This window comes from Cervus canadensis, chromosome 5, assembly GCF_019320065.1.
Source record: "Cervus canadensis isolate Bull #8, Minnesota chromosome 5, ASM1932006v1, whole genome shotgun sequence".
NCBI lineage: Eukaryota > Metazoa > Chordata > Mammalia > Artiodactyla > Cervidae > Cervus > Cervus canadensis.
In genome coordinates, this window is record NC_057390.1 from 20,052,618 (window position 1) to 20,196,796 (window position 144,179).

Sequence of the window (144,179 nt, forward strand, 5' to 3'; positions counted from 1 at the left end):
AGCAATGGAAACTCTAAAAAGAATTAGTGAGTTTGAAGATAGGCCATCCTCAAACAGAAATGCAAAGAGAAAGAATGATTTTTTTAATGAAACAGAATATCAAGGAACTGTGGAACAACTGCAAAAGGCAAAACAAATGTGAAGCAGAAACACTAGAAGGAGGAGGCAAAGAAAAAGGGAAAGAAATAGAGAAATGAAAAGAAGATATATTTGAGGTAATAATGGCTGAGAAATTCTCAAAATTAATGACAGACACCAAACCACAGATTCAGAGAAATTCACAGAACACCAAGTAGGATAAATACCCAAAAAATCTATACCCAGACATACCAAACTATAGAAAGCCAAAGATAAAGATTTAAAAAGTTAAAAAAAATAAGAAATCTGATTTGTAGAAGATGAAAGATAAAAATTACCATTGGACTACTCTTCAGAATCCACACAAGCCAGAAGAGAATGGAGTGAAATGTTTAAAGTACTAAAGGGAAAGCCATCAACCTAGACTTTTGTATCTGGTGAAATTATCACTGGATATACAAAGAATGCTTAAAACTCAACAATAAGAAACAAACAACCCAATTTAAAAAATAGGCAAAATACCTGAACACACCTCTCACTAAATAGAAAATACAGACTTCAAATAACTACGTGAAAAGATGACATCATCTATCATTAGGGAATTGTGAATTAAAACAAACAGTGAGCTACTACTACACACCTACTAAAATGGTTAAAAAAACAAAACAAAAAAACTCACAGTACCAAATGTTCCACATTAATGCAAGATGTTAATAACAGGGAAACTGCGCTGGTGGAGAGGGATTGCCTATGGAGACTCTCTGTATGATCTGCTCAATTTTTGTGTAAATATAAAACTGCTCTAAAAAAATGAAGTCTCCTAATTAAAAAAAAAAAAATCAGTGTAAAGTGGAAACACATGGAAGATTCACGGAATAAAAACATGATAAAGATCAAATGGGTTTAGAGCTAGAAAAGACCTCAGGATTGGTCATTCATTCATTACATAATTATTGGGTACTTACAGAGTGTCACTCTCTGTGTGAGACATGGCAAGTACAATGAAAACAAGATGGGGAAACCAGATCTGAAAGAGACACGTGCACCCCAATGTTCATCACAGCACTGTTTATAATAGCCAGGACATGGAAGCAACCCAGATGCCCATCAGCAGACGAATGGATAAGGAAGCTGTGGTACATATACACCATGGAATATTACTCAGCAATTAAAAAGAATTCATTTGAATCAGTTCTAATGAGATGGATGAAACTGGAGCCCATTATACAGAGTGAAGTAAGCCAGAAAGATAAAGACCAATACAGTATACTAACACATATATATGGAATTTAGAAAGATGGTAACGATAACCCTATATGCAAAACAGAAAAAGAGACACAGATGTACAGAACAGACTTTGGGACTCTGTGGGAGAAGGCGAGGGTGGGATGTTTTGAGAGAACAGCATCGAAACATGTATATTATCTATGGTGAAACAGATCACCAGCCCAGGCTGGATGCATGAGACAAGTGCTCGGGCCTGGTGCACTGGGAAGACCCAGAGGAATCGGGTGGAGAGGGAGGTGGGAGGGGGGATCGGGATGGGGAACACATGTAAATCCATGGCTGATTCATGTCAATGTATGACAAAAACCACTACAGTATTGTAAAGTAATTAGCCTCCAACTAATAAAAATAAATGGAAAAAAAAAAGAAAACAAGATGGTCCCCTCACAATACAGTACTAAGTGAACAAAGTCAAAACTCCCACTTTTGATACCTATGTGTGTATATGTTTCGGGGATGGAGGAAAACTTTGAGAGGATTGTCACTCAAGCATTAACAGTAGTTATCTCTGGATGGGCTTTATTTCCTTTTACTGGTTCATATCATTTCACAGTGTTTCTATGATATACACACTTTATTGTAATAAGAAAATAAAATAATAAAAGTACTTTTTCTTTTATTCTAAAGATGCTACTTTACAGAATACACCAAGGCAAAGGTGAATTTGGAGCCAGGATTGTGAAAGTACAGGAATTGGACAGGAGTGAGAGAATGAGTGGGGTAAGGTCATTTTCGGCAGGGAAAGTAGATAAGTAAGAGCCCCGGGTACTGCACAGGAGTAGGTTTCGTGGTCCCAGAGGGCAGGAATGGGGCTTCCGTGGTGGATTTCATTCAATGGCAGCAATTCTTGACCACAGCTAACCAAATCCAGCTTTGTGACCCTGAGAGTTTTTAATACTTGTTCATTTCCACTGAGTTTCCTCCACCAATGTGTTTCAAATGTATTTCACAGAAAACTAAGTATCGGTAGGTGGATTTCCTATTGATGCTTTGGATAAATGCTACATTGAACAAAGAAAGAATACCACAATTATTGATAGCAGAACCTATCAAAAACTTTTTTATTCTATGATATAATACATGACCCCCAAAACAGAGTATACAATATTTCCCAAATGTATTTGAGAAAAAAAAAAATCACCATCTCTACTTTGTTTGGGTGGAAGCAAAAGAGTTGTATGGAATTGGTGTCATCATTTGATACACAGTTTGAGAAGTGTTACTCTGCCATATGTCACATCAGTGATTCATGGGCCATGATTTATCTTTTTCATTTATCCCCTAGTATCTCCAGCACCACACACAACAGCTAGTATAAAAAAGTCTCTCAAATATTTGCTAATTGAGTGAATGAACTTCATTAAGAAAAACTGACTTAGCAAAGCTCTACATCTTGTGTATCTCTTCCAGATTTTACTTACACTTCCTTACAGAGACCATCCCACTTGATCAATCCATGTAGGTGTGGAAGGATTAAAAAATCTAGATCCTTTCAACAGGACTCTCTCTCCCAAGGGTTTCTGACACTTGCAAATGAAATTCTCTTCCCAGCTAAGAGTCAGGAACAAATCAAGGAAGATGTGCTGGTGGTTAATCTTACCACTTCCCCTCCAACAAATTCAGCTTGCTTCCCAAGAGTCAGTTGAGAATGGCCTCCAAAGCAAACAACCAGTTGGATGATAGGAAGTGAATGCGTGACTGTCAGAGCAATAAAGCCTTGCCCTTTGCCCTACTCCTTCAAAAGTTTAGCAAGGACATGCTTTCCCCACATAGTCTGATAACAGCTGTCCCAGAGGACAGATTGCACATGGATTACAACTAATTGGGGTCAAGAAGAGATCGCCTATAGTTTTGCCAAGAGCTCTTCTTGGGCTGAGAAAGTGTGTGTTCCCGCAGATGTTTTCCTGTCCCCTATGGAACTTGTCCCTACCCTCTATGGACCTGTGTCATTGAACAACTAAGAAACTATTAATTTCATTTCTTCTAGGGGGGTGAAGGAGTTCATGAGCCCTTCAAAGTATAACAAAGGAAAAAAAAAAAAACTGTGCTCAGCCAGAATTCAAGCCCAAATGGGTCATGATGTCCACGTGTTACAAAAATATAACTTTCTTTAAAAAAAAAAAATTCCTGGTGATTGTACAATTTTGTGCAGAAGGCTGTTCGGTCTAGAGCTATTTCAAACTCTCAAAACTTTATACATGCAAGGCAAGCAAACTGAAAGCGAAAGTCACTCCCTTTCCTCTTATTTCTAAGATTAGTTGCAACCTCCCTGGTTTTCAACACTCATGCCAGTGTCCAGACTACTCAAGGGATTTCCTCAGTCACATAGAGAACCTGGACTAAATTAGTCCAGAGGGATGTGTGCCATTTCTAAGTTTGTGGTTGGCTTCACTGTGTGTAAAGCAAAGGTTATTAGACGCCAATGCTGTGCAGATTTTCTAAATACTCTGGACTGCCAATGGCAGAACCAGATGTGAACTATATCAGGAGAGACATGCGTGACAGCGTCTTCCTAAATGCCTATGATGAATCACAACCCGCAGAGGAGACAATTGCAGCTGTGTGGTGCCAGGGTAATTTCCTCCAAATACCCCTTCCATCAGGTTATTTTCTGTCAGGGAGAACTAGGGCTCTATTGTGTGAAATCTAAAGACCAGTGTTAAGGACCTCAGTCATCTGCCTGTCCTACCTTGAGACAAGCCAAAAGGATCCCTACACTCCAGGACAAACTCTTTATTTTCCTCCTCTATACTTTGCATGAGTGCCTCCCTCTGGAATCCATAGCTCCAATGTCCATCAAAATCTGGCTCAAACCTCATTATTGTCAAGTCACCTTCCCTATCCAGCCCCACTCCCTCCGTGCTGATCCTTCTCCTATATTTGGCATTCCCTGTAGTTGTCTGTAAGTTGTCACTGTTTCTATTGGGGGGTGGGGGGCGCTGGAAAGCTTAGCATCAAATATGAGTACCCCGTAAAACAAGTGTATGGAAAAGGCTCCTTGGTGTGCATTTTCTGCACTTCCTTCTTCCTACCTTCACTGTGAGGGTCACCCTTGATTATTGCTTTGCTTTTTGTCACTTCTAAGTTGTTACCTTGCTCTAATTTAACTATTTTATGTGATATCTTAAATCTTTTCTGTATCAAAGCAGAGTGTCAACATGATTTTGGGGACCTTATTCAGTTCAGTTCAGTTCCGTCGCTCAGCCGTGTCTGACTCTTGGTGACCCCATGGACTGCAGCACACCAGGCCTCCCTGTCCATCACCAACTCCCGGAGTTTACTCAAACTCACGTCCATCGAGTCGGTGATGCCATCCAGCCATCTCATCTTCTGTCAGCCCCTTCTCCTCCTGCCTTAATCTTTCCCAGCATCAGGGTCTTTTCCAGTGAGTCAGTTCTTCGGATCGGGTGGCCCAAGTACTGGAGTTTCAGCTTCAACATCAATCCTTCCAATGAATATTCAGGACTGATTTCCTTCGGGACTGACTGCTTGGATCTCCGTGCAGTCCAGGGAACTCTCAAGAGTCTTCTCCAACGTCACAATTCAAAAGCATCAATTCTTCAACTCTCAGTTTTCTTTGTAGTCCAACTCTCACATCCATACATGACTACTGGAAAAACTATATCTTCACCTAGACAGACCTTTGCTGGCAAAGTAACGTCTCTGCTTTTTAATATGCTGTCTAGGTTGATCATAGCTTTCCTTTCAAGGAGCAAGTGTCTTTTAATTTCATGTTTGCATTCACCATCTGCAGTGATTTTGGAGCCCCCCAAAAATAATCTCTCACCATTTCCATTGTTTCCCCATCTGTTTGCCATGAAGTGATGGGACCAGATGCCATCATCTTAGTTTTCTGAATGTTGAGTTTTAAGCCAACTTTTTCACTCTCCTCTTTCACTTTCATCAAGAGGCTCTACAGTTCTTCGCTTTCTGCCATAAGGGTGGTGTCATCTGCATATCTGAGGGTATTGATATTTCTCCTGGCAGTCTTGATTCCAGCTTGTGCTTCATTCAGCCCAGCATTTTGCATGATGTACTCTGCATAGAAGTTAAATAAGCAAGGTGACAATATGCAGCCTTGATGTACTCCTTTCCTGATTGGAACCTCAGTCTGTTGTTCCATGTCCAGTTCTAACTGTTGCTTCTTGACCTGCATACAGATTTATGAACCTTTATGGACTGTGCTTTTCCTTTAGTACACATCCTCTCTGAGGGTCTTACCTCCCACTACCTCAAATGCTCCTCAAAGGAAAAAATATTTCAGAAGCAAGTTACCATCTTCTGTTCTAGTTTTTGAAATTAACATTTTCTGTTCTTCTTTTGATTAAAATATTATATGTCCAAGATGCCTTTATATATATTATCTGAACCCAGAATTATCATAGCTTGTTATTCATGAGGGCTTCCCTGGTGGCTCAGATGGTAAAGAATCTGCTTGCAATGTGGGGGACCTGGGTTCGGTCCCTAGGTTGGAAAGATCCCCTGGAGAAGGGCATGGCAACCCACTCCAGTATTCTTGCCTGGAAAATTCCCATGTATAGAGAAGCCTGGAGGGCTACAGTCCATGGGGTCACAAAGAATCAGACATGACTGAGTGACTAAGTGAAGAACTATTCATGAAGACCCATATAATTAGAAAAATTAAGTAGTTGGTCCAGTGTTGCCCAGCTAATAAGGAAAGAGCCAAGATTTGAACCCAAGTCTACCTGACTCTATATCCCTGGACTCTGCATCCTCTGAAAGTTCATAGCCCCAGAATAGATATTCAGTGTCCTGTACTAATTGATTGTTGAAGTACAACTAGAAAACTTGGTCCTGAATTGAATAAAACGTGGAGGCAAAGCTATCGAAAGTTGGACTTGTAAAACTGAGTCACCAAATGAATTGGCTTCATAAAAAGACAGCAGAGACCCTAAGTAGGTCTCTCTGGGAAAGATGAGTCAGACCTACGAAGGTAACCAAAATGAGTAGGGTGTGGGGTGAACATAATATGAAAGAGATACCACGTTTGGATGCAGAGAAAAGAGTGCATGGGGCACACTGGTTTAAGTTTAGGTCCTGGACAGACTGATCCCGCTGTGCTACCATCACAATAATTCTAGGGCTTCAGTGAGGGTAAGCTTGGTGGTTATCTCCTGAGGAGGGGTCTGACAAAATGGTAGAGACAGACTTTTTACATCTGAAGCCAGAATACAGAATGTTTGTTCATGGAGACTCTTCACACATGTTATCTTCTCTATAACTCTTTCCCTAACTCCTCCTCTGTGTTTCATTTTCATATAATATTTACCACATGGTATTGCCCCAATGTGTCTGGGTCTGTCTTCCCCACTACACCATCAGCTACTCAAAGACCATAATATAATCTTTTGGAAAATCACACACAGGTGCTTCTCTCCAAACTGATCTAAAGATTGGATACAACTCCGACAAAAAGACAAACAGAATTGCTGAGGAACTTAACCAATAATTCTCAAATTTATGTGGAGAAGCCAAGATCTCAGAATAAACAAGGCACTCCTGAAGAGGAATATCAAGACTTATTACAAAGCTGATGTAATGAACACAGTATTTACTGGCACAGATATAGATAAACTGCCCGATGGAACAGACTAGAGAACTCTGTAGAAACAGAAAGAGAAGGAGAAAGGGGTAGGTGCCTGAGATATGATGGAGAAGACACTGTAGATCACTAAGGAAACAACAAAATTCTTCAATAAATAGTACAGATCAACTGGTTACCTATGCGGAGAAAAAAAAAAAAAACTATAATCAGATCACACTACACAGAAAAATCAAATCCTGGAGAGTTGAAGATATAAAAGGCAAAAATCAGATTTTTGAAGAAAATGTTGGAGAACATCTTTAGGACCTCAGGGTGGTAAAGACTTCTTAAAACAAATTATGAAAGAAAAAAATAATAAATTTGACTACTTTCAAATTAAGAACTTCTGTTTCACAATAGATCCCATGATGAAAGTGATCAGAAAGCCACAAACCAGGAGAAGATATGTGCAATATATATAACCAATAAAACATACATAAAGAGGATTTCCCAAAGTCCAGTGATTAGATGAATAAATACAAAGCCAACAGCCCAGTAGAAAAATATTCAAAGGACAGGAACAGTCAATTGACAGAGTAGTAAACTTGAGTCATCTATAAACCCATCAAAGAGCACTCAACCTCTGCGACTAATTAAGACAGCTGCAAGATACCACTTTTCGCCCACTGGATTGGCAAAAATTAAGAAGTCAGACACTGTCATAGTCTTAGAGAGGGTGTGAGTCAACAGGAATTTTTATATTCTGCTGGTAGAAGTCTAAATTAGTACAACTCCTTTGGAAAAAATTAGTTGAATGTTCAAGTATTTTATAGCCTAATTACTCTACCTTGAAGAAACTCTTGCACGCATGTCTAAGATTCAAGTGATTCTACTTCTTTCTCAGTATAAACTCTAGAAGTTTATAGAGTTTTGCACAGCATTTATATATAGGAATGTTCACAGTAACACTGTAATAGTAACTGGACAACTCTTGTCCCAGAGTAGCTGGAGAATGAGAACAACTATATATTCATATTCCTGCAATAAAATGTTACATATCATAGTGAAAATAATGAACTTCTTGCCACATGAATAAATCTCAGAAACATAATACTGAGTGAAAAAAGCAAGTGAAAAGATTGGGTATACTATAGTATAATAAAATTTTTATAAAGCAAAATTAAATATATTATTTGATGTTGCATACATATGTGCTAACTTATTTTTCAAAACCAAGAGTTCATAGCAATAAAATTCAGAATGGTGGTTACTTCTTGGGGTAGGCAGGGTGTGGTATAGGAAAGAAGCCCACCAGCTGATGCAATGGTATTGACCATGACCTCCAAGGCACACAGATTCTCCTGCTGTTCCTCTGCTTCATTACCTGTGTGATAGTCACATTCTGCTTCCAATATCAAATATGACATAATAATAATAAAAGGAAAAACTAGGTGGCCAGGCTTTTCTGAGCACATGGAAACAAGATTCTTCCATGATTTTGCTGGTGCCCACAGGCTCTCCAGCACCTAATGTTAGAGGTGGATGGAGCAGCGAGGTCATCGAGGCCCATCACTAACGTTACAGAGGAGGAACCTGAGGCTCAGAAAGCCCAGGCGACTGTTCCGTGATCCCCTGGCTGAGCCAGGAGCCAAAGCCCAGTCTCCTGACACTTCCTGCCCTGTGCCCTGTCTCCAGACCATGCCCTCATGTCTGATGGATAATAAAAAGAAAAGGCAACTCTAATCTTCTCTGTCTCTGCCTCTCCAAAACCTGGTACAAAGCCTGACAATATGCTGGCTCTCAAAATATCTGTTAACCGGATATTATGAAATTCTCGATGGTCTGTCCACAAGGTGTCTCTCAAGTGATAAAAGGGAACCCTCTCTCCTGGTTCAAGAGCTTCAAAAAATAAAAATAAAAAACAAGATTCCTGGAAGCAAAACAGAAGAAGCTACCAGTCCTGCCATTCCCGGGCATTCCCAGAACTCACATGTGAGGGCCCTCAGGAGAAGGCGACTGAGGGAAGGGCGGCTGGGCACAGCCAAGGACGGACTTCCCAGCTGCTCCCAGCAGGCCAGCCTTGCGTGACAGACTTCTTTAGCTTGAGGTGTAGGATTCAGAAGAAAGGAGCCAAGCCCTGTGAATGTGTCTTTGTTGCCTCCGAGGCGAGGAGTTGCCAGGGTCTGTGGTTTGGCTGTGGAATGAGCAGTGGAAGCACTTTCTCTTCCATTACATGTGCAATAACAGCCTGGCTGATCCCAGTCGTGTGAGTAAGCTCCTGGCAAGGCGAGCAGTTTCCATCTTACTTCGCTGATGGCTTCCCTGAACCTCGGGTTTCCCCAGTCCCCAAAGTCTCTTAGGTATCATCATTATAGGAGTTGTTCTGTGGGGGAGATTTATTGAATACTAACCATTTATTCATTCAGTTAAAATATTTTGTTGGAACCCTATTATGTTCTATATGTTTTAAATGTTCATTTGTTAATATGATGACAACTTCAAGTTGATCTTATCCTCAAATTACAGATGAAAAGAGTGAAGCCATGTGAGTTTTGATAAGTCCACGGTGGCAGAGTTGAATCAGTTATTATGGCTATGGAATAGACCACCCCGAAACATAGACTATAATAACACATCAAGCTTAAAATTCTGTGCAGCAACAATTTAGAATCTATCTGCAGAGCAACCACAGAGTCACAGACATAAGGAACAGACCTGTGGACACAGAAGGGAAAGGGGAGCGTGGGACGAACTGGGAGATTAGGATTCACATATATACACTACCATGTGTAAACCAGAGAGCTGGTGGGAAGCTGCTATATAGCACATGGAGCTCATTTGAGTGCTCTGTGATGACCCAGAGGGGCAGGGTGAGGGTGGGGTGGAAGGGAGGTCCAAGAGTGCACAGATATATGTGTACACAGAGCTGATTCACTTCACTGCATAGCAGAAACTACCACAATATTGTAAAGCAATTGTATTTCAATGAAATAAAAAATAAACAATTTAGGATGGTTTCACAGTCTTGGCTAAGTTATGTCATACATGGTGGTCAGTTCTGGGTTGATTAGGCAAGAAGTCAAATGATTGACTGGCGGATGACTGGAGCCCCTCAGATCTCCTCCATGAAGTCTCCTATCTTCTGTAGACTGACTTGGCCTTGTTTTCACTGTGGGTGCCAGAATCGAAAAGCAAATCAGCCCAAGTCAAGTATCATTATTCTTCCTCCCCTAGTTTTTCCAGACCCTCCCTATCACGAGAAGGCTGAGGCAGGGACCTCGTCTGTGACGACCTGGGCAGCCAGCCTCCCTCTCTAACTCTAACTTCCCATGAATCTTACTTGGCCATTCATGTTATACCTGTTTACATTTCAGCAGCTTTTGTCATTGCAACATATCTCCCCTGCTTTTTGTATCTCTACCTTGGGTTCTTGATTTGATTACTTTTGAAGTTAATTCCAAAACATTTTGTCATAATTTTTTCCAATAGACTTTACTATTTAGAGAATTTTTAGGTCCATAGCAAAATCGAGTGAAAAGAACAGAGTTCCCATACACCCTTGCCCTGACACATGCTTAGCCTCCTCCACTATCAATATCCCCCACAGTGTGGCACATTGGTTACAGTTCATGAATCTACACTGACATACCATTATCACTCAAAGTCCTTAGTTTACATTAAGGTTCCCTGATGGTGTTGTACATTCTATGTGTTTTGACAAATGAATGATGGCTTGTAGCCACCATAATAGTATCATATAGAATAGTTCCACAACCCTTGAAATCCTCTGTGCTCCATCTATCCATCCCTGCACCCACACAAGCCTCTGGCAACCACAGGTCTTTTTTACTGTCATCACAGTTCTGCCTTTTCCAGAATGTCATACTTGCTGTTGTTGTTCAGTCGCTAAGTTGTGTCCAACTCTTTGTGACCCCATGGACTGCAGCACACCAGGCTTCCCTGTCCTTCACTATCTCCCGGAGTTTGCTCAGACTTATGTCTGTTCAGCCAGCGATGCTACCCAACCATCTCCTCCTCTATCACCTCCTTCTCCTCCTACCCTCAATCTTTCCCAGCATCAGGGTCTTGTCCAGTAAGTCAGCTCTTCACATCAGGTAGCCAAAATATTGGAGCTTTAGGTTCAGCATCAGCCCTTCCAATGAATATTCAGGGTTGACTTCCTTTAGGATTGACTGGTTGGTTGTCCTTGCAGTCCAAGAGATTCTCAAGAGTCCTCCAGCACCACAATTCGTCACAGAGTTGGAATCAAATGGTATGTAGACTTTTCAGATTGGCTTCTTTCATTAGTAATAATATGCATTTAAGGTTCCTCCAAATCTTTTCATAGCTTAAGTCCATTTCCTTGTAGCACTGAATAACATTCCATTGTCAGAATGTACCACAGTTTATTTGTCCATTCACCTATCAAAGGATGTCTTCGTTGCTCAATAGTTTCAGCAATTGTGAAAACTCTTCTATAAACATCAGTGTGCAGGTTTTTGTGTGGACATAAATTTTCAATGCATTTGGGCAAATGCTAAGGAGGACAATTGCTGAATTGTGTGAAACTATCCAACTGTCTTCCAAAGTGGCTGGACCTGAGTCACTGCCATACAGCAGAAATTAGCACAACGTTGTAAATCAACCATACTTCAATTAAGAAAGAAAAAGTGGCCGTACCATTTTGCATTCTCACCACCAATGAATGACAGTTTCTGCGGCTCCATATCCTGGTCATCATCCTGTGCTGACGGTGTTCTGAATTTGGGCCACTCTAGTATAACGTTGTTTTAATGTCATAATTTTATCAGCAGGACTGTGGTGGTTTTCTGGAGCGTGTATTTCATTTAACATTTGTTTTTCCTGTACTTTCCTTCTTTCTTCTTCTAATATCTTTGTACAAGACCCTACGGTGGTTCATTTTTTATTTCTTTTTATAGAAGCAGGTGATATTTTCCTGTAGCAGCTTTTTGCTTTCTTACTCATGTTATTTGCCTGTATTAGTCCACCACTTATGCTGAAAATTATGACGTGGAAGGAAGGGGAGAGATAAGGCACTTTCATAATTCTTTTCCTTTCAGTCCTTCCTTACCCATCAGGAAGCTGAGAATGTAGACAGAATGTGCACAGATCAACAAGTGAAAAGAACTAAGTTCATTGTGTGCAGTGTTTCTGCTGTTCTTTATATTTAAAGACAAAATACATCTGCATGTGCAAGCTATAAAATGTGAACTGGGTAATTTCAGTGCATGATTTAAGGATGAATGGTAACATTCATGCTAATACTAAATTTTAATTTTTCTTTTCTTGGAAAAACATTAGTAAATTAAAAACATCCTAAGTTAGGATTTCCCTAGTGGCTCAGTGATGAAGATGCGTGTGCCAATGCAAGGGATACAGGTTCAATTTCTGGTCCAGGAAGATCCCACATGCAGCAGAGCAGCTAGGCCTCTACACCACAACTACTGAGCCTGTGCTCTGGAGCCTGTGAGCTCAACTACTGACCACCTGCTGCAACTACTGAAGCCCACGCACCCTAGAGCCTGTGCTCCACAACAAGAGAAGCCACTGCAATAAGCAGCCTGCACACCACAACTAGAGAGTAACTACCACTCACTGCAAGTAGCAAAAACCCAGTGCAGCAATGAAGACCCAGCACAACCAAAAAGAAATTAAAATATTTTTAAGAGACCATCAATCTAGATTTTTAAAATATCGTTAAGTCAAAAGTGAGATAACACAGGAGAAAGAAAAGAGCTTTATATTTTAGGAAATTTAAGGGCGATTTTCCCCTGATTTTTGAACAAGGGTCTTGCATTTCCACTTTGATTCAGCCCTGCACAGGAGGTTAGTGCTGAAAAGACCCTGGAGATTATCTAGCTCAGTCCCTTCATCAGACAGGGAAGATGAGGTCCAGAGAGGTAAAATGACGTCTTGCTCAGGAAATGAAAAGAGAAGTGTGGGAGGGGAGGACCTTCATTCATCTTCAGACCTTGAGGAGTGAGCTGGGGTTTACTGAAACACTCTAAATCCAGAGGGACTCACAACTCTCGGATCTGCCTTTGTCCAGGTTCTCTCACGCCCACCCCTTCCCATGATGATCCCACCGTTCAAGGGCAAGGAACCAAGCTGTTAGTTTCTTTGCAGCTCTGCGTATCTTGGCCACATTCCCACCATCCTGGATTCCACCCCCCCACCCACCCCAGCTAGGGATCACTCCCACACATTCAACAGCCAGACAAGATCTTAACCAACAACAAGTCCCGCCAGCTCTGGGCACCTGCGGACTTTCAACAGACATGTGTTCTATTCTTGGGAAGGCTCGGTTTCTAGGAAGGCCATTAGGCCTTCAAAAGTTTGGGAAATGCTGTATAGCTCAGGGAACTCTTCTCAAAACTCTGTAGTTACCTATATAGGAGAAGAATCTTTAAAAAGAGTAGAGATATGTACATGTATAACTGATTCACTTTGCTGTACAACAGGAACTAAAACAACATTGTAAATCAATTATACTACAATAAAAACTTTTTTTAAGCTTTAAACACATTTTATTTAAATTACAATTATACTGGTATGAATAAAAATTATGTAATCATAAGTAGAATCAAACATATATATTACAGACATTATTTCTGATACTGTTCAGATTTTCTTATACTTACTAAGGAGCTATAATGTTAATTTATTTATTGAAGGATAATTGCTTTAGATATTATAAAAACTTTTGATAAATAAAATAGATACTTTAAAAGAAGTTCAGGAAATGAGTTGTTCAAGATGCCCTTTAGGGGAAATGGGCAGCCCTGATGCAGTGTCCTGAATCTTCCTCCCTTGGAAATGTGTTCTTTGAAGAAAAAGCAGTAGGGAAAAGAAGAGAGTACTAGGAGGACTGAATTAGGAAAGATGTGACATCTTTTCCTGTTGTTCTCATAAAATCTTCTGGGAGGCTTGATAATGCTGATTTTGAAAAATTTAACAATTTCTTTCAGAGGCAACTGATTCAGTAACATATATAACATAAGTCGTTTAACAGATGTCATGTCATCTGATATTCCAGCCAGCACCACACACACACACATTCTGCTTTCACTTCTATAGGGAATAAGAAAAAAAAAGGACACATTTTCTCAAATTACAGTGAGATAATTTTACCCTCCCCTCCATCCCTAGAGCCCAAGCCATTCCTGAAACACAGCACCGTTTGAAAGGACACCATGCACCATTTCATTCCTTTGGGTGAAAATGTGATTTGAACTCCACCCTCCCTTCCCTCCACCTTCATTAAAACCCTAGAAGGACATTTTCTTCAAGTGATGTTTTCTGGGATTCCTTGGTTTTCCCTAAAAAGTATTTACTGAATCAAAACATTTTGGCCTAGGCCATGGCTACGTGCAGGGGCAAAGCAGATTGGGGCTGGGGTTGCAGAAAAGGAGGAAGAAGGACCTATCTCCCACCCCACCCCACTCCCCCGAAGCCACGCACCCAGGGACCACCACAACCTCTCCCAGCTTTCAGGCTGCTCACAGCTTTTCTGCATAACGTCTTATCCAGCCACCACCAGCCACGGGGTTTCCAAACAAGCCCACAGCCTCTGTGTTGAGCCGGCAGCTTCAGGCTCCACGCACCCCTCACCCCCAGCCCTCCCATCAGCCCCTTCCCTTGGGTCGGGTTCTTTCTGTGCACCAGCTCCTGTGAGCTGGACTTCGGGATTTGCAGGCGCTTCCTAGAGCTTCCTTGACAGGACTCAGAGCTCAGGCCTCCTGACCAGTTTCCCTTATAGGGTAACAGCCCCTCCAGGCCTTCCTCAGGGCTCCGAGGCCCGTCCTAGCGCATCCGAACAAGACCAGGATCCCAGCCTGTTATCTCCCCCTCGTCTCTGCTTCCTCCACTCAGGAACAAGGTCATATTTTTCTCTGCCCCCGTCCCACCTTTCCCCCCAGTCCCTAGCGCAGGATGGACGTATAGGCACACAGTAGGTGTTCAGTAAAGGTTAGCTGTACAAATGAACGGTTCCCCACTGCAAGCACAAGTTTCTTTGTTTCCGGAGTTCTGCTGCACAGAAACTCGGTTAACATACGCGGAAAACTTCGATTTCAGTTCGATACATGTGTCTCAGCTGCGTTCTCAGACCCCCGCCCCCATCACTGCAAAGGCCAGAAGGGGGGTGGGACACCCCTGAGATCTTAAAAGTCACATGGGCTGCTCTGCCCAGCTGCAGGGCAGTCGGGGCTGTTGTTGAGCTTTGAACAAATCCAGGGATTATTTATAATTGAAAATCAGACTCGGCGAGCCTTCAGAGCCATGAAGGAGTTTATTATTCTCCACCCCACGTGCTCCGCCTCCCCCTCCGCCTCACATCCGGCCTCACTCTCAGCAGGCTCTCGGGCTCCCGCGGGCCTCCAAGCACCTGGGCTGGGCAGGCGGCCGCCTTCCCAGGAGTCAGGAATCGCAGACCACCCCACACGCCCACACGTACCCTTCTGACTGGGACGGAGCATCCAAGGATGGGAAAGGCCAGCTGAGGCGGAAACTCCTCGAGACTGACATACTCCAGGCTTACCTCAGCGGGGGCCTACAGAGGCTGGCAGAAATGGAGGCCCCCAGGGAAGGCCTGGATGGGAGCTCAGGCCTGTCTCCACCCAGGGGACCGCCTCCCGCCCCTTCCCCGGGGCTGCCCGGCCTGTGAACACAGCAATCTCTTAGGTCTCTAATCATGCCCAGGCCAGATGATTAAGAAACCGAAACCTTAAAGAACATTAGCCTTGGAGAGACTGGTAAAGATCTTCTCAGCTGGTAAACAGAAAACAGTTCTAGCTACAAAGCCCTTTCTTCAAAAGAAACTTCCAGAAAATCCAGTGAGCAAAAGGGAGAAAACCCCAGGAAGAGCAGGCCACACTTGGGCCCTCCACTGTCATGGCTGTCCAGTCAAAATGTTTTTTTCTCAGTCTTCCATCCTGACCAGAAGAGGCCCCTGATAGTTGGGAGCCCACCTAGGGTGTACACTCAGGGACTCTAACCCCAACAAAGTCAGGCCAGCAAGCAGCCTTTTCTTGTCCATGCTGGATTGGTATTTGTGGAAAGCTCTAGAAGTTAGGCACATTGATGAGAGTGTTAGAATATTCTTTCTTGAGAGTGATGGAAACCAGTAGAAACATGCTCAGTTAAAAAGGGGCTTCATTGGAAAGAACCTGGAGCATCCAAACACATGTCTGTGCTCTCAATGCTTAGAACTGGGTCTCGATGAAAACTCCTTTTTCCTTACCCCCACTTCGCTTTATTCCCTCCATTCTGTGTGACTGAAAACATAGCCTCTGGAATCTAGATTCTCATCCACCCCTCCAACCACCCCAAGTTTAGATGACTTCACCACTAGCTCTTCTTAGATCAGTCTGAGGAAAGGCCTCTGATCACCCCAGAATCTGTCACGTGCCCATCCCTGAACCAATGACTGTGATCTGAGGGAAGGATACCCATCTAAGCCCTGGACAAGGGCATGAAGTTCTGAACTTGGCAGGCCCTCAGAACCGCAGGGAAGGGAGACTGGGAGAAATAATTCCCCAAAGAAACATGGGTCCCTGGTAAGTTAATGGTGATGAACAGCCCTGACTTTTAACATTTTGACAACGACATTCTTGGAAAGAGTGCCCTAATCAAAAGGAATGATCCCCACAAGTTCACTGGGGCAAAGAGACCTTGCAGAGCCCCCCAGACCACCCACAGAGGGCGCCATCTACTCTTTCTTCCTACACAACCAGAGCTAAACCCAAGCATTAGCTGGGAGCATATGTGTTGCTTTTCCTTTTAAACTTAATTCAACTTGAAAGGACTCTTCATCTTATCTTGTGCAAGTGAGTAAGGGAGAGTGTGTCGGTTCAGTGGTGCAATAAATAACCTCTCCTTATGAGAAACATGATGCCTCAGCCCCTAAGCCATTTGGTAACCATAATCTGACATTACAGAAGCTTTTCTGGTGAGACCAGAGATATCTGAGCCACTTCCCTTTTCAAACAACTTCAGCTAATGGCTTTCCATGCTATTAGTGGAATGAGTCCAAGCTATCTTTGATTTGTGGTCGCTTGATTGGATCCTGAAAGGGGAGGCTCAGCTTTGCGAGGAGAAATAATTGCCTGGGAACACTGCAGAATGATACAATTCCTGTGGAGTCGGAGGAACCACAAATTTGGAGAAGCTTGACTCCTCTGGAGAGATGAAAAACTTGTCAAGGTTTCTAACTCTCCTGCTGGCCCCTTCCTCACTCTGACAGCTCACGTCAGCCCCCTCTGCCTCCCCAGTGTTTCTGATGCTGGTTCTGTTTTCTTTAGAGAGAAGGGGGTCCTTCATGGATCCTGCTAGAATCCATCACAATGCCAGAAGCCATTTAGAAAATCACCCAGCCACACAACCTGGCTGGCAGGTCCAACCACAGTACCCTGAGGCAAATATAGTCCTGGGAGCACATCTGAAACTCTAGCAATGAGTTTCAAACTCTGACTCCAGTCATTGTAGGGCAGTTGGAATAGGGACACGGCTGTGTGTGTGGTCATTAAACAGAGCTTCTCTTTCTAGTAGAAAGAGAGGCACCATTTTGTAAAGTTGCCTGACCCCCCTGCATGTTTCTGGGCTCACTCACAGGCACATCTGAGGGGTCCCTAGTCCCGTTTGAGCTAAAAGAAAATGACAGTTGAACTTGACACTGTACTCTGTACACATCACTGAGTGGAAGAGAGAACACCACCAGTGGGACAGCATTTGTTGTGACATTGGAAACCTGGCTTCATTTTCTGAACCATAACAACCAGAGGTTATCTCAGGCTTCGAAGGGACTTTTTCTTTTTAATAAACTTTTGATTTTGAAATAAATTTATATTTACAGAAAAGTTACAAATGTAGCTCTGAGGATTCCCATATATCCTGTGCCCAGTGTCTGCTAATGGTAACATCTTTTCTGACCATGCCGCATTTGGCAAAATTATTAATAAGAAATTAACATTGGTATCATGCCATAAGCTACACTCCAGATATTATTCAGATTTCACCCATTTCTCCATTAACATTCCAGGATCCTACATTGTGTTTAGTCATCCTGTCTCCTTTGTCTCCTCCAATCTGTGGCCATTTTTCTGTCTTTCCTTGTTTATCATGACTTTGACCATTGTGAAGATTCCTGATCATACATTGTCCCTCCCTCCGAGTTGTCTGATGTTTTCTTCGAATTGACTAAAATTATGGGTTTTGAGGAAGAAGATCCAGAAGTGAAGCAACTCAAAGATTACTTCACACAGATGAGCAGAGAAGGCTGAGCCATAAGCTCTAAAAAATGTTCCAGAGACCACTTCCCTGATGGTCCAGTAGATAAGAACCCACCTGCCAATGCAGGGGGAATGGTTTCGATCCTTGGTCCAGGAAGATTCCCACAGGCCCTGGAGCAACTAAGCCCGTGAGCTGCAACTACTGAAGCTCACACGCTCCTGTGCTCCACAACAAGAGCAGCCCCCACTCGCCACAACTAAAGAGAGCCCACACAGCCACAGAGACTCGGGACAGCCAAAAATAAATAAATAAATCTTATTTTAAAAAGTTCCAGAGAAGTAAACCTTCAGCCTGACATGTTATTGCTGGAGCTGAGGCCCAATAGTCCACGGCCAAAGCAGGAGCCTTCCCAGGACTCTCCATGGCGAAGGGCTGGCTCTGCAGGGCTGGGAACCCACCAAGCCAGGAAATGGCCAAGCTCACAGAAGGTGGAAGTGCAGACAAATCATATGAGCAAAGTGGCAAAACCAAGGGAGGGAGGCACCACCGACTCTGGGCCTGACCAGTGGGATCCTGGTAAGAAAAGATTCTTTCCCCAGGAACTCAGATGGGATTTGTCATAAGATTATGACATTTCATAAGATTATGAAACATTGTGGAACTTGTGGTTCCTATAATTTGTCTGCCAAAGAGGCACTAATGTTTATTGATTTTCTTCTGGAAGAGGCAGAATCATCAATTTAGGTTTCAAGTATTGAAAGTTCTCAGGTTTCTGGAAGAAGCTTGAGTGAAAAGAATTAGGCATTTCTATATTGGTGTCATTCTTAATTACAGAGAATGGTATAGTGACATTATAGACTTCACATATAGTGATACATAGCCTTCACAAACATCCAGAATCTTACTGTTTTTCACATTCTCAGAGGTTGAAAGTGTTGGAAAGAATGAACAGTTGTGGAACCGAGTGTGTGTCAGGCCACTGAGCTGGGCCCTTTGACAAGAGTGGAGGGAATTTAATATGTGCAAAATCTCCAAAAATTATTATTATATCCATTTCACTGAAGAGAAAACTGAACTGTAAAAAAAAATTAAATAGCTTGCCCAAAGTTCCATAGATGAAATGGAGACAAAGTAAGATTTCTATCCATGTCTGTGCATTTCAAGTTCCTAATTTTTTTGTGGCTCATCCTGACTCTCTGTGACTGGTTTTTCTCTAACATTTTACATATTTTACTGTCTCACTGAATTATTTGAAACTTCCAAAACAACAGTTAGTAATAATAAAAGTGGTCAATGCTATTTGTTCCCGATTTTAAAATGGCTTCTCTATTTCATAATTCAGTAGTTATCAGCATGTTTAAAGTCTTATTTTATCTTTAATTTATGTGGAATTTCTATTAGTAATTGTCACTACATGTTATCAATGCTTTACTTTCTACTGCTGTAATAATATAGGTTTTTTCTCTTTTCATCTGAACACAGTAATTTTTTTATGAATTTTCAACTTTTAGACTATCTTTACAATTCTGAAATAAATGTGGGCTTAATTTCCTTTCATTCTTTGTGTAACTTTCTACTGGATTGTGCTTACTAATTTTTGTTTAGTAGTTTAGCTTCTACATTCATAAGTAAAATTGTCTGGTTTTCTTCTTTTTCTATCCTTATCAAGTTTTAATATTAATATTACTTGGGAGCTATTTCCACCTGTTTTCTCTGGCCTAGGACAGTTTAAATAGTAATGTGCCACAGTTTCCCAGATGCGGGCACAAAACTCTTAGGCCAGAAACAAAAGGCAGATTGTTACTCACAGCACTAGCAGTAGTGAGAAATCAGCATTTTGTTGCTCCAGTGCAAGACACACTCTGTCTTCCAAGATTTTAAGAAATCTGCCCTTTATTCTGAAGGCAACCACTATTTCTACCTTCCACACTTGTTTACCATCCAAACATCCTTGAAAAGATGGTCCAGTAGTTCACTCCTATATGTGCAAAAAGGTGAGAGATCCATGGAGAACTATTTCCCAGTGATGGATGACTGAGGTCAAACAACATAACATTAGTACTTGTCCATCCTAGGCAGTGGGCATATGAATGCCCTTTTCTATATTTTTTAAACATCCTCCTGTCAAAAAGAAAGAAAGAAGGAAGGAAAGCTTTGTAGTACTGGAATAACTGCCTCAAGATTTGGTGAGTGTTTCAGCAGATAATGGTGACTTCCTTTGGAGACACTGTAGAATTCCTGACTTGGATGGGTGGCAGGGTAAGACCCCTCTAATTCAAAGAGTCTACAATATTGGATAGGTCTTCCCTGATAGTTCAGTTGGTAAAGAATCCTCCTACAATGCAAGAGACCTGGGTTAGATCCCTGGGTTGGAGAGATCCCCTGGAAAAGGGAAAGGCTACCCACTCCAGTATTCTAGCCTGGAGAATTCCATGGACTGTCTAGTCCCTGAGGTCACAAAGAGTTGGACACAACTGAGCGACTCTCACTTCACTTCATTTCACAATATTGGATGGTCAACAAAAATGTACTTGGCTGTGTCAGGTCTTAGTTGCGGCTTGCTGGATCTTTGTTGCCTAATGCAGGATCTTTCCTTGCAGCACATGGATTTTCTAGTTGTGGCATGTGGGCTTAGTTGCTCTGTGATATGTGGGATCTTAGTTCCCTGACCAGGGGTCAAACTTGCATTGCAAGGTGGATTCTTAACCACTAGACCTCCAGGGAAGCCTCCTAGATGGTCAACTTTGAAGATATTTCAGGACTCTTATATTGTGTGTGTGTGTGTTTAGTCACTAAGTCATGTCTGACTCTTTGTGACCCCATGGACTGTAGCCCACCAGGCCCCTCTGTCCATGGGATTCTCCAGGCAAGAATATGGGACTGGGTTGCCACTTCCTTCTTCAAGGGATCTTCCTGACCCAGGGATTGAACCCAGGTCTCTCTCATCTCCTTCCTTACAGATGGATTCTTTAACATTGAGCCAATTCAGAATTCCTTAGCTATTCCTGCTCATTACCTCTCTACTTCATCATACTCATAGGTGAACCAGTGACAGGTGATTGGAAATCAGTCACATACATGCACACATACAATTCCAAATAACTCATGGCTGGGATTATCCACATTTTTTAATCTCTTTAGGCTTTTCTTAATGAGATCAGTGGGAGGGCTGTTTTTTATGCTCCTAAACACTGGTGTGTGAAAAATGTATAGGCACAGGAAAGTCATGGTGAACAAGATAAACATGACCTTGGTCCACAGAACTTACTATCTATTGGGGAAGAGAAATAATTCAACAGAATAAGAAGATGTGACTGACTCTCAGATTCACTAGAGATTGATTTAGCTCCCTCCCTTTCCACTCACCCACTTACTGTCTAGGAAGTCATTGCCAAAGAGAGTTGGTGCAACTTTCCTTTATTTGACCCATGGAGAGTAACAGAACAGGAGGGCCAGGGAAGCCGTAGATTAAGGAACAAGCCCGGCAAGGTGCTGGTTGATAAAAGGCATCTGCTCAGGTAATTCTCCTCTCTAGCTCAGATCTTCTTTTGTGTAGAAAAGCCCAATGCCTAGCTTCATACTCAATTGACTACTTTAGAGTACCCAGCAAACCTAATGTACCATTAAAAAGTCCAAAATTGACTTCCTCTTTCCCGGCTGGAACCATGGAGGGTGCAGAAGAGAAGAAAAAGAAGGTTCCTGCTGTGCCAGAAACCCTTAAGAAAAAGCGAAAGAATTTCGCAGAGCTTAAGATCAAGCGCCTGAGAAAGAAGTTTGCCCAAAAGATGCTTCGAAAGGCAAGGAGGAAGCTTATTTATGAAAAAGCTAAGCATTACCACAAGGAATACAGGCAGATGTACAGAACCGAAATTCGAATGGCTAGGATGGCACGGAAAGCTGGCAACTTCTATGTACCCGCGGAACCCAAATTGGCATTTGTCATCAGGATCAGAGGTATCAACGGTGTGAGCCCAAAGGTTCGAAAGGTGCTGCAGCTCCTTCACCTCCGGCAGATCTTCAATGGCACCTTTGTGAAGCTCAACAAGGCATCAATTAACATGCTGAGAATTGTGGAGCCATACATTGCATGGGGGTACCCAAATCTGAAGTCTGTAAATGAATTGATCTACAAGCGTGGTTATGGCAAAATCAACAAAAAGCGAATTGCCCTGACAGACAACGCATTGATTGCTCGATCTCTTGGGAAATACGGAATCATCTGCATGGAGGATCTGATTCATGAGATCTATACTGTTGGAAAACGTTTCAAAGAAGCAAACAACTTCCTGTGGCCCTTTAAATTGTCTTCTCCACGAGGTGGAATGAAGAAAAAGACCACCCATTTTGTAGAGGGTGGAGATGCTGGCAACAGGGAAGACCAGATCAACAGGCTTATTAGAAGGATGAACTAAGGTATCTACCAGGATTATTTTTGTAATCTGGTCCGTTAATAAACAATTGAAACAAATTGAAAAAAAAAAAAAAGTCCAAAATTAGAATATTTTCTCAAGGTCTTTGGCCAAAATGCAACACCCCACATCCCTGGGCCTTTCCTCTCTTCTGCTCCTCTGATGCATTCTCATGGCCATAACAATATGACACACACACAAACATACACATACACGCATGTGAAGTTTCTTTCTCTACATTTCTAACATTTCCTCTTATTCACTCCGAAGGGATGTGGGAGTGGCTACTATTTCTGAAATGGGAATAAGTTTAGCTAAAGAAAACGATGGTCTCTTTACTCATCCTCTCATCAAAAATCAAAGCGCGGCTACAACTCAGTTTAAGCAAACATCTAAATAAAAAAATCAGATTTGTAGACAATATTATATAAGTTAATATTAAATCTACTTAATAGTTATTTTTTAAAGCATTGAGAATAAAATCCCTTTACTTAGCAAGCATCCCTCACAACTATTCCCCAAAAATACTTACTCTGAAGTATGCATGCAGATGTTCATTGAATATGAAGAGAAAATGTTCCTGTAGTTTGACTTTTTCCCAGATTTGATGCCAGAGATACCTAAAGTCAGGTAAGCCCTGAGCAAAATGCAAAACCAGATTCCAGCTTCCTTCAAAAACTGGAGTAATTCTAATTTGCTGTCGTCTAAAATGCTGGGTTGCCATAAATGACTTTGAAAGATGGACTTCATCTGCCCCCTGCTGTATTCTAGGTAAATGACAGGCCATCCTTAACTTCGCAGCAGGAGATAAGAGCCAATTTTGGTGTGTACTAGCATCCCTCGCTAGAATGGAAAGGCTAAGGCAAAAAGACTGTGCCTGCAGGTTACCGGTGTGTCCCCAGCATGAAATTAGCTGGAATGTAGCAGGCACTCAATTAATGTGCTGAATGCATACACACACAGAAAAGAAAATAGTCTCACATACACTGTTTGCAAAGGCATAATACAGAGAGTATATAGGCCCAAGGAAAGAAATGTTTTGTAATTCTGTTTATAACTATTTGAAATAAATTGGTGACAATTAGACATGCCTGATGTCCTCTAATAATTCCACTGGGTTAAACAAATTAATAAATTGGAATATTCAGACTTCACAATAAAGACAGATTTTCTGAATGTTGCTTGCTGCCAAAAAATAAATCTTTGAGAGCTTATGATCTAAAAGCTACAAGATTTAAAAAAAAAAAATATGATGGTTTTCAAGATGGCAGAGCTGGTTAAGATATAAAGTTCTCAGTGTTATCTTTCATCCATTCTGAGATCCCTGCTGCTAGTCCTAAGGTCACAGTCACAATCCATTCATCTCTCAAGCACCAATGAAGGCAAGGATGGAAATAGATCCTTTGAATTAGAAGGGCTTTACCCTGACCCACCCATCCAACTCAAGAATTCTACAGTGTCCTGGGATTCCCTAGTGTTCCAGTGACTCTTGACTCCCAATGCAGGGAGGCCAGGTTCAATTCCTGGTCAGGGAACTAGATCCCACATGCTGCAACTGAGACCCAATACAGCCAAAAAATAAATTAATAAAATAATAAATATTTTTTAAAGTTTAAAATAAAAGAATTCTACAATGTCCCCAAAGGGAAGTCACCATATTCTTCCAGAACACTTATCAAATCTTGAGGCAGCTCTTCCATTACTATGCAACTCTTCTCCTTTCTTCTTTCTTTCTTTTTCTTATAGGCATTATCTTTAGTTGCAGGTGACTTTATTGAATATGAAGAGAGTCACGTTAGGAAAAAGATTTTGACATTTGATACACCTCTGTACCCACCTGGAAGCTTGGGTTTCTCTGATGAGTCAAAACAATCAGTGTATGCAGAACAATTCTGAAGGGAATATAAATATGTGCCAGTGCACACGATATAGAAAATGCCCAAAAGAGAAATGTTTCCACCAGGGGCATCTACCAGTGGAGACTGGCACTCAGTCATTTCAGATTCCTTACACCATACCACTAAACAAGCAAAGCGGGTGAAAGGGGGAGGGTTGACCATTTCAGCTGAGGTCACTGATCCTGGGTGTTAGGGAAATAGGACTGCTTCCTGAGACAGGCTGGAGGAATGTTAAAAAATAAAGTGTCCTCCTTATACTTCCCCATGAAATGGTGAAAGTTAACGCAACTAAAGCAACCCCAGAGAAACAGAAGGTCACCCAGGACTCAGATCCTCAGGAATAAAGATACTCCACCAGGTAAAGGACGCTAGCAAAGTAGTGCTCAAAATCCTCCAAGCTAGGCTTCAACAGTACGTGAACCAAGAACATTCAGACGTTCAACTTGGATTTAAAAAGACCGAAGAACCAGAGATCAAGTTGCCAAAATCTGTTGGATCACAGAAAAAGCAAGAGAATTCCAGAAAAACATCTACTTCTGCTTCACTGACAACACTAAAGCCTTTTACTGTGTGGATCACAACAAACTGTGGAACATTCTTCAAGAGATGGGAATATCACCTTACCTGCCTCCTGAGAAATCTGTATGCAGGTTCTGTATGACATACAGAAATCTGTATGTCAAGAAGCAACAGTTAGAATGGGACATGGTACAGATTGGTTCCAAATTGGGAAAGGAGTACATCAAGGCTGTATATTGTCACCCTGCTTTTTTAACTTATATGTAGAGTACATCATGTGAAATGCCGAACTGAATGAAGCACAAGCTGGAATCAAGATTGCCAGGAGAAATATCCATAACCTCAGATATGCAGATGACACCACCCTTATGGCAGAAAGTGAAGAGGAACTAAAGAGCCTCTTGATGAAAGTGAGAAAGGAGAGTGAAAAAGTTGGCTTAAAGCTCAACATTCAAAAAACTAAGATTGTGGCATTCAGACCCATAACTTCATAGCAAATAAATGGAGAAACAATAGAAACAGTGAGAGACTTTATTTTCCTGGGCTCCAAAATCATTGCAGATGGTGACTGCAGCCATGAAATTTAAAAGACCCTTGCTCCTTGGAAGAAGTCATGACCAACCTAGACAGCATATTAAAAAGCAAAGACATTACTGACCAAGATCCATCTAATCAAAGTTATGGTTTTTCTAGTAATCATGTATGGATATGAGAGTTGGCCCATAAAGAAAACTGAGCACCAGAGAATTGATGCTTTTGAACTGTGGTATTGGAGAAGACTCTTGAGAGTCCCTTGGACTTCAAGGAAATCCAACCAGTCAGTCCTAAAGGAAATCAGTTCTGAATATTCATTGGAAGGACTGATGCTGAAGCTGAAACTCCAATACTTTGGACACCTGATGCAAAGAGCTGACTCCTTTGAAAAGAACCTGATGCGGGGAAAGATTGAAGGCGGGAGGAGAAGGGGCCAACAGAGGATGAGATGGTCAGATGGCATCAGCGACTCAGTGGACATGAGTTTGAGCAAACTCCAGGAGTTGGTGATGGACAGGGAAGCCTGGCATGCTGCAGTCCATGGGGTTGCAAAGAGTCAGATATGACTAAGTGACTGAACTGAACTAAAGTGAACTAGGTAAAGGCAAATCAAGTTATGGCTGAGGGCAAGGCAACATGGAATAAATAAATATTAACTGTATTCTTGTATTTCCCCTTGGTGGTGAGTTATGTTTTATAAATATATGTGCTAAATCTTTCTCCTCTCCCTTCCCCAATATATATTGTATATAGTCTCTGTTGATATATTTTATAATTTATCCAGGGTAGCGATTCCCTGGTGGCTCAGACATAAAGAATCTGCCTGCAATGTGGGAGACCCGGATTTGTTCGCTGGGTCAGGAAGATCCCCTGGAGAAGGAAATGGCAACCCACTCCAGTATTCTTACCTGGAAAATCCCATGGATGGAGGAGCCTAGCAGGCTATAGTCATGGGGTCGCAAAGAGTCGGACACAACTAAGAGACTTCACTTTCACTTTGCAAGGCATTAAGAAGAGCATGTGTTTAAATTAGAAGAATGAACAGCAAACCAAAATCCTGAATATAGAGCTGAATGCAAGCAACTGGAACTAGGGGCTTCCCCTTTTGGGGAGTGAGTAGCATATTTCATATAACAGACAGCTGCATTGTGTTCTGCAGCCTGGAGGCTTAAGGATGGGAGAAGGGTGTACACTGATGTAGGGCATCCAGAGTGACTGCAGTGAACATTTATCCCTTCCTGGAATCTCTCAAACAGCTTCCTCTCACTTGGATAATGCCTCCAATATAAATCCTACCTCCCTCATTTGAAATAGATTTTTTAAATGCAGTGAAATTTTGAATCCATTTCAAAATACATTTTGAATTCATTCCAAAGATACATTTGAAATTTTGAAATTAATATAAGTGTATTAAAGTCTACCAATCAGAAATACACATGCAAGACTTTGTTTTGAAAGCAAGTTTTCTGAAAAAACAAACAAACAAAAAACATCCAGGGAAGCAAAGGTAGCTGGTTCTGAAGTCAGTGGTGATGGAACTGTCTCCTCTGTCCACAGCAGAGTCCATGTGTTTTGCCTTCAGCTCTATTACATGGTTGAATCTGATCTGTGGTTCTGGAAGTTGTTCCTAGCAGCTCAGCCTAGCTTTTCCAAAAATTCTGCAAATTTTGAAGAGCCTTTGTGAATCCCTTCCCATGTAAACTAGCTAGAAAGGATTTTGTTATGAAAAATAAGACGTCTGATTAGTATAGAAAAACTTAGTAGCTACATGCCTAAAGCAATTTGCTTTGCCTCTCTCAGACTCAGTTTTATCATCCTTGAAAACTTTCAAGCACTGTTGTAAAGATTTGAAATAATACCAAATGTCTTATTTTTTTTAATGTTATATTATGGCTTATTATTTCATCAAACTATCAGTTCAGTTGAGTTGTTCGGTCATGTCTGACTCTTTGTGACCCCGTGGACTGCAGCATGCCAGGCTTCCCTGTCCATCACCAACTCCTGGAGCTTGCTCCGGATAAACCCATGTCCATTGTGTCGGTGATGCCATCCAAACATCTTATCTTCTGTCATCCCCTTCTCCTCCTGCCGTCAATCTTTCCCAGCATCAGGGTCTTTTCCAATGAGTCAGCTCTTTGCATCACATGGCCAAAGTATTGGAATTTCAGCTTCAGCATCAGTCCTTCCAATGAATATTCAGGACTGATTTCCTTTAGGATAGACTGGTTGGATCTCCTTGCAGTCCAGAGTCTTCTCCAATGCCACAGTTCATAAGGATCAATTCTTCACTCAGCTTTCTTTATGGTCCAACTCTCACATCCATACATGACTACAGGAAAAACCATAGCTTTGACTAGACAAACCTTTGTCGGTCTTTTGACATTTTTCAAAGTATATCCCAAATCTATTTCTTACCATCTGATCCACAATCATCATCTCTCACCTGAACTATTTCCATCACTTCCTAATTGATCTTTCTTTTTCTTTTTCTGCCCTGCCCACCCCAGTACAATCTAGTCTCATTCCAACAACGAAAATGACCCAGTCATTTCTGCTCAAAATGCCTTAATAGTTTCCAGTTTGCCTTCTACTAAAAATTTCTTTTAACTGTGTAGAAGCCCTACGTGACCTGACCCCTAACAGCTTGACTGATCCCTTTCACAGGATATGCACCCTCATTCCTCAGGCTTCAGTACTTCCTTTTTTCTGGAATACGATTCCCTGAAATATCTGCATGGTTTATTGCCTCACCTCTTCCAAGTCTTCGCTCAAATGTCACCTTCACGATGAAGCACACCCCCATCATCCCACTTAAAAGAGTAAACCTCTATAGCATCATTAAAGTACAGATTTTGTTCAAATTTCACAAAATTTTATGCTAGTGTCCATTATTTGTTTTCATTCCTTATTCAAGATCCCCATTGTATTTAACGGCATTGAGCAACTTCAGCTGCACACAGCAAATTCTGGTAAATTCTCTTTCCATTTTTATTCTATTACAAACATTTTCTAATTTTCCTTGTTATGGCTTCTTAGATGCAACCATCATTTAAAAGCAGACATTTAATTTCCAAATACATGGTATTTTGTTTAAAGTATCATTAATATTAATTTATCATCTTGATACTAATTTCTTGTTAAAATGCTTTCTTCTGCGCGGTCATTCAATGTGTTTTTTTCAGTCTAACTTTGAGGCTTTCGATGGCTAAGTTGAAGATCTCTCTTGGTGAATGTCACACCACACTTGAAAATATGTGGGTTATTTTCGAATATCTTTAGATATTGATTTCTAGTATAATTCCACAGTAATAAGAGAACAGACTTTATATTATTTTAATACCTTTAGACCATGAAAATTTTGCACCTTGTTTTATGTCCCTGGATATGTTCCAGTGTCTCCTAATTTACAGTCTATGGGAACTTGAATAGAATTTGTATCCTCCTGTTGTGTGAAAATTTTATAAATATTAATTATGTTGAATTGGTTCACAGTGCTTTTCAGGTCTACTATATCCTTCTACTTCTCTGTACATTCATTCTATTAGTTTTTGAGAGTTTGGTATTGAACTCTCCAACTAAAAATCTTTTTGTAATTAGTTATTTATTTATTGGCGGTGCTGGGTCTTTGCTGCTGTGTGGGCTTTTTCTCTAGTTGTGGTGCTCAGGCTGCTGATCACAGTGGCTTCTCTTGTTGCAGTGCATGGGCTCCAGAGCACAGGTTCAGTAGCTGTGGCGCCCAGGCTTACTGAAGAGCCCACGTGCATTGGCGGGCATGGTCCTTACCGCTGAGCCACCAGGGAAGTCCTCCAGTGAAAAATCTGAATATACAGTGGGACTACAGGTAACCTTGTTCTGTATTTTCCAAGTCTCCTGTAAATGTGTTATTGTACTTTCATAATTTACAGCAAATCTTTAAAAAAAGAGAGCGAGAGAGAAGATAGAGTGAGAGAAAAAAGGAAAGTATTCTAGGTTATGCCTCAGGCCCCTAGGCAAAGAGGTGAACAGGACCCTCCTTGGTTGACCCTTCAACTAGGCAGTTCCTCTCCTACAACCCACCCAAGAGACACGCATGGGGATGTCACAGCTACCCAAACTGGAATCAGTTCCAATGTCACCCCTGGACATATACATACATATCTACCCGTGGGATGCAATAGAGCCTACTAAAGCATGAATCCTGGCAACAACTCAGCAGTACAAACGTTCAGTGTTGGCTGAAGCTGAAGGAAACCAGACCCAAGCATACATATGCGTGAATTCATGCAGATAATGTTCAAAATCCGGCAAAACAAAGTAACAGAAAATGGGTCAGTGCCCCCCTCCCCCCATAACAGGAGGATTGACATGTAACTATCTATGGAAAGGGGGCACATGGGAACTTTCTGGGACAGTGGGAAGCGTCTATATTTTGACCTAGGTGGTGGTTATGTAGGTGTGTACATTTGTGAAAACTGAGCTGTACAAGATGTGTGCATCTTATGTATTTTATGCCACAATGTTTTAATTAATTAATTAAACCTCCCCGTCCCCAGCACTCCTCATCCTGATCCTTTTTATCTTTTTTTTTCCTAGCACTTACCACATGCTTGGGGCTTCTCAGGTGACTTAAGTGTCAGGGGATGTTTGACAGGATTTCTACGAGCTGTCTCTCATGAGTCCTTTGTCCCTCTTCAAGGGGAACAGCATGCTGCTCCCAGGGACTGAGGTCATGGTGTGAGGCAGGCTTGGGTATCCTTTAGTAAACATTCTCTTTTTGACAAAATTGCTTAGTCTTGCTCCCCTTCCTTGAGATATGGATTGTCTCCTGACCTTGGAACTAACATTACCCCTTGTTCCCTTGGTAACAGTTGCTGTACGTTTGGTTTTCTGATCTCTATCATTCCCGAAAGATGTTTCTTGTACCACAGTCATATATACTCATAGAAAAATCACTAAAGCACCTTTGCTCCATCAGAGCTTAGGTCCCCGTGCCTTTTTTGTTTCTCTCTCTCTCTTTTTCTGGCTGATTCTCTGGAGTGTGGAGACTCGTGCTCACTTTCCTGCCCGAGCTTCCAAGACCCTCTCTAGAAGGCATTTTGTGCCTTCAGCCCCTCGAGAGGGCGCCTGGTGCCTTCGTGAGCGATGGAAGTCCTGTGTCAAGGGCTTTATTGGTCCTCTGCGTAAACCAGGGAATATCAGCCTCTTTCTCTCTTTTACGTTCTTATCGTCGACTCCGTACCACCAGGTTCTGGTCCATTAAAGGACCCCAACACTTAAGTAGCAAATGCAGAAGACACAAGAGATGCAGGTTTGATCCCTGGGTCAGGAAGATCCCCTGGAGAAAGAAATGGGAACCCATTCCAGTATTCTTGCCTGGAAAACCCCATGGACAGAGGAGCCTGGTGGGCTACAGTCCATGGGGTCACAAAGAGTCAGGCACGACTGAGTGACTAACACACATACACACCACAAAGAGACTACAAATGTACATATAAGAATAACTGGGACTTCCCTGGAGGTCCAGTGGTTAAGACTCTGCACTTCCAATGCCAGGGCCACGGGTTCCATCCCTGGTGGGGAAACTAAGATCCCACATGTCACCTGGCATGGCCAAATTTTTAAAGAAAAGAGAAGAATGGGTTGCCGTGCTGGACCACTGCATCTAAGCTGAGTAAGGAAGGAAGTGAGATGAGTGTGAGATGTATGAATAAGCGGTAAGGCCAGAGAATAAGGTTTTGATGAGATCAGAGGATTGCTTGAAAGGAAATACAGGAGTAAATGAGTTGAAAGGTTAGGAGTGATAATTGTCAAAAATTTAGATTTGGGAGGCAGTATGGATACAGGCAGACAATGTGACTGAGGACTAGTCCTACTTAGGACCAGTTGGAAATGGAGTGGGAAAAGATATCATGGGAGCTGAAAAAAAGTTCAGGTATTCGATGGATCATTTTTGTGGTGTTACAGTTGCCAAGAATGACCACAGAAGGAGCAGAAAAGAAGCACTACAAGCCAAGTGCTATAGTTATCAGTGAAGAGAGGTGGCAAATGCCAGTAGCAAGTTGGGATGAGGAACAGAAAAGTCTGACAGCTCTGAAGCTGGTTTGTTTGTGGTCAGTTAATGGAAAAAAAAGATTTGAATCAGCAACAGAGCACAATTAATCTAACCCTCCTTCAGGACCTGAAGAACATAGGTGTGGAGAAAATCAGCCTCGAAAAGGCTGTCAGGAGACATTCTACTGAGGGAGTGCAAGAGGAACCCAGTTTCAGTTAAGGCAAGACATGAAGAGAGAACACAGAGGGCTGGACTGTAGACAGCACAGAGGAAGGGGTAGGAGGGCTGGGCACGGTCTTCAGTCCTAAGCGCACAACAGAATCAACTGGGGAACTTTTAGAAAATGAAGCCTGTGCCACAGACCACCTGAAACACAATCTCCAGGGTTGGCTGGGTGCGGTGATCCTGATAAACAGACAAGAATGAGAACTACTGGATTCAATGATAAATGAAGCAGTAAGAAGATAAATGACTTCATCTTCTGATGGTAGATAGATGACAGGAACATGATGGGGTTGGTCCTAAAAGCACTGGTGATGGGACAGTATTCTCAAACACTGCTAAAGGAGGTGTAAACTGGTACAAGACTTCTACAGGTCAGTAATTCTACTTCTAGGATTTGTCCCAGTCTCCAAGTTATTGGCAGAGATGTCCACAAAGACGTAGGTACAGAGTTATTCACTGCTGTGTTATGAACACACCAAAAATGAAGATGTCAAGTATACATTATTAAACTAAGTAAATAAAGTATAACAAAATAAAATAGCTGTTAAATAACTTAGAACATGATTTACCGTCATGAAAAAGGCTTGTGATATGTTAAATTTAAAAATATATTAATTTTTTTTTTTAAGTGAAAGTGAAGTCACTCAGTCGTGTTCGACTCTTTGCGACTCCGTGGACTGTAGCCCACCAGGCTCCTCTGTTCATGGGATTCTTCAAACATATGCTTACTTTTATACACCAACACTGCCTGCAATGCAGGAGACCCTGGTTCAATTCCTGGGTCAGGAAGATCCCCTGGAGAAGGGATAGACTACCCACTCCAGTATTCTTGGGCTTCCCTGGTGGCTGAGCTGGTAAGAATCCTCCTGCAATGCAGGAGACCTGGGTTTGATCCCTGGATTGGGAAGATCCCCTGGAGAAGGGAAAGGCTACCTACTCCAATATTCTGGCCTGGAGAATTCCACCATGGGGTCGCAAAGAGTTGGACATGACTGAGCACTTTCACTTTCATTCTATATACCAACACAGATGACAGACTGAAGGAAATTAAAAAGAGAAAAAAGAAGGTATCAGTGTTTACCTCCAATAAATTCAAAGCACTAAAGATAATTGTTTATTTAGAAAAAATATTTTCTAAAATATTTTTTAGAAAAAATATTTTCTAAATTTTGTGTGTTTTACATTGAGAGGAAAAAAACACATTTTTGTTTGGGGGGATTGTTTAAAGAAATGAATTTACAATGTAGTCCAAATTCTCACTGTTCACAAATGGAATTTGGTCTGTCTGACCCAATCTGTTTCTGGTGATAGGAGTATGACATAGGCTTTGAAATATTAAGAAAAATCATCTAAAACTTGGAAATAAGCAAAAGACAGTACAGCATGTACTTTCAAAGTTCCACTGGGGCATTGTTTAGCATCCCTGCCAAGGGTATTTTTTAATAAAGGGTAGTCATTCTCAAAGTGTAATTTAAGGACCCCTGAGAGTTCCCAAGACACTTTGGGACTCTGTAAGGTCCTCCCTTTCCAACTACATAAGTGTGAGGTCAGGTTTTCCTCATATACTTCAACCAAAACAACATATTGCAACATGTGAATGCAGAAATTGATATGAGAATTCAGCTGTCTTCTGATAAGCCAGTTTAGTGTTCTTTTTGCAAAAGTGTAAAAATGACTTTTTTCTGAAAACATATCTAAAGTTATTTTTCATTTAAAAATGTTAATAGGCTTGTTATTTTTATTTTTAAAATATGGTTGACCTTTGGGACTTCTCTGGCAGTCTAGCAGTTAAGACTGCCCTCCAATGCAATGGGATCCTTTGTCAGGGAGCTGAGATCCTACATGCCTCATGGCCAAAACAAAACAAAACAGAAAACAGAAAAAATATTGCAACAAATTCAATAAAGACTTTTTAAAAAATAATGGTCCACATAAAAGAAAAAATCTTTTAAGAAAATACAGTTGACCCTTGAAAAACATAGATTTGGACTTTGCAGGTCTATTATACACAGATATTTTTCTGTAGGGTCTTCCCTGGTGTCTGAATGGTAAAGAATCCATCTGGCAAACAGGAGCCGCAGGTTCAGTTCCTGGGTTGGGAAGATCCCCTGGAGAAGGAAATGGCTAACAACAACAACAAATTTTTCCGTAGAGACCAGCTGCTGTGCTGTTCATAATCTGTGGCTGGTTGAATCCAGAAAAGCAGAACCCAGGATGAAGGGTGGACTATAAAGTGATTCCTGGAGTTTTGACTGTGGGGAGGGTGGGTAACCCTAACCCCCATCTTGTTCAAGAGCCTACTATAACTAATATTGAAACATTTTTGTTTTAGTGTCTAATAAGGTTAATATTGATAGATCACTTGGGATCCTCGGTTTTTAGGAATATAAAGGGGTCCTAAGAGCAAAAGTCCTTGAGACTCGCTAACCCAGAGGTCTGACTTTGCTATTCACTTTGGACGGCTTAGATCACTCAGCACATTCATTTCAATACACCTTTTCTGGTAGACTGCATAACTGCTGTTCCTCCAACTCTGCCTCAAATCAGCTTTGTCACCTTATCAGTTTCCTCATTAAGGAGGTAAATAAATTTGACAAATATTCAGTCAACTTAGATTTTTTTGAAGATTATACTTTGATAAGAGGTATAATCTCTGCTGATTCATAGAGACAATTTTTTTTTAATTTATTTGGCTGCACCAAATTTAATTGTGGCACGTGGGATTTTGTTGCGGCATGTGGGATCTAGTTCCCCCAGCAGGGACTGAACCCAGACTCCCTGCATTGGGAGTACAGAATCTTAGCCACTGGACCACCAGGGATGTCCCTCATAAAGACAATTTTATGATTTAGCCCTGGGGTTCTTTTCTTTGCCTTCAAAGTTGAAACAAGGAACACTATGAAAAGTCTCTCATCATCCTTAAATACTTCCCTAATGAAATGAAATAAGACAATTGTGATGATCAGCTGTGGCTAAAACTACTTTGTTCCTCGAGGGAAGTATTTTAAGGGAGAATCAGTCCAAAGCTAGAGAAACAGAGTGACAGTTTAAAAGAATGCCTAAGGTTGATATTGAAATTCCATCTAAAAATCTTCATTCATCTACTTAAAAAAATAATTGTAATATATAGTGGAACTACATTTAACTTGATTCTGTATTTTCCAAGTCTCCTGTAAATGTATTATCATACTTTCATAATTTAAAAATAAAAAAGAGAAGGAAAAATTATTCCCTTTAGCATGAAAACTAAATGGAGGTAGTTAAACCAATCTACTTTCCTCAACTCTTGACATTATTTGAGGATTTACTGTAGAGTCATGACTTAATCTCTCTCATGTCTTGAACCAAAAAAAAAACAAAAACACAAAAACAAAAAAAAGAATGTCTAAGGTTAAAAATGGGTCCGTACTTTGGGAGAGACAATATCCACTTTCATATGGAAGGATGTACTTTTAATCTTGTCAACTGCTATCCTTTCCAACACAGGCTCCACCTCCCTCTCAGGTAAATGACATAAGAACACAATTTCAGCTCTCTGCAGAAAGCTTTCCTAGTTAGTATAAAAACAGCAGAGTTGGGCCGGGTCTGAGTATCCCCCCGGTGCTCCTGGCTCCGGCCTGCCTCCTTGCCACCACAGCCTGGGTCTGACAAGATGCACCGGGTCCCACTGTCACTGGACCGGCATGGGACCCTGGTCCGGCCCCACTTCACCCTAGTGGCCCGGTCACGGTCTGCAGCCCACCCCACTGTCGCCTTCCTCTTCTGTGTACTCGTCTCTGCTCTTCACTTCAAGGAGATTCGGGCCACATACTGCGGCGTGCCCATCAGCCTCCGTCAGTGAGCTCAGCCATCGGCCGAGAGGGGCCCCCGCCATTCGGGTGGTGCTTCTACCTCGGCCTGCACTCGGCGCCCCGTCTTGGTGGCCTTCACCTACTGGAGCCACCACTTCAGCTACGCCTCCCGGCTCCGGGCTAGTGCCCGCTTTCCCACCTCCGCTCCAGCCTCAGCCTCGTGGAGAGCCTCACGCTGCTAGTGTTCACCTACGTCTCCTCTTCCGAGGACTTCGGCGTGCCCGAAAACGCTTTCACTGTGTTCACGGCCTCTTCCCGGTCACAGGCTCCTCACCTGCACTCTGACGGCGCCAAGAGGCTCGCAGCTCCGACAGCCGGAAACAGCAGCTCTTCATCGACTCCATCTTCTTCAGGCCGCCAGCTGTCTACGTTCGGTACAACATGTATGGTGAGGCAGGAGTACCCACCAATTTTGCCAGCCTAGGGTACACCGCTGTCCTAACCAACACGGCAGCCTGGTGGGACTTAAGAACAAAGAGCTGCTGGTTACCTCCCAGCCAGCCTGAGGAAAAACGGTTCCAAGCCCTCTCTCCTGCTGGAGACGAGGCCCACTGCCCAGAAACTCAGAACAAATACCACTGTGGCCCGCTCTCACCATGTGTCCTCGCTGGGACAGGACAAGGCTTCACCCAGCCCTGATGGCTTCTCCTTTCCCCCACCCCAGGTGGAAGGCACAGGGGCCTTCAAGCAGCAACACCAGTTCCTGAGAAACCCCAAGAAGCAGAGCTGGCCAGAGAGCTCCACCCTCCGGTGCTAAAAAAAAAGAAAGTCCTGAGGTTCATAACCATGACCCCGTTCTTGGCCTTTATATAGCAACCTCTGGCTGAGGTCAGGGACCACACTGCTACCAGGAAACCAAAGCCATTTCTTGCCACAGGGTTGTTCACTTGACTTGTGTATCTGATGGTCTGCTCTGCACACACAGGCCTGTGACCACAGTTCTCTGCTAAGGTTGCCCAGGTGTCCTAGTCCTGACTTTACCTCTGATTTGTTGTGTGCCCTTCCCTATCTGGGGGTTTCCCAGGTGGCACTAGTGGTAAAGAAGCCTCCTGCCAATGCAGGAGACATACAAGACGTAAGTTCAATCCCTGGGTGGGTCAGGAAGATCCAGGGGAGAAGAAAATGGCAAACCACTCCAGTATTCTTGCCTGGAGAATCCCACAGACAGAGGAGCCTGGTGGGTGCAGTCAATAGGGTTGCAAAGAGTCAGGCACAACTAAAGGGACTTAGCACACACTTCCCTATCTGAGCTTCTGTGTGTCTGCGTGGATGAAAGGGAGTGGGGGAGCGGTCTGATTTCCAAGGGCTCTGCCAGTCTGTGCTTCTTGCTGTGGAGGTAGTGTTCTGTACTAAAGCAGGACCTGCTCCTTCTAAAATCTCTGGCTTACAGACTCTTCCTCCTTGGCAAAGGGGTCACGTAGAGGGATCAGAGGCACAAATTCCTATCCCAGAATGGGCTCTGGTGTCCCCCCATCCTCCCTACTGCCTCAAGCCCTGGGCTCTTTTGGTTGTACATTCTATTTCAAAGGAAAAAAAAAGTTTTTAATTGCCAAAGGGAAACAAAACAGCAGAAGTTGATTACACTACTACCCATTAGGAAACACTTCTCAAAATACCGGATATTAAGCTCCAGTATACATCAGAATGATCTTAGAGACCTATCAGAAATACAGGTTCAAGTTCATTACAGTGTTGGGCGGGGCAACAATGTGCATTTAAAACAAGCACTTTCAGGTGACTGATTTAAAAATAAAACCATACTTTTGAGAAACTAAGACAATTAAAACCACTGCTTAACTGACTACCTCCATTTTTCTAAGAATCACCCACGTATCCTCAACATCTACATGCCAAGTCCCTCTATGTAGTCTGTAAAAGGACTTCATAATCTGACCAGGGTCTTCACAACTCTCTCCCCCCATTCCATCCTTCTCCACCCTACAACCACCTCCAACACTGGAACCCAAGCGGCCCACTGCCGCACTCCTCCTCTCTGCTGACCTCTTCCTTCTCCCTTGCCCGGCCTGTGCAGGACTGTTTATTCTTCACAACAGTGCAATAGGGAGGGTAGTTTCTGGCGATCTAGGCTCTAAAGCCAGTACACCTGGCTTCCAATCCCAGAAACTTTTGGTAAAAGTGGCCAACCTCTGTGAGTCCCAGATAATTCCTCTATCAAAGACTGAGGTTAAAATAGCCACCCCAAGGTTATTAGTACATCAGCACCAGCGGTATTTCGTTTCGAGGCTAAATGTATTAATTTGGTTTTCTTACCTCCTGTAAAAGCTTCAACACTAACAGAGCTAACAGCTCTCCCCTCTGTTCTAAACAGTGGTAGCATTCCTAGAGACACAATGAATATAAGAACTCTTATCTCCTTACTGTGCAGGTCTATAAATCCAGTTCTGTAAGAACTTAAGAGTAGACACTTAATTTGAAATGATTTTTTATAGCTAGAGTTTTGGAAATAAAATTCATGTGCCAGTTTAAGTAATCACCCACTCATTTTTCCAGAAATACTTTATAAATTTATACATTCACACACACACACACACACACACACACACAGCAGATACTTAAGAAGCTGCATTACATCAGTGTAAGTTCTAAAGATAATCCAAATCCCTAAGGGTAGCCTACCCTCACTTCCTCAGTTACAAGATTTTTAGTTAATAATCGTGTTCCTTATTTTGAGGCCAAGGTGGAATAATACAACCACTGATACTTAGGGGTCCATAGTTGCCACATAACCACCTTGCCCATCTAGAGCAGATGGTATAGCTCATCTATAGTGGATGTTTAAGTACGGAAGCTGGGTGAAGGGATGCAGTTGACCAGTCCAGCCCATGTTCAAATATTCTGAGCATTTACCATGCTATTAAAAAAATACTAGACAATATGAAAGGCTAAAAGATGCAATGAAGTATAGTTTCTTCTTTCCAAGGAACTTAGTCCTGTTGAGGAAAGGAACTCCTGATACTGTTTTTCTCCACAATGACTATCACCCTCCAAGAGTCATCATGGTTATTCTCTTCAAAAAGCAGAGAGTGTAAAATTAAGAGTAGGTATGATTTGTAAGACAGATGCACATTTCACAAATATCATCCCCCATAAAAGGGATTCAAAAGAATGTCTATGAGGATTTTATGTTCTCATCCTATCCTCCTAACAACCCTGAGAGGTAGGTATTATCTCCATTTAATAGATGAAGGTGAGGCTCAACTGTTACGTAAGTGTCGGCCCAAGTTCACGAAGCTTGAAGTGGTGGTGCTAGGAACAAAGTTGTTATAACCACAAGGTTCAACTCCTTTTCCCCTGAGTTTAAATTCAAGTATTCTTCCAGCTCCAGGTCACCCAAGCGTTTACAGTCTTCACATTTTGTGATTGCAAAGTCTAAACTATGACATTTTAGATGATCTTTCTTGCTCTGTCAGTAGCTACAGAATTTTACTCCACAATGACCACATTGTTTGCCATAGAAACTTTCAGAAAGTTTAAAATTGTTATTTAAATAACAGCCCAGGTAGTATAGTGTAAAAAATCTGCCTACCAACGCAGGAAAATTTGGGTTCAATCCCTGGGTCAGGAAGATCCCCTGGAGAAGGAAATGGCAACCCACTCCAGTATTCTTGTCTGGAAAATCCCATGGACAAAAGAGGCTGGTGGCCTACAATCCATGGGGTTGCATAGAGTCAGACACGACTGAGCACACACACAAATCACAGTCCAGGTGACCCCCACACCCCATCAAAGGATGGACAAGCTTCAAGAAGTAGTTATTAGTCAATTGGCCAAATAGAGCCAGCAGATGGAGACACAGGGCAAACAAAACTGAGTACAAATTTTCTACAGTACCTGCTTTCCAAGCACCCTCCACGTATCTTGATTCTCTCACCAATCCTGTGGTAGTGGGGAGAACAGCACAAAAAGTAAGATCCAAGGTCTGGGCTCTCTCCTCAAAACCCCATCTACCCTGAGAAGGGTCAAGGTAACTGCATGAGCATTGAAGAATTACTTAACAGCCCAAGAAAATGTCAGTGTTGTATGGGAAAAATGTATAACATACAGGGTAATTCTATTTTTGTGTAAAATAAAAACCATGTTTTTTGCATACATAAAGATGTGTCTGTAAGCACAGGGGAAGTTTTCCGTAGCACACACACCAAATATATGGTTACCTCTGGCACGTACAATCAAAAGGACAGGGAGATTTCCACTACTTGCTTAATACCACTTTTTAAATGTAGTATTATGGGTCATTTTCACCTTGCTTCAGTATTAACAAAATCTCTCTTCTCCACCTTTAGTAATTTTAAAATGCAGCTAAGGCAGTTTTGAGTTATGAATATCACTCGTCTGTCTGAAACTTTCCACTGACTCAAACCCCTGGTGTGGAGTGGCAGAATCCTGGTTTGCAAGCCTGAGACACCCGAGACAGCTTTTTTTAAGTGGTTTCCTACCACACGACGGTTGAACATAAAGTACTAATATATGTGCAAATGCTTGATTGACTGTATGAAGGCTGTGATTCCCCCTTCTCCTAAGCTTCTTTTACACTCCTCTTCAGGCACTTTTGACCTGGTCAGCTCCTAGCTTTCACTGAAGAATGTTAACAGAAGCTGTATTGCCCTCAAGTATGTCAAGGGTAGATCAATTCCTCATCCTCAATTTCAGCAAACTGCAAATCTGGAGAGGAGGAATTCCTACAATCTGATAAAAGATTTAGGTAGAGAAGGTGGCATTTCTCTGTCCTGCATGAGAAAGCCCTCATGTAGCTTTGTTTGCCCAAAAGTCAAGTATTCCCCAAAGTTAAGTTCCCTTTCTGACAGAGGCTCCAGACTGAATCCAAGACAGTCATTTGATGAGTAAATTCTGGCCAAGTAGATGGCTGCCAGAAACAGCTGCCAGCTCTTCCAAGCCGACGTTCACCATCACCTCACAACTAGTACACAAATGGAAAAACGTTCAGGTGCACAGAGCAATTCTGGCCAAAGTAGGGAAAAAAACCTCACTCCCAAGAATGAAACTGCTGAAACCTAAAAATGTGTGCAACAAACCCAGGCAACCCATAGTGGCAGAGAAACAGCTAATCAGAAAGCCAAAAGACTAAGCAACTGCTTGAAAACTTTCTATAAGCCCATTTTGACCTTAATGAACCATTAACAGTACTGTTATAGTGCTTTCTGGAATTTTATGATATATTCTCAACAAGTTTTTAACCAAGTTAAGTCCACCCCAAAAATGTTTAGCCCTGCAATGATCAAACAGTGTACCTAACTCCAGCAGCAGTCACACCTACAGCGAGAGTAACTGCTCAAGCGCCCAGTTCTGGAGTAAAATGGCTAATGGGAGCCCTGCTCAAAGCAGAATATACTTAGTGAAGCAAGGATGACTATTTTCATGAGAAATATATAAGGCATAGTCAATAGCTGGGTCACAAATTACTATCTCTTCCACAAAAGTAAGTTATTTATATCTTAATGAGGAAGACAGTTTGCTATTTAAAAAAAAAAACAAAACCTTGTAATATAAATTACTAAAAAATTATACCACAGAAAATATACTAACACCAAAATTATTTCAGTAAACAGTTTGAGTTTGTCTTTAATCCCTTTTACTGCTTCTTGCTTAACAATATTCAGTCTTCCAGCTGAAACCAAAGTACTTTCTTGGAATCCTTAATAGAATTTTATATTTGGGGAAAACACTCTTTCCAACAAGAAATATTAGGAAATCCAATGGTCTAGATTTCACAACTTTTTAAAAAAAACAAAAAAACAAAACAGTTACCTGTGTCTCTTTAATTTCAGAAGAACTGCTATTATACAACAAACTTTTCATTTTTTCCACTCATAAAAACAGTCCACAGCATTCATAAAACATAGTAAAAGAAATGAGACACTTTTCAGGTGTATTCTCTTTAAGAACAGATGAGTTGGTAGCAGTTTAATAATAGATGGAAACAAACACAATCCATATAAAAACAAGATCTGAAGCGGGAGGAGAGAGATATACCAAAGTAAATTTTGAGCTTTCAGCCATGCAACTCAACATCTGAGTTCTCTTCACTTAAAAACCAAACTAGGTGCTTTAAACAGGTGTTCATAGAGAAGGCTACAAAAGTACTGCAAAATGTTAGCCTTACATATACCAGAAAAAAAGAGAGAGAAACGAAAATTAATAAATCCCCTAGCTAATCACAAGTTTTCCCTGACGGAGACAGACACAGAAAAATAACTGTTTACAAGCTTAGCTTTGAGGTACAATAGCTTACAGCTCTCACACGGGTGTTCCTCACTCATGCTCTTTTCAGTATAAACAAATAGGTTTATGTAATGGAATACATATTTGAATAATTCCTTAAAAAAGAATCACAAGTTCCATTTTATATATGCAACAAATTTTTAATTATGTACTGAAAATAAATTACAGAAAATAACTTTAAAATGCAACAGAGGACAAAGTCACGATAAACATTCCCACTGAATTCCCTCGAGGGTGGGGGGTGGGGTGGGGAGTGAGACTGCAGTGCTCAGGAAGATAAATATCACAAATATATCAAAAACTTCAAATTGTCTATGCATTCATACACTGACATGAGCCACAAACATTCCTTCACAGGGACTGTACTCATTAGCCTACCACAGAACCAGATTTTGCCATAAACTACAAAACTTTTAATACAAAATTGTATTTATATATTTATAATTCATATACATGCCCTATCTGTGATTTTAGAAAATAAAAGCTACACACTGTACAGACACTCTTAACTCATAGCTGTAGGCAACATTTTTGGATGGAATTTCTCCCCCAATAAAATTAATGGCATATTTTATATACATGAAGGCTAAACTGCATAAAGACAGTTTAGTTTCCCAGATATGCATCTCGTTTTAGGGCAGGTTTATAAATTTAAAAAGGCAAGACAAATGTACACTTCAGAATCACTTTCTTAGCTACAAGAGTTGTCATGTAATTTCTGTGAAATTTCTGATACATGCATTTATGTAATACTGGTATTGAAGGCAGTAAAGCAATATATACTTTTAATGTCGTGGCTCAATAAAGGCTTCATTGTCATTCCAATCTGAATCTTGCTACAGTGATTCATAACTTCTCTAAAAATTAAAATTTCAATGGGACACTGTGTTAAAAAGACTCTAAATAGATTTCTTAAAATATTTCCCTGAAATATCCTTTTACATAAGACAAATTTCACTAACATCAGAAAAAAAAAAAAAAAGAATTAAACATGGCACCAGTGTGCATGATAAACTAATGCTCCTCAGTCAATCATCATGTCTCAGGAGCCATGAACACAATGCTTAAAACCAACAAACAATTTCACACTCTGTGGCAGCCATCTGTGAAGCCAGTTATACTAAACTACTTCTACAGTTGATTGTAAACTTTGGTTTATTTTTATTTGAGTTCTCATTGTACAGCAAGCATGAAAAAAAGGGAGAGTGGAGTCCATGAGGAGATGAAGTGTCAGTCTGTCTTTAATCTGGCATGATGAGACACCTGGTCAGTCAGGCCTGCTTTGATAGAGTTTGTTACAGACTGCCTTATGTTTTCCTCCATCAAATTATCACCCAGGGGCTTCAATACCTGTGGTATGAGAAATGTGCAAAACAAATAAAAACATGAGGTAAAAAAAGAGTTACATATAAAAATAGATATAAAAATTCAATTCAAAGCAATGAAGAAAATAACCAGGAATGTGGGAAATAAAAAGATGCTTCTCCCAAAACAAAGTTATGATGCTACAAATAATGCAGTTAGACATTTTATAATGTAACAAAAATTACTTTCCTCCTATTCAAACCATTACAATTCCTATGAGATGGATGTGCAATTCCATACCCTATATGCAGCATCAAATCTGGTATGTATACAGCATTTATGCAGACCGGCCCAGACGGTCCTGCTTATTGTCCTACATGTATAAGTGTGAACACTTCAGATAGGGAAAAAAGTTAAAAATACTGTCTAATTTTTCTTCTTGTTATTGTTGGATGACAGTCTCTGTCGCTGTGCTGACGAAAGAACACGATGAACCATTCGACGTCTAGTAACTTCGAACAGTTTGGAAAACACCTAAAACATGGAGTAATTCGTTAGGAGCATGACTCAGAGGGCCTTGAATTCAAATAAAGAGTTTAATTCAGACTACAAAAATTTGAGACTTCATAGTTTCTCACCTTCCTGGGACTCCTCTGAAGCAAAAGAAAAAAGAAATGCAAAAAAATTTAGACAAGGTTTGTTGACACTGCACAGACCTTCCGCCTAGTGATCATCTTACCTCAACTATACTAAAAATACTTGTACACACTTTAGATTCTTCCATTGACTCGTTTTGTGATAGTGGCACCTCTAAAATCCTACAATCAGTGCTGTACTGGAGATGACTGATTTTCAGACGACACTGTACGATATCGAAATTCCATGTGGCAGAACATTAACAATGATTCAACACTTTTAAAGTAGATAATATTTTAAGTGATGCTGTGATAGCTTTTTTTTTAGGTTGTGATAGCTTTTAATCCATCTTCTGACAGAACATATCAGAGGAATATAAAGAATGAACTTTTTTTAAGATATAAAAATTTAATAAATATCCAGACAGAAGCTTCCAAATCAGATCTGAATAGAGCATGTCTCTAAAGAAATATAAAATGCAAATTAATATAGTGGGTCACTGTATAAAATAATAATAATATTAGTAGTAGAAAAATAAAAAAAAAAAAAAAGAAAAATCAGCATCAATCAACTTCTTCAGTCTTTGACTTTAAAACCAAAACCAGCATGGACCCACATTATCTTAAATCTTCAAATAAGCCCAATACTTCATTGGCCCAGAAATGGAATCTGAAAATGCCTTTCATATTGTCCATCAGTAATAACTGTAGCTTTCATTCTTGATATGATGCTCAGGTATTTCACGATGACCATTTTAATGACAATATCCTTAAGTGAAATGTTCTGAACACAGGCAATTCCAGACAACAGTTGGCTGATACACAACAAGGCTTTCCTTAGTAGATACTTCTCAGGCCCAACTCTGAATTGGTTTGAGGTAAAAAATCCTGATTTGAATTCTGGTTGAGGCAACAGATTTATTATTAAGAAAAGCTGGCTCACTGTAGTACTTTGCTTTGCTCATTACATTTCCATAGTACAGAAGTCAAAGATTATTTGCTGTAAGAATTCCCTATAAGATTGTTCCCTGTAGTAAGTACATCAGTAAACCACTACTATCTTCATGGAAGGCAATGAAGACCTGAATATCACCCATTTTTCCTGAAATATAAGCATGCATTGCTTATCAATCCTAGTAAGAAACTTCCAAAGAACTGCACTTCCAAACTTACTTCCTAATACCTTCATAACTCTTGCACTGATAATTTCTTATCTCAAAAAAAAAAGGGGGGTGGGAGGGGAATCCTTAGACTCTGGTACTGCCCACTTGTCTGGTATAATCAGTCCTATAACTAAGAAACTATCCAGAGTATTACAGATATAAGTCAACCAAAGCACATTATAACTTTAAAGGAAAAAAAAAACTCTTCAGTTTATATCTTATATTCAGATCATGCATCTAAACAAAACAGAAAATATCCTTTTGCCATTCTCCATATAAAGGAAAAGTAGGTGGGGAAATATTGGGGGTGAGGGTGGGGAATGGGGGACTGAAGGAGAGGTGGGGAGCCACAGGGATAAGATTAGTCACTGAAAAACCAAAAGATAGATACCAACCTGTTCCCATAGTGTTTCAGCAATCTGATCAATCATTGTTCCAATTTCTCTGAACTCCCCAGAGTATTTAACATATGCCCAAGTACAAAGAGACGTCAGTGCTAACCCCATGACGAGGTTACACAAGACGGCTATAGAGTTTAGGCCAACGAAGCCAGTCAGTCCTGAGATTATATACATAGCAAACATGACCGCAAACAGTGTGGCAGGGGTACGAGCAGCATAGAAGATATTTTTGCCATCATTGTGCTTTATAAAATTTGCATAGGTTTCTTCAATTTCAGCCTCAAGCTGGTCCTGATAACGACGGCAGAATTCATCTCCACCCATTTTTTTCACTGAACGAAACTGTTTAATTGCCACTTCCTTAAGATCCAGGTGTTTTCGCTCCAGATCTGAAGGTGCAATGTAAGGCTTGTCCCCACCACATACCTGTACAGACAGTAGGACAGATTACAGGCTGGAAATAAGTCAGACTTGAAAGAAATTCCCCTATCAGTTAAGTTAAACCACCTACATGATTTAGTTTTAAATTTGTTTGTAATACTCCACACATCATCATAATCTACGCATTTCTTGTATATTTAACTGACTCAGGCAAAATAAATTTTCCCAATTAACTATATACCAATAAAGACAAAAAGAATTACACTACAATCTGTATTGATGTCAGCTGACCCAGCAATACACCAAAAAAGACTGCTGGCAAGAAAGTGGGTTAAGAGGTGTAACACATAAAAAAGGTACTTGAATATTTGAATTAGCAAGCTTAGCACAGAAATTGCCGTTGGTCTTAGGATAATGTTACTAACATCAGAAGCTACTGATAATAGCACTCTGAATCATGTGTCAAAAAATATTTTAGTGCGGTCTATGTAATACTTACTACTCTCATCCTGAACTCTAAAAGATGGAAATTATAATCTTATTTTCAGTAGAGACGACAAAAGAAAATTTGGGAATGATGTAACATGACAAGGTATAAGGAGTACGAATTGGTTTGATGATTTTAAATATAAAAATCTTCTCACTCTAGTGTCTAATATAAATGTTAGTCACAAACCTGCTCCATACTTTTGCAATAGATCTCTCTTGCTCCTGCTACTGCAGCAAGATTATTAGCTTCAGCTGTTGCCTAAAAAATAAAATGTGCCAACTTTATGTGAACTATCTTTTGACTATAAATGATGATTAAGACAATAAATTATGTACATAATCAGCATGACACAGGATACATTTTTAAATCCACAAAACTGTTTACTACATGGATCTTATGAAAAAACAGTTTAATCCACTATAAAATTGGGAAATTGCCCAAAGTAGCAAATTTTTAAAAAATCAAACAGGTTAAAATAACATTGTCCCTGAAGAATACCTTTAAAAAAAAAAAAAGAAAGAAAGAAAGAAAAAACTATAGTCACTAGAAGTAGCTGTCACTCATTAAAATAAAGAGAAAATAAGCCTATTTCAAACAACATTCATTGTCAAAGACCCAGAGAACAGAAGCAGCTTGGTTTGGCAAGGCCCACATCAAGCTATCTTCTGAAATAGAAATTCTCCTACATAAAGCACTTCAAACCTGTATTACCCTACACTTCTTGAGCAACTGAAGAAAAAGCACCAAGGACCTTCATTTCTATGAAGGTACTGTGTGTACAAGGTCTGCAACTGTAGTTACAAAAACCCAAAAACTTCAGGACCCATGCCTTAAGTATCTAAAATGTATTTGCATGCAAAGAAGCACCACCCCATTTCCAGCATTTCTCTCTAAAGCAGATTTTTTTTCTCCCTCATAAATAAATGTAATTACAACGCACACACTACCTGAAGCATGGACTTTGGATGTGGAAGTTCCTCTCCTTGATAAATTTTGATGTAAGCCTAAAAATACAGAAGATGCATTATATTGATAGGTTATACAATTTGGCTCCATATCCCCAAAGAAAAATCATTAGACAGAAAAATGATTCACACTATTAAAAGGAAAGCCTAAGCTTTAAAAATCATATACTCTCACTCCAACAAAGTTAACCCTATTCTCAACATTATTAAAAATGTGTGTTGCTAAATAATATCCTAGAGAAATGTCTCTAAATTTAACTCCAACTTGGCAGAAAAGCTGTTTCATATTTAAAGTTATATATAAAATGCCATCTACTCTATGAAAAGAAATCCACAATTCTCTCCTACTGCCAAACTACCAATGTTTCAAATAAATATGTAACAAAACATTTTAACTCAGTATTTTACTTTGATCAGATTAAAGTATATTTCAGTTCAAAGGCAAAAAAAATTACCAAATTTGTGGTTTAAGAGTAAGAGAGATGAAAATTTTTAAGGAAGTTCCACATAGGAATCTTTCACTTCAACTTTCATCTGACTCTTAAATTATTTCATAACTAAACAAAGATAGTATGAAGGTGATCAAGTGTCCATTAAATAACACAAAAATACACTCTTTCATTAACTGTGTTTCCCCATACATCTACAACTACTACAAATAATTACAACCCTCAACAGTGGCCTTGCTCTGGCAAGCAAGCTATAAAGACTAGACAGCAGAGGGGGGGGGGGAAATCTATAAATAATTTACTTGAGCTCAGAACCCAGTTTTGATAACTTTAAGGCTCTCATCAAGTACTCAGACTCTGAGAACAGGTTTTTTATGAGAACTCAAGATGCAGAATTGTGCTCCCAATATCTGTTATCACTTTCAAATGATAGAGCGGTATCATAATATTATGAATGGTTCTTCTCTGCCTATCAGAGCTGGAGAAAAAGTAGGATAACTGTATAAACAAATAAAATCACTGTAGAAGATACATTGTTGTCTGCTACAATCTTAAATATTCTAAAATATTGATACATCCAACTCAAGGCAAAAAAACAAATTATAAATTTTACTTCATTGCTTTAAAATACAGATAAGAAATTTTATAACATACAGATGAGTTTTAAGTCAACTATATTTCTAACTTACACAAAGTCATTTAACGTAAGCATTTTCCTACCTTAAAGTATTCTACAAGATCTCTACAAGTGACTTTAGATCCACTTATCTCTTTTTCTACCAAATTTTCTGGGGCAAGGAGCAATGGAACCAGATTTCGAAGCTCTCTTTTAAACTCTTCATCAATATCTGGTGGGCATGAAATTAGTCAACATGTTAGTTAAAAAAAAAAGAAATAAAGTCACCATTGGTAAGAGTTAATGAAATTCTGTTTTATAAAACAGGAGTATGATACTTAAGTATAGATTCATTTTAAAAAACTCATCCAAACCTGTCACACTGACACATCTCCTAGGAAAAAATATAATGCCCCCCCAAACTCTAGTACCCCATTTTCTTCATCTTTCAATAATTCTGTCAGCTCAAATAATAAGAAACTGTGAACTACTGAGACAAATTCCACATCAAGTATTTTAAGTAAACTATCCTTTCCAAATGGCAGACAATTCATGAAACTGTATTAAATATTAAAACTAAATTTTGTTTTTCTAGCCATACTGTTAAAGTTTTGTTAATCCTCAAGTCCCCTGCTATCATGCTCATAATAATCCTAAAACATACACAGAAAATTATACCATCACCCTGAAACAGACTTAAATCTAATTATATCAATACAATATATTGGTAATGCTTTTTAGCAGACTGCAATCAGATGAAATACTGAAATGTTCTTAGTCTCCAGTATTTTTAGGACATCAGTGCTGAGCAACAGACATTAAAAAATATGTTAATCAATACGCTAGGCATTTGCAACAAACCAATGGAAAGCTAGAAAGACCACACAGAGCACTACAATCACTTCATTAACAATACATTGAAATATCCTCCACTATAAGAGAGAAATTTTAAGGAACTACATATATATATATATATATATGTGTGTATTATTTTTTTAACTTTCAGTCTCTAAAACTTGAGTTCTGATTTTAGCAAGAATGGGAATTCCCACCTTTCAATCTCCCATCAAAACTAGGATTAGTTGCAACTTTAAGACCAGGATGTGGCAAAAGGAAGCAACCAAGATTTGAGAAACAATTGTGAATGTGCTTCCTTACATTCTGCAGCTCTTCATGTTGATTCTGTTTTACCTGGAGGTAGGAGGACAGGGTAAAGGAGCAAACAAGAGAAAAACAAACTTTCTTTTAAAAAGTACACACACATATTCACAGGCATGCACAGTAATTCAAATGCTACTCCAGATGGGTGTTTTTTGACAATGTAAAATTTTATTAAAGACCCATTTCTAACCATTTGGTAAGACCCACCTCCTCTCCTAAACCAAGAGGTTTCTTTTTTTTCCTGTTAGCTATCAAAGTGAAAGTGAAAGTCCTCAGTCGAGTCTGACTCTGCGACCCCATGGATTATACAGTCCATGGAATTCTCTAGACGGAATACTGGAGTGGGTAGCCTTTCCCTTCTCCAGGGGATCTTCCCAACCCAGGAATCACCCATGTCTCCCGCACTGCAGGTGGATTCTTCACCAGCTGAGTCACAAGGGAAGCCCATTAGCTACCAAGGATATGCATAAATACAAATAATAATTAATCATAACATCTAACACCAGAACAAGAGGTGTGACTGTGATTTATAAACCTGTCTTTAAAGTACTTATAATGGCAAAGAAAAAAACAAAGTACTAATCTGCCTACAAATAATAAGGTCAGCCCTTGGGCAAAACAACAGATAAGGTGAAAATCACCAGTGCAGTCTAAAGAACTTTAAAAATTCCAAAGAACCGTAAGATTCCAGCACTCATTCCAAATGACTGTTTATGACTTATGCTAGTCATCAGTTTTTTGCAAAAGAGAAACTGCTATGTATTTTCTGGAAGAATATGCTAAAGTTAGATTTTTAATAACTACTTATCCCAATATAATTCACATACTCCCTCCTAAACTCGTCTCAAAAACCATTCTAAAATACATGTACTATCAGTAATCAACAAAACCTGGAAACTACCCAAATCTCCACTGAGAGTAGAATGGAAAAACTATTATTATTCTTACAATGGAATACTGCATATCAATGAGAATAAGTGAACTAAACTACATGCAACAATATGAACTAAACTCAGAAATGTAATACTGGGCAAAAGAAACTGGACACAAAAGAATACATACTGTGTGTGTGATTCCTTTCATAAAAAGTCTAAAAACAAGGTCTGAACAGCAGTGAAGGGTTTGGGGACCAGGGGGAGTTAGTAGACAGAGGTGGGTGCTTCTGGGTCATTATATGGCTATGTTCAATTTGCACAAATTCATCAAGGTGTATGCATACTTATGGTCTGTGTACTTTTCTGTATCACTTTAACAATGTATTTAAAAAACCCTTTGTCTTTGAAGTCCATAATTCTGAATTTAGTTAGTATGCCTAAAGTACTTCATGTTAATTTCTTCCAAACAAACCAAAGATGAATGAAAATCTTTGACAGTCTCGAAATGCCTTTCATATAATTTAAGAATAAGGATTTGGTTTTAATCTCAGTCTAGGATTAAGAAAAATTATATTATACCCTCAGTCATTGAATATGGTTGCAAAACTAAATGCATCCTTCCACAGGGAACAAACAAAAGTTTATTACCCCAAAGAAAGAAACCTCCTATTTATGAATAAAGGGATTTTTATATATCTTTTGTGGATGTCATTGGTGGGTGGTATTTGACCTGAGGGTTTCCACGGGAGGATACCTCCAGGAGTAAGGATCATGGTGGTGAGTTTATTTTCCAGCACTGCCTTGGTGTGGCATTTTGCATGGGTCAGAACAGGAGTCTGGATATTTGGGTCCTATTACAGTTACCAATAATGTGTTAAAGGACCAAAGGTAAGTCACTTTTCTGGGTCCCAGTTTTGAGGTGTGTGTGTGTATAAATGCTATACTAGATAAAATGTTTAAGATCCCTTTTCTAGCTCTCTATATGCTGCCACTCTATGAGACAACATTCCTTAAAAAGAAAGTCTCACATCATGTGTTCAATGCATGCACACTAGATTATCCAGCCTGTCTCAAACGTTCAGCTGGGCCAGAAAGAGACATGCATGCAATCTGAAAAGATCAAAAGTTAGTCTACTTCAAACTCTTATCCTGTGAATTTATCCTGTTAATTTGATTTATTGAAATGTTCCTTCAGTATGTCTCTGGAGAGAAATATCTGTTCCTTTATTTCTTTTTTTTTTGTTCCTTTATTTCTATTCAAGGGCAATTTCTACTGTCCTCTTTTGCAGAAGTGCTACCAATTTACATCTCATCAATTATGTATGGGGTTACCTAGGTTAACCAGGGATACTCGATTTGTCCCAATGATACTTAGACATTGGTGGTCTAAGCAGCAGTCCAGGCAGCCCACTCCTTCACCTGACCTGGTGCTTATGCTCTCCTCTCTCAGAAATAGGGACTTACCTGCAATCTCTTTTCAAGGAACTGTTTGCCACCTTCTAAACCATATGAATGTTCATAAGGATAACTCCAGTCTCGAATCAAAAACATTAATGTCTACAGAAAAAAGGAGAAACAGAACCATTTCTTATAAAATTTTACCAAAAATTACTACCTTAACAACTGAAGTATCCCTTACTCCCCAGAAACAATTCTTATCAAAAGTTAGAGCAACAAATGGTTTACTACTACTCACAATTTTATCAAGAGCCTACTACATAAACCAGTAACACTCCCAACTCTTATACCAAGAATCTACATCCACTTGAGAAACTTACTGTATATATGGTCACCACAAGCAATAACACAGCAATTTTTAAGAAGAAACAAAAGACCTATCAGGGCATACAGATCATAACTGTAGGCCAAGATTGTGTAATTAAAAGACCAAATAATTCACAGAATTTTTTATTCTTACATGCTTAGGTTCCTCAAATCAGCATTACTGACGCTTTGGGTCAGATAATTCTTAGCTGTGCACACTTGTCCTATGTATTACAGGATGTTTAACAGCACGTCTGGTCTCTAAAACTAGATACCAATGGTATTAACTTCCTCCCCAAAACTGTGACAATCTAAAATGTCTCCAAATATCAGCAAATGCCCTCTGGGTGGCAAAATTACCCCAGTTCAGAAAAACAGATATAGGCCAAATAGAGTACATTTTATAATATACAAAAAATGACACCATAACCTGTCCAAATATTTCATAAAAGTGATCACTTGAGCCAGACAAGACTGAGACTGAATCAGTGTAAACCACTAAGAACCACCAGGGATGCTCTCGTATAAGGGAAGACTTCATACCGGATGAGCAAACAGGGTGGAGTCACTCTCACCTACTGTGACACAATAACCAAGTAATACTATGTCAACTCAAACTATCTGAAATTAGCTTTATTTTTTTTATTTTAAATTAGCTTTGTTTTCTTTTTAAGACTCCAAAGAAGCAAGCAGAGTATATGCTTCTCAAATAACTCCACCCAAATTAATTTCTGACTTAATATTCTGCACCTAGCATTTAAAGGTAATGAAAAAACATGGGAGAGAGACATAATAAATTCTGAAACTTTTCTATGAATCAAAAATGAACAGTAACAGGTCTAATTTCAACTTGTAATATACTACCCCCCGCCCACCACACACACACAACCAATAATATGTTGCAGTAGTTTATGATGTATACAAGAAGTTTACATGACTATCTCAAGTCTGGGAATTAACACCTAATTAAGAGAAATGTTATTAACTTCTTTAAGTAAAAATTCTAAGAATCAATCTATAATCATCTTCTATTTCCTATCTTGTAAATTGCTACTGTTAAGTTGGTGATGACTCTACCATAAATTAGTTTCAATTCTGCTGGATCTGTTGCTAAAAATTAGTTTGGCATAATGTCCTTATGTCTTCAGATATACAAGATGACAGTTTTTCACAGATTAATTTCTTTTAATGATAAAATACTTAATTTACCTGAAACGGTTTCTGGTAGATTTCTTCCATTGCAAGTCTGCCGTATTCTGTAAATAACTATCAAATCAAATTATTTAAAATAATGCCCCCAGAGACGTTGAAAGAAGACATCTGTAAAGCTGTTCTATATCAGACCACTAGATGTCAGGGCCTTTAAAATCACTTGAAAGCCAAGTATTTAATTTTTTAAGACCAAGTATACATTAAAATTTATTTTAGTTAAGTCATGTATCTGTTTAAAATCATATAATAGTCAATCTTCTTACAATATTATAGATTCTTGGTGTAAAGTAACAATAAAGTAGGAATTAAATTTTCAATACTTTGGCACACATTCTTTGAGACATACATACTTGCAAGTGTTGAAGATCATCTTCCTGAATATTTTGAGACAAATTATATACCTGTTAAAACAGAATTTGATTTTCATTAGGCTTTAGTTTGAATACCCAGCTGTGTATAACTTTACTTACGGAAATGAAGGCTATTTTATACCTGAACACATATGAATGGCTCAGTCATTATCTTAACTGGTGGTCCACGAGAAGGATTTCTTTTTCCCTGACTATACAACATTAAGGGGGGAGCAGCAGTGGTAACCTATGTAAAAATCGTGAACACATGCACATGGGGCCAAGAAAGCAGCACACATTTTTTTACAGTATATGTAGTGTACTTATACTTATGTTGTATGTTTACATACTTACACTTATGTAGTAAGTTTCTTTAATGTTACACCATGAGTTTTTTTTTTTTTTTAAGTATAGGGTTTCCCCAACTATTTTTCTAAGTCAATGAATGTGAAGGGCATAGTTCTACAAAGATCAAACTCCTCCTTGGAGCATTCACAACATGTAGTTTATAGTTACTCATGGGTGCCTCAGCTACCATTGACTCTAATATGATTATCTTTTTACTTAAGCAAACTCAGTCTAAATAACGAAGATTTTACCAGACTGTAGTAGCTGTTTAAAAAAAAAAAAAAAACACACACACACACAGAACAGTAGGTGGCACTCTTGCCCTTTTCACAAATTTTTAGGAGGCTTTCCAAGCCACACAGACCAGAGCTGATAATGGTAAGTATAAATATCAAATAGGCTAAGTTTTCAAACTGAATACAATGACATATAATTTCTTGTATGCTAAGCCACTTCAGTTGTGTCCGATTCTGTGTGATCTTATGGACTGAAGCTGCCAGGCTCTTCTGTTCATGGGATTCTCCAGGCAAGAATACTGGAGTGGATGGCCATGTCCTCTCCAGGGGATCTTCCTAACCCGGGGATTGAATCCGGATCTCCTGCACTGCAGGCAGATTCTTTACCATATGAGCCACCAGGGAAGGTCTTATAATTTCTGAAGTATGTGTCTTTGGTTGGATTTTTTTTGCCTGTTTGAAAGAACCCCCATTATATCGGAAAAAAAAAATCTAAAAAACTTAAATACTAATTGATTATATTTGAAAAGTAGCTTTTCAAAAGAATTATGATATATTATACATTTTTATAGCATCTTTATTTGAAAATTACTAATGTTTTTGCACATAGTTTTGAAGGAATGTGAAAAATGCAGTTATCAAAAACAAAATTTCAGAACTAGAAGGAGCACTGAAGGAGCATCTGACCCTAACTCTGTATTGTCCGTGGGTAAAACTGAGATCCTTTGGGTCCAGTTTGGGTCCAGAATTCTGTTTGCTGAAAAACATGGAGAACTCATGGCTCCTGACCCCTTTTCTCTCCTCAGTCCCCAAGTCTGAGGAAGGCGCGTTCAGCAGTCCATTGGGAGATGGACCAATGTGACCTGGCATTCTGGAAGTGGAATGGTTTGGGTGGAGACAGGGGAAAGGTGAGAAGAACTGGGTTTGAGACCTAATATCTGTGGAGCATCACTCAGGGTACCTTCTGAAACCATTAAACCCTAGAATGGAGCAGCAAGTACCTCACCCATGAAGAATTTTAGAGGCTTTGCGAAAATTCTGGAAAGTGCCACTGGCCAGTGGGAATTAAAGGGACGTCTCTTGGGACTGGAGCTGTGCTTAGGGAAGAGAATGAACAGTCAGACTTGACTACCTACCCACCATGCAGGCTTCTGAGTGGATGCGGGCAGCACCCCAGTGCCCCAAAAGTCCATCATTAGGGTTTGCTCCTTTTTGTGAGGGGCATGAAGGGCATTTGGAGAAGGAAATGGCAACCCTCTCCAGTATTCTTGCCTGGAGAATTCCATGAACAGAGGAACCTGGCAGGCTACAGATCATGGGGTCACAAAGGGTCAGACACAACTGAGTGACTATCACTCACTCAAGTACTTGAAAGAAAGAGAAACTGGAGAGAAGATTCACTAGGTCCAGTCCTTCTGAATCAGATCTTTTAAGAGACCACCTAGGCCACCAAAGGAGAAAAGTAGTAGGTGTCCATAGTTGCAGCCTCTGCTAAAAAATAACATATCTAAGAAAATAGGGTTACTCCAAATATAGAACAATCTATTCTAACCGCAAGAAAGTGACGATCCAACTTAATCACTTGGAGGTCATGAAAATAAACAGTCACTAAAGCCAGCAAACTTAAAATGATTTTCTCAGCTAATTCCAAACAGGTACTTAAAAAGGAATTAATGATTGAGGTTATTAACCTCTATTTAAACTTAAAAACTGAGAGCATAACCAACCTATTCTCACTGATATGGGCCTTAGCATTCAGAAAATAGGCCCAGATCCTTTCATTGTCAGAGCCAGGTTATAAACAGCAAAGAGAAAAGATTTGTTTACTGTAGATCATTAGTACTTAGTATACCATGCTGTACTTAGCATACCACACTGTACTTAACAAGATACTCAACAATTATTTTTTTTAAAAATAAATGACAAAGGGATCAATCTGTCATTAGCCTATCAATCATATAACTTATGTAATAAGGAACGACAGAAATCTGGCCTCAATAATCAGGAAAGCAGCAGTAATAAAAAATAATTTCAGGGACTTCCCTGCAAGTTCAGTGATTAAGACTCTACGCTCCCAAGGCAGGGGGAATGGGTTCGATCCCTGGTTAGGGAACTAAGATCCCACATGCCGGTCAGCGCAGCCTTAAAAACAACAAAAAATTAATCTTTTTGATTATTTAGTTTACAAAGCACTTTGTTATGCATTATCGCATTTGGATTTCATTTCTGACTGCACACAAAAGCACATTATGAGACAATTAAGCATAGTAAGAATTCTCATTTTACAATAAGAAAGTGGCTTTAAGTTGTCCAAAATTAGGCTTCTCACTATCATAAAGTTAAATAAACAACAGAACACCACAGTATAAGTTTTAGGACAGAGAGCTTATAATTTAAAGCAAGCCAGAGAGGCAGCTAATCTGAAGGGCTATCCTGTGATAACACAAACACAGATGTGGCCTCTGGCTGCCTCAGGAAAATGGCAGTTGTGCCACCCTGTAAGATCGGAGGGAAAAAAACTAGAAAAAATTGGAAAAGAGAGATTCTGAGGGCCCCAAATAACACCATTTAGTTTGTAGAGACAGCTATCTCCACCCCTATAGTAAAAAGAAGCCCCTTCTCTTTTATCTCAAAGTAATATCCAAAAGTTGTTTCCACTGACAGCTAGATACTTTGAACTAAGGAAGGAGAAGGGAACTTTAACCGAGACTAGTCATACATTCCAGATGCTAATGGAAAGCACAAAAACCAAGACACTGTGACAGTATCGTCTACAATCTGTCATCAGTAAGAAATGTTTCTTATCTCAGGAGAAGCACATACTTTTAAAAATATTTGCAAATATGTATCTTGAAACATCATCACCAGCTGGACCTAACCACCATACTTCAATAATTCTTTTTTCAGCCATAGAAGTATCAACCACAGATAAGCTCATAAAAGGGAAAGTAAAAAAATATAAAATAACCTGTGGTGGTTTAATTCCATCCAATCAGTTTAAATTATACAGGAAAAAGATGGCCTAGCTCAAAGAGACCAGAACTTGACACAACACCAAACATAACTAGGGTATAGCATAAGTGAAAAAAGAATTTTACTCCTTTCTAAGTGAAACAGGTGCTATCCTAAATTATATAAACATCACTTAGGTTTCCTAAATTAAATATGAATTAATTATTATGCCTCTACCTCCATTCATTCAAATAATCAAGTACTAGTTGCCACGCACATCGAGTAGAAAACTAAATTTAATTACTTGGTTTTGCTGTTTGGTTGATTTAACCAAAAAATAAAAATATACTCTACATTTTACTGTATCTGGCAGCCACAGTATCAACTGAATATCCTTGAATTCAATTAAGGATAACATACAATAATATATATTCTTTTTAAAAAAAAGCATTGATGCTACAACAAAAAACCAAAGGCATTGGCAATTGGTTCACTGCTTCCCTGGTAAGCACTTTCATGAAATCTCACATTGTAAGCCAGGACAGCAAGCACAGAAACAAAAGTGAGCAATAAGAAATGTAAACAGTTTCTCTCATTTTAATCCTTCTTTTCCTCAATCAAATGGCATTCTGAGGAAGAGCAAAGGTATCAGAGCTATGTGACTGGCCATGTGGAGCACCCCTGAGTCTCACCTGAACAGAGCTGGTCATCGTGCTCAGAGCAAACACCGTGGCACAATCCTTGATCGTTGACTGGCTATCAAAGGCACCCTGGGTATCCATTAGCAGCACAGCCACCTAGGAATTTAAAAGTTTGAAGTACTAAGTAAAAACTCACCAACAGCGATTTACAAAAGTCAAATATAAAATGGTTACTATAAAAACCAGTAATTAAGTCAAGAAAAGTACATATCTCACACACTTTGACATAATAATCCACATGTTTAAGTTATCAAATAATAAGATAAGAGTTCTGTGTTGTTTTGCTCAAGAAATATGGAAGAAAAAATAGTAAAAAAAAAAAAAAAAAACTATAAACAGAATTTTACTTTTGTTCCATTAGGTCTCTCGATCACAAATACTTCATTCCAGACTTGTATGCCTGTAGTTTCTCTTTCGCAACCACCTCGCCATGTAAAGCCAGTCAATGGTTCATTGTTTCCACCAATCCAACTCTGAGAATCCTGTTGAAATCAAGCATAAATATAAAATAAAACACACAAAAATAAGAACTCTAAAGGAATGTAAGTCACCCATTCTTCACAACATTGTAAAGCAACTACACGTCAATAAAAATCTGAGGAAAAAAAGAAATCATCCACTCCTTATAGATAAGGACAGTATATCCAGGGAGATAAAATATACTGTTAACATTACACAAGTAGTTATAAAAACAGTCCCAAATCCCACATCCCTCACAGAGATGTGGTCTTCCTCCAAACCTGAACCTTCTCAAATCTGCTCGCATTTTCAATGTAGGCTTCTAGATAAGTGGGGTCACACCCACTTTTCCCACTTTGGAAAGACTTCCTATGTTCAAAATCATAAAAATACCAGCTATTTTGACACCTCCTTCTACAAAACTAAGTTCCAGACAGAATGACTGTCAAAACAGCACTGCTCTCTTAGAATAGCTTATACTAAAATGTTTTCACACTGCCTTAATTTTCTCTTTAAAAAACATCAACTTTAAAAATAACCCCAAGACTTGTATAAAATCTGATTCAAACAATCCAACTCTAAGTCTTTTTCAAAACAAAAAGGGAAATCTGAATCCAGACTGGGTATTGTATTAGATGGTGCTAAGTTGGGATAAAGATGATTGTGTGATGTAATAATGGCTTTGAGGTTGTAATAATAATAATAATAAAGTCTTATCTAGTTAAAATAAACAAATAAGTAAAAGGGCAGAGAGGAAAACAGATGAAACAAGACCAGGAAAATGTTGGTGGGTACACTGGGGTTTGTTATACTCTACTATTTTGGGGTATGTTTAAACTTTTCTATAATAAAATGTTTTAGCACATACATTACAGGACTAAACTGTTTTGATATTATAAAATTATATGAAATTTAATATACCATAAGCTAATTTATCTAGAAAATTAAAAATGGAATATAATAAATGAGTTAACTTTGACACATATTAAGAGCCCTCTACTTTAAGTATATTTAAAGTCCATATACCCTTTTCTCAAAGTACCTCACCTCACAGGAAAAATTCCTTTGTTTCAGAAATAATTCTAATATATAGTAATATGTAATATATATACTACATATAATATATATAATAATATATAATAATTCTATATAGTCCAAAATAGATAACAAAGCTCCAATTAGGGGTGGAGTAAAGATGTGTAAGGTAGCCTTAATGAGGAAAAGGTGGGAGAAAAAAGTGCTGCCCAAATTATCACTATTTAACTTGAAGATCAATCTTAAACATCCGTGGGCTTCCCTGGTGGCTCAGATGGTAAAACACAAACCATCTATAATTATTATTCCACAAAACTCCAACCCCAGTAGGTTACCAATCCTATCACTTACAAAATTCTCTTGGACTCTCTTCTTCACTTTCAGTATCTTCAACTTAAGACCCTCATCCTCTATTGGTCACAAGGCTGATACATGGTACAACTCTATTAATACTATATACTACAGACTTGTGCTTCAAGAAGCACCCTTCACAGGGATCAGAGGATTAACAGCATACTCTGCTGCTGCTGCTGCTAAGTCACTTCAGTCGTGTCCAACTCTGTGCGACCCCACAGACGACAGCCCACCAGGCTCCGCCGTCCCTGGGATTCTCCAGGCAAGAACCCTGGAGTGGGTTGCCATTTCCTTCTCCAATGCAAGAAAGTGAAAAGTGAAAGTGAAGTCTCTCAGTCGTGTCTGACTCTTCGTGACCGCATGGACTGCAGCCCACCAGGCTCCTCCATCCATGGGATTCTCCAGGCAAGAGTACTGGAGTGGGTTGCCATTGCCTTCTCCTACCAGTACACCCGAGATAAGCCCAATTATGGTCTTGCGCTAACTATACTTTTTAGATGCTCCAAATCACCTTGAACCTCCCTGTTGTACCCTCCAACCCATCCTTCCCAACTGTCACTTAATGTTCTCAACAAGAAATCTAAAATCATACCATGAACCCGCTAAAAAGCCATCTGTGGCTCCCCATTTCTTTACAGGACTATCTGGAGACCTGTTGTATACAATCCACCTTTATTTACATTCCCTATCTCTGCTCCTAAAGTCCCCCCAACACACACACCTGTTCCAGTTTGTCCCACAACAAAAAAGGTCAATATTCCCATAGGTTGCTTAGCATCTCTATACCTTTGTTCCATCTGATCTCAGCTTAGACTGAGCGGGTGGTCAAGAAAAGGAACTCCAACTTTTCTGAACTCTTAAAGCATATTACTGACACTTCAGGTGACACTTTAAATGGCTCTGCACTGCAGTTCTTGTGGAAGTATTTAGAGCACAGGCCATAAACTCCATCTGATTTACAAAACTGTTTCTACCAAAGTGCCTTCCTTATTCGGGGCTCTCACACATAGTATCTCATTCCCCAACAATGTCAAAGTGATGTTTAACCTATACAAGTAATTTAAAAGAATTTATCCTATTAGAAAAATCTACTTTTATTCTACATATTCTTAATTTTTACTTAATTACTTAAATTTTTTCCCTATCTCTTCTATGAGAATTTAAGTTCCATGAAGAAAAAAAGTTTTGTCATTTTTTTCCTCTCAAAACACAGGATAGTATTCCCAGAACATAGAATAGTGCCTGGTTTGCAGTAGGCACTCAAAATACTTGCTCAATAAATACATTAAATTTTTTAAATTATTAAGTTTCAACATGTTCCCTTTTGCACATGGGTAAGAGAGATGGAAGAAATAAAATCCTTTCAATCACTGCTAGAAACAATATAGGAATAAGAGAGTACAACTAAGTTTTAAAAAGTATAGATGACTGAAATCATAGGCTAAGTAAGATGCTTGTTAACCTCACTATCTCCAAAAGAAACTTTAAAAAGAATTGGTGTCTCACTAAAAAAAGATGTACTAACTATATCTCTTCTTAGTTTACCCTGTAATGAAAATGTTTACTAAATTGCTATTGTCACTAAGTCGCCCAACTCTTTGTGAACCCATCCACTACAGCGTATCAGGTTTTCCTGTCCGTCACTATCTCCTGGACTTTGCTCCAACTCTTGTCATTGGGCTGGTGATGCCTTTCAACCATCCCATCCTCTGTTGCCCACTTCTCCTCCTGCCCTCAGTCTTTCCCAGCATCAGAGTCTTTTCCAATGAGTCAGCTCTTCACATCAGATGGCCAAAGTACTGGAGCTCCAGCTTCACCATCAGTCCTTCAATGAACGTTCAGGGTTGATCTCCTTTAGGATTAACTGGTTTGACTCCTTGCTCTTCAAGGGACTCTCAAGAGTCTTCTCCATGACCACAGTTCGAAAGCATCAATTCTTCCGCGCTCAGCCTTCTTTATGGCCCAATTCACATATACATGACTACTGTACATGACTACTGGAAAAATCATGTGTGTGTTAGTCATGTCCGACTCTTTTGTGATCCCATGGACTGTAGCCCACCAGGCTCCTCTGTCCATGTAATTCTCCAGGCAAAAATACTGTAGTGGGTTACCATTTCCCCTCTAGGGTATCTTCCCAACCCAAGGATCAAACCTGGGTCTCCTGCACTCCCGGCAGTTCATTTACCGTTTGAGCCACCACAAGTTTGACTATGTGGACCTTTGTCGGCAAAGTGATGTCTCTGTTTTTTAAAACGCTATCTAGGTTTGTCATAGCTTTCCTTCCAAAGAGCAAGCATGTTTTAATTTCTTGGCTGCAATTACCATCTGCAGTGATTTTGGAGCCCAAGAAAATAAAAGTCTGTCAATATTTCCTTTTTTTCCCCATCTATTTGCCATGAAGTGATGGGACTAGATGCCATGATTTACTTTTTTGAATGTTGAGTTTTAAGCCAGCTTTTTAACTCTTCTCTTTCACCCTCATCAAGAGGCTCTTTAGTTCCTCTTAGCTTTCTGCCATTAGAGTATCATCTGCATATCTGAAGTTGTTGATATTTCTCCCGGCAATCTTGATTCTAGCTTATGCTTCCTTTAGCCTGGCATTTCATATGCTGCACTCTGAGTAGAAGTTAAATAAGCAGGGTGACAATACACAGCCTTGACATATTCCTTCCCTAATTTTGAACTGGTCCATTATTCCACATCCAGTTCTAACTGTTGTTTCTTGACCTGTACACAGGTTTCTCAGGAGGCAGGTAAAGTGGTCTGGTATTCCCACCTCGTTAAGAATTTTCCAGAGTTTGTTGTGATCCACACAGTAAAAGGCTTTAGCCTAGTCAATGAAGCAGAAGTACTAAATTGATCAGTCAATAAAAGAATGAGAGAAAGGTAAATCAGAGAACCTAGCTAATTAAAACCAGTTAAGTTTGACATTTCAAAACATGAAATTAAGAAGTTTTGTTATTTCTCTAACATACTGAACACTGGTAAATTTAATATATTCATTCAACAAATATTTATTTAACCCCTACTGTGTGCCAGCCACTGTTCTAGGTTCAAGGGATAGAGCAGTGAAAAAGAACAAACATCTCTGCCCTCAGGAGCATGCTCATGAATTCGAGAAGGTGCCTCGCTCATAGCAAATACTACCTGCTGTCATAAGTGAGTAGAAGCAAACTTAAGAACCTGAAAAACAGTAACCTGATACCATTTATTAATACAGGGACAAAAACTAAAAATTTCAAAAATTATCTTAATCCTCCAGTTAAAAAAAAAGCTTACTGAATAAGTCCCAGTTGCAAAAGGCATCTCAGCTGAAAAGACTTGAACTTTGAATGTAGTCAAATATTATAGTGAATAAACAAATCCTTGCCAGAAAGACTCGCCAATATAATTATCAACAATAAAGAACTCCTACCTGCTCTAAACAATAAGAAACAAATTCTTATTCGACTATAGGAAAGATAACATTCTCTGGCAACAAAGTGAAACAAAAGCTAGGTAAATTTGCACGTGGCTGGTGGTCCAGCCAGGTCTCCTAACTTCAACAATGGGCAGGCCAGAAGATAAAGGTGCATTGAGAAGCCATAACAACTCAACACAGCTGTAAGGAAAATGGACAGAAGGATGAAATTAAAGATCCAAGTAACTGTACAATGAAAGAGCAGATCCTTCTGAGCTATGACGCATTCCCTATAAAAACATAACAGATAAAAATCTTAATCTGTATAAACTAGTACCTAATTTAGGAGGTAGGTTATTAACACCAAACACCCAAATGATAGAATAAGCTAATATTAACATTCTGACCACCAAGCATAACTTCAGAGTTTTCATTTGAATATGTAAGAATACTCAGCAAGTCCTAGTGCCAATTAAGAAACATTAGACTTTTAAAACAATTCATCCACAAGAAGTTCCCTGAGGTTCTCGCTTTCTGTTTGTTTTGGCCCTGCCACGTGGTTTGCAGAATCTTCGTTTCTTGACCAGGGATTGAACCCAAGCTGCGGCAGTGAAAGCACTGAGCCCTAACCACTGGACCACCAAGGAATTCCCTGCAACCATTTTCAAACACACACAGGGGCAAGTAAGCACTGAGAGCAGTCCCTATTAACAAAGGCCAGCCCTTCAAGGCAAACTACCTGATCAGAGCTTTATCTAACCCTGGAAATTTCAGTTCATCAACTCCAGTTCCCTCTAGCCTTCCTGCTTCAAGTAAAGGGAGAAAACAATTTGTTAAGGCTGAGAAAATTTCTGAAGGTCACAGCCCAGGGACTCAGGTCCACTTACAAAACTGAGATTTAATCATAAAATGATAAAGCTCTCCTCACGCACACATTACCACATCACTCAGTAGATTACAACCGACAAAGTAGCAAGACACAGATTCTATTTAAGGAGTTCTCAGAGAAACTCAAGGACAATGGACGGGGGGCAGAGAATACTGAAGTCTCTGGGATCTAAAGCGGCAGAAAACATTAAACAATCTCTGAGCTAGAACTAGATTAACATAAAACTTCACAGTAAAAGCTTAACTCTCAGTTCCTATTTTCTGATAGTTCATGTCTGATAAGTACAAGCCATGTCAAAGGTAAGGAAAAACAGACTGATAAGACAAAGCAACCATAAGAATCAAACTCAGGTATGATGCAGATTTTGAAATATTAGACAGGAAATTTAAAGTAAGTAAGGTAAATATCATAAAAGCTCTAATTTTAAAAAGTGGAAACTGAAAAACAAGTAATGTAAGCAGAGAGATGGAAACTCAAAGAATCAAAAGAAAATGCTAGATAGAAAAAATACTATTATAGAAATAAAGAATACCTTTAATATACCTGGGCTTCCCTTGTAGCTCAGCTGGTAAAGAATCCATTTGCAATGCGGAGATCTGGGTTTAATCCCTGGGTTGGGAAGACCCGCTGGAGAAGGGAAATGCTACCCACTCCAGTATTCTGGCCTTGAGAATTCCAGGGACTGTATAGTCCCTGGGGTCACAAAGAGTTGGACACGACTGAGCAACTTTCACTTTTAATATACTTATCCACAGACTGGACACATCAACAAAAGAATCAGTGAACACAAGCATGTATCAACAGAAACTTCCCAAAGTGAAATGCATAGACAAAAAAGGATAATAACAGAAGAGACTATTCAAGAACTGTGGGACAATTGCAAAAAGGTATAAATAGGTATGGCTTCCCTGGTGGCTCAGTGGTAAAGAATCTGCTTGCAATGCAGGCGATGTGGGTTCGATCCCTGGGTGGGGAAGGTCTTCTGGAGGAGGAGATGGCAAACCACTCCAGTATTCTTGCCTGGAAAAGCCCATGGACAGAGGAGCCTGGTGGGCTATAGTCCATGGGGTCATAAAGAGTCGGACATGACTAAGTGACTAAACCAGTAAATAGGTATAATGGGAATACGAGAAGGAGGGGAAAAGGCATAAAAGAAACATCAGAAGTAATCAATTCAGTTCAGTCAGTCAGTCTTGTCTGACTCTGCCACCCCATGGACTGCAGCACACCAGGCTTCCCTGTCCATCACCAACTCCTGGAGCTTGCTCAAACTCATGTCCATCGAGTCGGTGATGCCATCCAATCATCTCATCCTCTGTCAGCCCCTTCTCCTCCTGCCTTCAATCTTTCCCAGGATCAGGGTCTTTTCAAATGAGTCAGTTCTTCACATCAGGTGGCCAAAGTACTGAAGTTTCAGCTTCAGCATCAGTCCTTCCAACGAATATTCAGGACTGATTTCCTTTAGGATGGACTGGTTGGATCTCCATGCAGTCCAAGGCACTCTCAAGAGTCGTCCCCAACACCACAGTTCAAAAGCATCAATTCTTCGGTGCTCAGCTTTCTTTATAGTCCAACTCTCACATCCACACATGACTACTGGAAAAAACACAGCTTTGACTAGACAGACCTTTGTCAGCAAAGTAGTATCTCTGCCTTTTAACATGCTGTCTAGATTGGTCATAACTTTTCTTCCAAGGAGCAAGTGTTTTCAATTTCATGGTAATAATGGCTGAGAATTTTCTGAAATTAATGACAAATACTAAAGAACAGATCTAAGACAATCAAATAACACCAAACAGGATAAATACCAAAAGATCTATACCAGGCATATCAAAGCCTAACTGAAAAATGACAAAGACTAAAAGGAAATCCCAAAAGAAAACAAAGACAAAAACACTTATAGGAACAAGCAACAATAAGAATCACTTTGGACTTCTCATCTGAAACCATACAAACAGGAAGAGAATGGAATGAAATATGTAAAGTGTTAAAAGAAAAAAGCCACCAACCTAAAATTCTGTATCCAGTAAAGTTATCCTACAAAAGTGAAGGAGAAATAAATTCTTCCTTAGATAAAAAACGAAGGAGGTTGTCACCAGTACACCTGCCTTGCAAGAAATGTTAAAAGTTCTTCACAAAGAAAGAAAATAATACAGGCTGGAAACTCAGACATATACATAAAAGAGTATCAGAGAAAGACAAGAAAATCTTTTATTCTTCTTTCTCTTAATTCATCTAATAGACAACAGTGTGTCCAAAGTGCTACTTGCAACAATGTATTAGGTGATTATGGTGTATATAGAGAGGAAATTAAAAACATAAGGTATAGCAGGGAGGCACTGGAAATACTCTGTCATAAGGTACCCATACTACCCATAAAGCAGTATAGTAATATTCTAAAAGCAAACTTAGATCAGTTGTAAACGTATATTGCAAACTCTGGGCAATTAGATTTTTTAATATTTAAATAAATATAATAGATACACTAAGCAAGAATAGAATGTGGAATCATATAAAATAGTCAATTAAAGCTAAAGAAGGCAGAAAAAGAGAATAAAAAAGAACCAACAAATATAACAAGTATCAATAATCACTTTAGACATGCATGATTGAAGTAAACCAATTAAATGAAAGAAACTGCCACTGGATTAAAAATAAATCCAACTATTTGCTGTCCACAAAAAGTCCAGTTTAAACATAAAGAAAAGGAATGGAGAAAGATATACAATGCTAGTTGGCTTAAAGCTCAACATTCAGAAAACTAGGATCATGGCATCTGGTCCCATCACCTCATGGGAAATAGATGGGGAGACAGGGGAAACAGTGTCAGACTTTATTTTTTTGGGCTCCAAAATCACTGCAGATGGTGACTGCAGCCATGAAATTAAAGGACGCTTACTCCTTAGAAGGAAAGTTATGACCAACCTAAATAGCATATTAAAAAGCAGAGACATTACTTTGCCAACAAAGGTCCGTCTGGTCAAGGCTATGGTTTTTTTTCCAGTGGTCATGTATGGATGTGAGAGTTGGACTGTGAAGAAAGGTGAGCACCAAAAAATTGATGCTTTTGAACTGTGGTGTTGGAGAAGACTCTTGAGAGTCCCTTGGACTGCAAGGAGATCCAACCAGTCCATCCTGAAGAAGATAGGTCCTGGGTGTTCATTGGAAGGACTGATGCTGAAGCTGAAACTCTAATACTTTGGCCACCTCATGCGAAGAGTTGACTCATTGGAAAAGACCCTGATGCTGGGAGGGGCTCGGGGCAGGAGGAGAAGGGGACGACAGAGGATGAGATGGCTGGATGGCATCACTGACTTGATGGGCATGAGTTTGAGTAAATTCTGGGAGTCTGTGATGGACAGGGAGGCCTGGCGTGCTGTGATTCATGGGGTCGCAAAGAGTCAGACACGACTGAACGACTGAACTGAACTGAACTGCACACTAATCAAATAAAAGCTAGAGTAGCTACACTAATTTCAGACAGAGCTGACTTTAAGACAAGGAAATTATCAGGATAAAGAGTGGTAATACATAATGATAAAAAGAGTCATTTCTCTGGAAAAACTTGACAATCTTCAATGTATATGTGCTTAATAAGAAAGCATCAAAATATATGAGGAAAAAACTGAATTCCAAGGAGAAACAAGAAAATCTGCTATTACACTTGGAGACTTCAACACCCCTGAATCAGTAATTGATGGATCCAGAAGACAAACTATCAGTTCCCTGATGGTACAGTTGGTAAAGAATCCGCCTGCAATGCAGGAGACCCTGGTTCAATTCCTGGGTGGGGAAGACCCACTGAAGAAGGGATAGGCTACCGACTCCAGTATTCTTGGGCTTCCTTTGTAGCTCAGCTGGTGAAGAATTCACCTGCTATGTGGGAGACCTGGGTTCGATAACTGGATTGGGAAGATCCCCTGGAGAAGGGAAAGGCTACCCACTCCAGTATTCTGGCCTGGAGAATTTCATGGACTACAGAGTCCATGGTTGCAAAGAGTCAAACACGACTGAGTGACTTTCACTTTCAAGGATACAGCTGAACTGAACAGCACCAACATTCAAGCAGATCTAACTGACCTTAGAGATTCCTTCATCCAACAATGGAATACACATTCCTCTCAGTCTCATACAGAACATTCCCCAAAATAGAACCCTGGGCTTTAAAACACAACTTAAACCTTAAAGAACAGATCATACAAAGCATGCTCTCAGACCACAAATGAATTAAACTAGAGACCAATAATGTAAACAAAGCTGGAAAACCCCAAAATAAATAGTAGGAGTTTACACAACATACTTCTAAATAACACACGGGTCAAAAAAATCCCAACAGAAATTTTTAAGTATTTTGAACCAAATGAAAATGAGAAAAACAACTGATGAAAACATGTGAAATGCAGTGACAGCAATGATTAGAAAAGACTTTATAGAACTGGGTGCACATATTAGGAAAAATATCTAAAACCAAAACTAGAAGAATAATTTAACCTAAAGAAGCAGAATAAAATTACAGCAGAAACCTTAATAACACTGAACATAAGAAAACAGGATATCAAGACAACAGGGAAAAAAAATAATCAAACCAAAGCTGGTCCTTTAAAAGATCAATAAAATTGATTTGAGAGAGGAGAGATACATTAAAAATATCAGAAATCAGAGGAGTCAAAACTACTAATTTCATGGACTTTAGAAAAATAATAAAAGATTAAGAACAATTCTATGCCCACAATTTTGAAAACTGACTTGAAATGGACTGATTATTTGTAAGACATAACCTACCAAACTCACATGAGAAAAAAATATATCATCTGAATAGGTCTGTATCTACTAATGAAATTTAATCAACAATAACCTTCAAAAAAGAATGAACCAAGTTCAGACAGTTTCCCTGCTAAGTTCTACCAAACATTTAAGGAAGAAATGATAAAATACTAGTTCTCTCTAAACTTTTCCAAGAAATAGAAGCAGTGGTGATACTTCCTAATTCATTCTATGAGGCCAGTGCTATCTTAATATCAAAACCAAATGAAGACATTACAAAAAAAGAAAACTAAAGACCAATATATCTCAGGAATATAGATGTAATAATAGTCAACAAAATATTAGAAAATTGAATCCAACAATGTATAAAAAGAATTATATACCACAACTAAGTGGACTATTCTAGGGATGCAAGGCTAACTCAACATTCAAAAAATTAATATGATCCATTTCATTGAAAAAGTGAGAGAGTTCCAGAAAAACATCTATTTCTGCTGTACTGACTATGCCAAAGCATCTGACTGTGAGGATTACAACTGTGGAAAATTCTTAAAAGAGATGGGAACATCAGACCACCTGACCTGCCACCTGAGAAATCTGTATGCAGGTCAAGAAGCAAAAGTTAGAACTGGACATGGAACAACAGACTGGTTCCAAATAGGAAAAGGAGCACCTCAAGGCTGTATACTGTCACTCTTTTTATTTAACTTATATGCAGAGTACATCATGCGAAATGCTGGACTGGATGAAGCACAAGCTGGTATCAAGATTGCCAGAAGAAATATCAGTAAACTCAGATACACAGATGACACCACCCTTATGGCAGAAAGCGAAAAAGAACTAAAGAGCCTCTTGATGAAAGTGAAAGAGCAGAGTGAAAAAGTTGGCTTAAAACTCAACATTCAGAAAACTAAGATCAGGCATCTAGTCCCATCACTTCATGGGAAATAGATGGGGAAACAATGGAAACAGTGACAGACTTCATTTTGGGGGGCTCCAAAATCACTGCAGATGGTGACTGCAGCCATGAAATTAAAAGACGTTTGCTCCTTGGAAGAAAAGTCATGACCAACCTAGACAGCATATTAAAAAGCAGAGAAATTACTTTGCTAACAAAGGTCTGTATAATCAAAGCTATGGTTTTTCCATCAGTCATGTATGGATGTGAGAGTTGGACTATAAAGAAAGCTGAGCGCCCAAGAATTGATGCTTTTGAACTGTGGTTGGAGAAGATTCTTGAGAGTCCCTTGGACTGCAAGGAGATCCAACCAGTCAATCCTAAAGGATATCAGTCCTGAATACTCATTGGAAGGACTGATGTTGAAGCTGAAGCTCCAATACTTGGCCACCTGATGCAAAGAACTGACTCATTTGAAAAGACCCTGATGTTGGGAATGACTGATGGCAGGAGAAGGGGCCAACAGAGGATAAGGTGACTGGATGGCATCACCGACTCAATGGACATGAGTTTGAGCAGGCTCCGGGAGTTGGTGACGGACAGGGAGGCCTCGCATGCTGCAGTCCATGGGGTCACAAAGAGTCAGACACAACTGAGAGACTGAACTGAAATGATCACATCAACAAACTAAAGAAAAACCATATGATCATATGAATAGATGCAGAAAAGGCATCTGACAAAATCCAATGTCCATTCATGATTAAAAAAGCAAACAAAAACTGTCTTAGCACATTAGAAAGAGAGAACTTCCTGAACTTAACAATATCTCCAAAAAAAATTCTACAGCTAACATCATACACAGTGGTAAAAACCTAGGTGTTTCTCCCTAAAGGTTAGGAAAGAGATAAGAAGATATGCTCTTATCACCTGTATTCATCATTGTACCAAAGATTCTAGCTAGGACAATCAGCCAAGAAAAAGAGATAAGAGGTATTCAGACTGGAAGGGAAAAAAGAAAACTATATTTACAGATGATGTGGTCTTGTATATATGTATAGAAAACATTTAAAAAGTCCACTAAAAAGCTACTGGAATGAATAAATGAGTTAAACAAGATTGCAGGATAAAAGATCAACATAAAAATATCAATTGTATACTTGCAATGAACAACCTAAAAATGAAATTAAGAAAACAATTCTATTTATAACCTCATCAAATAAGGAGCAAATTTAACAGAAGTATAAAAAATACAAACTACAAAACATTTTTTAAAGAAATTAAAGACGACCCACATAAATGGAAAAACATGCCATGTTCAAAGATCAACATGCTTAATATTCAGACAATATTACCCAAACTCATCTTTTATACTCAGTCCAATCACCAACATAATCCCAACTAACCTCCCATAGAAACTGACAGGCTAAGTCCAAAATTCATACCGAACTGCAAGGGACCTAGAACAGACCTAGAACAATCTTGAAAAAAGAAAAATAAAAAAATAAGAGAATTCATTTCCTGTTTTGAAAACTTACTACAAAGCAACAGTAATCAAGACATTCTAGTACTGGCGTAAGAACAGACCAATGCAATAGAATTGAGAGTGCAGAAATAAAGTCACATGTCTATGATCAACTAATTGTCAACAAGGGGGCCAAGAGCATTCAATGAGGAAACAGCCTTTCCAACAAACGGTGCTGGAACAAGCACATGCAAAAGCACATGTGCTGGGATAAGAAAATGGATAAAGAAAATGAAATATATCTATACAACAGAATGTTATTCATTCTTAAGAAGGAAGGAAGCACCAGTAATGCTATAGCATGTTTAAACAAACATTTAAAACATTATGCTAAGTGAAAGAAACAAGTCACAAAAGACAACATATTATATGATTTCATTTATATGTATGCCCACAATAGGCAGAATCAGAGAGACAGAAAATAAGATTATAGTTCCTTAGGGCAAGAAGCTGGGAGAAGAGTTATAGGGCATCGATGGGTTAACAGCTTAAAAGGTACAGGGCTTCATATTTTTCATTCTCAGGTGATAAAAAGGTTCTAAAATTTATTGTGATGATGATTATACAATTGTGAATATACTAAAATCATGGGACTGTATATTACAGGTTTCATGTAGGTGAAATTATACATTATGTTAACCACACCTCAATAAAGCTTTTAAAAGAAAAACAAAGTATCAAGTACACTTAGTACAGGAACTTAATAAAAGACTTCCAGTCATACAAAACCCACCCTGTAACAATACAAAAGTCTAAGAGGAAAAAGAATGGTCCACTGGCGGTTCTGTTAAATGTCCATATATTACTGCAATGTGGCATTAATTCTATTAACTTGCTTCTTGACAAAAGGATTACAGTGAACATTCTCTAAAGCGTCTATAGAAAATACATCCTATTAACTATAAAAAGAAAGAAACGTGCAAGAAAAAAAAAAATGTTTTAAAGAGTGAGAAAAAAGAAATCTTGAACTAGAACTCATGAGTCAAACATCAAAACTGTCCCAGGGGGAATAGGGGAATAAAGTAGGGAGTTAATCACTTAAAAATTTCTTTCTCCTTCAAAAAAAGCTAGTATTAAGGAACTTGAATTCTATAAAACTGTTTTAACTCCCCAACTGTTTTAAAGCTGGGGTTTAATTAGTGCTTATGTACAACAGTTATTACTTGAGATATTCTTCAATAAATGACCTCATAAATAAAGTCAACTATTTTAGAGACAGCAAATTTTCATTTACAAGAACAAACACTTTGGAGTAGGAAAAGGTCTACTGGAAAAAATAATTAATGCTCTCTCAAGTACAAAACTGAAATAAGTGATAACATAGGTATAATACTTTTGGTTGTTATCACAAAACAGGCAGTACATACATTTGGGGCTTAAAGCTAGAAAGCTATTTCAAAGGCTACAGATGACAGAACATTTTCAGGGGATAGATTCAGAAATGCAACCAAGAAAGGCCCTCCTAAAACATGGCAATAAGGACTTTGAACAACGTATTGTAGCCTCCTCCATGTCATCTGTTTCTGATTCCTCTGGCTTTGGCAACATTTGGTGAAGCTTTCTAAGTGAAATTACACTAATTTTAAATCTGCATATGAAAGAACAGAAATATACAATTCAGAAATCAAGGAGGGAAAATCTAATATGCTAACAGAAAGAAAGCAGTCAATAGTCCACATAACCTCTATACCCAACGCTTTAGCGTTTTCAGCAGACAAATAAGCCCACCAATTTTTATTTTTCCTTACTGAATCTTAAAACTCTGACCAAGTTCTACCTGCTTCTTAATAAGCAAAAATAGTAATAATATCAAATCTTAAATTTCAGCAGTCTGTTACATAAGTTATATTCAGTGTATCACTTGGAATAGGTGAAATATTCAAAAGCAAATTCAGTTAAAGCAATAATTAAATGAATAAGCTAAACTTCTATATCAAATCTGGCAATTTTATGAGCACATGAACCTGAACAGAGTGATGCCTTAAAATTTTTAAAATGCACATCTATCAGAATGGCTAAATGACACTACTGTTTTATAAAATGTAAAGGAACTATAAGTCTTTACATCGCTGATGGGAGTACAAAATTGGTTAAAAACCACTACTGAAAAAATTTTGATCCTAACATTTCTACTCCTGGGTATAAACTCAACAGAAGTAAGTGCTTACATCACCAAGACTTTTATAAGAACATTCATTATAGCTTGATCCATAACAAACAAAAATTACAAACAACCCATAAGTCTGTCAATTCAGTTCAGTTCAGTTTACTCAGTCATGTCTGACTCTCTGCAACCTCATGGACTGCAGCACGCCAGGCCTCCCTGTCCATCACCAACTCCTGGAGTTTACTCAAACCCATGTCCATCGAGTCGGTGATGCCATTCAACCATCTCATCCTCTGTCATCCCCTTCTCCTCCCGCCCCCAATCCTTCCCAGCATCAGGGTCTTTTCAAATGAGTCAGCTGTTTGCATCAGGTGGCCAAAATACTGGAGCTTCAGCTTCAACATCAGTCCTTCCAATGAACACTCAGGACTGATCTCCTTTAGGATGGACTGGTTGGATCTCCTTGCAGTCCAAGGGACTTTCAAGTCTTCTCCAACACCACAGTTCAAAAGCATCAATTCTTCGGCGCTCAGCTTTCTTTATAGCCCAACTCTCACATCCATACTTGACTAATGGAAAAACCATAGCCTTGACTAGACGGACCTTTGTTAGCAAAGTAATGTCTCTGCTTTTTAATATGCTGTCTAGGTTGGTCATAACTTTCCTTCCAAGGAGTAAGCGTCTTTTAATTTCATGGCTGCAGTCACCATCTGCAGTGATTTTGGAGCCCCCCAAAATTAAAGTCTGCCACTATTTCCACCGTTTCCCCATCTATTTGCCATGAAGTGATGGGACCAGATACCATGATCTTAGTTTTCTGAATGTTGAGTTTTAAGCCAACTTTTTCACTCTCCTCTTTCACTTTCATCAAGAGGCTCTTTAGTTCTTCAATTTCTGCCATAAGAGAGGTGTCATCTGCATATCTGAGGTTATTGATACTTCTCCCGGTAATCTTGATTCCAGCCTGTGCTTCATCCAGCCCAGCATTTCTCATGATGTACTCTGCATGTAAGTTAAATAAGCAGGGTGGCAATATACAGCCTTGACGTACTCCTTTCCCGATTCGGAACCAGTCTGTTGTTCCATGTCCAGTTCTAACTGTTGCTTCCTGATCTGCATACAGATTTCTCCAGAGGTAGGTCAGGTGGTCTGGTATGCTCACCTCTTTCAGAATTTTCCACAGTTTATTGTAATTCACATAGTCAAAGGCTTTGGCATAGTCAATAAAGCAGAAACAGATGTTTTTCTGGAAAACTTGCTTTTTCGATGATCCAGCAGATGGCAATTTGATCTCTGGTTCCTCTGCCTTTTTTAAAACCAGCTTGAATTTCTGGAAGTTCATGGTTCACATATTGCTGAAGCCTGGCTTTGAGAATTTGAGCATTACTTTACTAGCATGTGAGATGAGCGCAAATTGTGCAGTAGTTTGAGCATTCTTTTAGCATTGCCTTTCTCTGGGATTGGAATGAAAACTGACCTTTTCCAGGCCTACGGTATCTTCATCCAATGAAATATCACTCGGCAATTAAAAAAAACAATTACTGATACATACAACAACATGAATCTCTTAGACTTAATATTAAGTCAAAGAAATCAGACATGAGTGCACACTTTATGATTACATTTATATGAATTTCAAAAGTAGACAAAACTGATCGATGGTGATTTAAGTCACAACAGCAGTGGTTCCTGACAGCTGGAGACAGTAATAAGCAGGAGAAAGAACAAGAGAGCCTTCTGGAGTGCTGAAAGTGCTGCTTTTCTTTATCTGAGTGGCAGTGGTCACTAAAGTATAACTCAATGAAAAATTTACTGGCTGTATTAAGGCTTACAGACATTGTTATATTTAACTTACACCACAAAATAATAATAATAATAAAGTGACCCTAGGAAGAAACTTATATAAGCATTATTCTTCCTCTAAATACATTTCTTTCTTAGAAAGCAGAAGGGGGGGATCGGGATGGGGAATAAGTGTAAATCTATGGCTGACTCATATCAATGTATGACAAAACCCACTGAAATGTTGTGAAGTAATTAGCCTCCAACTAATAAAAAAATTAAAAAAAAAAAAAAAAAGAAAGCAGAAGAAACCAAGTTTTTTTCATGGATTAACACTTCCAAATCTTAATCTCAGATATTATTAGCCTTAGAGAAAAAAGTGAAACCAAGTTCAATATCCCATATACTGATCCTGACATAGTTGTGCTTTTGGCAAATTATATGTAGCAGCACATACAATCCTTAAAGATAGTTCCTATTCTTGATCTCTGAAAGAAGTTCTGGGAGCAGTTCTTAAAATGGAAAAGAATAAAAACTATAGATAACTCCCCTTAAAGTGCCACTAGCAATTATGATGGAGAAGGCAATGGCAACCCACTCCAGTACTCTCGCCTGGAGAATCACAGGGACGGGGGAGCCTGGTAGGCTACAGTCCATGGGGTCACTAAGAGTCGGACATAGCTGAGCAACTTCACTTTCACTTTTCACTTTCATGTATTGGAGAAGGAAATGGCAGCCCACTCCAGTGTTCTTGCCTGGAGAATCCCAGGGACGGGGGAGCCTGGTGGGCTGCCGTCTATGGGCGCACAGCGTCGGACACGACTGAAGTGACTTAGCAGCAGCAATTATGATATAAACAGAGTCAAAACTCTCTTACTTATTAAGCACAGATACCAGTGGGCAGCAAGAAAAGTTATCAGGCATGTACTCTTGTCAGTCTATTTCAATTTCTCAAGTAAACAATGAAAAGTAAACACAAAAGAACAACGGAGTGTAAGTATATAAATGGACCAAACATCATTTTACATAATAGTTTTTAGAATAAAGGCTTTGGCATCAAATTGCCTGGCTTGGAATCCCAGCTGTACCACTTACTCTGAGTTTCATTCTTCAACTCCAAGCTGAAATACTAATACAACTCCATAGTGTTACTATGAATACTGAGATAATACCTATTAAATGCTTAGTAATCAGAATACCCAGAAATCAGTAAAGATTCAAAAACTGTTATGTGAAAAGATAACATGTGCCTCCTCATAGAAGAAAATATCATCTATGAAATGCTCTTGCCAAAAAGTCAAACCTGAGCCTGATCTAGGTTCAACTAACAATTTACAGGAAATTCACAAAACTAAAGAACAAGAAAACTGCATCAATGGGGTAAAATCAGCAAACCCAGACTGGGAAACTATAATACCAACAATCAAATTTTTCAACAAATAAATTTACCAAGAAAAAGAAATGGAGCGAAATCTTAAAAGAATTAAAATCACTTTTTGCTAAAAATTATTAAGTACATGGGCATTCACTGTCTACTTTTATACATTAAAAATTGTTCACAGAAGTTTTTTAAAAAATAAGGAATGATTAAAAATAAATTTAAAAAACAAGAAATATTTAAAAACGGAAGCAACTCTATAAAGGATTAAGAATCCTTATCTAGAACAGCTCAGTAACAGCTCCCATTACTTAGTGTTCAATATATCCCAAAAATTAAGTTTTACTAATTTAATTCTACTACATTAAGTTTCTACCTTCCTAAACTGATTCTTGAAATTGGAATCACTTTTATATGACCACTTGATCAACATTTTTCTAGCAATTCTACTGACAACAGAGTAATCTACTTTTCTTTGGAAACATGTGATTCAAAAATCAGCTTACCAAAACTTATTAAGATTATCCATTGACAATTAAATGGATTTTAAAAATGTGGTATAATCATATAATGGAATACCAAAGTAACAAAAACAATGGACTATCACAGATGCAAAAACATGGGTAGTTCACAGATATGTTAATGAAATAAACCAAACATAAACCCTATGGTATGATTTCATTCACGTGAAGTTCAAAAACAGACAAAATTAGCCTGTGGTGAGAGTTCAGAATAGTGGTTACCTTTGAAGATATTAACTGAGAAGGCTACAACAATGTGTAAGGTTCTACACTGTCTATTAGCTCAGAGATAACAAATATGACACATGTGTGGGCTGCTACTCCCCCTCTGAACAGCCACTACTAACTCATCAGAGATCAAATAAGAAATTGCACCTAAGGTGAAACTTGCTAGACAAGTGATTTAAGTTTCCTTCCCCTTCTAACCTTCTATCAAATGTTCTATCTACTTGGAATCAAACACACTTGCAGTGAACAGCTCAGACACAGATAGATATAATATACACAAGCTAACTTAAGAAGTTAGAGCCTCAAAATACAGAAATTCATCATCTTTAAATGTACAGTCTTTTTTTCTTTTTTTTTTTTTAAAGAATAAGTCATTATACATTTCTCTATTTCAGATGTAAAATTCTGGAAAATAATCAAGTTTAAGTGGAAAAACTTTACTGTATCTTTCTCAACTCCCAACTTCTGCAAAATAGTCTTCTTTAACATGAACTATATCCTTGATACTCAGGTGTATTTAAGTATGCCTGAAGAGATTCCTACAAAAAGAATACTGAAAAGCTTCCTGGAAAATCAACTAGGAATGTTTGCCTTATTACTTAATCTCAAGGCACGTACACAGCCAGTTGCAGATTTACACAGAATTCGTAAAGATCAACATCATGACAGATGTTTAGACAATTACATAATTCTACGTGTTACTTCTAGCACCTTCATGTGGCCTTCTGAACATCTAAAGCCTCTTCCTATAAAGCCGTTCCCCACTAAGTGTTCCACTCCAAAATTTCAATTCCTCCTTCTTGGTTCCTATCAAACTCTCATTCCCTCAGCCCAACTTTCAACTAGCAGAAAAATATTCTGACTCAAGTCGGAGGAAAATTTTTTTTTTTTTTCAGGGGAGAAAGTCGAAGTCAGGGAAAGGGAAGGAAATAACAATTGTCTGGAAAATAACAACTGTCAAAAAGTGAAAATAGAAAGGGTGATTCATTAGTCAAAACAGAAAATAAGTGCTTACTATGGGCCAATTACTGTGCCAGGCACGAGAGATATGGTAATCAAGATAAGGCCACTCCTGACAGAGGCTACACTAGCCAGGAAAAATAAGTAACTAAAGTAGTATCAATGCAACACATAACCTGAGCCATATAGTCATAACATAGTCTTAGAAATCATGGAAGGCTTCCAATGAAAAGATAAGGCAGCAATATAGCAACAGCTGAGAGATAATTATGACATAGTCAAGGAACTGCAAAAACTACAGAGGCAAGGAATGAGGCTTAGAGATCATGGAAGGCCATGGAAGTCACTTTAAGGGACTGAATCTTACCTCAAAAAGAAAAATTCTCTAAAGGAGACTTATTTGAGGAGCATAAGTATACCTTTTCAGAAGTCTCTGTCAGCCTACTTTACTCATTACTGCAAAGGTGATCAAGAAGGGGAAGGTGTGAGGAAATACAAAAAAGGAGAGACTGAACAATACTCAGGAAATTTAAAGTATACTCAGACATTTTGAGTTAGAGTTACAATGCTTGGAACACATTGAACACAGGTGCTCAATCATATACCTCAATATGTACTACCTGCAAAGAGGAATTATGGAGATGGGAGATGAAGAAGAATCAAGAGCTCAAACAAACTTACATTACTATCTTAACTGAGAAGTCTTATCAAGAACTATATTTTTTAAAACTAAAGATACAGTTCTTACTGCTTTTTATCTATTATTTTTAAACAAGACTGGCTGGTAATTTTTGTTTTTAACTTGGTTCAATTTAAAAGACACTATTCACCTTGTTATACATATATCTAAGCATGAAGTCCAGTAGGAATGATTTCCCTTTACGAAAAGCTCCTGCCACGGACACCACTACTATGTTTAGATCTCGTATGTGCTCCTGTAGTAATATCTGCTCCAAAGCTTCTTCATCAAGCTCAAAGTTATGGTCATCTTCATGTGCAAGAACAATCTGTACTGGACATGGTTTCTTCATAACCTCATCTGAGTTTACTAGGTCATCATCTTCATAATTCTCACCTAGAGTTAAAAAAAGAGAGAAACAGGTTACTTTAATTCCTGCATTCTAAACTTTTTCCTAAAGGACCACAACTAAAGCAAAATTTCAAATAATTTCTTCACCATTATAGGTCACTTGGAAATAGTTACAAAAGTGATGCTCAACTACATACTGAACGTCTCACTCCCTCTATAATATTAGACAGGACCAAGAATACCAGTCACTTTCCTACTATATATACAGATAAGCAGCACTACTAAATATGGCCTCAATTAAGTCTTCACAGCTAAATGTGAGCAGCACTGTTCTTGAACACTGTATTCATCTATAAACAACTTCTGCTACTGTATGCACACAGAAACTATCAATTTCACCTAATAATTCATATTCCATTCTTCCCCCCAAACTCACTTGGAAATAATTCCAAGTTACAAAGACTAAAATATATATATATTTATTTATTTATGTGTGTGTGTGTGTATATATAAGCATATACATATATATATAATTGTTAAGATCCTAAAAAGTTTTCCAAAATGGCCATGATAAAGCTAATGGGTCCTAATTTAATAAAAGTTACCTAAAAAAATAGCCTTCCTTATAAAAACAAAGCACATGATTAATGTTTTAGTGGAAGACACAAAGACACAAGAAGGACAATTAGTGAGGGCCAGAGTTTCATTTGCCTCTAGGACCCTTTCTCACCAAACACCATAGATACTGCTTCAAATTACATAACTCCTAAGAAACAGCTAGTTCAGTTGGTAAAGAATCCGCCTGCAATGCAGGAGACCCCAGTTCGATTCCTGGGTTGGGAAGATCCCCTGGAGAAGGGAAAGGCCACCCACTCTAGTATTTTGGCCTGAAGAATTCCATGTACTGTATAGTCCATGGGGTCGCAAAGAGTTGGACACAACTGAGCGATTTTCACTAAGAAACAGCTATATAAACTCTTTTGTTCACCCAGCACACAAAAAGAAGTTAACCTTTGCAGAACTTTACTGAATGGTGATGAAAAAGTAACAATAGAATATGTAACAGAAGAGAGAATTTTCTAAAGTTTAGGTTTCTATTTTGTTCCCTTCTGTTTTTTTAAACCCACCTAATTGCTAGTTTCGGCTTCCCTGGTGGCTCAGTGGTAAAAGAGCCTGCCTGCCAATGCAGGAGACGCAGGTTAAATCTCTGCGTTGGGAAGACCATTTGGTAAAGGAAAAGGCAACCCACTCCAGTATTCCTGCCTGGGAAATCCCATGGACCGTGGAGCCTGGCAGGCTACAGTTCATGGGGTCACAGAAGGGCTGGACACAACTTAGCTAGTTTCAGAGGCTTTGTACAATAATACCTCGTCTGCCTTTCTTCCCCATCAACTGCTTGACCCCACTAGTACACTCCTCGGGGTCTTATCCTTTCCCACATCAATGTCTGTAAGAGACTCTGCCCCTTGAGCTTGTCTACTAAGGGCCAGTTTCCAATCTAAGGAAATGTATAGCATCTACTACGTTCAACCCAACGACAGCCTCTCCTCTCAGAGGAGGAGACAGCCGAGGAGTGGCACACTGTTAGTGTACCAATATCAGCCCACAAAGACACTATTCTCAGAGCAAAAATTACATACCTATATTAATGAATTTTCAGTCTCTTTACAAAAAGAAACATCTACATTATGTGATTTCCAAAGGCTATTAGAGACTTCAGACTTCAGGCAAAGTGATAAAGAATCCACCTGCCAATGCAGGTTCAACCACTGGGTGGGAAGATCCCCTGGAGGAGGAAATGGCAACCCACTCCAGTATTCTTGCCTGAAATATTCTACGGACAGGGAACCCTGGCAGGCTACAGTCCATGGGGTCACAAGAAGTTGGACACGATGGAGCGACTGAGTATGCATGCACATTAGAGCCTTTACCTTCACTTTATGAAGCACATTTAACTGTACAAAGTAAAATCAACACTATTTCAAAAGGTGCTGCAAACAGTAACAATACAAAGACCAAGCAATTTCAAAGGGTGGCACCAGTAGTAAAGAATTTGCCTGCCAATGCAGGAGACATAAGAGATATAGGTTCGATCCCTAAGTCAAGAAGATCCCCTGGAGGACAGCATGGCAACCCACTCCAGTATTCTTGCCTGGAGAATCACATAGAGAAGCCTGGCAGGCTACAGTCCATAGGGTTGCAAAGAATCAAACACAACTGAAGTGACTTAGCACACGAACACATAAAGACAAAGCAATTTCAAAGAATTTTAGAAAATAACAGAAAGCAGTATTTAATTAAAGAGGATATTACCACTGCTTGTTTCAGTACTATAAAGATATAGCCAGGTATGCTATCTGAATGCACAAAAAAGTAAACTTCCCAGGAAAAGTCTAACACAGTTACATTCCAATTTAATATATCATTAGGTGAGTCTAGATAATTACCACACAGTATGCAAACTGTGTAATTAAAACCTTCCAAGCCTAATTAGTAGTTAAGAATGAACCAGGAAGCAAAACTGTCTAGATGTATATCTTTTAACTTCTCTGTGCCTGTCTTCTCATATGTAACCTGGGATAGTCACAGCACCTACCACATTAAGTTGTCATCAGGATTCAATGAGTTGAAGTATGCTTAATAGTAAGCATTATATGCGTTTGTCATAAGGTGACAGTAAATGGCTCAGGGGTAAAGAATCCACCTGCCAGTGCAGGAGACACAAGAGATGGAAGTTGGATCCTTTAGTCCGGAAGATCCCCTGGAGAAAGGAAATGGCAACTTACTCCAGTATTCTTGCCTGGAAAAATCCCATGGACAGAGGAGCCTGACAGGTTACAGTCCATAGGGACGCAGAGAGTCAGACATGACTGAGCACACACTGCACTGTAATTTTAAAATAATCAATCCCATAGGAGAAGCTTTTATTTACAACCTTAGAATGCTAAATCTCTACAGTGACCTTTAACTGACCAGGGTCGCTATGTAACATCACCACCATCTACTCATTTGCAGGTACACACCTGAGGCCTGTCCCTGATACATTTCTCCTTTTCCATACCCCTAAATCTAACCAAGGTCTTAAATCTGTCTTCACTCAAAATCTCTACTGATATCATCCTTATTCTCATTACCACCATCTGTCAGGGAAATTAAATAAATAGTCTTGTTTAGGCATCAGAGACAAAGCAGAGTAGGCCTCTGACCTGGCTTCTACACTGCCTGGACACTGCCCTATCTGTGAGTGACCGGGAGTGACCGCCTGCTGTGAGTGCAAGACTTGCAGATAAAAGGGGGGAAGAAGATGGCTGAGCCCCTGAAGGGGGCCTGGCCAACCAAGCCTCAGGCTTAACAACATTCCAAGTTTTACAAGACAAAACAAACAGCATTAACATGAAACTAGGCTTGCAATTTGGTCACACATTGATGATGATATCAATTTGCGTCATGGGATTATAAATGGGAACCTCGAACTGCAATTTTTGACGTCTCATCCAAGGAGTGGACGCCTGGGACCTTTTCCCAATTGGGACTCCAGATGTGCTGCGTCTCAAGACTTCCTAGCGTTGTTTAAGTCTGGATGTTGGTCAAACCCAACTAGGTGATGTATCCTCTGCTCTATTTCTCTTTTCTTTTAATGTTAGTATTATTACTATTCTTTTAATGTTAGCTAGATAATTCTCTAATAAATATCTGTATTATTTATATATAATGAGTGGCTTATTTAACAAATCCTTTGAACCTGAGAGGAAAGTGAAAGCAAAAACACCATCCTAGCTCACTTAAAGTGTAACCAAACTGGTCTCCCTTCTTGCCCCCTCCTCCAATCAAACCCTCAGAGTAGCAACTACTAATAATATTAAATGCACATGTGATTAAGTTACTCGTTAAAATCACTGTTACAGAGGATTAACAGCTAAAATCGTACACGTGCCTCATAAAATCCTGTTTAGTCCAATTCAGTTCAGTCGCTCAAGTCATGAACGACTCTTTGCCACCCCAAGGACTGCAGCACGCCAGGCTTCACTGTCCACCACCAACTCCTGGAGCTTGCTCAAACTCATGTACATCGAGTTGGTGATGCCATCCAACTATCTCATCCTCTGTCCGCCCCTTCTCCTGCCTTCAATCTTTCCCAGCATCACGATCTTTTCCAATGAGTCAGTTCTTTGCATCAGGTGGCCAAAGTATTGGAGCTTCAGCTTCAGCATCAGTCCTTCCAATGAATATTGAGGACTGAGTTCCTTTAGGATGGACTGGTTGGATCTCCTTGAAGTCCAAGGGACTCTCAAGAGTCTTCTCCAACACCACAGTTCAAAAGCATCAATTCTTTGGCGCTCAGCTTTCTTTATGGTCCAACTCTCATATCCATACATGACTACTGGAAAAACCATAGCTTTTGACTAGACAGACCTTTGTCACTGACTGTCACAGACCTGTCCTCACTGCCAAATCTCTCCTGCCCCATTTGGTGCTACTTTCCCCTCTGTAAACTACAAATAGACAAGCTAGTCTTTTTCAGAGCCTTATGCCACTAAGCTCTTTCTAGACTCATATACCACCATGCTATTCCTCTGTGTGGAATATTCTTTACCATGTTGTTCCCCTAATTAATTCCTTAAGCCTCAGTTTAAATGTCATTTCCTCATGAATATCTTCTCCCAAGGTTCCTAGTCCTCCTACACTCCCCCAAACTTTATCCACCCATCATTTGAGTATTTATGTAAGTACTTATTTATTATATGTCTCCCCACCCCCCAGATTACCAATCCTTTGCTTAAACCCTCAATTAGTTTCCCCCTGTAACCAGAAAATAGAGGGGGGAAAAAATCTTCTAAGTTCCTGATCACAGCCTCCACAGTTCTGTGCAATCTAGCCCTCCTGCTGTTCCTTGAATAGGCCAAACCTGTTCCCCACCTTAGAATCTGTGCCTTGTATTCTTCCCTGTCTGGAAAGTTCTGTCCCTGGAAATTGAAGTGGCTTGCTTCTCCATCATTTAGGTGTCACTGCAAATGTTATCTCCTCCATGTGGCTATCCTTAATCACTCCGTCTAAATTACAGATCCTACCTATCACTTTAACAGAACAGGGTTTTTCTCCCCCAGAGCCTTTTTCAGTATTTAAAAATGACCTTTTTTCATTCATTTACATGTGTACATCATATCTCCCCCTCCTGCATAGAAGGTGCAGGCCACCAAAAAAAGGATCCTAATCACCCTGTTGACTACTCTTGCTCTTAGCATTTAGAAAACTGCTTGGCACCTAGCAAGTGTTTAATAAATATTTCTTGAATGAATGAAATGTACATATTTTACTCAGGAGTTTTACACATACCCCTTTCCCACCCATTTATAAGCAAATTTAACAATCACATAATTAGTTTGGGGAAATACTTGTAGCAACTCAAGAGTAGTACATTTATCACAAAAATCACAAATAAAACTATGAAGATCTAACAAATAACACATTTTAATTAAAAAGACCCTGGAGTAGGAAATGGCAACCCACTCTTGCCTGGAAAATTCCATGGACAGAGGAGTCTGGCAGGCTATAGCCCATGGGACCACAAAGAGCCAAACACAACTGACCACGTACTCACGTGCACAATTAAAAGGAACTCAAAATCAGTAAGTGCTAAAATATCACAATGACCAAATTTGGAGATTGCTGATTTTGTTAAAACCAACAAGTAGTCTTATCTTTAATGTAAAGAAAGCATTAGTTGGTTCCTTAAAAATAAAAACAAAAATTAACCATTTGGCAGGAAATCTTTGTTAACTTGAAATTTCACCTAAATTAGTTGACTACAGTAGCCTGTTTTCCTTAATATCATGGATAAAGATAGATACTACAGATACACAGGCAGCATATTTGTCACTATTTCTAGTCAACAGACTTCTAAAAGGAAGTGTAGCAAATGTTTCAAAGATATTATGGAGCACAATAACATGGTTCAGCTAAATTTACTCCCCCATCGTAATTTCTCTACCAAGTGTGGACTAAATACAGGTCAAGTATTTCATTCATCAAATACTGATATAGGCCATCAAAAAAAAATTTAATAAGTATATGCAAATTTACTTCAATACCTGTAAATATTAATAGTGATCACCTACAAGTGGAAGTCTTTTTAAATTTAACATTACTTAAGATTTTAAACTGAAGTTAACTTCTATGCAGAGAATGCTGATTTCATTTCCACTTTTCAATGCTAAGAGATTGCTGGGAAGGTAGGTTTCAGCCCGTCAATATAGTTTTCCTAATATACTTAACCTATTTGCTACAAGGCCTTCAAAAAAAAAAAAAAAAGACACTACCTTTGTTTTTAAAAAAAGTCAGTTCCAAGGGTTGGGGGAAAAAAAGAGATGAGTACGTGGAGCACAGAGGAATTTTAGGGCTATGAAACTAATGTTAGAGATATGTCATTATACATTTGCCAAAACCCACAGAATATACAACTCCCAAAGTGAAACCTACTGGAAACTCTGGACTTTGGATGATAATAATGTGTCAGTGAAAGTTCACTGATTGTAACAAATATACCACTCTGGTGTGGGATGTTGATAGGGCTGTAGGAAGTGGGGGCGGGGGGGGGACACTCTCCTTTGTGCTCTATTTTTCTGTGAACCGTTTTAAACTGCTTTAAAACGAAAGTCAATTATTTTTTAAAAAAGAAGACACCTATCATTTTGCTTTTTTTTTTGAATCATACTTTATCTTGTATTTGCCAAATTCATACATTCAGCTCATACTCCAACAGGAAAAGTGACACTTCAGGACTGACTAAGTACATTTGAAAACGTCAAGCTTCATTAGAAGCCATGACAATGAAAGATGCTGTAAATCTACATTACAATAAAATGCTACTAGCATTAGATTACATCAACCCAAAACTAAACTTGTAGAAAAAAACCAAGTAAAAAGTATTTCACTTTTCAGAAGCAATGAAAGTATATTCATTCCAAATAAAAACTTAAAACAAATTTTTATGGAAAGTGTCCTGGATTCAGTGCATTTAGTCTATTTACAAAAATTAGCTATTCAACAAAAGCAAAGTGATATTTTGGTGTTTGGTATTTATTTGTTCCACATCTACACTCCGTAACAAAATAAAAATAGTATATAAGTGCTCAAAAGTTTACTTCAGCACATATTTTGAAAGCTTTAAAGAGGTTATATCATGGTAAACCTATTTCTAGATATTTATTACAAGAAAATAAATACAGATGCTAACAAAGATATACAAGTTGGTTTATCAGTGTTATTTATGGTAGTGAAACTTAATGTTGAATGTCTCAAAACTGCAAACTGGCCTAATATTTTAACTACATATTGACATATTATGCAGCTTTAAAACACATATACACACTTAAGAAATTAAAGATATCTTTAAGACTGGTATAAAATAACCAGGAAAAAGGCAGGTCACAAAGTAGTACAAATCTTCCCCAATTCTGTTTTGCTTTGTTTTTAAAAACACAAGCTCACTTGGGAGTTGCAGTGGGAGACAGAAATATTTGAGGCTGCTTCTTTCAGTCATTAAAATAACTGCTACCAGACTGGCCCTCTGCCACAAACCATAAAACTAAACTAAATACACCAGGCATCTTTTTTCAAGCTGGACAAGAGAGAGAAGAATCCTTGGGAAAAGATCTCTCTCTCGGGGAAAAGCTCTCTCTCTCACACACACACAAAGATCTCACACACACACACACACACACACACAAAAAGTTCTCTCTCTCGGGAAAAGCTCTCTCTCTCTCTCACACACACACAAAGATCTCACACACACACACACACACACACACACCCGGGAAAAGCTCTCTCTCTCTCTCACACACACACACACACACACAAAGATCTCTCTCACACACACACACACACAAAGATCTCTCTCACACACACACACACACACACACACCCGGGAAAAGCTCTCTCTCTCTCTCACACACACACACAAAGATCTCTCTCACACAACACACACACACACACACACACACCCGGGAAAAGCTCTCTCTCTCTCTCACACACACACACACACAAAGATCTCTCTCACACACACACACACACAAAGATCTCTCTCAACACACACACACACACACACACACACACCCGGGAAAAGCTCTCTCTCTCTCTCTCTCACACACACACAAAGATCTCTTTCACACACACACACCACACCCCCACCACACACTCTGCCTAGGAACAATTTCCTAAAGATCTCTCACACACACACACACACACACACACACACCACCCACAGCCACTCTCTGCCTAGGAACAATTTCCTAAAGATCTCTCTCTCTCTCTCTCTCCTCTCACACACACACACACACACACACACACCCATCCACAGCCACTCTCTGCCTAGGAACAATTTCCTAAAGATCTCTCTCTCTCTCTCTCTCACACACACACACACACACACACACACCCGCCCCCCCATCCACAGCCACTCTCTGCCTAGGAACAATTTCCTAAAGATCTCTCTCTCTCACACACACACACACACACACACACACACACACACACCCACCCATCCACAGCCACTCTCTGCCTAGGAACAATTTCCTAAAGATCTCTCTCTCTCTCACACACACACACACACACACACACACATACACACATCCACAGCCACTCTCTGCCTAGGAACAATTTCCTAAACCTAGAGTGGGGAACCAAAGCATAAGCAAAGATCTGAGTTCAGGACTATTAAAGGCAGTGGGATGGGAAGCTGTGAGGCAGAACAGAGAAAAAGGAACTATGCAGAGGTATTCACTGGAAGGACTGATGCTGAAGCTGAAGCTCAAGCTCCAATACTTTGGCCACCTGATGTGAAGAACCATTAGAAAAGACCCTGACGCTGGGAAAGGTAGAAGGCAGGAGGAGAAGGGGACGACAGAGAACAAGATGGTTGGATGGCATCACCAACTCAATGGACATGAGTTAGAGCAAACTCCGGGAGATGGTGAAGGACAGAGAAGCCTGCCATGCTGCAGTCCATGGAGTCGCAGAGTCAGACACGCCTGAGAATGAACTCCAGCAATGCAGAGGCAGAGCCCAGAAGTCCCTGGCCAAGGCTGACAAGCTTCACAGGTACAGGAGAACACACTACACAAGGCTTACAAAAAGCAGCAACTACAGGGTTCTAAGAGGAACAGAGATACCAGAAGTCAAACTGTACTGGGACACTGTGACATTTTGGCCGAGCCATTGTGGACAGAACACCTCAGGCATCAGAGCTAAAACATCAGGAAGGCCATATCTTAGATTCAAAGCCCATGCTTAACTATTTCAAGGTCTACTGAAGATCCACCCAAACAAAGCCTAACACTAAGAGCAGAGACACTTTGGAGATTTAGTATCCCCAAGTTAGAAGGATTTCCTCTAAGCTTTCTAAAAGTCATACTAAAAAGATACAAAGTCAAGCCTATAAAAAGGTCAAGAGCAATTAGTAACTGAACTTTGAGCCACAACACAAATCAGACAACAGAATCCAGATCTCCAGAATGCACAACGTACAATTAAAGAACATGATCAGAAATTATTAGAAATGCAGAGAAGAAAATGTGGCCCACAGTAAAGAAAAAAAAAAGCAGTTGACAGAAAACAATCCTGCAGTGGCCCAGATGGTCAACAAAAGCTTTAAAGAAGACATTACAAATATGTTCAACAAGCTCTTAATAAGTAGCTAGGGAGTTTCAGCCAATAAATAGATGACTAGAAAACAAATGAATATTCTAGAGCTGAAAAGTACAATAATTAAGATGAAATATTCACTGGACAGACTCTGGCCACCTGACGAGAAAGAACTGACTCATTAGAAAAGATCCTGATGCTAAGAAAGATTGAAGGCAGGAGAAGGCGACGACAAAGGATGAGATGGTTGGATGGCACCACCGACTGGATGGACGTTGAGTTTGAGCAAGCTTGGGGAGTTGGTGGACAGGGAAGCCTGGCGTGCTGCAGTCCACGGGGTAGCAAAGAATTGGACATGATTGAGTGACTGGACTGAACTGAGTCAAATGTTACTAAATTTGGTGTCAGAGACTTATAGATCCAAAAAGCAAACCTCAAAAAGGGTAAACACAAAAAGAAAACCACATCAGTCAGAGTGCTAAAAACCAAAGATAAAGGGAAAATTCTTAAAGAAGTGATGTGGTGAAGAAAGTGAAAGTCACTCTGTGGTGTCCAACTCTTCAAGACCCCATGCCATATACAATCCATGGAAATCTTCAGGCCAGAATACTGGAGTGGGTAGCCATTCCCTTCTCCAAGAGATCTTTCCAACCCAGGGATGGAACCCAGGTCTTCCACAGGATTCTTTAGCATCTAAGCCACTGGACAGTAAAGGGAATAATTCAAATGACTATTTTTCATCAGAAGCAATGGAAGCCAGAAGACAACAAAATAATATCTTTAGAGTATTTAAAGAAAAAAAAAAGAATGCCAATTCAGATTTCTATATTCAGAAACTATTACTGAAAAATGAAAGCAATATATAGACAATAAACAAAAAAGCTACTCAAATTTGTCACCAGAAGATATGCACTACTTGAGATGCTAAATAATGTTCTTCATTCTTCAAGCTGAAAAGAAATGATACCAGATGGAAAGCCTCCTCCCTCCTTCCTATAGTACCCAAAGTAGTAAATAAATGGATACAAAAATAAAAGACTGGTTGTTTCCCCCAAGTAATGTCCTTAAAAGATAACTGATCATTTAGAACAAAAATACAGACTGCAATGTGGGGTTTATAAAGTATGTAGAAGATTTTTAAAAATTATGACAAATATGTGGGGACAAATAAATTACATTCTAAGGTTATTAATATTCTGAAGTGGAAAGCGATTCTAAAAACACTGATTCTAAATGGACTTTGATACATTACAGATGCATACTATTGGCTCTAGCACAATGACTAAAAAAGCAAAGAAGTATAACCTAAAAAAGACAATAAGGAACCAAAATGAAACACTAAAAAATATCCAATTAACCCAAAGAAAAAACAAGAATAAATGACTCAAGGAACAAATGGAAAACAAACAGCAAGGTGGCAAACTTAAACCCAATTAAATAATTACATTAAAAGTAAATATACTAAACATTCCAATGAAAACACAAGAGACTGTCACACTGGATAATAAAAGCAAAACTGTATACTGTATAAAGCAGCAGCTCTTTTAATATAAAAGCAATGACAGGTTGAGAGTAAAAGTAGGAAAAAAGATACATATACAAATAACCATAGGAAAAACGGTGCAGCTGTAAGAATGTCAAAGTAGACTTAGAGACTAAAAGTATTTCTAGATATAAAATGGGTAACATCAGAAAAACATAATAACCCTAAATAAGAGACTTAAACTACATGAATTAAAGAGAAAACAGACAAATGCATATTCATATTTGAAAACCTGTCTCAGTATTTATGGAGACAAAAAATTACCAATATAGGACAGGCCTGTCCACAGGAGAGATGAGCCACATAGGTAATTTTTAGTTTTCTTTAGTCACATTAAAAAGTAAAAAGAAGCAAATAATTTTTATATTATTTTATTAACCAAATCTACGCAACATACATATTGTCATTTTGACTCAAAATCAATGTTTTAAAATTCAGGTATTTACATTTTTCTTTCATACTGTTTTTGAAATTCACTGTGTATTTTACACTTATAGCATCTTTCAATTCAGAGATTAAATGCTTATCAAAAACACATGATCACTTAGATTTCATAAAATTTACAACTGAATAAGATTCACATACACAAGCTGTTCCCAGCAAGTTTTCCAATAACTGAATTAAATACCAAAAACTCATTTTCCATTCATATGTAGACCTATACTGACAAAATTGTTTTTAAAATATAAACTAAAATGAAAATTTTAAATTCATATCTTTAGTCACAGTATCCATTTTGCTTTAATACGCATATCCTTGAAGAGGCGGATCATTTTTCTATGCATATTTGTTTCCTCTTGTATGAACCGTCTGTCTATTCATAATCTAGGCAGCTTTAAGAAAACACACAGTCATAAACTGTAACCCAGAAGTTACTTTAATTCTACGTTTAGTCGTTAAGTCGTGAATGACTTTTGCAACCCCATGAACTGTAGCCTGCCAGGCTCCTCCATCCATGAGATTTCCCAGGCAAGAATACAGATTCGGTTGTCATTTCCTTCTCCAGGGGATCTTCAAGACCCAGGGATTGAACCCACATCTCCTGTTTGGCAGGCGGATTCTTTACCACTGAGCTACTAGGGAAGCCCCTTAATTCTACAGTAGCAAATTATTAAACGCTTAAACAGTATATTTTGCAGATAGTTTTTTAAATTCAAAAAAAATTATGTGCTGCTTGCATATTTTAGAGCACAGTGGGGTACCTCGTATACAGCACATAATTTAACGCTGAAAACTAATCAAAAAGACTTAGCTGATATACAGTTGCTTGCATAATATATCAATGATTTACTTCTTACAGAATGCTCAGTCAAGAATGCTTTGTTTCAATTTAACCTTATAAAGCAAACTGTGTTTTTTCCATTAGAATAATTGTGGTTCTCTCAACTGAATGGTGTTAAAAAGCTAGAACTGGCTATAAACACACAAAAGGCAATAAAACTGGTTAAAGTCCCACTGCTGCCTCTCTTACAGACATGTAGACAAAGCCTCAGAAAGAAATGGCCCTATTTTCAATAACCCTACTCTGCTTCCATGACCTTTATTACAATTAACATTCCCACAATCAGGGTCAAAATTCAAATTTGTAATTATAAACACTGTGAACAACTCAAAATTAAGGATCATTGGCTAATGAGCTGAGGTTAATAATCCAGCAAAAAATCTGGAGTCAGTCAGTGCTCAACACAAATACATACTCTGCTCTCTACTTTTTGTATATTTTCTTCAAACTCTGGAACTTTTTTGCTTTAACTATGCTCTCAAAAAAAAAAAAAAAAAAATAGTAAATCACCAAAAAAATTTTTTAAAAAACCTTAAGTAAAATAATTGTCACTCTAGAAATAAAGCATGGCATTTAAATCTACAGAAATGAGATATGAAAGAGTACGAGTTATCTTCCAGGTTCAAACTATCATGTTCAATAAAATACAGTTGTGAAAAACAAGAAAATATAACTGAAAGTCGCAGAGATCTGTAGGTCAATGTAGTCACCAGTCTTTTTGATAAAATGGACAGGCTGATTATCGATGCGGGAAAACTTGATAGAATATTATGTATCAGCAAATCCACAAAACTGAACCAAATAAGTGAGCTATCAAAGGAAAAAGTTTTTAGCTTAAAAGATGGTTTGAGAGGTTTAGGAAGAAAACTGGCACTGAAAATTCAACACAAGTGTTAAGTGCCATTACAGATGGATTGAAGAATTTTCCTATAATGTTAGCTGGAATTTAAGAAGGAATTAACTATCTGAAATCACTAACATCAACAACCAAAACTTTTCAGGAAGTGAATGCATAACTAAAGCCAAGAAAGATACAGCCATGCATAGCTTCAAGGCAAATTTGACCTAATTGTGAGAATCTCACTCAAAATAGTTCAGCTACAAAGCACTTTCAAAGTGGAAAAAGCAACTAATCACTAAAGATATTTGCTATTCAAAGTTTTAAAGAATCACCAAGAAAAATATGAAATTATTTTAATATTAATTTTGGAAATAATTATAAGATCTTTGGAATAATGCAGACTTAACTTGCTAAAGCAAATTCTACCAAGGAATGAAGGACTCCTGATGTGTACTTTATCTTCCTCTTAAGAAGAGGTTATAGGGAATTCCCTGGCAGTCTGGTGGTTAGGACTCCATGCTTCTGCTGCAGAAGGCACGGGTTCAACCCCTTGTCCATCTAATAATTCAACCAACCTACTTTAAGAAAAAATATTCCTTATAAGGTTGTATTAGCAGTAAATATAAAATCACTGTTATTGTTTAGTGGCTAAGTCCTGTCTGACTCTTTTGCGACTCCATGGACTACAGCCCACCAGGCTCCTCTGTCCATGGGATTTTCCAGGTAAGAATACTGGACTGGGTTGTCATTTCCTTCTCCAAGGGATCTTCCTGACCCAGGAATGGAAGTCTCCAGCACTGGCAGGTGGATTCTTTACCACTAAGCCATCAGGGAAGCCATATAATCATTACTAAGTAATAATACATTCATTCATTCATTCATTCATGTTACATGTCTAGTCTTCATTTATTTTCAAGATCAAGCATGATACAGGAAGATTCCCTAAAACAAAACACAATTGGAAATAAAACACACTTATAGGAACTAATGATCTGACTTAAGACTGTTTATCCAGGAAACAATTAAGTATGTAAGGTCTTAAAGAGAATCCAGGTGGTCTTCATTCCCTAGAAATGAGGACTTCAAAAGGCAGCAAGGCAGGACTACTAAGACCACTGAGTGAAAGGCAAAGGGGATAGATTACAATGGATAGATTAACCCACCCTTAACATCACAAAAAGACAATCGAAAATTTCATGGACATCATGCGAAATGCCAGGTTGGATGAAGCACAAGCTGGAATCAAGATTGCCGGGATACGCAGATGACATCACCCTTATGGCAGAAAGCAGAGAAGAACTAAAGAGCCTCTTAATGAAAGTGAAACAAGAGAGTGAAAAAAGTTGGCTTAAAACTCAACATTCAGAAAACTAAGATCATGGCATCCGGTCCCATCACTTCAGGGCAAATAGATGGGGAAACAATGGAAACAGTGACAGACTATTTTTGGGGGGCTCCAAAATCACTGCAGATGGTGACTGAAGCCATGAAATTAAAAGACGCTTCCTCCTTGGAAGAAAAGCTATGACCAACCTAGACAGCATATTAAAAAGCAGAGACATTACTTTGCCAACAAAGGTTTGTCTAGTCAAAGCTATGGTTTTTTCAGTAGTCATGTATGGGTGTGAGAGTTGGACTACAAAGAAAGCTGAGCACTGAAGAATTGATGCTTCTGAATTGCGGTGTTGGAGAAGACTCTTGAGAGTCCCTTAGACTGCAAGGGGATCCAACCAGTCAATCCTAAAGGAAATCAGTCCTAAATCCTCATTGGAAGGACTGATGCTGAAGCTGAAGCTTCAATACTTTGGCCACCTGATGTGAAGAACTGACTCACTGGAAAAGACCCTGATGCTGGAAAAGATTAAGGCGGGAGGAGAAGAGGATGACAGAGGATGAGATGGTTGGATGGCATCACCGACTCAATGGACATGAGTTTGAGTAAACTCCAGGAATTGGTGGTGGACAGGGAAGCCTGGCATGCTGCAGTCCTTGGGGTTGCAAAGAGTTGGACACAAGTGACTGAACTGAACTGTGATGTATCAGAAACCAAAAGACATCACCAAAGACGTATGTTTGAGGAAAATTTTTAAAAACATCAAACTGATCAAGCCTCTAGATCTAACTATGGGAAAGAAAAGACACACATTCACTACCACCACAGAGATGAAGTCAGAAAACGAGAATATAGGAAATTTCACTTGACAAGCAAACCTGGACAAAAAATTGAAAAAAGAAAGGGGGGATAAAAGAGAAGGAGACTTTAAGAGCCGTATCAACCAAATGCAGTGAGGGGGCCTTGTTCAAGCAAATCAACTACAACAAACCTGAAGCAATCACGGAAATATGAACTCTGGATATCTGGTATTAAAGAATTATTTTTCTAGCATGGTAATAGTACCAAGGATGTTTCTTTAAAAAACCTTTACTCTTTTAAAGACACAGAACATTCATATAATCGGTTATTTGCTTCAAAGCAATCTGGTAGGGAGGCAGGGTATGGAAAATAGATAAAAGAAAGTGGCCATTATATTGATAATCATTTAATTTTGGAGATGTATATATACACAGATTTCTAACGTTGTTCTCTTCTGTACATATCTGAAATTTCCCATAATACTAAGTTTTTTAAGTGGTGAGGCTAATAAAGGTTTTATTAGCAAATGAAGTAGATCTAAGTACAAAAGATAGAAATATAGACCAGAGCTATTAGAAGTGAGAAAAGGTCTCTCAAACTCTATTTCTCAATCTTCTGCTACTTCCACAGCATTTTAGTGACTGGGAGGGGCAGGATGGTGCCATGAAAGATTAAAACAAAAAAGGTAATTCTGAGTATCTCCAATAGTGACAAATTCACTCCTTTGTCAATCAGTTCTTGTGAGTCCTCATCACACCAAGATATTACGGTTAAACAATAAAAAGGTACTATGAAGTTATGTATTTTTTTTTAAAGAACTCAAGAAACAGCTTTCTAAATTGGAGAGGGGGACATTTTTAAATTCCTTACAAGTGTTTACACATAAAGGGAATACATGAATACACTCCCAGAATGTCAAGAAATTTTAGGGCATTCAAGTTCTAGTACAGATGCTTAAAAATGAGCCTCCATATTTAAAATTAAATCTAATATATCACTCACAGGGGCTTTAGAGATTATGTAGCCAAACTCACTCATTTTTAAGACAAGGAAAACAGATGACTGGACCACCCTGTGGAGGGAGACCTGACTGTGTTTTATTTAGTGTTATTTCCTCTACACTAGTGTTTCTCAAACTTTTTAAATGCATATGAATCACCTGGATCTTCTTAAAATGAATATTCTGATTCAGGCAATCTTGGATGGGAGGCTAAAACTGAACTTCTAAGTCCCAACATTGATGGTCCTCTGAACAGAACAGAGTACTGATGATCACAGTATTTTACATGTATTTAGAATGTAAAGATCATTCATTTTATTTTATTCATGTAGTTTCCAGTGATGCTACAGTTTTCACTAAAGGAAAGCAGGTTTTCCAGCTACACTACAATCCTCCACTTTCCTGGGAGACTGTGAACCACTCTAGCTGAGCTATTCTGGATGCTGTTTAAAGTGAAAAGAGGCAGTGTACACAGACATCCCTGTTGGTCCTTTAATGGACCGGAACCTGGTGGTCCGGAGTCGAGGATAAGAAAGTAAGAGCGAGAAAGAGGCTGACATCCCCCGGTTCACGGGAAAGCCAATAGAGGCCTGTTCTTAGGGCTCGCGCTGCTGCACGTGGGCACCCGGCGCCCTCTCGGGTGGGTGAAGGCGCGGTGTGCCTTCTCGAGAGGGCCTTAGAAGCCGGGCAAGAAGGTGAGCTCAGCGGGCCTCCAAGCTCCAAGGAATTAGCCAGAAAGAGAGAGAGAGAGAAAAAAAAGACAGAAAGAATAGAAAGAAAGACACGGGGACCCAAGCTCTGATGGAGCAAAGGTGTTTTAATCAACATGGCGTGGGCATATATACTGTCTTACAAGGTGGTTATTCTCAGCAAAGATAAAGATTAAAATTCCAGACTTACAAAACATAAGACGATCCCTATCAAAGACAGAGTTGCAAACAATCACCTTTTACCCTATGGCTCATAAAAAGGAAGAGGGTACTTATCACTTGTAATGAGAAATGCCTGGATTCCTCAGCCCCGGAAAAGCGTGCCTCTCCTCTAAATTCTTGAATATTCAGGAATTAATAAGGGCCAGAGGGTTCCTGACAGATCCAAAACAGCACACAGGAAGCCTCTTGTTAAATGCTTCCTGACACACCCCTACTTTCAAAAATATAAATATAAAAAATTTTCTAATTTGTTAATATGATATATAGCTAGGGTTGAAAAGTATTGGTCTGGAGCCATCATCAATCACCTGGTGAGCTTTTAATAGCAGGCTTCCCTTTCCCTGCCCAAACAGATGCAGCCCAGAATAAGAATACTGACAAAGACACAAACTTGGACTTCAAAACAAACTTTTTTAAGAAGAGAAGTAGCTACTAGCCAAACAGGTACCACAAAAAAGAGTTTAACTATTTGCTCCTATAAAATACTGTTATTAATAACTTATAGTTAAATTTCTCTCCTATAAAACTAGAAGTGAAGTCAAGTCACTCAGTCGTGTCCGACTCTTTGCGACCCCACGGACTGTAGCCCACCAGGCTCCTCCATCCATGGGATTCTCCAGGCAAGAAAATTGGGAGTGGGTTACCATTTCCTTCTCCAAGGGATCTTCCCGACCCAGGGATCGAACCCAGGTCTCCCGCATTGCAGGCAGACGCTTTAACCTCTGAGCTACCAGGGATAAAACTGGAACCATGATGCAAATGGTAAAAATGAAAACTTTAAAGACTCCAGGAGACCTTCCACTAATGTCATACATCAGATACTTTCCCCCATCAACTTTACCCATCTGACCAGTAAGACCATCCTTAATCACCAAGCTTTAAAAATACTTTTAAAGAGCATATACAGTAATTCATATTTCCTTCCTTCATTACTCTCAAATCAGGAGATAAACAAAAAAATGTTTTCCTATAAGACTCAAACATTATTTTCCACTTGTAATCTACTGTTTCCACAGTAACCGGCAGTGATGACATAGAATCTTTGCTGTTTCCATTTAAAGAATACTGAACAATCCACTTCAGTATTCTTGCCTGGGAAATGCCATGGGCAGAGGAGCCTGTCCAGGGGGTCGCAAAAGAGTTGGACACAATAGCAACTAAACAACAAAACTATGCTAAAAATATTTTCAAATATGAAGGATATTTTCTTATCGCCACTGCTGCTTTAAAAATAGGATTTTTAAAAGACAGAATTAAAAATTAGTATGCCCAAACATTGTTAATAAAAGACAAAGTAACTAAAAGTTATTGTATATCCAGGGGGTCTCTGGGAGACAAAAATGCTGTCCAGTCATGTCTGACTCTGCAACCCCATGGACTGCAGCATGCCAGGCTTCCCTGTCCATCACCAACTCCCAGAACCAGAGCTTGCTCAAGCTCATGTCCATCGAGTTGGTGATGCCATCCAGCCATCTCATCCTCTGTCATCCCCTTCTCCTCCTGCCTTCAATCTTTCCCAGCATCAGGGTCTTTTCCAATGAGTCGGCTCTTTGCATCAGATGGCCAAAGTATTGGCTTCTGATTTAAAACTGTTCATTATATACTCACTTCTAATTTAAAACTGTTCATTTTATCAAACATGATTTGACTTTGGTTGGCTTTTACGTTTATATAAAACAAAGTTGATTTTCCTCAATATGGATGATTTAGATTATTCCCCACATTGAGCAAACAATAAAATCTGAATCTATTACAAAAAAAAATGCTGAAGAATAAAAATGCTTGTTATGCATTTATCTAAATAGAAGAAAAATGTAAAATAGATCACAAAATATTTCTCCCAAAGTTTATCATCAAATATTAATCAGCTCTTAAAGCATACATTTAAATATATGTGTATATACTTTAAGATTAGAAAATTTTCAACTGAAATTATTTTTAAAAAGGTGGCAGTTTATGAAGTCAATTTTGTTGACTAGTTATGAAATGCTAGAATAAATAATGGCTTGGGAGGCTCTAAGCAACAAGACAGAAATTCAGAAAAATTCTATTTAGGTTCTGCAACTTAAGAGTCCTCAGTAGGAGAGGACTTTTCTTTTCTTCTAAAGAAAAGTCTTACAGAAAATCTCACCCAAGTCACCCCAAGGGGCCTGCATCTTTGGTATCTTTTTTTTTTAAAAAAAAAAAAAGGGATAGGAAGACACACTTTTGTTGTGTGGTACACTATTTTAGAGAATCTGAGTAAACAGTAATGAAACTTTTTACATTTAGTTTCAGATAACTTATTTACATGCAGAGGAATTCTTACCCAATGCACAGAAGAGACATGGCTCCTTTTCAGTGGAGGATTGTCTCTAACTGCAAAAAAAATGTGGAACCTAAATATCTACTGATAAATAAACTATGAAAGAGAATTAAAATTAGTGCATAAGATCCAAATGTGTGAGGTGAAAAATGTTAATCACTCAGTCCTATCTGACTCTTTTGAGACCCCAAGGACTGTAGCCCACCAGACTCCTTTGTCTCCTTGGAATCCCCCAGGCAAGAACACTGGAGTAGGTTGCCATTCCCTTCTCCAGGGGATCTTCCTGACCCAGGGATAGAACCCAGGTCTCCCACATTGCAGCAGATTCTTTACCATCTGAGCCACCAGGGAAGCCAGTGCTATAGAGAAAAATAAAACCAGTTAAGGGAAAGGAAAACAGGGGTTGCCATTCGACAAAAGAACAGTCAGGCAAGGCTCCTCTAGTAAGGAGACATTTGAACAGAGGACTGAAAGAACTGGGTATCTGGGAGAAGAGATATTATTAAGAATTTTCTCATTCCTTGAAATAATTTACTGTATGAAATATTTTTAGATGTTGTACCTTTTACTTTAGAAGAGAGAAAAACACATAGAATGCCTACTCTATGCTAATAACTATATAATCCTCAAAAGTAGCTAAGAGTTTTCTTATCTGTATGAAGGAGGACACTGAGGTTTGCTTAATGTAAACAAAATCTAACATTTTAAGTGGTCAGATCACAATGTACACCCAGTCTTTGTAACTGTCCGATCCATCATTCTCCAACTATGCCAAATGAGCAGGTTTGGTGAACAAACTCAGAAGCAAATTCTTACGTGCTCAAGATCTTTATATAAAGTTAAAAAAAGTTACCAAAATAGTTTGTTTAAAAGCAAAGAAGTTTATTTCTCATTTTTATAACAAATCTTAGCATACAGCTATCTTTCTCTTTATTTTTTCAAAAAATTTCCTCATCAAAACTTAATCATTTATAGTTAGCAAATCATTTATATAGTCCCCCATTTGGGAAAAAATTTTTTCTTCATAAAACTTCTAGAAGGGTAGGTTTTAATTGAAGACTTTAAAAACACAAGATGCAATAAAATTATCCTTTCCCATCTTTGGTAAGATATGCATATATATGTACATGTAAACACATATGCAACTTACTGTTTCATATTCACTGATTCCAACAATGCTCAGCAATGTGTCATGAAGATTCTCTCAACCTAACTACTTCAGACTAGTCATCAGAGAGCAAGGCACTACTGCTAGACACTAGAGAAGTACAATTTGCTACTAACAGTCCTTACTCTCAAAGTTCTGACACAAACAAGTATAAAGTGACAGTATAACGAGAAACAGATATTCTGGGATTATTTAAACCAGGGTTATCAATGAAGATACCCTGGAGAAGGCTGCCTTTCTCTAAGTCATGAAAATCAGATTAAGCTAAACTTAAAAATTTAAGCTAAGACTTCTCTGGTGGTCCAGTGGCTAAGACTCTGCACTCCAATGTAGAGGGTCTGGATTCAATCCCTGGTCAGAACTAGGTCGCACATGTAGTAACTAAAGATCCTGCATGCTGTAACAAAAATGGAAGATCCCATGTGCCACAACTAAGACCCAGTGCCTCCAAATAGATTTTTTTTAAAAAAAGAATAAAAAGAAGTTTAAAAATGCTATGCATTATCCTGAGGAGAGCCATGGAAAATTCTGAAGCAGAGTGATAGGATCAAAGCTGTGCTGCACAGATAAACTGAAAGTGATGAGTGAGTAAGAAGTATAATAATGAGAGTCTAAAAACAGGGAAATCAGATATAAGGGAAACGAAGGAGCCTGAGTATAAGGTGAAAAGCTCAAAGTCAAGAGGGGACAGTAAAAATAGAAAATGATGCATGCAAGAGCTAGCTAACTTCAACATCCTTCTTTAGAGTAGGCAACAGATAATACTAAATTATTCCATATTTTTTATAAGGGACATTCTCTTCTCTACAAGCTTTTATAAAGCAACAAAGCACTAAATTTCCATTTCCAAAAGTACTGTTGGTACAGTGACTCCAAGATTTTTAATACCGCAATCAGGAATCCAACAAAACCAGAGTACATTGCCTCAATTTAGGTAAATGGTTTAATCATTCACTTTGAGGGCCTCCAAACTAACTCTGCAGTAAAACAAAAGATATTAAACTCATAGAAGAGCTATTGAAATTTGGGGTAACAAGCTAGCAAAGGAGTTATTTAAAAAAAAAAAAATACACTCAAGCTTAAATTTGGAATAGGCTTTTCATGACAAATCTCAAACAGGTATCTGTCAAGTCTCTGGAAACAAAACACTAAGTTCCACTTTGTTTCAACACTCAACCTCAGATGACTTATCACAGCAGCAGTTTAAAGAAAGGAAAGTAAAGAATACACTCAAATCCCAATCTTGGCTCAATGCAGACAAAATCCTACTAAAAGCAGGGGTAAAAAGGAAATAGGGCCAAAAAGGAACAAATAACCATCTTTCCAGCTAGATAAAATGTGACTAATTTGAAAAAAACAAACGGGATAAGCGTGTCAAAGGTTCTCACTATCCTCTCCTTTGTTCTTTCTCTAAGTTTGGCAATTTTAGATTAAGTGTCAGGATTTCCTGCGGCAGAGAAATACATACATAATCAAAAACAGAGGCAGGGAGCACACATCTCTGGGGGAGCTATTCAGACAGTTTTTCTAGCAGTTATTTAAATAAATTATTTGCTGTATTTGGCTAAAGAAAAATTCATATCCTTTTTTATTAAACATGCTCTAACAAATTTGATCTTTCAGTTGCTTTTAATTGCTTTTAAATATTTCAAGCATCCTTTTTAGAAAAATTCTTAGAAAGCAGGAACAAGTACTTTAACTAAAGCATCCCAACATATGCCTATCTTTCTATCTTCAAACAAGTGGTATAGCCTACAACTCTGCTAAGGACTTCAAGAATTGATAAGCCCAACTTCCCCCAAGTCTTCCTTAACAATATTAACACACTAATTTCTACTTCTGAAATTAGAAACTTATAGGTAAACTTTACTCACAAACATGCATAAGGTCTATCTGATTTCCCAACTACATGAAAGCTTAGAAAGAGTGATCTGTTTCACACTTTTCTACACAGATATTCACTACAAGAAACAGAAAGCTTTTTATAAGGTAGGTGTCAAAATAGCAACATAACATCAAGGGGAGAAAAAAGTTAGTTCTTTGTCCAAGGATGGCCCTCTACCTGACTGTCCTACTCCACCTCTTTACCCCCAAAAGAAAACTAGTCGCAGCCCCTTCAGGCTCTCCTTTACCCTGAGGAGTAACCCTGTACACTCAATAGATGTCAGGTGCTTTGAAAATATTATCTTTGAACCTTAAATTTCTGAAGTAGGTTTTTTGCTGTTGTTGTTGTTAAGGAAGCCGAAGCTTGAAAACTATGGTGATCTGAATCCAGCTCCTAAGTTTGGAAGCTTCTGCCACCCTACTAGGCACTGAAGCAGATGCCCACGTAAGTGAAAGTTGCTCAGTCGTGTCCAACTCTTTGCAATCCCATGGACTATTATAGTTCAGGGAATTCTCCAGGCCAGAATACTGGAGTGGGTAGCCTTTTCCTTCTGCAGGGGATCTTCCCAACCCAGGGATTGAACCCAGGTCTCCCGCGTTGTAGGCGGATTCTTTACCAGCTGAGCCACAAGGGCCCAAGAATACTGGAGTGGGTAGCCCATCCTTTCTCCAGAGGATCTTCCCAACCCAGGAATCAAACCAGGGTCTCCTGCATTGCAGGCTGATTCTTTACTAACTGAGCTATCAGGGAAGCAGATGCCCATACTTTGGTATTAAAAAGAGACAGGAACAAAAAATCAATATCTCACAAAGAATTCAAAACAAAAAAGAAGGAAAAAACCTCCATGTGTGCACACCTAAATATTCAAGAAACTAGTACTAAGTTAATAAGTTCAGACATGCCATCAGAGATGCCAATTTAAGGAAAGAACTCATATAGAACCATTTAAAGTATTTTTTTAAAATAGAGTATTTCCCAAAAACAACCCACCAAGTAAAAAAGCAAACATGAAAAAGAATTTCTTGTATACAAAAGAACTTTTACAAAGATAAGAGAAACACTGAGAGCCAGTCGAGCCAGTCAAATACAAAAAATGCAACTAAAAAAAATTCACATTCAATTACCATGTTAAAATTTCAATATCAACTGTAATCAAAGAAATGCAAATGAAACAAACAGTGGAATCCCCATTTTTCTATGTGTTGGTTCCATGTGTTGGTTGTTTTTAATTAACAACACTCACTTGTGAACAAATGGAGACAGAATGAATGGGTATAACCTTTCTGAATGGATATGTTGATGTGGTCTTCAATTTGAGATTGTACAGGCCATTTGAACCCTGAAATCTACTTTTAAGACCTTACCCTGTAATCAAGATTTATCTAGAAAGATGTTTAGCCAGCATTATTCAGTAAGAAATAACTCCATAATCACAAGAAGACTAAACAGATGTGGAAACAGTGACAGACTTTATTTTCTTGGGCTCCAAAATCACTGTGGATGGTGACTGCAGCCAGGAAATGAAAAGGCTATGAGGAACCTAGACAGTGTATTTAAAAGCATCACTTTGACAACACAGCTCCATCTAGTCAAAGCTATGGGTTTTCCAGTAGTGAAGTACGGATGTGAGAGTTGGACCATAAAGAAGGTCGAGTGCCGAGGAATTGATGCTTTCAAACTGTGCTGCTGGAGAACACTCGTGAGAGAGTCCCTTGGACACAAGGAGATCAGACCAGCCCATCCTAGAGGAGATCAGCCCTGAACATTCACTGGAAGGACTGATGCTGAAGCTGAAACTCCAATACTTGGCCACCTGACAGGAAGAGCCAACTCTTTGGAAAAGACTCATGCTGGGAAAGACTGAGGGCAGGAGAAGGGGGTGACAGAGGACGAGATGGTTGGATGGCATCATCCACTGACATCGAAAAAACTAAGAACAATGGTGAATTTTGTTCAAATTTCATCAAAATTTCTCTCTACCTTATCATTCAAAATTCAAACCCCCTCCCACCATTCTGATAAAAGTGATCCAGCTTTTACTCCAGCTCATAAACCCAGTCATTCAAAGAGGAAAAGAGCAGCTCAAGGGGTGCCAATTTCACCCCTTTACAGAGTTTCATATAGGAAGCTTTTAAAGTTTCTAAAGTGCCTCCACAGATTATCTACTTAGTAATCCAAAAAAAAAAAAAAAAAAGCTCTACCAGCTTGCTAGGGTAGATATTTTCTTCAGGAAGGAAAAAATGTTATTCCATTCTGAAGACCATGGAAGTTTACAGTATTCAAAATTAAAATAAGTATGCTCTTATCACTACCCAAGACTCTTCTATGAAGACTACAGAAAGCGGGGGGAGCTTTTTATGGGATTCATGATTAGTGTGGTTTCAAGTCCATCACTTTTCAGGCATTCCTGTGCATACAGACATAAATTACATTTTCCGCCTTTACTGTTTGAAAAGCCAACGTTTTCTACTTGAAAACTGCCATGATTCATGCTGACTCCTGAAACTGAAATAAACAACTTCAGAAGATTACTTGTCACATGATTAAATGATTCTCTAAAATGCAAGTTTATTAAAATAAAGGTAGCTGAGAAATATGAACATTTATTTTTATCTGATAAAACCTGAACAAAGACTTAACCACACATTATAGTAGTAAGTACCACCAAACACAAGGTATGATACTGAGTTAAGCACTTTAATCATGTTTAATAACCCTAATCATGAACACATTATCAGCATTTCATAGATAAAGTTAAAAATTTACCCACCACTCCTGACCACACTAAACGGTCCACATTACAGGGGAAAAAAATTAAAAGAAACTTTCTGACTGCAAATATACACATATATTAATATAACAGAACAAGCAGTCCACCTGGCATATTCTTACCTATACATTACTGTATCTTACACACAGCTTTATAATTTATGAAACACTTGTACCCTCACCTCATTTGTTTACCACAACAGGCCTTATGGGATGATTATCACTACTGCATGTGAGGGGTTTCAAGCTCAGAGTTTAAATGAAGTCACTCAGGTTTTGATTCCTCATTCTTTATCCACTACACTATCTTGATTCTCTATGGTTAAAGAAATACTGCCCCCACAATCAGTATTATACAACAAAAAGGTAAAACCTGCTAGAGAGCCTAGATTAGTATCTTTCATCAGTTACACATTTCGCCAAGTTATTAGTTATTATTTATTCTGATGCCAATCATAGAAATACAAGTTGTACAAATAACTTTACTAAACTGGTACTTTAGCAAGGGAATCCCCTAGATTCTACTGTACTGACCAGAAGACTAACCCCAACGTCTAACTTTATTAATTCTTCTTTCTACAATATCCACCTTTTCCCTTTCTACTTTAAAATTTCCCACTCCACTTAAGTGATTTGCCCTACCTTTACTTTTTAACTGTCCCATCTTCTCATTAGTATGATTTCAGGCTTCATTCAATTTTACCCAGTCATGACTGTGATACGTGACAATCTGAATGAAAAGAGGCCCCTACTCTCCTCCAAGTCTGGTGAGGAGCAGTAAGAGTACCTCTGAGTCATTTCTGTGACTGTAGAACAGTCTCAATCACTCCCTTCAGTGGCAATAACTTAATTCCTCCAGAGGAAGGTTTTAAGAATAAAATCAAAGCATGATGTTTGAAGTGCTTTATGTATCAAGTATTATCCTACTGACACTATATCCTCAGGTTGGTCTTTTTTTCTAGATATCCACTTTTAAAGCTATGGAGAAAGCCCTCAATAGGTCTTCTGTATCATGGGTGATAAAGAAGAGTAAAGGGTAGCAAGAAACTTACATGAGTAATGAATTGGAGGATCAAGTTTGGTTATTCTATATTCACATCTATCTTCCTAAAGTTAAATAATGCCCCAAAGAGAAAACAATACAACCCCAAAATGGCTAGACAATCAGAATACCATCACACTTTAAAAAAAAAAATTTTTTTAAGCTGTTTCCCTGCACCCACTCTAGAGAAAAACTCCTTCTGTAAAGCTGTAAGTCACTATTATAAAAAGTCTAACTTCTATTCCCACCTGTACATTTCTGGCCCTTTGATAGACTGCCAAACAGCTTTACTTACAATTGTGTGTCAAAAAGGTCTTCCAATTAAGCATAAACAACATACACAATGCATAAGATGCATTTTTAAAATGCATTTTACTACCAGGTCTCACAATTTTAACTATGTCTTGAACTCCAGCATCAAACTAGGTGACAGTCCTCCAGGTATACTCTTAGTAGCTGCTTAATAGCAGATAAATGGAAAAGGCACAATTTTGGCAACAATCTAAAAATGTCAAGAAACTTACTTTCACTTGTGAGTATTCCAAAACCCTATCCTAAAGTTAAAACAGAGAGGCAAACTAAAAATGAGTTTTAAAACAGGTGCATTCCACTTAAGGCCTGAATCTTATTTTAACTCCTGGTTTATTTGCCCTATAATAAGTGCCTCTTTACTATAAGGGAGCTCCTTCTTCCCCAAATAAAAAATGTGAAGAATTTCAAAACACTTTACTAAATAGATTTAATCACATTCACAGATTCTTATCATCCTACAAAGTCAACAGAAGAGTTCCTAGGTCTTTTATAAGGTCTTACAATCCTAAAAAGAATAAAAAACTAAAAGAGACACAAGCATCTTCCTAAGACTAAATTGCAAGAGCAGCACCTGACTCACCCCAACTCTTCAACTTTATCCAGAAAGCAGAGGGAGACAGAGTTTCTACAGCCGAAATCACCAGATGAGTACCTACTCATTCACAGCCTGTTTGCTCTTAACTTTAAGCACAAATCTCAGCCAATGTACTTAGTTTCTAATGTAGTAATGGGTGACTCAGAGAAAATTAGCAGGGAGAGGGACTATTTTGGGCAGTCATTTGATAGAAACGGCTTTCAAGTGAAGGACTAACTTCACACACACACACACACACAAGACAAAAACCTGTGAGCAGCAGACACAGCATTTAATAAATGATGACCCCGATATATCAAGTCTTAAGAATAGCATCTCTTCTCAATGTGCCATAGCCTAAAAACGATGTTCATAACTGTGAGTCATAAAGCAATGTTTCTCCTAATAAGGCAAGCACATAAAACGCTTTGAAACTACATCTAAAACGGTGTAAGTAAACAAACACGCGCACACATATTCCCAGGTCCAAAAGAGCTAAATTAACCAATCCATCGGCATTCCAGAACAACTAATGACTCGAGAATTCCAACCAGAATAGACTTAAGGCATACCTCTCTTCTCTGGGGGCATTTTTTCTGTGTAAACAGCTCTGTCAAGTGCTTTGGTTGGCAAGCAATAATAAAATCAACTTTATTTCCTGTTCCCTGTCCCTTAACAAAACTTCCAGTTTGTCCTCACCTCTGACATACGTTCAACACGTCCAAGGGCTAACGTGGATGATCAAATATATTTCTCATAAACGTTTCTATTAAAGGGAGTTTCTCATCAAAACGTTTTACATTTTACCTCACAGAACCTTTATCAGACTGTGGAGAGAAATTTGAAGAACACAGTTCACACTCAATATACTTAATAAACGCTTATCTATGTCATGGCCATACTTACCTAAGCTCAAGCTTTCACTAATTATAAGCCTTGGAAAACTTTATGCCTTTAAGTACCAACAAAATTCTCAATCAAGATTTCAGGCGTTCAATTCACACCACAGTGAAAGATCAAATGCTAAACTCCTAAAAATAGGGTGTTATGAGTAAGAGAGATACACAACACTGCCGCCAAAGCAAGTGCGTCTTCCAAGGGGCACGGGCGCTCCTTTACAGTAGGAGCTCACATTCAGCAACACCGGGGAGCGAAGGATCAGGTGACTTCACACCACCGACACTTTCAGCCCGATTGGGCCTCACTATGGTCTCAGTACTAGTAAACAGCTCAAACGCCCAGTTTTGACAATTAAATCGGAACTTGCATCCTAGCCACGCACTACCTGCAAGACCGGGTTCGGGAACTGCGGGGCCCCGGAACCGAAGCCCCGGGACACAGCCCTGGCCTGCGGACTGCGGTTCCCTCCTGGAAGGGTGTCTGGAGAGCCTCCCGACCTGGCAGCAAGGTGTCTGCTCCTCCCGCGCGCTGCGCGTCCTCCTCCACCGCCGGGCCCATCACGACCTGGTTAACCCTTCCTCCCTCTCCGCGCGCGAGACACAGGGCAGCGAGTGCCGGCCGGGTGACAGGTCGCCCGGGCGCGTCCGGAGCTCCCGAGGACACAGCCGCGCCGCCGCCGACCTCCCCTCGCCCTGGGTCTGCAGCCCCTGCTCAAGGCCGCCCCCTCAGGTCGGGGCCGACACCGCTACAGACACGCGGCGGCGGGCAGGCAGGGGGGCCGGGTCGGACGCAGAGGCGCGCGCCGCCCGTTCACCCGACAGCTGCGGGAGCCGCGGTCCCAGGGCCGCCCTTTTCAGGCCGCGCGCCGCGGGAGCTCGGGGCGCGGCGGGGCTAGGCCTGGCGGCCAGACGCGGCGGCGGGAGGAGAGCGGAGCCAGCCGCGGACGACGACCCCGCCGCCTGCGGCCGGTGCCCGCGAGCCCGAGCGGCCCGCGCCCTCTCCCCGCGCGGGCCTTGCGGCCTCCACCCTGCCGGCCCGTACCTAGGAGGGTCGTGGACGAGACGTGGTTAACCCCGGTGTTTGAGTCGCTGGTCCGCCGCCGGCGGCGCAGCCCTTGGTGCGGTTCTTGGCTTCGCGTTACCTCGTCCCCCTCCGCCATCTTGTACCGATTTAAAATTAACTCCCCACTGACGTCAAACGCCGCCGCCGCTTTATCAACCTCCCGGGAGCCGGCGGGGCACCGGCAGGTCCTAGCGCCGCCCTCAGTCTGCGCCTCCTCCTCCTCCTCCTCCTCCTCCTCCCCACGCCCTCCCTCGTCCCGCCCCTCGGCGCCGTCGCTCCGCCTCCTCCCTGCTAGCCTGCCTGCCTGCCCCTCGGTTTTCCCAGGCTTCCACTTTGGGGAGAAATTGGGCGGCGACCCCCACCGCAACCTTCTCGCACTCCCACCGCCCTAAAGTCAGGACCACACCCCCTGAGCGCTGTGTAATCGCAGGACTCTCCAGAGAACCAAGTCCCTCCTTCCCAATTCAGTAACCCAATTCTCTTTACGTTTCTTCTCCATAATTCGTTAACTCGTGCACCGCAAATGTTTCATACTCCTTTCCTTCTCTCCTTTTTTATCCCCCACCTCCTTCCCCAGTGCTAGTCTCCCCCTCCTTCTCTCGCTTTCCCTCCATTCCCGAGCTATTGCTAGTGGCCTGCTTTTCCTTTCGATCTTTCTTCGCACAAGTCTCTCATACCGTTTCCCACCTAGAGACCATCCTCTGCTTTGTCATAGCTCCCTTCTACTTGAGACCCTCCTCCTATCTTCTTAACTGTGCATACCCTTGCCCTCCTGCTCCTAGCCCCTCAAAGGGTCAAACCAGAACGCGCTCTAATCAGAAAATGAATTGTAGCAGGTCCTTTCCTAACTGATGCACCGTCTTGTGGGGATCCAGTGACATCCTAGAGACAGTTCGGGTCACTTTTAAAAATAAATATCTGCCTGTGGAGGCTTCTGTGAAACATGGTTTCTATTCTTTTGGATCTTTGCCCGTATCACCAGCTTCATTAGAAATTCCTTCTCTCTGGTAAAGGCATGTGTCCAGGTGTCCAAATTGCTGTCTTGTCCAGGTCTTTTCACAGCCTTTCATCTAGCATGACCTCTAGAAAAGCAATGCATCAAAGCTTGCAGAGTGCCATTCTAGAGGGGGTTTTGTTGGACTCTTTATTCATCTGTTTTCTGTGTCAATGGAAAGGGATTTGGAGTTCCTCCTGGGCGTGGTAACTCTGCATCTTGACTCAGTGACCCTGGGGCAACCCCCCAAGCCATGAGCCCTGCTTGATGATAGATTTCCTAATTTCCTATGATGGATTTCCTAATCTCCTATGAGACATCTATTTAATATTGCCCACAGTCTGCATTATGCATCCTCTCAGGTGTCAGAGAAGATGCAAAGATAAGTTATTTTTGTCATCAAAGAATAAACTTCCAGTTACAATTAGCAGTAAACTTAGCACCAGCATGCCCCATCAGGGACCCCTGGAAGGTTAAGGTTGCACTACTAGTCAAGAGACCTCCCAACCAGTGTTGTTCAGTTGCTCAGTCGTGTCTAATTCGTTGCGACCCCATAGATTGCAGCATGCCAAGCTTCCCTGTCCATCACCATCTCTCGGAGCTTGCTCAAACTTATGCGCATCGAGTCGGTGATGCCATCCAACCATCTCCTCCTCTGTCGTCCCCTTCTCCTCCTGCCTCCAGTCTTTCCCAGCATCAGGGTCTTTTCTAATGAATCCACTCTTTGCATCAGGTGGCCAAAGTATTGGAGCTTCAGCTTCATCATCAGTCCTTCCAATGAATATTCAGGATTGATTTCCTTTAAGATTGCCTGGTTTGATCTCCTTGCAGTCCGAGGGACTCTGCTGCTGCTGCTGCTGCTGCTAAGTCGCTTCAGTCATGTCGGACTCTGTGTGACCCCATGGACAGCAGCCCACCAGGCTCCTCTGTCCACAGGATTCTCTGGGCAAGAATACTGGAGTGGATTGCCATTTCCTTCTCCACCAAGGGACTCTCCAACACCACATTTCAAAAGCATCAGTTCTTCAGCGCTCAGCCTTCTTTATGGTCCAGCTCTCACATCCATACATGACTACTGGAAAAACCATAGCTTTAACTATACGCACCTTTGTTGGCAAAGTAATGCCCCTAACCAATGTACTTTCCAATATTAGACAGTTTATCTCATGGGCCACTACAGTGTGCTGGACAGGTCCCAGTCTCCTGACTCCAAGAAGTGTAAAGAAGCCAAAAGCAAGTACAGTCAAGAGATTGAGCACCATGGTCACCTCAAATCCATAAGTTTAAAAGGCCTTCCTTGGGCCTCCCTGGTGGTCCAATGGTTGGGAATTTGCCTTGCAATGCAGAGGACACCGGTTCAATCCCTGGTCTGGGAAGAGCCCACATGCAGTGGGGCAACTAAACCCATTAGCCACAACCACTGAAGCCCCTGCACCAAGAGCGCATGCTCCACAGAAAGAAAAGCCACCACGGTGAGAAGCCCATTGCACCACAACTACACAGGCGCTCCTGCTCGCCACAGCTAAGAACAGCCTGAGGGCAACAGTGAAGACCCAGTGCAGCTAAAAAATAAATAATTTTTTTTAAAAAAGGCCTTTCTCCATTTTCCCCATCAGTCATCCCTTTTCAATTTCTTTCTCTTTTTTTGGCTGTGCCAAGAAGCATGAGACCAGGGATCAAACGTATTCTCTCTGCCCTGGGAACACAAGAGTGTTAACCCCTGGACCGCCAGGGAAGTTCCTGTCTTCAGTTTCTCATCACAGTGAAATCTCAGTGATGCTGCAGCCTTCTTCTTCCCTCTACACCCAGCAAGTCCGGGTGATGTCAACTTTGACTTCTAAACCTCCCTCCAGCTCACCTCCTCTCCATCCCCTCAGCCTCCCTCTTGATTTGGACCTCATCATCTTGCTCTGAACTTATTATAACAACCTCCCTGTGGTTCTCCCCGTGTGTAGATCCTCCACACAGACTGACTTGAGTTTTCTTAGATGCAAATCTATTTCATGTGATTTCTCTGCTCAGGATGAAGTTCAAACTCTTCAAAAGAGTTGACAAGGCTTTTCATGATCTGAGCCCGACCTATGCATCAAGCCTCATTTTTCACTACTCTGTCATTTGTTCCTTCATTCTTTCATTTAAACAAAAGAATTTTGACACTGTTGTGTGTGCTGAACAGACTACTGACGAACAAGACAGACAAAATTGGTTTCCTTGGGGACTTCCCTAGAAGTCCCGTGGTTAAGACTCCATGTTTCTAATAAAGGGGCTTCGGGTTTGATCCCTGGTCAGGGAACTAAGATTCCACATGCCGCATGGTATGGCCAAAAAAACAAAATTGATTTCCTTGGGTTTCGTTACTTTCTACACCCCACACAGGCCTCTTCCACCACAAAAAAAAAAAAAGTGAGCATCCAGGGGCCCAAAGATCTATGCTGTTCTCTAGTACCTAAGCCAGTGCTTATTAGGGCCTCAAAAAATAGCTGAAAATAAATGAATGAATAAATTAATGCTGCTGCTGCTGCTGTTAAGTCGCTTCAGTCGTGTCTGACTCTGTGCGACCCCATAGACAGCAGCCCACCAGGCTCCCCCGTCCCTGGGATTCTCCAGGCAAGAACACTGGAGTGGGCTGCCATTTCCTTCTCCAGTGCATGAAAGTGAAAAGTGAAAGTGAAGTCGCTCAGTTGTGTCCAACTCTTCCTGACCCCATGGACTGCAGCCTGCCAGGCTCCTCCGTCCATGGGATTTTCCAGGCAAGAGAGTACTGGAGTGGGTTGCATTGCCTTCTCTGATAAATTAATGAATGGGTTACAATTCCGATTCTATCACTGATTTGCCTAGTGTTTCTACACTCCCAGGTCTTCTTTTTTTATAACTAACTATATAACAGGATTCTTATGGGATCAAATCAACGTACTGAGAGGATTTTCTTGACTGTTAAGATAGCCAACATTGATGGAATGTTTCCTGCTCAAAGTACTTTACATATGTTAAGTCATTTAATCCTAACAATAGTCTTAAGAGGTAAATGCCAATGTTACTTTCATCTTACAAATGGAGAAACTGAGGCACTAAGAGATTAAAAACTTGCCTAAGTGGCAGGACTGGCATTTGAAGGCAGGCAGTCTGGGTCCACAGCTTATGCTCATATCCACTGTAATGGTGTTCAGCTTACAGACTGTAAATTCCTAGAGGGCAGAATCCATAGTTTATCCATAGCCAGATACTCTGGGATTCTTCTCTCAGCATAAATTATTTTAAAAGCTATTTCTGCCAAATAAACAACTTTTATTTTTATTTTTTTTTAATAAACAACTTTTAAATGTTTAAAATCCTGTTACTAAATGGGCAAAAACATCCACAGACAATTCACCAAAAAGAATGATCAAATTATGGACCTTAAACATATGAAAAAACGTTCAACTTTACTCATAATAAGAGAAATGCAAATTAAAACAACACTGAGACACCATTTCTCACTCGTCAGGTTGGCAAAAAATCAAAAGCTGACGATTACACTCTGTTGGCAAGGATGTGGGGGAACTCAGGCACTCTCCTACATTGCATCCTCACTAGGAATGCAAAATGGTATAACCCCTATGGAGAGGAACTTGGCAATATCCAACAAATTTCATTTGCATTTACACTTCGACATGCCAATCTCACTTCTGGGCGTTAACCCTGAAGATACAATTCCAATAATCCAAAAAAATTTTTGTGCACAAGGGTATTCACTGTAGTGTTATTTGCAGTTGCAAAATATTGGAAGCTAAATATCTGAGGATAGATGATTGGTTAAATAAGCTATGATAATTCTTCATGTTGAGCACTTCTTAACTGTAAAGAAGGAACAGGAAGCTATCTATGAACTGATACAGAGTGATTTCCAAGAGACATTCTTAAGAGAAAAAGCCAAACTGCAAAAGAGCCTATGTAGAGCCTACCTATTGTGTCAAAGGAAAAAATAAAAAACATACATGTATCTGCCAACCTATCCAAAATGAAACTTGGAGAGGTGAAAAAATAAAGTTAGTTGCCTCCAAGGAGTTGGGAGTAAGGGGGATAAAGTAGAAGTAATATAGAATAGAGAATACCTTTTTATCTAGTGTTGACTTCTATTCAACATGATCAAAAAGTAAAATCAACAAGAAAGGGAACAAAGGGCGCTAAAACTGAAAGCAAACCAAATAAATGATTCAATCGCTATGTCCAACTTTTTGCAACCCCGTGGACTGCAACGACCCAGGCTTTCCTATCCTTTGCTATCTCTAGGAGTTTGCTCAAATTCATGTCCACTGAGTCAGTGATGCTATCTAGCCATTTCATCCTCTGCCGCCCTCTTCTCCTTTTGCCTTCAGTCTGTCCCAGCATCAGGGTCTTTTCCAATTAGCCAGCTCTTTGCTTCAGGTGACCAAAGTATTGAGTTTCAACTTCAGCAGATGTGTATGTACATGAATATATTTCCTAGTTTCATCCACAGAAAAGGCCTATAAGCACAGACACCCAAGTAAAAATCATCATGACCTAGTGCCCACTCTTGCTCTTAGTACTATTCCCTACTAAAAAGAAGTGGAGTCCTTGGAGAAATGACTGGTTCCAGAGCTAGGGTAGGATGCGTACAAGGTGAGCCATGAGCATCATCTTTGTGGCAGAAATGAAGGAAGTAGTCAAAAATATGATGGAGCGTGTCTCAGGAAGACTTTCCTTCTGAGTCTTTTAGGGAAGGAAAGCACAGGTTACTGTGTATGAGATAATGGGAACCGATTGTAGGATCTTTTTAACGGTCATGGAAATGCTATAAGACAGAGGGAAACTTCCCTTCCTGTAAGAGTCAGCGATTTGGGTAACCATTAATGAAAACTGTTACCTTGATTTAGGGGAGGGATAGCAGATGGATGGGGCAGGGCTAGAGAAGGGGAACAAGAAAACAAATGTAAAACAATGGTCATCATGGAAAAGTTGGAAACTGCTGTGGCTAAAATGAGATAAATTGCTCTCTGAGAATGAAGAAGGTTGTGTTAGAGGAAAACTGCATCTCTGTAGACCTTATCGTTTCAGTGATGTGTTTGCTAGAAATTTAATTTAAGGTACACACCACATTTGCAAATTGTTGCTCCTTCATGTGAAGATACGTGTTTTTTGTCCAACAGTGGTTGGCAGAAGATGAATGAGTCATTTCCCTGAGGCTACGGGAGACTAAATCTGGGCACAGGCAGGACTGCTCCAGGGCCTAGTTGACAAAATGAAGAACAAGGCTGAAAAATCGGTCTAGCAGCGTAGGAGCACTAGGGAGCTTGACCCCATCAACTGGCATCTCTTGGTGGATTCTGCAGGCTCCTCTCACTGACCTCGGGAGCAGTGGCCACTGATTGATCTCAGAAGTTGCACAGCAACTGTGGCTAACAAACCAATTTGCCACATCGGCTTTGGTTTTCTTTGGGATTAACATTTTGAGGGAGGGGCCTAAGAGGAAATTTTTGCAGGGAAGGAGGGAAATCAAGATTCTTGCTGGAACAGTTGTGGACAGTAATAAAGACTCTGAGTTATTGATTGGCAGGGAAATGCTATTTCTATCCAAACATAAGCCAGGGTCATTGAATTATATCTTATAAAGGAAATCAAATGAAGAACATCAAGGGTTCCATGAGGCTACTTCTAATAGGACCCTGGACATGTGTACATGCCTCTCTGACACAGCCAGGCTGGCCTCTTGCTGAGAACTGTGGGCATCATGAAAGGCACTTGCTCTGAGTGGAACACTGTTGGCAGATGGATTTCCACCCAGCTTGCTGCTTAATATTAGGTGTCCATTGTTCTCTGAAGCATGGGACAGCTGTCCCTCATGAACGTGACAGGAAATAGTGACCCTTCCAATCCATATTCATCCTCAGAGGTAATGATTTGAATCAGGATATGTGAGCATCAGAGTCACTTAGTGAAAAGAACACCAACTCTGGAGTTCAAACTCCAGCTATACAGCTTGGTTTTATGACCTTCAGAAAGTTAATTAACTTCTTTGATCCTCAGTTTCCTCTGCTATAAAGGTCTCTTCTTGCCATTTTTTCATGATGATTACAGACAATATAAAGTATTTAGCCCAGTGGCTTGCACATGGCAATAAATGATAGCCATCATGCTTATTACTCCAATCAAGTCTAAGAAGAATTGAAGAGCAGGAGCATATTAAAAAAATGATAACACCTATAATTTTAATTAGTCTATAAAATATCTTTATAAGGCAAGGACTATTGACACCATCAGCCTTTTGCAAAAGAAGAAACTAGGGCTTTAAAAGTTGGCATAGGGACTTCTATGGTGGTACAGTGGATACGAAGTGTATGTGTGTGTGTGTGTGAGTCGCTCAGTCATCACGTGCCTTGGAGCAACTCAGGCTGTGCACCACAACTAGTGAGCGTGCACGCTGCAACTACTGAAGCCTGTGCACCCTAGAGCCTCTGCTCCCCAATAAGACAGGCCACCACAAAAAGAAACCTGAGAATCCCATCGAAGAGTAGCCCCAGTTCGCTGCAACTAGAGAAAAGCCCACGGAAAGCAACAAAGATTCAGTGCAGCCAAAAATAAAGAAATAAATAGAATTCTAAAGAAAAAAAAATAAATTTAAAAGGTGACATAAATTGTTCAAGGCCACATGATTAGTAAATTGAAAAGCTGAGATCTAAATGCAGCTCTGTCTTCCTCCAGAGTCTATGTTCTTAACCATCAATCTCTGGATAACACACTGGCCTCAGGGTTAGACGTTGGAAACACTATAATCGTCAGAACCATTTATGTTGATCACTAAACAGCTTCTGGATATCCAGGAAACTTTCAGGTGGCTGGAGTGGAAGTAAACACAACTCAAAGTCCAGAAGAAAGGCACCCAGGAACACCTTGACAACAACAGAAACATTACCTGAATGTTCAATGTCTATGGAGTTTACAGAAGAATTCTATGGAATTCACAGGGGCTATAGAATCTTGTGGTCACTAAAATTGTTTAGTGATAGGAGAAACAAAAATCCAAATTAGTGAACTGGACTTGATTGAGTACATTTTGAAAAGTAGGTAGTGACTTGGTTTTTTAATTAAGATAAGCATAAAAAAGAACACTGGTGGGAACTCTTTAGGAACTACACTATAGTCAATAACATCTTTTGAAAAATAACGATGAAGGAGTGAATGTAGTCCCCAGGGTACAAAAAACATGCTGGTATCTTAAAGCAAACACTGCCACATGCTTTCAATTCCTCTGAGAACAGGGCCCTGAATGATAACCACCCCAGAGAGCTCATCCAGACACAGTTTACAGCACCCTCTCCCATCACTCCCATTCTTAGGAATGCCTTCGAAGTCAGTGGGAAATCCGTGCTTCTCAGAAGGAGCTGCACATCTTAGCCTCTTCTAAGATTAAGGCAATATCCACTTGGGCATATTACAATCAACGTATTCAATATTTTCTTTGTAACTGGAAAGCAGTCAGATCTTTCTCACACCCCAGCTTAATTCCAGACTCCCCAAAACTGGTTGCCGAGTTGGCAGGCAAAACACTCCACCTTCATGATGCACCTAGAATTAATTGTCCCTGTTGTAACCTACTTAATCCTTGGATTCACCGCCACCAGTGTAATTCCATCATTATATTCTGACTGTTACAGCTGTACTTCACTTCAAACACTGCCCCCGCCACCTGCCTCCCCAGCCCAATGCCATTTCTCCTGACCCCTAATGTTCTTGAGGTTGGTCTTCTGGTAAAAACACCAAGAAAGTGAGTTTCTTATTTCTTTTACCATAACAGCTCTATGCTCAAGCTGAGATATCTGCAGGTAATGCCATTGCCATCTGATCTGATGGCAAATATTTACCATTTAAGCTTGTCCTGATTGCCATCCAAGAAGGTGAGCTAACATAAATCATAATGAAATGATTGTTATTTTGACATTCAGTTTTAGGACAATTTGTTATATGGTAATAGATAATCAGACCACATGCATATAGTATACTACCAGTGTGTGAACATATATAGGTAGTAAAAGTATAATCTAGTACATAGTAACAGGAAAGATTGAATTCAGGATATCACTCTGGTATAGTTGTTTGCTTTTGCTATGTAAAGCATTGGTACTTAATTTGTTGTTGTTTTGTTTTGTTTTATTTGACAAGTAAATACAGATGATACAGATGACATATAGCATTTGCTTACAGGTCAGGTTCCCTTGCTACGCATGCACAAATATCCACTGGTGGCCACTGTCAATGACTGTGGCCATGCAACTCCCATCAGGAGCAGATCCAGGATTTGTGGGGTCTAAAGCACCTGTAAATTTGAATAATTTTTTTAAGACAACAAATTATGAGTTAAAATTAGATTTGAAAGTAAATTTTTTTTAAAGTGGGCCATTTTTAGTCTTTGTTGACTTTGTTACAATATTGCTTCTGTTTCATGTTTCTGGTTTTTTGGCCACAAGGTATGTGGAAACTTTGTTCCCACAGAGATTGAACCCACACCCCTTGCATTGGAAGGTAGAAGTCTTAGCCACTGGATCACCAGGGAAGTCTCAGAAAGTAAATATTTAGAATGAGAAAAGGAATCCCAAAAAATCACAAATTTTGTAAAGTTAACATTTCACAAATATACAGAAAGTTTATATATTTATTAACCTCATGTCATACATCCCATGGGCTTCCCACGTGGCACTAGTGGTAAAGAACTTGCCTGCCAATGCAGGAGACTTAAGAGATGCAGGTTAGATCCCTGGGTTGGGAAGATCCCTTGGAGGAGGAAATGGCAACCCACTCTAGTATTCTTGCCTGGAGAATCCCAGGGACAGAGGAGCCTGATGGGCTATGTACTATGGGATTACAAAGAGTTGGACACGACTGAAGTGATTTAGCATGTATGTGTACAACTCATACTTTCTTTCTGACATTTTTGGCTACACAGTCTTTGATTGGCTTTTCATATTATATGACTTTGGGTATCATTTTATGAAGAGAAAATAATAAGACAATTTAATTTTTCCTCTAGCAGAGTTAATAAAATTTCATTTATTGATAGCTTAGAAAAGTCTCTTTCAGCTTCATAACACTTTATTGCTGGTATGTAAATTTTTAGGATTACTGTCAAATTTGGGGAAATCTGTCAGGTCTCTTTCATGTAGGAGCTTCAGATTTCAGGGTATATCAAGTTTTGTTTTCGGCATCAAATCTCAAATACTCTTCAGATTGAAAATGCATGGGGTGTTTATAACTGTATGTGCTGCCTTTTGCAATAGTGTTAACAGGAGAGAAATTCCATTTTTCATCATCATTGATGAGGACAAAATCCTCTTTTTACAATTTTACCCATCTAGTGGTTGGAAGAATTTTCCAGAGATTAGTTTTTGGCTCCAGACTTTCCAACATTGTTTTTCCTCTGCTCCCCACAAACGTACTGCTGATGCTGGGCATGTAGGACACTTTAACTCAACCTTGCATGTGTTTCTGTCACCTTCAAGCCTGAGAACAGGAACAGGGAGACAAAGGGTTCATGTGATCTGCTCTGCCCCTTTCGGGCTTATGTCAAGAAGTCCATGTTAAACAGAAACCAGAGGGATTTTGAGTCCTCCCTGCTACTCAGGACTCAGGAAATGAACTCGTCCACTGAGTGGGCTTGCTCCTTCAAGAAATGGTCATAACAGGTTAAAACGGATGGTGCAGAACTTCCCAGGTGGTCTAGTTGTTAAAACTCTGAGTTTCTACTTCAGGGGACTAGAGTTCAACCCCAGGTCAGGGGAGTAAGATCCCTCATACTGCACGGTGCAGCCAAAGAAGTAAATTAAGATAAAAACGATGGACATGGGGATAGGTGGAAACAGGGCTTGGTTATTCCTTCTCAGCCTCCCTTGGCTGGAGTCTAGCCATCTCCACATACACCAGGGAGGACTAGGAAGGTAGCTGAGTTGGGAACCAGAGGTCATCATTTGTGAGTACAGCATGTTGAACCGAAGCTCGGAATCAGATGGAGGCTGCAGGCAAGCTTCAGACAGGTAGGCCACACCGAGGTGACCTGACCCGGCAAAAAAGAGCACTGGGTCCTGAACACCCCAAAGAACAGAGCACAAGCAGATCAATTCCAGCTCCACAGATGAGTGCAAGGGGCTTAGGGACAGAGGAGCCAAGCCACCTCACAGCACAGTCCAGCGAGGCCCCCCACAAGAGCAATGGGACCCAGATATGTATCTGGGAATCTCCCCGTGACAACTGGTAAACCTGAGTAAGCTCTCCACCCTGCAACCCTGTTCCTTTAGCTAAGTGCTCTGGGAGCAAGTAGAAACAATGGAACCTAACATACTAGAATTAGATCTTCAAGTCACAGGAGTGGATCCCTGGAAGCCTCTACTAAGACTTCTAACAGCACAAGGAAAAAATTCTTTTCTATTTCTTTAATTTTGTATCTATATAAGATGATGGATGTTCACTAAACTTATTGTGACAATCATTTCATGATGCCTGTAAGTCAAATCATTACGCTGTACACCCTAAACTTATACATTGCTGTATGTCAATTATATCTCAATAAAACTGGAAGAAAAAAATAAAGTGCATTTCTTGCACACAGCAAAAGAAAAAAAGTAACATTTATCAGGTACTTACATGTGTCTGGTAATTCATGTTACCATAATAAGGTAACATATTTATATTACTTGTTTTTCAGTTAAGCTTCACAACTCCAAAGCAAAGGTACTATTACCTATTTCCGTTTTACACCAGGAAGCCTGAAGCCTAGACAAATTAAATAATTTGCCCAAGGTTTGTTGTTGTTGTTGTTGTTGCTCAGTGGCTAAGTCTTGTCCAACTCTTTTGTGACCCCATGGACTATGGCCTGCCAGGCTCCTCTGTCCTTGGGATTCTCCGGGCAAGAATAACGGAATGGGTTGCCATTCCCTTCTCCAGGGGATCTTCCCAACCCAGGGATCAAACCTGTATCTCCTGCATTGGCAGGCAGATTCTTTACCACTGAGCCACCAGGGAAGCCCTGCCAAAGGTTATGCAGCTTATAAAATAATGGAAGGTCTTCCCGGGTGGAGCAGTGGTAAAGCGGAGCTAAGGCTTTAAACCCACTGGTAGAACTTGGGAATTCACACTTGAAACCATCAGTTCTGTTTTCCTGTAGCAACTTGAGGAACTCCAGGTGTGTGATACCAATAGCTCCTTGGGGGTGGCCTGACTATCCCCCACTACAAGTCCCTTCCTTGTCACCACATGCCATCAGGGGCAGATCTCAGAATATAAGATTTCTGTTCCAGTGTATCAGGTGTAGTTTGCCTTTCAAATCCAGAGCCTCAGAGGAGGGTCACCTGTTGCTGGAGAAGAACTTCACATCAGCCATCACCACCTCGTGGATAGCACACTGGACCACGCTGGCAGTGGCTGACCTCACCCTCCATCATGTACCCTTTCTCCACTCCATTCCAGAAGCTATGGTGCATTGTAAAGGCATGCTCAACTCCCAGCACAGCCATGTTTTAATCCATGGAAATTCATCCTTAAACATAACCACGCTTGCTAAGGGTAACCCAGAAACTGGAGCAGCCAGGGCTCCAGACTGCAATTCTGACTCTGTGGTAAGAATCCTTGAAAATGTGTTTAACTTTATGGACTTTCATTTCCACCAAACTGAAGAGGGTGCGACATACTATTATCATTTATAGGCAGGTGAATTTGTTTTCTTCTTGAGCAAGTATTCACGTTGGGTTCAGGGTTCTCCTCCTAGCCTTGCCACCTCCTCCAACACTCGCTCTCATCAGCATCTACTTTCTTCAGAGCTCTTAAGGCAAAGCCATCGCCTTACTGGCAGTGCCCATGGAGAGAATTAGGATCTGGGCCAAGCCTACAGACTGCTGATGCTCCTAAAGCCTCTGGCCCCCTGGGTACCACAGCTGAGAAAATTCTGTACAGAGGCAGAGAGGTCAGGCTGCAACCAGCCCTGCCATGCTTTGTTCTAAGCAGTCCTGCCTGTGCTTAAAGATTCCCAAGGTCTCTCCTGAATGGAGAGTTTTCCGTTTTTTCCTCCCACTTCTCACTGCCTCAGAGTCTCAGGAAGTCATTTCTTCTGTTTCTGGTCTCACCTATGGAATATCATCACTTAGCCTAGGCTACCTTAAACATACTCAGAACCCTTATATCAGCCTAGAGTTGGGCAGAATCACCTAACACGAAGCCTATTTTATAAGAAAGTGTTGAATAGTCATACAATGTATTGAAGACTGGAAGGGAAGAACAGAACGGTTGTACGGGAAACAGAACGGTTTTGAGTGTATCCGTCGTTTACCCTCGGGATGGTGTGGCTGCCTGGGAGCTGCAGCTCACTGCCAGTGCCCAGCCTCAGGAGAGAGGACCACATTGCACATCAGTAGCCCAGAAAAGATCAAAATTCAAACTTCAAAGTCCAGTTTCTTCCGAACGCTTATCACTTTCACACCACTGTAAAGCTGAAAAATTGTCAAGTCAAACTATCACCAGTCAGGGACCGTTTATATAGTCCTCAATAACTTGAAGTGACTTGAATAAGTTGGGCTTTTCCCACCAGAAAATCAATCTAACCTGGAGGCTCAGGCTTGGGAACTGAATGAGACCTGCAGATTTGTTTTGTTTGTTACATAGTTGGCCTGAAAAATGATTTCTTTGAATTAATTACAAACATTGGAAAAATCAGCAAATTACACACTCTTTTTTCTAAAAAAAAAAAAAAAAAAATCTGGATTTCTGGCTCTTCTTGAAAAAATCAGAAGATCTGGCCACCTGGGCCAGCCTACCTATATAGTAACCATTGTCTGACGCTGACTAGTATATTCCTTTTGGAAAAGAAATAAATGGATTCTCCAGCTTGCGACCAATGTCACTTCATATTCATGTTGCCTGCTTCTCTACCACACGCATTTGAACTTATGGCACCTGGCTATGTAACAAATATATCCATGGAGTAACCTAATGGACCTGAATTTGATAAACCCTAGAGTGACAGCCAATTCAATCTGAGATTGGAAAGCAAATTCATACATGAAGAGAGAAACATGTACGTATGTGGCATGTGACCTCCTAGCAGGAGATCTGAGACATGAGGCCCATCCCCAGAGGAAAAACATTCTGAAATTCATAGCCCTCCTCCCTCTCCACACCAGTCTTGGGAGGCTGCCCAGCCAGGAGAGGAGAGTCAAACAGCCCATTGTTTTTTGATCTACTCCACAACAGTCACCATGTTGCAGAGGCCCCAGAGCGCTAGATCTGATTACCTGCTGATCACCATTTCCGATTGCAGAACAAGCCTGTTCCCATTAGTGACTTTATACAGTTACAATCTGTTATGGTCTAGGGATCTTATCACAATATTCTTTTCAGGGATTTCTCATTTCTTCCACCAGTCGCCACACACAAGCACACATACTCTCTACCTTGATGTGCCCGACAGCAGGCCCCAAATGGAGTCTGAAAACTGGCTTAGTTTGATCCGCACTCTATACACATTTCTCAAGGTCTGTATTTTCTTCCTTCTTTAATCCTTCCTTTATGACCACTCCCTCTAGCTCCACCTTCCCAAAGAAAGATTTCAAAACTGAAAGAAGGCAGGTAGAGGGTGGATATTTCTACCAATTGTTTTCAATAAGTGGCTAATTCCAAACTCAGAACAGTTAAAATGTACTAACTTAACATCTCAGGATCTCAGTCCAGAAATAGCCAATATTTGGACTTCCCCGGTGGTGGTCCAGTGATTAGGAATCTGCGTGCCAATGCAGGGGGCATGAGTTCAATCCCTGGTCTTGGAAGACTCCACATGCCGTGGAACAACTTAGCCCATGCACTCTGACCCCACGGAGCCTGCTCTCTAGGCCCAGGAGTCACAACTACTGAACCCACGTGCTGCAACTACAGAAGTCCACACACTCTGGAGTCCATGCTCTGCAACAGGAGAAGCCACCACAAGAGCCCACACACGGAAAAGAAGAGTGGCCCCTGCTCCCTGCAACTAGAGAAAGTCCACACAGCGTTGCAGGCCCAGTGCAGCCATACATAGATAGCCAATATTCAGTATGAACCAAAAAGTGCATAATATGACACAACGCGGTGTGTTGAAATGGGCAATTGCGTACAGGTCCTTTAGCTGATGAGATGACAGAAATAGTTCTTAAAAATTAGGACAGATTAAAAAAAAAAAAGAAGAACTAAATATCCTTAGTAGAGTATGCACAATAGAGATACTGTGGCCTTTGGAGAAATTCCTATCAAATTGGATGCAGCCATAAGGAAATCAGGTTAGTGTTAATAAGATCAGACATTTTGAGTCTAGAGCACTCTTTCCAGCATGGAAAGGCAAAAACCATGCTGTGTCCTGACAACCCCGTGTAAGACAGTCTGCTGTGGTTTCCACTTTCTAGTGGACTTAGGTATGTGCTTCAGAAAAATCCTTTTGAAAACAGAGGGGCTCATTTTACCTAAGAAGTTTCAGCACTTAGAATGTGGGCTCTAGAGGAACATGAAGGAATTGGACATTTTCTAGAGTTCCTCTCTCCTGGTCCCCTTATTACCTTAGGAAGTACCTGAAAGTGGACCAGTTAGGCAGGGAATTATGAATAGAAAGACATTCCATAAACCTAGGTGGGTTGCTTCTGTTGTGACCCCATGGACTGCAGCCCACCAGGCTCCTTTATCCATGGAACTCTTCAGGCAAGAATACTGGAGTGGTTTGCCATTTCCTTCCCCAGGGGATCTTCCCAACTCAGGGATCGAACCTGGGCCTCCCACATTGCAGGGAGATTGTTTACTGTCTGAGCCATAACTGCCTCATTTCATTTAGTTCAGTTCAATTCAATCAAAATTTACTGGATGCGTACTCTGTACCCAGCACTGTTCAAAGGGCTATAACAACTATGAAAGGAGCACAAAGTCCTTGACCACTTGAAGCTGGCCATTTCTCTCTGTGTGCTAAACCTATATTATACAAAGGAATTATAGAACAATACAAGACTATAACTGAGCATTAAAATTGACTTAAAGTAGCAAGTTGACTAGAGTACAATTAAAAAAAATTTGTTTGATGTAATGTCTACCTAATCTCAGATTCCTTATGTACCATTTCACAAATGTATTTATAAAAGCATAAAAATTAAATTAATTATTGTTTAAATGTATTCAAATCTATCATAGGACACATTCTAGCAGAGTTAAAACAAGAAAATAGATAACACCAACTGCTAAGAAGAATATGAATCATTTGGACCTCTCACATATCAGTGATGGGACAATAAATTGGTTTAAACCATTTTGGAAAACTCTTTAATTATCTCTATGAATGTAAGTCTATTCTATGATCTATTCTACTTCTGGATTCATGTGCTACTGAAATCCATATATGTTTTCACCAAAAGACATGGATAAAAGTGGTTACAGCAGCATTGTTCATAGCAGCCCCAAACTGGAAACAACCCAAATGACCACCAATAGCTGAATAGACATGTACCTTACTCACATGCAAGAAGCTATTATAGAGCGGTGAGCAAAAATGAACTACAACTATATGCAACAATATGAGTAAGTCTTATGAACATAATGTGAGCAAAATAAGCCAGACAGAAAAAGATGACTACATTATACATGATTCCATCTGTTTAAAGCTCAGGTAAAACTCATCTATTGTGGTGAAACACAGGATGGTAGTTACCCTTATTTAGGGAGAGTAGTTACTGAGGTGAGTGCTAAGAGGAGGATTATAGGGTGCTGGTAAAGATCTATTTCTTTATCAGAGAGCTGATTACATGAGTATGTTCACTTTGTATGAATTCATTGAGCTCTATATGATTTACACAGTTTTCTATGCAGTTTGTCAATAAAAAAAATCCACGAAGTATCCCAAGTGCACCAACATTTTCTTAAAGATTTCTTTTAGTAGAAAATCAAAGCCCCAAGAGTTGTAGAAACTAACTTTCAATAGTGTCTGATGAGGGCCAGGAAATTCAGACTTCTAAACTCTATTTTGTCATTGATTCTCCAGACAATTTTAGGAAAACATTACTTTCAGTACCTCTGGGGTTTTTTGTTTGTTTGTTTTTTGGTTTTTGAAAAAAAAAAAATTATTGTGGTGAACCTCACATAATATAAAACATACTATTTTCACCATATTTAACTGCACGTAGGGGCACTAAACATATTCACATTGTTGTGCAACTTTCAACGTCAACTGTCCCCTGAATTTTTCACTTTCTTAAACTGAAACTCTGTCTCCATTAAACACTAAGTCCCCATTCTCCGTCCCCAACCCCCCTACCACCTCCTACCCTGGCCCCTGACATCTAACAAAATATACTTTATGACTATGAATTTGATTATTCTAGGTACTTCACGTAGGTGGAATCAAACAGATTTGTCTGTATCTATTGTATATTGGCGGAGAAGGCAATGGCACCCCACTCCAGTACTCTTGCCTGGAAAATCCCATGGACGGATTTTCCATCTGGTAGGCTACAGTCCATGGGGTCGCAGAGAGTTGGACACGACTGAGCGACTTCACTTTCACTTTCCACTTTCATGCACTGGAGAAGGAAATGGCAACCCACTCCAGTGTTCTTGCCTGGAGAATCCCAGGGACGGGAGCCTGGTGGGCTGCCATCTATGGGTTCACACAGAGTTGGACACAACTGATGTGACTTAGCAGCAGCAGCATTGTATATTGGAATGGCTAATGCCTCTGTTTTTTAAAAAAACAGTAAGATTGACTTTCATTCTTCATTCACCATCTAATAGATTTACCTTTATGGGTGAAATATGTGAAATTGCCTAGCAGTCAGTGCTTTTGACATTAAATCAAAATGAAAATTCAAGTCCCTCATCATTTTCATGACAGGTAATAAAACTTCACTGCCCCTGAGGGATGTGTTGTTATTTTCCATACTTAATCATTAGCACTACATAATAATTGTCCTGATTCTCTACTGAACCCAGAGGTGAAGTCTGGGCTGTCTGCCATAAACCTTTATGTAGACGTCAAATACTATTAAGTGACAACACAAATAAGTAATGAGATGACTTTAGATAGTAGGAAGTGTTGTATGTGCTCAGTCTTCAGTCATGTCTGACTCTTTACCACCCCATGGACTGTAGCTGCCAGGCTCCTCTGTCCATGGGATTCTCCAGGCAAGAATACTGGAGTGGATTGCCATGCCCTCCTCCAGGGGGTCTTCCTGACCCAAGGATCGAACGTGGGTCTCCTACACTGCAGGCAGATTCTTTACCGCTGAGCCACTGGGGAAGCCCCGGGAAGTGTTATGAAGACCATTTTAGAAGGACTGCAGCTGGGGGGTGGGGTGAGGGGAAGGAAGGAGTTTAGACAAGGCATGTCTAAACAGGCATGTCCCTCAGAGAAGGACAACCTCCCTGAGAAGTAAAGGATAAATGAATCTTGTCCTCAGGGTTTGCTCAACAAACAAGAAGGAAATTGCTTCCCTAAGGGGGTCTGGCATAGTGAGGGCTTGTCCCCTAGGAAGCCTTTCCCGTGTCTTGCAAGGGGAACAAAGCTTTCTTTCCCAAAGCCGTCACTGGCCATTTGTCAGGCCGCTGGATTGCAGAGTTGGCCTCCAGTGTTTACTAAACAAACCAATGTGATTATCCTGTCAAGTTCTGAAAGAGAAAGACAAAAAAACTTAGCACAAATACAAGGCCACCTATTCAATTAAAACTGCAAACCAGGGCAGCGAAAAGGCTGAATATAAAACAGTCAGGGAGAGTTTTAATAAGAGTGAGTTACATAACTCGAGACTTGCTTGAGACTTGAACAAAGGCTTTCTTATCTCAAGGTTAAAGAGAGGAATTAAGGCTAGGTGCAGTTTCTAAGCACTTTTCCAATAAACTTTCCTCCAACAATGAGGCTGGACATTGGGAACTAGGGGTGACACAGGCTACCCCGCTAGCTGTTCCCTGGGGTTGACTAGGGCGTCTTCTGGGCCAGGTGTGGATCCCCGCTGCTGGTGGAATTACAGAGTTTCAAAATCATTACCATTTCACAACACGAGAACTGTTCCAGTTGGAAGCAACCTTTGAAACCATTGGGCCAACCCATTTCTGTTCTGGATAAGAAGCCCAAGAGATCATCCAGGCAGTTAGCACAGGACTAGACCCTCTGACACCCAGGCAGGGGCCACTCCCCCTCCACCACACTACTGTACCTTCTGACACCTCCAGTGGCCCACGACTGTGGTTGGGAGCCGATGGCTGGGGTAACACTGCCCTCGCACTCCAAAACTCGGTGATAGGTGCTGGCCCCTATCCTGCCCATTTGAACCCTTCTCTTTTCTCCCATTCCTTTCTCTTCTCCTTCTTCCTTCTTTTCTCCTCCTTTCCTTCCTCAACCCAGCTATGTCCTCAACCCACTGGTAGCACAGAGGGACCTCAGGCATTGTTTCTCTGGCTGGTGGCGCTGGAAGGCAGTGAGGTCCAGAAACAAAATATTTTCTCCTTCAGCCTTCTCTTCCACCTCTCTTCCAGTCTAAGCCTTGCCATGCCTGGCTGCCCTTCAACCTGCACGCCCAGCCTTTTCCTTCCTGTTCGCCACAATCAGTACTAGAACACCGGTTAAGTTTAAGGCAGGACCCTCCTCAAGATAACTGCATTTTAATACAGCACTCTTTAATTCCCAACAGCTTTCAACAAGAAACAAGAGTCCTGACAGCGGACACATTTAACAGATAAATACTTGCTAACAGGGCTGTCCTAACCTCCCTTAGATGATAGCTTAGAGGCAGTCAACTCCACATCCTGCTGCTCAAAGGGCAATCAGAGGGGCCCAATGCCCTGCACTGCCTCCTTCAGAGACTAATCAATAATCTCATCTTGGTGTCCATCACCACCTCTGGCCAGGACTCTGCCTTTAGTGGAACCTATATTTGCCATGCTGTAATCAGAGGTCATGCCCTCTGGCGTTATCCTCCCTGGGGACATACAACACTGGTCAGCTCAGAAATCCTGACTTACGCAAAGAGAAAAGGGCTACTCCCTAGCCACTCCTGCCAGTGGGTACAGTAGTTGGGTGCCAGCCAACAGTAGGTGGGTGGCTTAGAGCTTTAAACCCAGCAGAGTGGTCCAAGCTGGTTCTATGGACGCTGAAGTGACTCTTTGTCTCAGGGACCTGCTGGACCAGGTTAAAGTAGGAGGCAGGCTCTGGCAGGATCGGTAGTTTCGCAGGGGTGTTGGGAATTAAACAATCTCTCACTGGACAGACAGGCAGAACAGGCAGGCTCCCTGGAACAGAATGAGGCCTTGGGAAAGAGCTTTTTACCCTGCACTCTGCCAGCGTCCCTAATCATTCTGGCTCTAGGTTTGGGGGCTTTAAATGACAAAATGATAGATCTGAAATTTACTTTGCCACTCCAAAGAAAATTGTAAGACTCCCTGGATGTTTCAGAATTTTTGAAGCCCTAGTTTGGAATAAATGGCTTTTCCAAATCCCTGCCGCATCAGCCAAGCAGGCCAGAGAGAATGACAACTTGCATTTTAGGGGGCCGAGGTCCTGAGCTGTCCCTTTTCTCTTTACTGAGCAGCGGCTGTCTTCAATTTGCATCAGAACAAAGGGCATCAGCTTCAAACTGGGTGGCTGTGGCTGGGTTGTTTTGCATTTTTCCATCATCTTATTTAGAAAGTAATGAGATTTTTTTCATTCTTATTGGCTCCCTCCAAGTGGAATGGTCTTTTAGGTCCAGCATATTTCAGGATAAGTTATGGGTCAGAGAGAGCATGTGTCTTAATTCCTAGCACTGCTTTTAGGACAATCAAAGAATGATATTGCCCCAGGGTGCCCAACAGTCCCAGAGGCCAACCCCTCTGAGTCAGCCAGGGTGAAGGGATGGTTAAAGTGAAAGGACTGCCTCTTCAGTGGCCTCCAAGGGCTGGGCCTGGTGGCTTCAGATTGAGCTTCTGGAATCTGCCACCCACCTCTATTGAGTGCAGCCACAGGAAAGTGCCACAGAATATCTCCATGGTGTCTCTGGCACGAATGTCATTCATTGAAGACATAGTGTATTCATCACACAAGACTCTCTTTTTCAGGGTCCTCAGAACAAATTTTGTTCTGGTCCTAATACCAAAGATAGACATACATCTCTTGAACCATAATGCTATAATACCTTATGGGATTTTGTTTTCTTGGAAAAAGTCTTAAGAACCCAGTTATATATCCTGCATGGATCCTGCGTCTGTAGTTCTATCAGGGCTGCTCTGAGAAGAAATGCCTGCCCAGACTCTCAAATCCCAGAGGGCATGTCCCATGCGTGGCCAACCCAGACCCCAGGCTTCAAGAAACCTGTGTTTGTGCGTGCTAAGTTGCTTCAGTCATGTCCAACTCTTTGTGACCCCCATGGATCATAGCCCACCAGACTCCTCTGTCCATGGGATTCTCCAGACAAGAATACTGGAGTGGGTTGCTGTGCCCTCCTCCAGGGCATCTTCCCAACCCAGAGATCGAACCCATGTCTCTTGTGTCTCTGTGCATTGGCAGGAGGGTTTTTTACCAATAGTGCCACCTTGGAAGCCCCAATAAGCCTGACCTTAGGCCAGACATTCCCTGGATCTAATTTCTGAGGATATATCATTCATCCAGTAACAAATAGTTATTTTACAAATAAGTGCAGGGCACCTACTATGAGTCAGAAGATATGGCCCGGAACATGACAGGCAAAATTCCTTATTCTTACAAAGTTTGCAATTTGACAGATTCACCTAGCTGAATCCACTTGAGTTTATAGCTATTCCAATGAAATTAACAGGCAGCTAAGGTGAAAACCTCAGAAAAAGACCCAGAGGACCAAAATAACAACAGCAGAAAGCTGATTTGAGCCAAAGTGAATAAGGACACTGAGAGGAAGTGAAAGAATTATATTTCTATTTGCTGTGAAACCTCAGGCAAGTGACAACCTCCAAGTCTCAGCTTCTGCATCTAAAAAGTGATGACACCACAAAGGTTTGTCGTGAGAAATGTGAGAGAATATTGATTAAGCTCTTAACACACATTGATAAAGCTCATGAATGTGCTCGATAAACACTGGCTCCCATCGCCTCCAATATTATCCTAGGAAAGGGGCTCTTGGCATGGCATTTTGGCCACATGGCCAGTTTCAGGGCTATCAATGGAAATATAGGGAGGAGGGAGGTTGCGATTCTATAGGAACCATGCCTATGGGTCACGTGAAGTCTTATTACTCCCACTACACTCACACTTCAATTATTATTATTATATGATTATTATCATTATTAGTACTGTTTTGTTGTTGGCTATGCTGGATCTTCACTGAGGCACCTTGGCTTCCCTAGTTGTGGTGCACAGGCTTAGTCACCTCTCAACATGTGGGATCTTAGTTCCCCAATCAGGAATCGAACCCACATCCCCTGCATTGGAAGACAGTTCTTTACCACCAAACCACCAGGCAAGTCCCAACACACTTCAATTATTTCTAATCACAGTAGGCAGGAAGGTGATGTTCACTGTCCCTTCCATTTTACTAATGAGAACAGTTTCCATCTTACTGATCTTAGTCAATGTTAGAGAATTTTAGTACAGATAGAAAGTCCAGACTTTCTAACTTGCATCTCCTGTTTGCGTGATATTTCTTTTGAAGAAAAGAAAAAATCAATCTGTGTTATCTGTGTTCCTTTTTTGGCAGTAGCAAGCATGTCACTTGCCATGGACAAAAGTCTGAACCATGCACATTCTAATTTTGGAGTTCTTTGCAACTGGCTTTGGTTATTATTTACCTAAAGTTCCTAGTCAAAATGCCTCATTCAATGTAACATCAAAAGGACTGTTAGTTGCAGCCCTGGGATGCACAAAAAGGAGAGTTAGAAAGATTTCAGAAAGATGTGGTTCCCTCTTTGGCTCCCATCTCAGCCTCAGTGAATGACTCACTTCTATTTCAAGGGGTTGATCTTCAATATACAATCTAGGCAGTGAACATCACATTTGAATCAACAAGATCCTAAAATCCCAGGATCTTGAAAACCCAGTCTCCTCAGCTTCTGTGCATCATCATACCCATTAACCCCCACCCACACTCATCCCTCTATCCCTCCCACACCTTCATGGTTCTGAAGAACCTCTCCAAGGCCAAGCAGAGAGGAGCTCTGCAAACAGAGTGGTGAGTGAGAGGAAATACCCACACGCCCCCACCCTATCCTCATCCCCTAGGAGCTGAGAGAGACTTGAAAGAAATGGCCTCACAGTGTCAAAACTAGAAAAGGCTAGAAGACAATGAAGAAATAGCATGCCACCAGTCATTTCTACTCATGCAAGGTGAGTAGGCCAGTGACATAAATAGGCAAGGGACACGTCTCAGACTCTCATGCCTTTATTCTCCGTAGACCTTACAAGTTGATCATGGCGTGTCCTCTGTTAGCAGATAGGCCAACCAAGAGCTGGCCTCTCTCAGCTGGCTGAGTTTGGGTACCTTGGAGCAGGGGACCCCAAGGAGCTGAAAACATCCACTGTCCCATCAAAAGAAATGGAGGGAAGTGGGAGGTTGGGGCCTGAAGTTCAGAGCACTTCCTTCCAGTCAATGTGCTGGAAGGCAAAGGTCAGAGATTCAGCTCTAGGTACCCTTGGCAAGCACTTGTTAGAGCTTTCAAGCACAGATCTGAGCCTAGTGGTCAAGCTTACAGGAAGAGGAGAAAACCAGTCCCAGGAAATAGGCCTCTAAGTTCTCCAGTTTGATACTATTTCTGCTCATCTGGCAGCTCTAACGTTGGTGTGAGCTTTGCGCTGTGTCCTGTATTTGAAGTCTACTAGAAAGTATATGAGACAGTTCCGTGGCCTAATCTGTAGCCCACAGGAGCAGCAAAACCTCCCGTGCATGTCAGCTTGTATATCCCTGTGGATGTACCCAGGCCTATCTGACCTAAATAGATTATACTGTAGATTATATGATAAAAACTTCTGGGACAACTCAGAGTATTATCATGATGCTCTTATAATTACTCTGTACATTGCTCTTTGAGTGCAAAATATATATTGAATATTTTGTCACACCCAAGGCTCTGAAAGTTAGTCTATTTACTAGCATGCTTTAATGATCATGTATTCTAGTTGTGAGATTCTGACCTGAATCTAATTGATTCTCTTGATATTCCCCTAATCAAAGATGGTGAAAAATATTCTAGCCCCCTTGAGCTGAGTGCCTATTAGGTACAGGTCAGTAAATGTCACAGGTATTTCACATACATATATATATAATTTTATTTCATCTTTACAATAGACTTGTGGTTTTATCTCCAGTTTTTAGATACCGAATCTAAAGGCAGAAAGAATAAGTAACTTATTCAAGATCACAGCAGCACATGGTAGAACCCAAATGCAAACTCAGATGTGTCTGATTCCCAGGGCAGTGATGGGACACACTGCAGCCTGAGCAGGAACAGCCATGACATGAAACCCTTTCTACTTCACTTTCTGGATGTAAATACTGAAAAGAACTCACAGAGCCTTCTTTCCGAAAAAGGTTCATGGTGTCTACAAGATGATCCTATTCTACTCACACTAGTGAGGTCTCATCTGTGGTGTTGTGAACACTGGTAAAAAGCACAAGTTAATAAGGATGCCAACGAGGGAGGTTGATAAGATTAGGTGGGTCTGAAAAATGCAAGCGGCTGTTGAAGGGTAATCAGCCTGTTAGAAAAAAAGGCAAGATGGGGAACAGGAGAGAAAGTCTAACAACTCTGTCATAATATTTGAAAAGCTGTCACGCAGAAAAAGAAATGAATTTTGTTCATTTATTCATTCATTCACTCATCCAACAAACTTTTCTCACACATTAATCATGTGCTGGGCGCTTAGCTAGGTGTTGGGCAACAGTGAGAAACAAGCCAAATATACCTACACAGTGTGACCAGGATGATCAATTTTAAAGGAATCACCAAGGGACTTCCCTGGTGGTCCACTGGCTGAGAATCTACCTTCCAGGGAACACAGGTTCGATCCCTGGTTGGAGAACTAAGATCTCACATGCCACAGAACAATTAAACCCACATGTTGCAACTAGAGAGGCCCTTAGGTAACTACTACTGAGCCCACACACTCTAGAACCACCACCACAAGAGAAGCATGCAACTAGAAAGAGCCCTTGTGCCATGATGAAGACAGTACAGTCAAAATCTTTTTTTAATTAAAAAAAGAAAAAGAAATCATTGCAAGTATAACAGTTTGCAAGGTAGTGAAAGGAGATGACAAGGAGTCTGGGTCTTAAAATGAGTCTTCATGGGTAGAAATAACAGTGGGTAGAAGTGAAAGGGAGGCAGATTCCAGGGCAGAATAAGAAGAGCTGTCCTGAGCTCCCAATGAAGAGGCAGCATCAAGAAGCAGTGAGCCCCTGTCACTGGGAGGGTTCAACTGGAGGTTGGATGACCACCTGCCAGAAACCACCACCCACAGGAAGTGCCCACATAGGGTAGGAGGTTAGCTTAAGCACTCTCTACCGGCTCAGATTCACCAGTCCTGCCGTCTTAGACCTCACCCCCAACAGAGTGAATAGAAGCTCTCTGAAAGAAAGGCTTTTTTCATATTTTCAGGGGGTTGGTGGGCCCCTCTGATCCACTGCTGCTGAAAACCTGGATAAAGGAAAACCCACTGGGCACAAACTGTGGCATCTAGGACTTAGAGAGTTTTTGGGCACAGGCCACGTTTTTAGGAACCTACCCTATCACTGCTAGGCACCAAAATTCAAGAGCTCCTCCCTGCTTACTTCTCTTATCTCCTCAGCCTTGCTCCTTAAGAACTGTTGAGTATTCATCAACTGTTCATCCTGGAGTGATAAGGAGGAATGCTCTTGTTTTCTACGATAAAGCCTATTTTTTGTTTCCCTGCTTAGGCGAGCAGCCACAAGCCCGGGATATTTATCTGTTTATTACTCATGCCAATTTTGGAAGCCTGCAACTTAGAATCAAGCCAGGGATATCTGCTATAATATTATACAAACATAGTTAATCAGTGTGGAAAACTCAGGAGAGAATATATACATGTGTGTGTTTGTGTGTGTGTTAGTTGCTCAGTCGTGTCCAACTCTTTGCGACCTCGTGGACTGTAGCCCGCCAGGCTCATTGTCCATGGAATTCTCCAGGCAAGAATACTGGATTAGGTAGCCATTCCCTTCTCCAGGGGCTCTTTTCCAACCCAGGAATCAAATCTGGGTCTCCCTTATTGCAAGAAGATTCTTTACCATCTGAGCCACCAGGGAAGCCCATATATATATATGAGGAGATTTATATATATATATATTCCCCCTTTGACCAAATTATTCAAGTTGGCATGATCACATCTCACAGATCAATTTCCCATTTAATCATAATGCTTTCTAGTCACATGACATTGGAGAGACAGCTTACACAGCATGTTCTCATTTGATATCTCTTCACCCTCCACGTAGTCCTCTTCAGTGGGCTTGGCTGGTGTTATCACAGCAGGCTCTGGACTATGAGCCAGAAGCATGGGCTCTGGCTCCAACCACTTCCTTGACTGATGTACTTGGGCAATTCCACTTAACTCTAAACTGTAGTTTTCCTTTTTGCACAAAGGAGCTTAAACACCCAGAGATGGATGAAGCTAATAAAGCTTTAGCTTTAGGATCTGCCACTTGCACAGACTGTGAACCTAATTTTGAATTCAGTTCTGTGTCCTTTTCTTAACAGGATCCCCAAATTGTAATAAGCTTTAGGACCCACAAAACGTAGATTGGTCTTCTAATAATAGCTTCTCAGTCTATTACCAGAAAGCAAGAATAGGACATGCATCTCTATGACTTCAGCCCTGCCAACTGGCCCTTACTGATCACCATTCACCCTTGTATAGTCGGTGGGCTCTGCTGATGCCCTGCTGGATGGTTGCAGGGCACCCAGCTTCCCTTATCTAGAGAATCTGCCCTCGCTGCATGGGATCCCCTCATCCTGCAGGCTTTACCACCACCCTCATCCGAGGCAGCTAACCAAAGTCTGAGTGATGGGGAGTGGTCCCCTCATGTAACAAAAGGCAGCAGTCCTCCTGAAGGTAGGACCAGCTGTATGGTGCAATCCATGCTTCCTTTTTTTTTTTTTTTCCTTTTTTTGTTTTTAAATTGAGGTACAATTGATTTACAATACCATAAAAGTTTCAGGTGTACAACATAGTGATTCACAATTTTTAAATTCATGCTTCTTTGGGATCAGACTGAAGCTTGACTCCAGCCCAGATGACATCTTTGCTTAGCTTCTTCCTCTGTCTCACTCAGCTTCTCCCACTCCCTTTCTCCTAGAGCACTGTGCCATCGCGACATGCACACTGAAACCCGGCCTGGGGAGTGGCTTCCACGGTACCTGACCTAAGACAGAGAGTGATAAGAAAAGTGTCCTTTCTTTCCTGTCTCAAAACCTGTCCCGTCTACTTTCAAATACAGTCAAAAAGCCACGAGCTTCCAAGACCCACTGCAGTTGATACTCAGCTGCCTGCAGAGATGTGACCTATGACCAGCAACCTGAGGTCCATCCTGGGCCCTGAGCACAGTCCACAGATTAAGAGTTCTACGTACCTTTGGAATCAGGCAGTGGGAGAGTGAAGGTGGTGATGCTGAGCACTTGGAAAAGCCCTACTCTGTGACCATCCCACCCTTAATATCTTCTCGAAAACATTTGCTTTGGATATTAGAAAACAAACCAAAAGATGAGAAAAGAATGACTGGTAGCATCGTGTCTCCTTTGATCATTTTTAGGACACTTTACTGCAGGAGATTTATAACTAACTCTTTGATCCCAGTTGAATAGAACAGGGATCCAGACTCTCCAGTGTTGCCTGTCCTTTGAGAGAGAGACTGAGTTTAAGAGTAAAGAGATTTAGAGCCTGTTTCTGTCTCACCTCTGACTTGGTTTATGACCTGAATGGAATTCATCATCACTTATCATTCCCACATGTGACACGGAGACATACACCCCACAAAGAGTCTCTGAGAAGCATCCTCCACCATTACCACATATGGCCTATCTGACTAACTGTCCTCTGCCATCATTTCTGGCTTCAGTTCCTTCTCCACCTTCCTTTTGGAATCAGAGCCTATCCCTGAACCCTGGTCCCAGTGGCTATGGCCATGTTCGTTCTAGTCTCCTCCCCAGGACAAATGGGCCCTTGCATAAACACCTTGGATATACATGGGACACCCAAACTCTCCTTAAAAACACCACGCTGTGCCCTGCCTGGTCAACCCAAGTAGAATCCCCACCTCCACTCCGGCCAACCAGCCCAGCCTGGATCAGACACAGCCCCACTCCCCAGGCTTAGTGGTTTGACGATGGACTCTGTTCCTGGTGGAGATGGATCTACAGCCATCTTCCCCACCCATCAGCTTAGTTCCTCTCCACCCTCAACTTGTCATTAGTTGTAACTGTCTCCCTCCTCTTCTTTGGGGGCCCACAGAAAAGAAAATGACAGTTTTTAATATATTTCTCTAAAAATATCAGCAAAGACAAGAAAGGCACAAGATAAAAGACTCAAAAGAAATATGAAGCATGTACTTTTCAATTTTTAATCCTTCAAAGGAAGAATCAAAGATAATTAAAATATTAGTGAAGGGAGCACAGGTAGATTTATATTTGCAGGAAGAATTATATTTGCACATTCTTTAAATTATAAATTAGTGTGTTGCACCTGAGCAGGGGGAGAGAAAACCTTTCTACTTCAACAGCTTAGCTGATTGAAATGATAAAGTTTGCAAAAGCTGTAAAGCCTATGAAATAACTGCACCTGGTATGCACTACACATATCACTGATGGACTGATGGTTTTATATAAACTCTGGAGTGATGTGCTGAGTGATTCTCAAATAAGCATAAAGAAGATAATAGACTATCAGGCCAGACAGAATGAGATGGCTTTTGTTATTCACCTGTGTGTGTGTGTGTTAGTCACTCAGTCATGTCCAACTCTGCAACCCCATAGACTGTAGCCTGCCAGGCTCCTCCATCCATGGGATTCTCTAGGCAAGAATACTGGAGAGTGTTGCCATTTCCTTCTCTAGGGGACTTTCCCAACCCAGGGATCAAACCCGCATCTTAACCAAGAGATGTTAACCAAGGTGCCTAACAATTTGCAAAGATGTCATGCCATGCTTATTTCTTTGCAAATATGGCATGTAATGCTTGTTTCTCTGCTAGCTCAGAAAGGTGGACTGTGGGTGGCTGAGTAAGGGTGGACTGTCCCTTGAAGTATTCTGGGAGCAGAGAAGAGTGATCTGACAGGCTTCATCTTGAGCCCGGTACCCCACCCAATGCCAAACCAGGCTGGTGGGAAACCAAGTAGCAGTTGGAGACAAGTGGCCTCAGGGCGTTGGACTGGACACTCCGGGAGCAAAGTAGGAAGACAGAGGTAAGTGCAGAGACAGGAAATTGTCTACTTGGGAAAGAGGCTGAGGCACCTTTCAGCAAAGCCACCAGGGCCCCAGCATGGCCAAGCAGGGGGCCATTTAGGCATCAAGTGGGTCTGGATTATATCCCTTCCTCCTGGAATCACAACTCAACCTACTCATCTCTACAGCTCACCAGTCCTACCACACCGAGAAAGGGCACAACCCCGAGCTTAGAATATCTAAGCATCTGGAACAGGGAGTCACGCTTTGTTTTCTTCATGGGAAGTCTCTATTTCTTTTATCTTGACTATGAAGTAATGTAGTTGACCATTTAGGCCAAGTACATATAGCAGGTAAATATGATTTGGGACACAAAATCGTGCAATCTCTCTGGTGTGAGCTTGCGGTGGTGAAGGTGACAGAGCTGGAACCACCATAAAAGAGAACAGGAGACCTGGATCTGGGATCCTGGCTTTTCCCTGACTATCCTGTGGAATTAGGAAAGTCACTTCATCTCATAGTCCTTCAGCTTTAGACTGTAAATGATAAAGTGTTCTTGTTTAAAATAGTAAATAGGATTTCCCTGGAGGTCCAGTGGTTAGAACTCTGTGCTTCCACTGCAGGGGGTGCAGGCTCAATCCATGCATGGGGATCTAGGATTCCACATGTGGTGCAGCAAAAAATAAAAATAGGAACCACAAAATGAAATAGTAAATAAACTGGAAATTGATCTGCCAATACAAGGTACTGTTAGGTATATGATGATTAATTTTCTAAGAATGAGCCTCAAATATACTTAACATCAAAATACATTAAGCAAAAATTGCATCTTTCTTTGATGATTCAGAAGGTATTTCAGCAAGTACTTCAGGCTCATTATAAACATTCTTTGCTATTACATCATAAATCTGTGAAAATAACCAGTTAATAGAAAGTTCTATTTGATAGAATGGAACATAAGCCAATTTCTTAATAATATGGTATTGTTTTCAAATTGACACACTGCAGAATGATCTACTGAGGTTATTGCCAAAACAGCGTTAAGGTTTCTTGAGATAAACGCATACTTAGGACTAGAAAGGTTTGTTCCAGCTCTGTCAGTTTAATCGCCACTTACTGGTCTCCAATGGGTTTAAAGGGATGACGTTAGGCATTAGGATGTGTGGTCAGTGATTCGCATGCAAATCATTGTTTTCAGGCAGGAAAATGAAACATTTGGGCAACAAACCTTGTAAGATTCTAAGTTATAGGGAGGTTAGGCAGCCCTGGTGATTAGTCTCGTCCAAAGAGAATTTTAAAGGCTTTCATTAACTGCAAGTCTGAAAATTCCTGTTAACCACAGTGACACAGAAACTGCATTCCAGGGAAAACACCTGTTTGCCTCCAGACTTCTTGGAAACCAAACACTGTGGTGACCATTCCTCTGTGAATAAGTGGTCTGGGAGCTGAACAAAAGCTGTCCCATCGAAGCTGTAAATTGTCTTGTCTAAATTCACCCAACATTAGGAGATTCCATTTGTAATTTTGCTCTGAGGCAGGACCAGAAAGAAAAAGTAGAAGCTTGTTCTTCATGCAAGGACCGTGTGTTAAAATCTCCAGAGAAATAAAACCAGGTGTAGCAGAGACAGGAGGACAGAAGAATTGATGAATGAGTGACTCAAGCCAGGGAAGGATTGGGAATGAGATCGAAAAATAAAAATATGCTGAAGGATCGGTGATCACACCCCTGGGCATATATGTGGACAAAACTGTAATTCAAAACGATGTATGTACCCCTGTGTTCATAGCAGCACTATTTACGATAGCCAAGACATGGAAACCACCTACATGTCCATCAACAGATGAATGACTAAAGAAGCTGTGGTACATATATACAATGAAACACTGCTCAACCATAAAAAAAGAACAAAATAGGGAATTCCTGTTGATCCAATGGTTAGGACTCCACTCTTTCACTGCCAAAGGTGAAGGTTTAATCCCTGTTCTGGGAATTAAGGTCCCTGAGAGTCACAAAGCATGGCCAAAAATGAAATAAAGCAAAACAAAAGACAAACAAAAAGAATGAAATCATGCCATTTGCAGCAAAATGGATGCAACTAGAGATTATCATACTAAGTGTAGTAAGTCAGAAAGAGAAGAAAAATACCATGTGATATCACTTACATGTGGAATTTAAATATGATATAAATGAACCTATCTACAAAACAGAGACTCACAGACTTGTGAGTTGCTAAGTGAGAGCAGACTTGGGGTTGCCAAGGGGGAGCAGGGAGGAAGAGGGATGGACTGGGAGTTTGGGGTTAGTAGATGCAAACTATTACACTTAGAATGGATAAACAACAAGGTCCTACTGTATAGCACAGAGAACTATATCCAATCTCCTAGGATAAACCATAATGGAAAATAATATTTTAAAAAGAGTGTACACTTTGCTGAATAGCGGAAATTGGCACAACACTGTAAATCAACTATACTTCAATTAAAAAAAAAAAACCAAAATTAAAAAAAATCATGCTCAAGGGGAAGGAGAAGCTACTGAAGGAATGTGGGGCATGAAGGTGACTCCCATGTCTCGTTGAGAGAAGTTCGGTGAAAACGTCCTCATTTTTGACACAAAGACACAAAAGCATCATTAGTGATGAAGGAGGTAATGAACAAGTGAAACAGCACAAGAATAGCCACAGTGAGACAGCATGCCTTTGCATGAGTTCTAAAGAGGTTCAACCCAAGCTAGAGTCTTGCTTCTCAAAGGAGGTCCATGGGACTTCAGCATCAGTCTCACCTGGGGCGTGTTGGAAAATGCAGACTCTCCGGCCCCACCCCAGACCTACTGCATCAGAATCCACATATTGACAGGATTAGCAGGGCACACGGCGCACAGTAAGTTCATCCCCCGGATTTTTAAAGCAGTTGCAACCTTATCTCCTCCTTTTCTTCATTCTCCTTCTTTTCATTCTCCTCCCCTTCACCTTTCATCATCTTCTTTCTTAAATTCCCAAAACAAGTTATGCATGAAAATCAGTATCTACTTGTCTCCACTTGGTCCCAATTCAAATATGCAAATGCATCTCTTCTTGGTCCTCATTCAAAACACAAACCAGCTTCAATCCATAAACGTGTGAACAAAACAGTTACACTGGGCCCGAAGAGAAACAGCAGGGCAAGACTCTTCCCCCACTCGATCTATATTTATGTCATTTATTTAGACATAGCCTTAAGTGTACACAGTACTTGGTGGGAGAACTTGCCAAGGAAAGACTACAATCCCTGCCCGTTAAAAAATATTTTTCTTTTTCTCTTGCCACCCTAGGGAATAGCCAGGGTGGAGACAGAATTATGAAATCTGTGTACCAAAATATGTAAAATGAATAGAAGGAAGTCACAGGTATTTGGTAGGGCCTCCAGTCATTTCTAAGAAAACAAGCAAGACTTTCTCAAACAATATGCATGAGTAGATTTTTGCTGTGTGTGGTAACAAGCTCTCCATTATTTGAAAGGAGGCTCAACCACACACACACATACACACATACACACACACACACACACTACAGAAAGGTATTTTTAAAAGCATTTTGGACAAAAATGTCCACTTAGAAAGGAAATTTATAAAAGGGAATTTTTTTAAGCAGCAGATTTTATGATATTTGCTAGAAAACAGTTGAATAAAATATGGAACAACCGTATGTTAAAATATCATGTAGCCATTCAAATCAGGATTTCAACGATATCTAATGTGCAAAACATAGATATTGTAAGTGGAAAAGCAGGATACTAAACTTTATATTCGCCATCATTCCACTTTTATGTAAATTTTAAACGGGAACTAAGTATACCGAAATGTTGGTAGTCTGTGTTGAGTCCTGCCCCAAGGCCACGGGTGTGAGGCCTTGCACCAAGGCCACGGAAGTGGAGCCCAGAATAAACGACATCTCCAAAGCTGACTGAGCTCTTTTGTAACCATTGCCAAAAGCCCCCTGATAGTCACTAACAAGCTTCCTGACTCCCAGTGAGGCAAAGATGCCCACTTCAGCAAGCACTCTATAGAGCCCTAACCAATCACCTAACGCCAACCCTCCAGCAGGAATTTTCTTTGTCTTGAGGCTACAAATATTGGCTATTAACCCACAAAAACTGTTGACTTTCTGGTCTGTCAGGAGGTCAGCCCACTGGGCTCACAGTGCCCACATTATATCTGCTCTTTGTTCTTAATAAAAACTCACTCCCGTCTGAAATGCCCTGTGTCTGGAAATTCTTTTCCAACCCGCACATCTCTAAAATTGATATTGAGAGTGATTTAAACATTATTATTTGCACTGATCTGTATTGTCCACCTAGTGCATAAACATATACAAATAGTATATGCACTTTTCTAAACAGTCACATTTGCTTTGGTAAACATTCTTTCTTAACCCCACTAGTTCTCTCTCTACTACCTTACCCGAGTCCATTTAATAATTCCTCCTCATCCAGAAAAGATTTGGTTCAGAAGCATGGTGACTGTCTCTATTTGAAAATTCATGCTGGCTCTCTGCACTGAGAAAAGAGTAAAGCAGGATTGAAAGGAGTCAGAATGAGGAAATGTAACAACTTCCCAAATCTTCCTAAATCAGCCCCTAGATGTGAGACTTAAAGATTTCGTTTCAGAGTGTTTTGACTTCCCAAACACACCTATTATTCGTTGATATAGAAACACATTCTATAGTCCAAAAACATGGTTTCTGCATTATCTAGAAGCTCGAGAGTGGAAAGGATTTTAAAGACCATCCAGCTCACTGAGTCTCAATTATGGTGGGACTTCTCTGGTGGTCCAGGGGCCCCAAATTCGACTCCTGGTCAGGAAACTAAAACCCACAAGCTACAACTAGAAATCCCACTTGCCTCAATGAAGATCAAAGATCCCATGTGCCACAGCTAAGACCGGTGCAGCAAAATATATAAATAAAATATTTTTTAAAAGTTTGGTGCACACTGGAATCTCCTGGAGAGCTTGAAAACAAAAATAAAAATAATGCCAGGATCCTAACCATGGATTTTATTGGTCTAGGGTGTGCCTAGACATCTGGGTTTCCTTAAAGCTCTCCAGCTGGTTTAATGCGGATCACCATAGTCACTGACACTTTAATTTAAATCCACCAAAACCCCACTACTGTGAACTCCCTCCAGTCTAGCCTAGCGTGTCCAGCATCACCCAACTTCATCACAGGCTCCTAGAATGTGATCAGGGCCCTGGCCATTGACTCATAGTTACCTAACCACAGTGACTACAGTGGTTAGCCATGTTCTATTACTTATAGAACACCATCAGTGTTGGTGGACAAGTTCCAGTCCTGACTATACAGGTATTCTCTCCCTTTCATAGCCAAACAGACTCAAGTTAATTTCTTTGCCCAAGAACTCCAGACTAGCAAGTGGCTGAGTCAAGATTCTTACCCTAAAACCTCAGTCTCTCAACTTCACCATAGGACAAAGCATCTAACAAATTTAAATAATAATAATAATATATATTTTCCAATAATTTTAGATTTATAGAAAATTTGCAGAGATAGCCCAAAGAGCTCTTGTATGAACTTCACACGGCTTCCCCTACTATTAACATCTTATTTAACCAGGGTACATTTGTCAAAACTAACACATCAACACTGGTATGTTATTATTAACTAAACTACAGACTTTATTCAGATTTCATCAGTTTTTCCGTTAATGCCTTTTTGTCTGTTCTCGATCCCACATCGATCATTAATATATTTAATGTAACAACACAGGAAATGTCAAATGTATCCAGGAAAGAGCATCCTCCCTTGGTAAGAGATACCTAGACATGAAACTCAAAGAGGAGGGACCTGAGTTGGTTTTATGGCAGACAGGTCAGGGCAAGCATCCCAGCTCTCAGTAATACCAGATATGCCTCAGTGTGTACTAACTTCCCAGGGAACTTTCAGTTTGCACTGGATAAAGAGCTCTAATCATGGATTCCGGGACTAAACAAGACCAAGAGGCTGAGCATTTCCAAGCAAGAGACAGGAGACTTTCTCAAGGCCTGAAGCCTCACTCCCTGCCCTACACAGGGGAACAGTGCAAAGCCTCAGGACACCGGCTGATTTCTGAAGCTAGTTCTCAAGTTAAAGGAACAAAAGCAACAGATTAAATATTTAGGCCTGCTGCTCCTGAGGAGTCTGCTCTTTGCCTCTCCAGGGACCAACTTTGCCCAGAGGTGC

The 144,179-nt window shown here is 40.2% G+C and overlaps 2 protein-coding genes and 1 pseudogene across 7 annotated transcripts; 2 read left to right on the forward strand and 1 right to left on the reverse strand.

The window, feature by feature from the left end:
* Positions 1-21,806: 21,806 nt before the first annotated feature.
* LOC122441578 (60S ribosomal protein L7-like) lies at positions 21,807-22,645 on the forward strand. Its single transcript, XM_043468356.1, has one exon. It carries the CDS (start codon positions 21,826-21,828, stop codon positions 22,570-22,572), a length of 747 nt encoding a protein of 248 aa, XP_043324291.1. The 5' UTR covers positions 21,807-21,825; the 3' UTR covers positions 22,573-22,645.
* Positions 22,646-35,425: 12,780 nt separating this feature from the next.
* On the forward strand, positions 35,426-36,081 carry LOC122441579 (annotated as a pseudogene).
* Positions 36,082-41,534: 5,453 nt separating this feature from the next.
* Positions 41,535-108,773, reverse strand: ATL2 (atlastin GTPase 2). 6 transcript variants are annotated; one of them, XM_043468363.1, is made up of 14 exons: positions 108,590-108,773; positions 79,023-79,267; positions 58,240-58,374; positions 57,884-57,988; positions 53,656-53,706; positions 53,303-53,359; positions 51,794-51,886; positions 49,346-49,484; positions 48,398-48,525; positions 47,211-47,267; positions 46,450-46,521; positions 45,387-45,818; positions 43,832-43,846; positions 43,249-43,727 (listed from the first exon to the last, which is right to left on the reverse strand). In XM_043468363.1, exons 1-14 carry the CDS (start codon positions 108,705-108,707, stop codon positions 43,620-43,622), a joined length of 1,755 nt encoding a protein of 584 aa, XP_043324298.1. In that variant the 5' UTR covers positions 108,708-108,773; the 3' UTR covers positions 43,249-43,619. The 6 variants fall into 6 exon arrangements, with proteins under 6 accessions (XP_043324293.1, XP_043324294.1, XP_043324295.1 ...); XM_043468358.1 differs by lacking the exons at positions 43,249-43,727; positions 43,832-43,846 and adding an exon at positions 41,535-43,238 and having other exon boundaries at positions 108,590-108,761; XM_043468359.1 differs by lacking the exons at positions 43,249-43,727; positions 43,832-43,846; positions 108,590-108,773 and adding exons at positions 41,535-43,238; positions 108,046-108,264.
* Between the last annotated feature and the right edge of the window lie 35,406 nt (positions 108,774-144,179).

Bases quoted from the DNA above. Each gene is read 5' to 3' on its own strand.
- ATL2 (XM_043468363.1), bottom strand. From the start codon at position 108,707: ATGGCGGAGGGGGACGAGGTAACGCGAAGCCAAGAACCGCACCAAGGG. The intron at 53,707-57,883 runs GTGAGACTCAGG...CTGTTTTAACAG, and splicing joins CGATGACCAGCTCTGTTCAG to GTATATAATTTGTCTCAAAA. The intron at 53,360-53,655 runs GTATGTATGTCT...TTGATTTGATAG, and splicing joins ATGATCTTCAACACTTGCAA to TTATTTACAGAATACGGCAG.
- LOC122441578 (XM_043468356.1), top strand. From the start codon at position 21,826: ATGGAGGGTGCAGAAGAGAAGAAAAAGAAGGTTCCTGCTGTGCCAGAA.